The sequence below is a fragment of the Carcharodon carcharias genome, chromosome X (genome assembly GCF_017639515.1).
Source record: "Carcharodon carcharias isolate sCarCar2 chromosome X, sCarCar2.pri, whole genome shotgun sequence".
Taxonomy (NCBI): Eukaryota; Metazoa; Chordata; class Chondrichthyes; order Lamniformes; family Lamnidae; genus Carcharodon; species Carcharodon carcharias.
Window position 1 is genome coordinate 20,141,423 of NC_054507.1, and position 144,179 is coordinate 20,285,601.

At 42.3% G+C, this 144,179-nt stretch overlaps 3 protein-coding genes and 2 long non-coding RNA genes across 5 annotated transcripts; 3 read left to right on the forward strand and 2 right to left on the reverse strand.

Moving 5' to 3' along the window:
• Positions 1-526: 526 nt before the first annotated feature.
• Positions 527-2,394, reverse strand: LOC121273340. Its single transcript, XR_005941979.1, has 2 exons — positions 2,168-2,394; positions 527-1,050 (listed from the first exon to the last, which is right to left on the reverse strand). It is a non-coding gene; the product is annotated as an uncharacterized LOC121273340 (long non-coding RNA).
• LOC121273339 (tubulin alpha chain) lies at positions 1,335-5,349 on the forward strand. The gene is made up of 4 exons (XM_041180491.1): positions 1,335-1,430; positions 2,709-2,931; positions 3,109-3,257; positions 3,903-5,349. The coding sequence occupies exons 1-4, from the start codon at positions 1,428-1,430 to the stop codon at positions 4,881-4,883; spliced, it is 1,356 nt and encodes a 451-aa protein (XP_041036425.1). The 5' UTR covers positions 1,335-1,427; the 3' UTR covers positions 4,884-5,349.
• A 9,059-nt stretch (positions 5,350-14,408) lies between these two features.
• LOC121273328 lies at positions 14,409-16,583 on the reverse strand. The gene is made up of 2 exons (XR_005941977.1): positions 16,357-16,583; positions 14,409-15,239 (listed from the first exon to the last, which is right to left on the reverse strand). It is a non-coding gene; the product is annotated as an uncharacterized LOC121273328 (long non-coding RNA).
• LOC121273327 (tubulin alpha chain) lies at positions 15,524-19,304 on the forward strand. Its single transcript, XM_041180470.1, has 4 exons — positions 15,524-15,619; positions 16,898-17,120; positions 17,298-17,446; positions 18,092-19,304. Exons 1-4 carry the CDS (start codon positions 15,617-15,619, stop codon positions 19,070-19,072), a joined length of 1,356 nt encoding a protein of 451 aa, XP_041036404.1. The 5' UTR covers positions 15,524-15,616; the 3' UTR covers positions 19,073-19,304.
• Positions 19,305-46,302: 26,998 nt separating this feature from the next.
• lmbr1l (limb development membrane protein 1-like) lies at positions 46,303-109,930 on the forward strand. The gene is made up of 17 exons (XM_041180342.1): positions 46,303-46,457; positions 65,596-65,680; positions 72,869-72,902; positions 74,635-74,774; positions 78,209-78,312; positions 79,664-79,790; positions 80,736-80,804; positions 82,872-82,936; positions 84,343-84,415; positions 84,762-84,848; positions 85,272-85,348; positions 89,018-89,095; positions 90,799-90,872; positions 96,185-96,275; positions 98,069-98,135; positions 100,215-100,376; positions 105,234-109,930. Exons 1-17 carry the CDS (start codon positions 46,398-46,400, stop codon positions 105,356-105,358), a joined length of 1,518 nt encoding a protein of 505 aa, XP_041036276.1. The 5' UTR covers positions 46,303-46,397; the 3' UTR covers positions 105,359-109,930.
• The last annotated feature ends 34,249 nt before the right edge of the window (positions 109,931-144,179 follow it).

Here is a 144,179-nt window from a genome sequence, read left to right on the forward strand (position 1 = left end):
GTGACTTCCTCAAATAATTCTATCCAATTTGTATAATATTTTCCGAAAGCCGTGTTGTCAATTACTAATGAAATCATCCCTTCCCGAGTGATCATAAAGTGATTCGCATATGATCCTTTGCAGTATGAGGAAGGAATAGGCGACTGTGACACACAAAACGCCAAGAAAAATTGGTGTCGCAGGTTTATCAGATACAGTATCATAAAAGCTGTGTTCTTTGTAATTCATACAAATGTATCCAATATTTTCTAGTTTTTTTCCTCTGTAGATCAATTTTTTGACTTCAGTGACTGTCTTTTTGATACTCTCCAGGATGTTACTGTAAATATCGGAGAGTTTTTTTTTGTTCTCGTCGTCTATGTTATTTTATTATTCCTCAGACATCCTAGATGACGTTTTAAATCTCTGGAGTGGGGCTTGAATTCGCAATCTGATTCAAAGGAGAGAATGCGGCCACTGAAACAGAAGGGTGATATCTAATGCCTTTAAGCCTTTGCCTAGTAACTCACCAAAAAACTCTTCTGTGTAAAGAGAATGGGTTGGCACTGCATACCTTCATTTAATGTTATCCACGCTAAAATCACTTACAGCATTTAAACATGTACACATCATTCTATATTGCAGTAAAAAAGCTGTTTCGCTATTTTTAAACTAATGATGCACGGCATAATTTTATCACAACGTTGTGTGTAATGTCTCTCTTTCCGACATTCCAAAGTAAAAAGACAAGGATACATGATGGAAGTGTGAAATAAATTCTGCAGCAACTGTGGGCTCGGTCAAATTGCTTTCCTCATTGTCCGCATTCTGCAATCTCGCTCATCCCCGCCCCTACTGCAGATGCCTGCAGAACACAGATGTCATTCTTCTCATAGTCTAACTCTATTAAAGCTTCCAATGCCCAATTGAGCTTTCTTCGTTGTTCATCCTTGTACAAATATTAAGTGGATGAAATGTGAGGATTTTTCAGAATGTCACTTTTTTCTAAAATTTGATCTGTGAAAGAGATGAAGGGCGTGGCTGGACTGCTGGTAAAATTGAAGAGTAGGGCTGGAAGAAAAAAATGTTCCACTTCAAATCTCAACACTTGCTCAAAGCGAAAGGTACTCGCCCCTTTTCTAGTACATTCTGCAGTGCTTTTTTTTGCGCAGTTCCTGAAACAGGATTTGTACCGTTAAAGCTGACGTGTTTTAAAATAACGACATTTGCCCAATCCAAATCTGACTGACATCTTCTCCCGCCACCTCCCTTCTTCCTTGGAGCCAATGTCAATGAAAGACTGGACTAAGGCCGGCCTCCATCAATATAAAAAGGTGGCACCCGCCAACATTTCCCATTCGGTTACTTACATCGACTCGTTACTGTCGAGCGAAGTAACAGTCATCTTTTGTAAGGTCATTTTCATCCGTATATAACTTGAAAAGAAAATGGTAAGTCTGCAATTTTCTCATTGAAAAGATAAATTTATATCTGGGCTGTCCATAATTAAGATGTAATAAGTAAGTTACATATAACATTTTAACATTCGCAGTAAATTCCGTTTTGTCGCCATCGTGCTGCATTTTTTTTGAAGTGCAACACATTTTGTGAATGAAAACAATGTAGTCATGAAGTAACTAACGTGGCAACATTGTTAAAACTGAGACTCAATTCACCATTTAATATTTTGTATTAAAGCTCGATGGTGCTCAATTCCACCCCCCGAAACATAATCTTCCAGGATATAAATATTTTCTTTGTTTGGGAAAATTCACTGATCGATTGATTATTTCGCTTGGGTGAGGCAGAAAATAAGTGATCTTTGCAGCATCCATGTGCCGAATGCGCTACATTGGTCGCTCTGCTTTTTGAATATAAAGTTTACCCGCGAGAATCAGGATCTGTTTCCTTTTCATCCGGCCGGTTTGAAAGCGCACCAGTGAACAGCTTTTTGCTTTCACCGATTGTTTTGAGTGCAAAGCGCGGGAGTTGAATAGCACTCGCGTTAGCCTGTGGGTGCGCAGTTTAAAATCTAGGAGGAGATTTGAGGGTGGAGGCGGCCCAACAAATAGTCATTTTTGCTCTAATTTTAAGTTGCTCCATGATTGAAAAGCCAGGTGCAGATAATGGCTGCCGAGCCTCTTGAAAATGTGGCTCTGTGGTAAATCGATCAGTTCATAACTCGTACCGCTGTTTTTTCTTCAGCACTGTTAACTGGATTCCCGCAGAGGAATCTAGCGGCAGCTGCTACTGATGGATGGAGACAGTTCACCGCCGTTCGGGTGTTAACATGGCGGACGCTCTCTGGCCTGTAGGTGCCGCAGTGCGCACTATATTGTGGGTATTGTAGTTCCGCCACTGGTTGGCGCCCAGGTGGAGAGGCGGCGAAAAACTACATCTCCCATAATCCTCATGTCAGCCTGTCCCCGTTCTGTGCGCATGTGCAACTTTCCCGGCTAAAGCGCCATGGGATCACGAGATTGGCGAAGTGTCATCTAATAAAGGACACGACTTCTGAGCAGCTAAACCATGCAACAAGGGGCACCTTAACACTTAACATCATAGACCTAGAGCATATGCGCCACTGCTGTAGTCGTAGGGTTTTCTAAAATTACAGTTCTTAATTAGCGGTTGTCGTGCCCTGTGAGCTTTCTGTAATCTCTTTCTTTCAAAGAAGATGCAATACAATATGCTAATAATGACTGCGTTAATATTCCGTTCTCCCACAGCGTGAGTGCATCAGTATCCATGTTGGCCAGGCTGGAGTGCAGATTGGAAATGCCTGCTGGGAGCTCTACTGCTTGGAACACGGCATCCAACCTGATGGGCAGATGCCCAGTGACAAGACCATCGGAGGTGGAGATGATTCCTTCAACACCTTCTTCAGTGAGACAGGAGCAGGAAAGCATGTTCCACGAGCTGTGTTTGTGGACTTGGAACCAACTGTGATAGGTAAACTATTTTAAATGCTGAGTCAATTCCATTGGGAATATAATCTATGCAATCTACTTGGAGCTCAAAAGCTTTTCAAAATGGGGTGGATCTTAATATACAGTCACATTATAATATCGCGCAGGTTGTGTGACTTCTTTGATCGACTACTTACCAATTTTGTGCTTTGGTTTCCAGATGAGGTTCGCACTGGTACTTATCGCCAGCTGTTCCACCCTGAGCAGCTCATCACTGGGAAGGAGGATGCAGCCAATAATTATGCCCGTGGTCACTACACAATTGGCAAGGAGATTATTGACCTTGTTCTGGACCGAATCCGTAAACTAGTGAGTTACGTTTTAAAACTGAACAAGCGATATGATTGTAGTTCCAAAAACCTACTATGGGTTGGCTTTCTCATCACCTTCAACATAACTGATCAATTTCCAAATAGATGATAATGGAAATGTTTAATGATATGATCACCATGTAATGTCTGTCCCAGTGTTTTAATCTAATAAAATATTTCTGATTGTGAGGAAATTGGGAAGACAAATACATACCATTGTCCCACAAATAGCAATAAGAAGATCCCTTTGTGATGGTAAAGGGATGTTTATACCTATCAGAGGGTAATTTTAATATTGACATATCAGAACAAAAGGATAGTACCTTTTTTTTTAATTACTGCACTGGTGTGTCAGACAAGATTTGTTGCCTGAGTCTCTGGAGTGGGGCTTGAAGCCATTAGCTTCTGACTCAAGGTGGCTATGTTTTTTAAATTGTTAACTGTACTGAAGGTAACACATCTTGAACTGTAACCCAATAGTGCTTAAATGGTTGCCCTATGTTTTAAGTTAACAACAAACAAACTATTCATTAGAGTAATGGATGCTGTCAGAATCTCTGATGCTGCTTTTAGGAAAGTACTTGCAAAATTGGGACAGCAACTCTTGATATACTTGACATGGTTTTTATTTGTCTCTTTACAGGCTGATCAATGCACAGGTCTCCAGGGTTTCCTGGTCTTCCACAGCTTTGGCGGAGGTACTGGATCTGGTTTTACATCCCTGCTGATGGAACGTCTCTCTGTTGACTATGGCAAGAAATCCAAGCTTGAATTCTCCATTTACCCAGCTCCACAGGTGTCTACCGCCGTAGTAGAACCCTACAACTCTATCCTAACCACCCACACTACCCTGGAGCACTCTGATTGTGCTTTCATGGTTGACAATGAAGCCATCTACGACATCTGCCGACGAAACCTGGACATTGAACGGCCAACTTACACTAACCTGAACCGTCTCATCAGCCAGATAGTGTCCTCTATCACTGCCTCCCTCCGCTTTGATGGTGCCCTGAATGTCGATCTGACCGAGTTCCAGACCAACTTGGTGCCATATCCCCGTATCCACTTCCCATTGGCTACCTATGCACCAGTTATCTCGGCTGAGAAAGCCTATCACGAGCAGCTTTCTGTGTCGGAGATAACCAATGCTTGCTTTGAGCCAGCCAACCAGATGGTCAAATGTGACCCTCGCCATGGCAAGTACATGGCCTGCTGTCTCCTTTACCGTGGTGATGTGGTGCCAAAAGATGTCAATGCAGCTATTGCTACTATTAAAACCAAGCGGAGCATCCAGTTTGTGGATTGGTGTCCAACTGGTTTCAAGGTTGGTATCAACTACCAGCCTCCCACTGTGGTACCTGGAGGTGACCTGGCCAAGGTTCAGCGGGCTGTGTGTATGCTGAGCAATACCACTGCCATTGCTGAAGCTTGGGCTCGCCTGGACCACAAATTTGACCTGATGTATGCCAAGCGTGCCTTTGTTCACTGGTATGTTGGTGAGGGTATGGAGGAGGGAGAGTTCTCAGAGGCCCGTGAGGACATGGCTGCTCTAGAGAAAGATTACGAAGAAGTTGGTGTTGACTCCATTGAAGGGGAAGGAGAGGAGGAAGGGGAAGAATATTAAAATGTTTCTCATCACAATATGGTGCTGCTGTAACAGGGAACCAAGATAAAAGTACAAAACATTGAGTTAAACATAGTGAATTGTAACTGAAGATTGACCAACTTGGACTGGGTCCTTCAATTTACTATCATCAGTTACACTGCTGCATGGTTCTCGTCCATTGTCGTTCAATCACAACTGGAATGATGTTTGCATTCCATATGCTCTGCTGTTACAATTTTTTTTTGTCTACCCAATGTTGAGTCTGCTACATTTTTTTGAAAGCCTCTTTGATTAACTTCAGTTGGCTTTGGGTCAGTGGATAGTTTTTTTAATTATTTAAGGTGTGATGTGAGCTAAAAAAAAATGTGATCATCTGTAGCAATGTACATCTGAATTGAGATGCTGTGCAGCATTACAAATTTCTGTTGCAAATGTAACTCCTGTTCTGTCCTTATGGTGTTATCAATAAAGATCCCTGTCTTCATCTGCCTTGTTGCATTTTTACATTTGTTAAACAAATGTAAACTACTTTTTTTAACTAGCACTCATTGGGTAATAGGGCACAGCAAAAGCTAGCGTATTTAGATATACTTCAGAACTTCTAAATCCAAGTCCATCCATCCTGTTAAAGGAACTTGATCCTTGCATTCTAGGCACTTGAAATTATCTCTTACTTAATTACATCAGTGTCATCCTAATGCAAGTGTACTGGGTTGGCAAGGGCATTAAGAGGGGAGGGGTGGGTGGAGGAAAAAAGTGAGGCTTGGAAATAAGTGACTTTAGTACCAGAACATAATGGTTGATCGCATAACTGTGCTTAATGGTTAGAGCAGAACAACTACCTGACAGGATGGTACAATTTATAGCATCCTACGGTTTGTGGTAGGGACTGAGGAAAATAGGGTTCCTACATGTGTTCTCTGTCTGGCAATCTAATAGAAGTGTAGATGTTCTGCAAGGACAGGAGTAATGTTTCTTTACTCAAATGAACCATTTCCTTTCTTGCCCCCCACCCAACTCCCAACAGTTGTATGATCACCTTGATGGAGGATTAGAATAATACATAGATTGAGGACTGATTAACAGAAAACCATAACAATAAATGGGAGGTTTTTCAGGATCTTGGGCTGTATTCAGTAAGGTGCTGCAAGGATCAGAATTTGGGCCTCTGCTGTTTATAATCTCTATTAATGATTTAGGTGAGGGGACTGAGCAACATATCCAAGTTTGCTTACAATACAAAGTTAGATGAGAGGAATATAGACAGCTGAGTGGGCAAAAACAGCAGATGGAATACAGTAAGGCAAAGTTATCCATTTTGGGGGGGGGGGAAGGAAAGAAGTCAATATTTTCTGATTGCCCAATCTTAATGTTTGCTGGTTCCTGAGAGTGGGGACTTGACCCATTAGATGTTGAATAGAATTGGCCTATATTCCCTGGAGATTAGGAGAATGAGAGGCTGAAACATTAAGGGACTTGACAGGGTTGATGCTGAGAAAATGTTTTCCCCCAGCCTTGGATTCTGAAACATGAGGTCACAATCTCAATAAGGGATCAGCCATTTATGACTGATGAGAATATTAATGTGGATAGTGCAGGAAGGTGGAGTTGAGGTAGAAAATAAACCATAATCTTGTTGATTGGTGGATCTGACTAAATGGGCTACTGATTTTATATTTTATGTTCTTATGAATTGGAAGACAGCTACAATCAACCTTCACAAACCCTAGCCAAGCTGTTCCATTACAAATACAACCCTGGCATCTACCGGGCTATGTGGAAAATTGCCCAGGTATGTCCTGTATACAAAAAGGACAACTCCAACCTGGCCAATTACCACCCCACCAGTCTAGTCTCCATCATCAGTAATGGAAGGGGTCATCAACAGTGCTATCAAGCGACACATGCTTAGCAATAACCTGCTCACTGATGCCCAGTTTGGGTTGCGACAGGGCCACTCAGCTCCAGACCTCATTACAACCTTGGTTCAAACATGGACAAAAGAGCTGAACTCCAGAGGTGAGGTGAGAGTGACTGCCCACATTTGACAGAGTGTGGCATCAAGGAGCCCTAGCAAAACTGGAGTCAATGGGAATCAGGGGGAAAATCTGCTGGTTGGAGTCATACCTAGCACAAAGGAAGATGGTTGTGGTTGTTGGAGGTCAGTCATCTCGGCTCCAGGACATCATTGCAGGAGTTCCTCAGGATAGTGTCCTCGGCCCAACCATCTTAAACTGCTTCATCAATGATCTTCCTTCCATCATAAGGTCAGAAGTGGGGATGTTTGTTGATGATTGCACAATGTTCAGCACCATTCGCGACTCCTCAGATACTGAAGCAGTCCATGTCCAAATGCAGCAAGACCTGGACAATTTCCAGGCTTGGGCTGACAAGTGGCAAGTAACATTCGCGCCACACAAGCGTCAGGCAATGACCATCTCCAACAAGAGCGAATCCAACAATCGCCCCTTGATGTTCAATGGCATTACCATCACTGAATCCCCCACTATCAACATCCTGGGGGTTACCATTGACCAGAAACTGAACTGGACTAGCCATATAAATACTGTGGCTACAAGAGCAGTTCAGAGGCTGGGAATCATGCGACGAGTAACTCACCACCTGACTCCCCAAAGCTTGTCCACTAAAGGCACAAGTCAGGAGTGTGATGGAATACTCCCCACTTGCCTGGATGAATGCAGCTCCCACAACACTCAAGAAGCTTGACACCATCCAGGACAAAACAGCCCACTTAATTGGCTGCCCCATCCACAAACATTCACTCCCTCCACCACCGACACACAGTAGTAGCAAGTGTGCACCATGTACAAGATGCACTGCAAGAATTCACCAAGCCTCCTTTGACAGCACCTTCCAAACCCATGATCACTACCATCTAGAAGGACAAGAGCAGCAGATAGATGGGAACACCACCACCTGGAAGTTCCCCTCCAAATCACTCACCATCCTGACTTGGAAATATATTGCCGTTCCTTCACTGTCGCTGGGTCAAAATCCTGGAACTCCCTCCCTAACAGCACTGTGTGTGTACCTACACCACATGGACTGCAGCGGTTCAAGAAAGTAGCTCACCACCACCTTCTCAAGGGCAACTAGGGATGGGCAATAAATGCTGGCCCGGCCAGCGAAGCCCACATCCCATGAATGAATCTAAAAAAAGGAAGCTGGATGTGAAGGTGGGGAAGATGTTTGAGGAACAACATTTTACAGTTACTTTAATTTTGGGATGCAAACATGTTGCCTTAGACCACTCACCTTCATTTTAGACAACTTTAATAGTGATTTTGTGGCCAATGCTGAATGTGTGCTAAACTTCAGGCAAAACTTCCTGTTATGTCACAATATACCAGCAACTAGTTAAACATTTTATGTATACTAAATATCCTAGAATTAATGATTGAAAACATCTGAAGATACATAATTAATAGGGAACAAAAATTAAGGTTTTATGAAATGTATGTTTGTGACACTACACGCCATCATGGTTTAATGGATTATTTGAGTCTAACTTTGAAGATTTTTGTGTAATAATCGAAATATATAAGGTTGAATAAGTACAAAGTTGCAACTAACTCAGCAAACACCCAGATAAATTGAAACCAGAAGACTCCACCCGACTCCATGACAACTGGCTGTCCTCAAACCGACCTTTAGATTAATTATCCCTCATTTACAATTTCTTCTTTGATCTGATGAAGTAAATGGGGCAACACACTTTCAGGGATAACTGTATGCTTTTAAACCAATTTTGCTCTACCTCACAAACAAAACTGTTTTTCTAGAATGCTTTTACTGCAAGGATTGCAGAGGAGAAACGCCTCCAGTTCTTTAGCTAAATGAGCCCACCTGCTGCTTTATGATCTTAACTGGTAACCTCTTAAGGCAATATGGCCCCAAACATTTAAGTGTAATAGGTTCCAAGTTGCTTTAATTGCATTTATCCTATTTTCTACAGTTAAACTTTAATTCCTAAAACTAAATATTATACACTTTTTTATTCATGGGATGAGGGTGTCGCTGGCTAGGCCAGCATTTATTGCTCAACCCTATTGCCCTTGAGAAGCTGGTAGTGAGCTGCCTTCTTGAACCACTGCAGTCCATGTGGTGTAGGTACACCCACACTGCTGTTAGACAGGGAGTTCCAGGATCTTGACCCAGCAACAGTGAAGGAATGGCAATATAGTTCCAAGTCAGGATGGTGAGTGGCTTGGAGGGGAACTTCCATGTGATGGTGTTCCCATGTGTCTGCTGCCCTTCTCCTTCTAGATGGTAGTGGTCATGGGTTTGAAAGGTGCTGTATAAGGAGGTTTGCTGAGCTCCTGCAGTGCATCTTGTAGATGGTAAACACTGCTGCCACTGTGTGTTGGTGGTGGAGGGAGTAAATGTTTGTAGATGGGGTGTCAATCAAGTGGGCTGCTTTGTTCTGGATGGTGTCAAGCTTCTTGAATGTTGTTGGATCTGCACTCATCCAGGCAAGTGGAAAATATTCCATCACACTCCTGACTGTTTCCTTGTAGATGGTGGATAGGCTTTTGGGAGTCAGAAGGTGAGTTACTTGCCACAGGACTCTTGGCCTCTGACCTGCTCTTGTAGCCAAGGTTACTTACATGGTTAATTACATGACTAGTCCAGTTCAGTTTCTGGTCAATGGTAACCCCCAGGATGTTGATAGTGGGGGATTCAGTGATGGTAATGCCATTGAATGGTTAGATTCTCAATTGTCGGAGATGGTCATTGTGTGGTACTTGTGTGGCGTGAATGTTACTTGCCACTTGTCAGCCCAAGTCTGGATATTATCCAGATCTTGCTGCATTTGGACATGGACTGCTTCAGTATCTGAGGAGCCACAAATGGTGCTGAACATTGTGCAATCATCAGTGAACATCCCCACTTCTGACCTTATGATGGAAGGGAGGTCATTGGTGAAGCAGCTGAAGATGGTTGAGCCTAGGACACTACCCTGAGGAACTACTGCAGTGATGTCCTGGAGCTGAGATGACTGAACTCCAACAATCATAACCATCTTCCTTTGTGCTAAGTATGACTCCAACCAGCAGAGAGTTTTCCCCCTGATTCCCATTGACTCCAGTTTTGCTAGGGCTCCTTGATGCCACACACGGTCAAATGCGGCCTTGATGTCAAGGGCAGTCATTCTCACCTCACCTCTAGAGTTCAGCTCTTTTGTCCATGTTTGAACAAAGGCTGTACTGTAATGAGGTCAAGAGTTGAGTGGCCCTGGCAGAACCGAAACTGAGCATCAGTGTGTAGGCTATTGCTAAGCAAGTGCCGCTTGATCACACTTTTGATGACCACTTCCATCACTTTACTGATGATCGAGAGTAGGCTGATAGGGCGATAATTTCTTGTTGGATTTGTCCTGCTTTTAATGTACAGGACATGCCTGGGCAATTTTCCACATAGCTGGGTAGATGCCAATGTTGCAGCTGTACTGGAACACCATGGCTAGTGGCGTGGCAAGTTCTGGAGTATAAGTCTGCAGTGCTATTGCCGGAATATTTTCAGGGCCCATAGCCTTTGCAGTATCCAGTGCCCTCAACCATTTCTTGATATCATGTGGAGTGAATCAAATTGGCTGAAGACTGGCATCTGTGATGCTGGGGAAGGCCTGGATGGATCATCCACTTGGCACTTCTGGTTGAAGATTGTTGCAAATGCTTCAGCCTTATCTTGTGCACTGATATGCTGGGCTCGCCCATCATTGAGGATGGGGATGTTTGTGGAGCCTCCTCCTCCAGTGAGTTGTTTAATTGTCCACCACCATAAATGACTGCATGCGGTAGGACTGCAGAGCTTAGATCTGATCTGTTGGTTGTGGAATCGCTTAGCTCTGTATATCACTTGCTGCTTGGTACGCATGTTATCCTGTGTTGTAGCTCCACCAGGTTGACACTTCATCTTTAGGTATGCCTGGTGCTGCTCCTGGCATGACCTCCTGCACTTTTCATTGAACCAGGGTTGATTCCCTGGCTTGGTGGTAATGATAAAGTGGGGGATATGCTGGGCAATGGGATTGCAGATTATGGTTGAGTACAATTCTGCTGCTGCTGCTGCTAATGGCCCACAGCATCTCATGGTTGCCAGTCTTGAGTTGCTGAATTTTGGAAATCTATCCCATTTAGCATGGTGTTAGTGCCACACAAAATGATGGAGCGTATTCTCTGTGTGAAGACAGGACTTCGTCTCCACAAGGACTGTGCGCTGGTCACTCCTACCGATACTGTAGTGGACAGGTGTACCTGCAGCAGGCATATTGATGAGGACAATGTCAAGTATGTTTTTCCCTCACCACCTGCCGCAGACCCCATCTAGCAGCTATGTCCTTTAGGACTTGGCCAGCTCGGTCTGTAGTGGTACTACTGAGCTACTCTTGGTGTACCAAGAATACACTGCCCTCAGTGCTTCCTTCCTCCAAGTGGTGTTCAACATGGAGGAGTACTGATTCATCAGCTGAGGGGGTTGGGGGTATGTAATCAGCAGAAGGTGTCCTTGCCCATGTTTGGGTCCAGAGTCACTGTTGAGGACTCCCAAGGCAACTGCCTCCCAACTGTACACCACTGCGCTGCCACCTGCTGGTGGGACAGGACACACCCAGGGATGGTGGTGTTGCAGACATTATTTGTAAGGTATGATTCTGTGAGTGTGACTATGTCAAGCTGCTGCTTAACTAGTCTGTGGCACAAGCCCCCAGATATTAGTAAGGAGGATTTTGCAGGGTCAATAGGGGCAAGTTTTCCACTGCCGTTTCCAGAGACTAGGTCGATACTGGGTGGTCTATGCCGTTTCATTTAGGCTTTGATACTAGGCCATTTCAGAGGTCAGCTAAGAGTCAACCACATTGTTGTGGTAAGGATGGCAAATTTCCTTCCCTAAAGGGCATTAGTGAACCAGGTGGGTTTTTACAACAATCATTTTATGGTCATCATGAGACTTTTCAGATTTTTATTTGAATACAAATTTCACCACCTGCCATGGTGAGATTTGAACCCAGGCACCCTGGTTCTCTGGATTACAAGTCCAGTGACAATACCTCCTGCCACACTAAAACACATGAACCACAAACTAGATATTCACAACAACATCCTAAAGTGCTTCACAGGAACCAAATAGGGAACTATTAGGGCAGCTAAAACTGCAGGGCTACAGTGATAGAGCATGGGAATGGGAGTGACTGGGTTGCTCTACAGAGAGTCAGCAAGGACTCCATGGGCAAAAGGCTGTAATGACTACGTTTTTTAAATAGGAAAACTTCCTCAACGGTGACTCCAACTCTGCTTTGAAAATGAGAAAAACTCATACATTGATCCCTCTGCATCCAGTGTACATTAGAAAATAAATACCTAAACAGAACTAGCAACGTATGATTATATAGCATCTTTAATGGGACTTCCTAAGGCACTTCACAGGATCATTATAAAATAAAGCATGACACCGAACCACATAAGGAGATATTAGGTCCAATGACCAAAAGCTTGGTCAAAGAGGTAGGTTTTGAGATGTGGCTTAATGGAGGAAAGAGATGGAAAGGTATAGGGAGGGAATTCCAGAGCTTGGGGCCTAGGCAACTGAAGTCATGGCCACCAATGGTGGAGCAATTATAATCGGGAATGCACAAGAGGTCAGAATTAGAGGAGCACAGATATCTTGAATGGTTGTGGGGTTGGAGGAGGTTACAGAAAAGGGAGAGGTGTCACCACGGAGGGATTTGAAAACAAGGATGAGAATGTTAAAATCAAGACATTGCTTGACCGGGAACAATTGTAGGTCAGCGAGCACAGGGGTGATAGGGGAACAGGACTTGCTGCACGTTAAAACATGGGCAGCAGAGTTTCGGATGACCTCAAGTTTAGAAAGAGTAATGGGTCAGAAGATAAATGCACTTTTTTGGAGAACTAAGCAGATGTTTCTGTACACTGATCAGGAGCACTGACTCACTATTATTGGGGTATAGTTCCATGTGCACCTAGTATGTCATCCAATACAATTCTTAACAAATAAACTCAGTCAATGAAAGTCAGTATCTGGTTTCTAATGTGTTAGCTGAGCTCAGCCAGAGTAGCAATATTGGCATGATAGCTGGCCTAGTTAAAAAGGAGAGAAATCAGTCTGTGCCTGCTTACTGTACAGTAAATTCAACCAGACAGGTAGAGGGCAGAATTAGGCTTTGTGAGGACACTCCCTGCACCCATCTCACACACACACAGCCAAATAGCCTGTTGCAACTATGCTCACACATGAAAAGTGGCCACTTGGGTTGAAGTACTGAAAGCTACAAGCACCCATGGAATATAGAATGGGTTGAGCTGCACTACACGAGCTGGCCCTTGAGAAGAGTATGAAACGTGGATGGAACCAGCCTTCAAATGTCTTTACTGAGTCATGGACTGATGGCACAAACCCTTTTCCCTAAATCATAAGAGCAGAATATTTGGGCAGTAGTCTCAAAAGTAGTCTCAAACATTACTTCATCCGAAACTTTCCATCCCAAGGAACCTAGTACCAGATGATGTGGGAGCTATGATGCACAGTTTACCATAGGATGTCAATCAGCCTACCAATACCAAAATTAAGTGTGACCTCATTGAAAAGTACAAGTTTCTTTGCTAGATGCATGTTGAAAAGCTTAACATTCACTGTCCAGGGTCACACATTAAGAATGATTACTGAGTCAAAGTATCAGAGAGCAACCAGCATGCAGGAAACAAACTGGAGAGGAAAACAAAGCAGAGTCAGGTACTTAAAATTTTGCACAGCTGACACATTTGACCATTTTAAAGTAATTTCAGAAATAAAACCAATATTTTTTTAACTCAATGCAAGGTTAAAGAAAATTTTTACCTCAGACTGGGATTTAGGTCCCTAGCATGTCTATTTTATCAAACCGTTGCTCTCCATTTGAGCCTCAAGTGTTGGGAAGCCAGCATCCAGGAGTTTGATTTCTCCCTTATCTGGACTTTGCACCTAGGAAGATATATAAGAACAGGAGTAAGCTATTCTCCCCAGTGAGTGATTCCAGCATCCACAGTATTTTACTTTTAGTTAAGCATATGAGGGAGAAGAGAATAGATGGTTACGATGATAGATTTGGATGAGAAAAATTGGGTGGAAGCTTGAGTGGAGCATAAGCACCAGCATGGACTGGTTGTGCCAAATGGCCTCCTTCTGTAGCTATGTAATCCTTTGTTATAATGGTTAGCATGGAAGAAGCATTGTAGAGTTTACAGTTAGTTCCAGAGTGGTGCTGTGGTCGAGACAAGAGTAAGGCGGGCTTGGTGCAAACTGGGAAGAATGAGTGCAGTGTGGGCACCACATGTGCACCATACAGTGGGCTGGCTGTCTCACCTAGGAGTGCGCATGGAGGAGTGTTGAGAACAGCATGAAGATTAGCAGGTGCGGGGCGTCAGAAAGCTGATCGATGATTGTGTCTCTAACTTCTGCTATTCTCCAGATTTGGGGGGTTGTAGAATTTAGTGATCTTTTGGTAGGGAAAAAATACATATTAGGCCATATTAGTGCAGAATTTACTCTTGCTGAAATTAGAATCGACTGATTCTAAAAAGTGCTCCATTATTAAAACACCCCTTACATACAGCACTTTCATATCATATATTTGGAGATCAATGATTACTAATCCATTTGAAAATGACTCCTTCAACCAAATAAATTTGAGAACCACTGGCCTGGATGACGTTTAAATCTCTGGAGTGGCATTTGAATCCCCACTCTGATTCAAAGGTGAGAATGCGACCACTGAGGCAGAATGCTTTTAAATCTGATTATTTTAAACCTCTGCCTATTACTGATCAAAAACTTCCTCTTTGTGGAGCTTTGCACTGCACATTCCCATTTCAATGTCAGGTGCGCTAAAATCACATATTTAAACATATATACAGTATTACTATATTGAATATCGCAATAAGCTAAGGCATTTTTAAACTAATGATGCACGGCATAATTTTATCACAATGTTGTGTGTAATGTCTCTCTTTCCGACATTCCAAAGTAAAAAGACAAGGATACATGATGGAAGTGTGAAATAAATTCTGCAGCAACTGTGGGCTCGGTCAAATTGCTTTCCTCATTGTCCGCATTCTGCAATCTCGCTCATCCCCGCCCCTACTGCAGATGCCTGCAGAACACAGATGTCATTCTTCTCATAGTCTAACTCTATTAAAGCTTCCAATGCCCAATTGAGCTTTCTTCGTTGTTCATCCTTGTACAAATATTAAGTGGATGAAATGTGAGGATTTTTCAGAATGTCACTTTTTTCTAAAATTTGATCTGTGAAAGAGATGAAGGGCGTGGCTGGACTGCTGGTAAAATTGAAGAGTAGGGCTGGAAGAAAAAAATGTTCCACTTCAAATCTCAACACTTGCTCAAAGCGAAAGGTACTCGCCCCTTTTCTAGTACATTCTGCAGTGCTTTTTTTTGCGCAGTTCCTGAAACAGGATTTGTACCGTTAAAGCTGACGTGTTTTAAAATAACGACATTTGCCCAATCCAAATCTGACTGACATCTTCTCCCGCCACCTCCCTTCTTCCTTGGAGCCAATGTCAATGAAAGACTGGACTAAGGCCGGCCTCCATCAATATAAAAAGGTGGCACCCGCCAACATTTCCCATTCGGTTACTTACATCGACTCGTTACTGTCGAGCGAAGTAACAGTCATCTTTTGTAAGGTCATTTTCATCCGTATATAACTTGAAAAGAAAATGGTAAGTCTGCAATTTTCTCATTGAAAAGATAAATTTATATCTGGGCTGTCCATAATTAAGATGTAATAAGTAAGTTACATATAACATTTTAACATTCGCAGTAAATTCCGTTTTGTCGCCATCGTGCTGCATTTTTTTTGAAGTGCAACACATTTTGTGAATGAAAACAATGTAGTCATGAAGTAACTAACGTGGCAACATTGTTAAAACTGAGACTCAATTCACCATTTAATATTTTGTATTAAAGCTCGATGGTGCTCAATTCCACCCCCCGAAACATAATCTTCCAGGATATAAATATTTTCTTTGTTTGGGAAAATTCACTGATCGATTGATTATTTCGCTTGGGTGAGGCAGAAAATAAGTGATCTTTGCAGCATCCATGTGCCGAATGCGCTACATTGGTCGCTCTGCTTTTTGAATATAAAGTTTACCCGCGAGAATCAGGATCTGTTTCCTTTTCATCCGGCCGGTTTGAAAGCGCACCAGTGAACAGCTTTTTGCTTTCACCGATTGTTTTGAGTGCAAAGCGCGGGAGTTGAATAGCACTCGCGTTAGCCTGTGGGTGCGCAGTTTAAAATCTAGGAGGAGATTTGAGGGTGGAGGCGGCCCAACAAATAGTCATTTTTGCTCTAATTTTAAGTTGCTCCATGATTGAAAAGCCAGGTGCAGATAATGGCTGCCGAGCCTCTTGAAAATGTGGCTCTGTGGTAAATCGATCAGTTCATAACTCGTACCGCTGTTTTTTCTTCAGCACTGTTAACTGGATTCCCGCAGAGGAATCTAGCGGCAGCTGCTACTGATGGATGGAGACAGTTCACCGCCGTTCGGGTGTTAACATGGCGGACGCTCTCTGGCCTGTAGGTGCCGCAGTGCGCACTATATTGTGGGTATTGTAGTTCCGCCACTGGTTGGCGCCCAGGTGGAGAGGCGGCGAAAAACTACATCTCCCATAATCCTCATGTCAGCCTGTCCCCGTTCTGTGCGCATGTGCAACTTTCCCGGCTAAAGCGCCATGGGATCACGAGATTGGCGAAGTGTCATCTAATAAAGGACACGACTTCTGAGCAGCTAAACCATGCAACAAGGGGCACCTTAACACTTAACATCATAGACCTAGAGCATATGCGCCACTGCTGTAGTCGTAGGGTTTTCTAAAATTACAGTTCTTAATTAGCGGTTGTCGTGCCCTGTGAGCTTTCTGTAATCTCTTTCTTTCAAAGAAGATGCAATACAATATGCTAATAATGACTGCGTTAATATTCCGTTCTCCCACAGCGTGAGTGCATCAGTATCCATGTTGGCCAGGCTGGAGTGCAGATTGGAAATGCCTGCTGGGAGCTCTACTGCTTGGAACACGGCATCCAACCTGATGGGCAGATGCCCAGTGACAAGACCATCGGAGGTGGAGATGATTCCTTCAACACCTTCTTCAGTGAGACAGGAGCAGGAAAGCATGTTCCACGAGCTGTGTTTGTGGACTTGGAACCAACTGTGATAGGTAAACTATTTTAAATGCTGAGTCAATTCCATTGGGAATATAATCTATGCAATCTACTTGGAGCTCAAAAGCTTTTCAAAATGGGGTGGATCTTAATATACAGTCACATTATAATATCGCGCAGGTTGTGTGACTTCTTTGATCGACTACTTACCAATTTTGTGCTTTGGTTTCCAGATGAGGTTCGCACTGGTACTTATCGCCAGCTGTTCCACCCTGAGCAGCTCATCACTGGGAAGGAGGATGCAGCCAATAATTATGCCCGTGGTCACTACACAATTGGCAAGGAGATTATTGACCTTGTTCTGGACCGAATCCGTAAACTAGTGAGTTACGTTTTAAAACTGAACAAGCGATATGATTGTAGTTCCAAAAACCTACTATGGGTTGGCTTTCTCATCACCTTCAACATAACTGATCAATTTCCAAATAGATGATAATGGAAATGTTTAATGATATGATCACCATGTAATGTCTGTCCCAGTGTTTTAATCTAATAAAATATTTCTGATTGTGAGGAAATTGGGAAGACAAATACATACCATTGTCCCACAAATAGCAATAAGAAGATCCCTTTGTGATGGTAAAGGGATGTTTATACCTATCAGAGGGTAATTTTAATATTGACATATCAGAACAAAAGGATAGTACCTTTTTTTTTAATTACTGCACTGGTGTGTCAGACAAGATTTGTTGCCTGAGTCTCTGGAGTGGGGCTTGAAGCCATTAGCTTCTGACTCAAGGTGGCTATGTTTTTTAAATTGTTAACTGTACTGAAGGTAACACATCTTGAACTGTAACCCAATAGTGCTTAAATGGTTGCCCTATGTTTTAAGTTAACAACAAACAAACTATTCATTAGAGTAATGGATGCTGTCAGAATCTCTGATGCTGCTTTTAGGAAAGTACTTGCAAAATTGGGACAGCAACTCTTGATATACTTGACATGGTTTTTATTTGTCTCTTTACAGGCTGATCAATGCACAGGTCTCCAGGGTTTCCTGGTCTTCCACAGCTTTGGCGGAGGTACTGGATCTGGTTTTACATCCCTGCTGATGGAACGTCTCTCTGTTGACTATGGCAAGAAATCCAAGCTTGAATTCTCCATTTACCCAGCTCCACAGGTGTCTACCGCCGTAGTAGAACCCTACAACTCTATCCTAACCACCCACACTACCCTGGAGCACTCTGATTGTGCTTTCATGGTTGACAATGAAGCCATCTACGACATCTGCCGACGAAACCTGGACATTGAACGGCCAACTTACACTAACCTGAACCGTCTCATCAGCCAGATAGTGTCCTCTATCACTGCCTCCCTCCGCTTTGATGGTGCCCTGAATGTCGATCTGACCGAGTTCCAGACCAACTTGGTGCCATATCCCCGTATCCACTTCCCATTGGCTACCTATGCACCAGTTATCTCGGCTGAGAAAGCCTATCACGAGCAGCTTTCTGTGTCGGAGATAACCAATGCTTGCTTTGAGCCAGCCAACCAGATGGTCAAATGTGACCCTCGCCATGGCAAGTACATGGCCTGCTGTCTCCTTTACCGTGGTGATGTGGTGCCAAAAGATGTCAATGCAGCTATTGCTACTATTAAAACCAAGCGGAGCATCCAGTTTGTGGATTGGTGTCCAACTGGTTTCAAGGTTGGTATCAACTACCAGCCTCCCACTGTGGTACCTGGAGGTGACCTGGCCAAGGTTCAGCGGGCTGTGTGTATGCTGAGCAATACCACTGCCATTGCTGAAGCTTGGGCTCGCCTGGACCACAAATTTGACCTGATGTATGCCAAGCGTGCCTTTGTTCACTGGTATGTTGGTGAGGGTATGGAGGAGGGAGAGTTCTCAGAGGCCCGTGAGGACATGGCTGCTCTAGAGAAAGATTACGAAGAAGTTGGTGTTGACTCCATTGAAGGGGAAGGAGAGGAGGAAGGGGAAGAATATTAACTTTGAATTCCTGTCCCATCCCATTCTCAAGCATGCATTTTGTCTTTATCTCCAGGCTCAACTCATTTGAGTGTCGAACTTTTGAGTATGATGTTAACACAGCCAGGGTGTTAGGAATGTACTGTGTAGGGTATGTACCTATTTTTATGGTTGTCTTTGATCTCTGATCATGTTTGCTTATGTCTATGCATAACCTTTTTCATGTCGGATGCAATAAAAGAGCTTAAATTGCTTTCAATTCGTTACTTCTGAATCAAAAGTAAGCTGTACTACCATTTACTTAAACCATGGCTGATATTTATCTTGGTTTCACTTGCCTATGTTGGTTCTGTGATCCTTTTTTAAAAAAAAAACTCACTTTAATACTTTCAGCTGACTGAAGCTTTCTCAGTGACAGGGCATTGGAAATCAACTTTGTCACATTACCACCCCTGAATCATCTGGATTTAATTTAAGGGAATGTTTTTTTTTTGTTCTGCACACACACACCAAATTTTGTACTTGCCCACTTGTACATGAATGCAGAGATTTAAGCAGTTTTCAGAAGTGGTTATCTTGTACAGGTACTGGACCCTTATCCAGAAGGTCCTGAAAACTAGTACATCTGAAACTGGTGGCCTAGGTAGCAATTTGAATAAAACCCTTCTATTATTCATAAATGTATGTTAAGTACACCAGGTCCAGAAATCCTGAACTTCCTGATACAAGGTCCAGTTTAGAAACTGTATTTTCCCCATGTTAAACTAATTTGCCACAAATTGAGCATGTCCATTTGCAACTTTGTTTCCATCTATATGAATTAGTGTTACTAAAATGGTGTTGCCATCAATCTTGAAAATGCCATTCTGTTAATAAAGTGATTGGCAGATCTATGGGGACACTCACATTCTGACAATTGGAATACATACCCATCATCCTTCGTCTTGCCTTCTTAATTAATTCCTGCACATGCCAGAAGGTTGCCTCCAATTACATATGCTGTTACCTTTGATAAGGTTCCACGCAAGGGACTGTTAGCAAGTGCCTTTTAATTGTGTACATTTAATTCAGCTTCTTCCCACGTTGCTGGATATCCCATGGATATTCACATTTAGATGGAACTACAGGAAGGGGGCACTCATTCTTTGATTATTTTGCTTTTAAAGATATGGTGGCTAAACTCATTAGGAGCAAAGCTATTGGCTAAATAATACACATTCAAAAATAATTTGTTCATCGCAATGAGTTATGGAAACTTTTCACAAAGACTATTTGGCCTATCAGATGGATACTAGCTTTAATCCAAATTCTCTGCCTTCCCCATATCCTTCAATGTTTTTTCTTCCCCAAGTGTTTGATTTGGTTTCAATTTAGGGGTGGACAATAAATGCTGACCTAGCCAGCAATGCCCACAATCCTGTGAATGAATTTTTAAAAAGCCAGCTAGCAAGCCATTAAATGAGACAAATATTTTTGTGCTGTTATATTTTGATTCAATATAACGCTTTTGTAAATATAGCATAAATAACTTGAAAACCAGAAACATGTTAAGGTTGTCAGAGCTATGCTGTCAGCCAGCAATTTAGCTTTTCATTGAATTATGACAATTGCAATGTAGTGAGTTGAGGTTCAATAAGGAAGTAGTTTGTGTCATGCTCTCAGATCCAAAATAAGATCCTTGTTTTGCAAAGGGAAGTGAGCATTTTCTTTATTTTTAGGTTGATCTCAGCAACTTTTCAAAATACCACTTACTTTGGAGAGAGCAAGCAGGAAAATGGTGCTGTTGTTTTTTGTATTGATGATTCACGTGCTGGCTCTAATGAATTGGGTTTCACGTCCTTTATATTGGTGCTCGAGTCTCTATATTGACTTTCACAATCCAGATAGCACAACGTTTAGATTAAGAGAAAATGCAGGTGCCAAGAGGGTAAGTCCACAATCCCGCCCTCAGGAGTGCTGCACTTGAGAACCTGCGTATGGGGTACGGCCATAACATTGTCTCACGGATTCTCTGAACTGTGCTGTGAGTGCAGCACAGGACTATAGAATTTCCCTTAAAATGTGCTACTGAGCATTGCTAATACACTTCATAGTACAAATTTTTCAGCCAATTTTCTTCCCCCGTCCCTCACGTGCTGATTTTTTTGTGACTTCTGCTAGGGTGCAGTTTTCTTTTGATGCCCGCAACTCTCTGGTACCTCTTGCAAATGTCTGTTGATAGGGTGTGAGTCTCAGCTCAGTGTTGGCAGACAATTTTATCTTGCAAGGCATCCCAGCCAAACTTGATTCAGGCCTCACTTAGTGGCCAACAGAGGTTACTGGATTGAGATCAGCAGCATCAATCATGGCTAACTCCATACTCTGTGACTGAAGTCAGGTGCACCCCAATTACTTCAAGATTTTCTAACTCACAGACTGCAGATACTTCTTGTGATGAAACAAACTAAAACTTAATGAAAAGTAAAGATTTTTGTAGATTCATTAGCAGAAGAATTGGATCCAAATGAACAACCTTTCTCTGTTGTGAAGTCTAGGCCTAAATTAGTTTCCCTCATTTCCAGGTCTTTTAATGGGTTGCTTGCTAATAGACTATTTGAAATTAATATTTGCTCAGGCACTGTAACCTTTATACCATTTGCTTAATAACATATGGAAAATGTAGTGCATGCCAACTGCTGTGGGGAATAAAGTGTGTTAATACAATTAATATGAGTTGTAAAGTGAGTTATATTCATGAAAACTGCAACACTCACTATTTTTTCATCACAACCGTTGGCCTATACGAAAAAAAAAGTGAGACAACAACTTGGCATCATGAACAGGATCCACTGACATCTCCAATTAAAGGAAAGTCCCCGCGGACAGCAGAGACCAAGGTGAGTATTGTTTATTTATACCAACCATGTTTAATTAGGTCTGACTGACTGCTTGGACCTCCTCGGAACCTCAGGGATTATGAACATTTGAACAGAGCCAAAGTGGTTGACAGTAAGGGAAAAGTGAGAAAACATTGTGTGGAGTATCGCCAACAGCTGACGTACAGGCTGGGGGAGGGGGCACTCCATCTGAGGTGAGGAGCCTGAGCCAGGGACGGGTAGATGGGATTACTTAACGGGTAGTCACAAAGGTGAAGAGGCTTGTGCATAGGGTTGAGGACCCAGGCGACTAGACAAGTTGCAAGCACTAGATAGGTGACAGCCTGTCATGCCACAAAACGTAACCTGAAAGTATGGCAGGGAAGGAGGTGGCCACTCGGGGCCCATCATTCAATACCTGCTAGGGAAATTCAGAAAGGTAAAGATGTCATGGAAGTATAATAAATCTCATATTGTGACTTGTAAAAATAGGTTAATAGTGGGGTTTTGATAGTTTGTGTGTGTATGTGTGGGATTTAATTGAATTGGAGACAGCTGGTCTGGAGGCTTTGACTCATCAAAAGAAGCTATTGTTTGAAATGCTAAATATGTAAACGGCTGAAATTTTAGAATGTGAAGTGAGAATTTGCATTTTTGGATAAATCAGGGTAGTTTGAATTTCAAAGAGATGGTAGAATGTTACACCTAGCCAGAAAAGCTAGGCCAAGCAGTGTGTTTGCTTTTCCCAAAGGTTACTGATAATATTAGCACCATGAGATGATTTATATTATGAGAACAGTAAAGTTTCAAAGACGTATAGGAACAATGGAATTTGCATTAAAAGGGAGAAACATTGTATAAAGGAGGTTGAGGTTATGTGTTAGAGGAGGCATTGTAAGATCTACCAGAAATGTGAAAAGCCTCCAGTATTTGTGCATTAAGGCTGCTGTCTACAGAAACTGAAGCTAGGAAAAGCCACTTTGAATTCTACTGTCCAGGATATTGTGTTAACTTGCTGGCATCTATTTAAACTTTATTTTTACTGTTGCCTTAACAGGGGTGTAGCTGGAAGTCAGATTAATTAGGGGTTTTAAGAGTTATTATAGTAGTAATTTGTAGACCTATGTATGCTTGAAATCTTTTGTTAATAAATGTTTAATTCAGTTTTCTAAAAAAAAAAAAACTTGAGTCTGGGTGGATTTATTGCTACTGAATTCAGGGCACACATCTCGAAATAAATACAAATTGCAAAACCGTCGTAATAGCAGGATCGAGTTTCCCTCATGGATTCAATCCACCTGGCACATGTCATCTGCTGCATCATAAAGCATAATATAAAGGATAGCTGGGACCTTGGGCGGATCCCAGGCTAACAAAAGGGGAAAAAGCTTGTGTGTAACTTGCTGTTCATGTATTTCATTAGTGTCCTGTGAAAATTTACTTGTGTGTTTGCATGTTAGTGTCAAACACCTACAAGTGTCTGCACTAAAGGGTGGTTAATCTTTTGTGTTTTGGTCTTGCATATTGTAGTTTTAAGTGGCTGTATTTTAAATCAGGCAGAGGAAATGAGAGTTTCGGTCACTTTGGATGCTTCCTATAGGAGGAACCCTCAAAAGAACCCTCTTTCCTCCCACTGCAGCTTGATGTTTCATTTGGAGTATGCTTTGAGGATATTAAAATTTTATTGTGAAAATGTACTTTTCTTTTTAGTTTTAATTACAGTTTAGTTTGATGAAAGAAGAATCAAGACCACCTTTCTTAAGTTTTGGGCTGTTTAGACAGGTGTCGTATGATTGGCGAATGGAAAGTGTAATAAAGAATCTGTGTGGATGTGTGAGCTTTAATGTGTTTTCCTCCCTAAACTGTAATTTTGCAAAGGAGTCTCAGCACTTTTGAGAATGGAATAGTTGGATTAAAGGAAAACACAATTAAACAAACCACTGTTTTAAGTTGTAAGGTTTAAGTTGAGATTTCTGGCCAAAAACTGCAACTTGAATACAGTGTTGATAAACACATGGGACTTTTAATCTGGATACATATTCACACACGTGAGAACTGGGTAGTTTTAATGCTCGATGTTGTAAATTGGAATTTTGAATCAACTGATCCTGAGTTGGATCGATCTTGGGTTAGAAACTTTTCTCAAAGTTTAAAGGTCTAAGGTTTGGTTCCTGACAAAGTTTTCAAAAGAGGTGTTCTGGCACGGTTGATGGTAAATGCTGAGTTCAAATCCAAAAGGGAAACTTGAAACAACTGCCACAACTTGTTTTACAATTTGTATAAATTTTGAGATGCGTGCCTTGAACTCAGTAGAAGTAATAAGACCACCAAGTCTTATAGGTTTTTACAAAATTAGATTAAATGTTTATTAATAGAAGAAATTACTTTAAATACATACATAGATCTACAGATTACTATGATAACTTCTAAATTCCCATCTTAAACTAATTCCCAGTTACACTTTCGTTAAGGCAACTGTAAGACACATTTTTAAAAGACCCAGGCAAAGTAAACAATACCCTGAACAGTAAAATTCAAAGTGAGTTCTCTTAGCTTCAGTCCCTGAAGGCAGCAGTTTGGTACATACTGGCTGAAGGCGTTTCACACTTGTTGAATCTTAATCTGCCTCCCCTTACACACAGCCTTCGCTGCTTTATACATATTTTCTCTTTTGAATGCAAATACCCATTGTTTCTCAATGTCTTTGGACTTTACCTTCCTGATAATAAATCTCTCATAGCACTAAGTTTTACTAGTAATCTTTGGGAAAAATAAATAAACACACTATTTCTTACTATTCCTGCTGGCTAGGTATACATTACACCCCCACTTTTGAATTCAAGCCACACTAATTTGTTTAAAAATGCAAATTGCCCCTTTTACACTTCACATTCTAAAACTTCCCCATGATTAGCTAATTAACATTTCAAACCTAACTTCTCTTCTCACATCAAAGCGCCCAGACTAGCTGCCTCTAATTCAATTAAGTCTCACACACACACATATAGACACAGACTATATTTTACAATAAATTCCAATAACATTATGGACATTATATCTTCCTGATGGAGGAAAGGAAATTTTTTAAAGGTTTTGAAACAATTTATATTAATTTAGAATGCTGTGAGTTTCTGTGCTGAATTTAATAAAGCAACACAGTTTGTTCCCAAAATATAAAGATAAGCCTGAAGTCTTGAATAAGTTTGGCAGCAATCCAATTTGAACTTTTCAAAACACATGAGTTAAGAAAGCTGTTAAAAATTTACATTAACAGCACACTTTGCAGATTATTTCTTTCAAATTTGGTTAAGTAGCAAATTTCAGAAGTTGAAAATTATCTTGATGGAAAGGATAAACTCGAGATATTGGGTGAGAAACATCTTACAAAATGCTAAAGGTTTCGGAACAATGGAATTTAATCTAAAATTTGGGCAAGGCTGAAGAAAAGCTAACAAATTAATTTAATAAAGCAAGTCCTATTTCAACTCTTTCTTGGACTCGAACACAAGTTCTGTCGAAGGGTCATGAGGACTCGAAACGTCAACTCTTTTCTTCTCCGCCGATGCTGCCAGACCTGCTGAGTTTTTCCAGGTAATTCTGATTTTGTTTTAGTCTAAAATGGAGTTTGGTTTTTGATTAGGGAAGTTTTTTACATATTACGTAAATTTACGCAACTCCGTGCTAAGTTTTCTCTGCCCCCCCCCCCCCCCCCCCCCCCCCCCCCCCCCCAAACAAGCAGCGGTGTTAACCCTTTTGTGCTGACAGCTGCTTACTTTTCAGTTCTTCACAACCTTTGAATTGCTAAATGTATATTGAGCGTTATTAGATTTTAAGTTTCTAAATTTATAGATATGATTGGACATATTAACCCATTTGGCTCTTGGTCAGAGCCACAATGGATTGTTTTTGTGTTTTTTAAACAGGTGATGGTTTCCAGTTCTGAGTGAACTCCTCCCCCCCCGCCGAGTTTTGAGAATTAAAGCACAGCTTTGCCCTTCAGAGACTTGGCCTTAACCATTCAGGCTGTTTGTTGCCATTTGTTATCTTTCAAGATAAAGAGCTTGAGAACGGGAGATCTGATGCAAACACACTGACCAATGAGTATCAGACTTCCCAGTATCAGACCCTTTAAAGCTAACAAACTTGGGCATAATTGTTTCTGAAATTACACTGGATAAAATAACTCAACAAGGGTTGCTATTTCAAGCATTCACAGGAACATTTGCCTGACATTTTAAGGGGATAAATAAAATTCTAATTTTCAAAAACAAGGCTAATGGAAAAACAGTCCAGGTGGTTTCTTGGTATCAAAAAAAAAGTTTGTCTTTGAAAAAATAAATTGAATACTAACAACACCTGTCAGCCCAAGAACATTGCTATTTGAATTTGGGACAATTTTAAAAATGAAAAATAAGGCACAATCTAGTGAGTTACTTTTGAGAAAAAATGTTATTTAAAAGGAAAAACAAGTAAGCAAGCATGTTAATGCCTGGAATCAAACAGAAATGTTTGATTTCTGTTTCAAAGATATCATGAAAATATGCTATTGGACTGTAAATTCTCTTCAAGGCTCATGAATGAGATAAGATGGTACCTATTGCATGTGTAAAATGGTATGAGGAAGTCATTGAGAGTAGGAGATAGAGTTAGAGGAAAAGGACACAAATGGGATTTGGAATGATTCACATTGGATGTAGTTCAATGGAATATATCAATCTGGTATTGATGTACACTTTCCTTTCACTAGAACATACATGAGACAAATAAGATGACAGCTTCCTCTTGGAGATTTGATAATCTGGCCACCACCTGAGAATTGAGAACTGACGGAGATTCCTTTGAGAAGATAAACTGAAAGTCAGGAAGAATTATCGAATGGTGCATCCTTTTAAGACAGTGAAATCCCAAATGATGAAGTTGATTGGCAGCATAGTCCCTTTAAACCTGATAAACCTTACAGAAATGCAAAACAAGGCTTTGTGGGAGGGCAGAGAGATCATCACTAAACATGATAGGTGAAAGGGAGCTTTTCAATCAAAGCTTTAGGGAATAATCTAGACAGGGAAATTATGAAACATAGGAAATAGGAGCAGTAGGCCATTCGGCCCTTCAAGCCTGCTCCACCATTCATTATGATCATGGCTGATTGTCCAACTCAATAACCTGCTCCCGCTTTCTCCCCTTATCCTTTGATCCCTTTTGCCCCACGAGCTATATCTAACTCCTTGAAAACATACAATGTTTTGGCTCAACTACTTTCTGTGGTAGCGAATTCCACAGGCTCACCACTCTCTGGGTAGTAACTAACATACAAGGATACATGGTGCAGTTGCAATGAAGAACAGGGCCCAGACTTGTTCAGCTACCTGATAAACAGTGTGACAAGAAATGGTTAAGATGGCCTGAAGAGTAAGAAAACATTTTTAACTGATCAAGGCACTGACCCATACTCCATAGAAAAACCAACTTTAAGAGAGACATAAGATGACTATGGCCAGAGGAATACTATTAAAGTGAAAGGAATTTTGGGTTGTGACAATTGAAGGTTAGGGAGAAATAATACTTAAATAAGGATTATCTAAAGATGGATACAGGTAAAGGGAGAGCGGAGAATTTTTAAGTCCTATGCATAATCTGTTGTTTTAATTACATATACTTATATGATAATAGCCCAGAAGATAACAACAATTCTGCAAAAGAGTAAGGAACATCATTGAGTGAGATGATATCTGCAGGTGAGGAGTTCCCTTGCAAATGGATTCTGACCAAAGAACCCATTTTGCAGGCAACTCCAAGTTGTAACGGAAGTAAATATCAGCAAGAAGCTGCTGACAGGAACTGAGCTTAAACCACCAAAGCTTCCTGAAGTACGGGACAGAGTAATGGTAAAGGTAGTGCCTTCCAAACCAGGACTAGCACCCCATTGGATAGGGCCTCACACAGTCCTGATGGTCAGTGACACCTGGGTATGTTTGGATAAGCCAGGGGTAAGTAGAGGGAAACACTGGTCTCAGGCTAAACTTTATGACTCACATTCTATTTCTGCCAACAGGAGGGCCAGCAGCAGCTCCCCTAAATTATTTCATTTCAGATCACCCTCTTGGTGACCGCAACAGCGTGGGAGGCGCCCACCATGCGCATATCAACACAAGCACCCATCTCCATCCTGGGCAACACATATGACTACCTAAAGGAGGCAGGGGAGAGTGGATAAAGAAACCCAATGTATAGATATCAGATAAGTTTACCTCAAGTTCACACACAACCCAAACAGTTGGAGTACCCATGGGACCTGACTTGGGTAAGACAAAATACATTGCAGAGCCGCCCTGAATCAAATGGCCATGACATTGCGCTTGAGGAACTCCGACTGCAACACAATAGTAGGCCTGGGCAATCTCGATGTATGGTATTTCTCACCCAAGGCTTGAAGGACGATGTAGTCAAGAACAGTACATCAACATTAATCGATTAGGATGTTTTGTGCAAGATGTTTTAATTGAACAACGTGCAATTATCGGAAGCTGACGCAGTGTCCCACCACTGTACCGCCTTCCAAGGGTAGCAAGATTAGGACAGGGAACCAGAAAACATTGTTGCACAATGTTACCATGGTCACATTAGAAGTAACATATAACTTGAGTAGAATACTAAGGAATAATTGTGGGGATCATCCAGAATCAGTTGTTTGGGCAGAGCACAAATTGTAGCAGTTGATCAGTGATTACAAAATTCGTATAGCTCCTGGAGTAAGGAGCCTTAAGGGTAGAAGGAAACGAAGCATATCTGGGGATGAAGAAGGACTATTCTGAAGTGTTAATTTGGTCTTTAATTCATGGCAACTCTTGACTATTAAGGATTACACCTCATGGGTGCCACAAGAATGTGCTAAAGGCCTGTAATTTACTGCCCAAGGAATGGTAATATGCGTTTACAGCTGTAGAGCTGCAAGGAAAGGGGTTACCAAAGGGAAAGTCTGAATTGGGAGAGGCCAAAATGAAGTCAACTGATTCCTAGTCCAAAAGATGGACATGTGATATACTGGTCCCAGATCTAATTGGTGATGTGGAATTAGATATTGAAGATATTAGACCTGGAGCTGTACCCTGGCATGAACACAAGATCAGTAGTTTGAGTTTAATTAATCTGAAGCATGGAAGAAGAGAACTACCGATAACACAGCCGACCAGCAGCGAGAAAAAGAATACTTAAGATTTCTACTGGTAATGCCACAAGGTACTAAAAATGTACCTGGGGAGGGGTATAAAGTTGAATCTCTAGGGGTAGTTGCAGATGGGTTAGTGTATTTTTTAAAATTCATTTTACGGGATGTGGGCATCGCTGGCTAAGCCAGCATTTATCTCCCATCCCTAGCTGCCCTTGAGGAGGTGGTGGTGAGCCACCTTCTTGAACTGCTGCAGTCCTTGTGTTGTAGGTACACCCACAGTGCTGTTAGGGATCATATGGATATATTGGAAAGGGGCTGATAGCATGTTGCTCATGACTAAAGATGAGTGCTGTACCGAACTATATTGTGTGTATATGTAACACCTTAAGATCAATGAATGGCATTTCTTCGATGATTGTCACAGAAGAAGGCCTTTCGAGCGGTCCAGGCATCTCTGGCCCAGTGGTGCTTCCTGACTGCTGAGAATAATTACCTCTATGGAGGATTGGGCTATAGGAAAAACAATACATTCTGTCTTCAGGTTTCTGACTCATTCACCTGGAGAGATTTCCACCCGGCAGGGAGAACTCTGATGGGTATGGTTTTCAGCCCTTGGTGGGATAACAAATTAAATGAGAATAGTACGCCAGGGAAAGCTGCTCAAGAAGCAGTTAAAAAGGCTCTACTGACAGCTAGAAGCTATATTGATCAGAGCCTACAGGTTACAGCAAAGGGCAGAGTCCAAGTGGAATTAGCCAAAGGGAAGGCCAGCATACTAAGGGGCTCTGCTAGTGCTAGCACTGTAGCCAGCCACATGCAACATAATTGGTGGGAATTAGGCAGAATAGCTGCTGGGGTCGCTTCAGTGCTTGTCCTGATCATCAGCTTCTGCATTTGTTGTGACCAAAAGGTGATGATTTTGCACATTGTGTAAATGGTAATGATGTCAAACGGGATACATTTCAGTTGCTGCCTCAGCACAACTGCTAGAGAAGGGATGTCAAGATGAGATTTATCATATTAAATCTGACTATCCACATTCCAAGCCTAGGTGGACATCACTAGGATGACCAGCAAAGCTGTAAGAGAACTGCAAATTGACTAGGGATGTAAGTAGCACCAAGGACTTGATGCCCACAGGAGTCCAGTAGGATCCCTGGACAACCGTGTTGGTTGAGAGTCCAGTCAGATCAGTTGTGTCCACCTGGGTCAGATGTAACTTGTCCAGGGGCCAACAAGAGGGATTGATGTGGGGAAATAAAGGGTTAATACGATTACTATGAATTATAAAGTGAGTTATATTCCTGAAAGCTGCACCTCTCGCTGTATCTTTTCACTACAACATTTGGCCTACACATCTGCTGTTGGCTTTCTATACATGTTTAGAGATGAAGTTACTGTAGTTGATAAGCCTGAGCTGTTTTCTGTTTTTCTTACATTTCATATTTGCTACTCACCTGCTTGCCTATGAGAATATAATAGTACGTGTTTACAAGCGGCACATGAAGGCTATGAGCAGACAAAACATGCTTGGGCATGTGGCCAGCTGAACCTGTACTGTGTATAAATGTATGTTATTGTAACTGCTACTTTGAGAGATTCTGCAGCTTGAATCTTTCCCCTGCATGCTTGCAGTAAAGAATACCTCCCTTTGACCAACTCTGGACTCAGGTCAGAGGCTGCAGTGAGTAATTCACCTCCTGACTCCCCAAAATGTGTCTACCATCTGCAAGGCACAAGTCAGGAGTGCGATGGAATACTCTCCACTTGCCTGGATGAGTGCAATTCCAACAACACTCAAGAAGCTCAGCACCATCCAGGACAAAGCAGCCCACTTGATAAACACCCCATCCACCACCTTTAACATCCACTCCCTCCACCACCAACGCACAGCGGCAGCAGTATGTACCACCTACAAGATGCATTGCAGCAACTTGCCAAAGCTCCTTTGACAGAACCTTCCAAACCCACGACCACTACCACCTAGAAGGACAAGGGCATGGGAACACCACCATCTGCAAGTTTCCCTCCAAGTCAGTTACCATCCTGACTTGGAAATATATCACCGTTCCTTCACTGTCGCTGGGTCAAAATCCTGGAACTCCCTCCCTAACAGCACTGCGGGTGTACCTACACCACATGGACTGCAGCGGTTCAAGAAGTCAGCTCACCACCACCTTCTCAAGGGCACTTAGAGATGGGCAACAAATATAGCTTTGCCAGCTGTAGAATATATAAAAAATAATTTGTTTAGAAAGACACAACATTCCCCCATTTCTGCATCTAAATGTTTCTTAAACAATTCTGGGGTCCTTTCCCCAAGTATTAATCAGTCTTGTGAAGAAGGACGTCCTAACATCACTCCAAAATTTGTATTTACTAGTTTAAACCTGTGTCCCTTATCCTTCTCTCACAATTTATAGCATGATTCAAGATTTCCCTGTTCTATTTCCTTAACAGTCTTACTTAATACAAAAGAGGAAGACTTGCATTTCGATAGTGCCTTTCATGACCACCAGGTATTTCAAAGCACTTTACAGCCAATTAAATGCTTTTGAAGTGTGGTCACTGTTATAATGTAGGAATTCATTTTCAAGAGATTGTCTCTCGTGTATTCCCTATCACTATGAATAGCTCAAGTCTCCAGGCTTCACTCATAGCTCTCACACTAGGTATCAGCATAAAGTCTCTTCTCCGCAATCCCTCAGTGCTTGATGTCTCTCTTGTTTTATCAGTGACCAGTAATGGACATAGTATTCAAGGTGGCCTGATCAGAGCAATGTACAACTTGATCATGACTTCCTCTGACTTATACTTTGCCATTTGCTGGCTATATAGTTCAACCTTCTACTGGCTCTGTTGATTGCTGGTCTGCATTGTTTGCACATTATCAGCCTACTAAGCGCATTCAGCCTACTAAGACTCCTTGATCTCTTTGAACTTTGCCCTTATCTTTTCTAACAACATTCATGCAGTATCAATGTAGCCCATTTTCTCTTCCTATGTGCAAAAGTTTACATTTGCATTAAATTTCACCTGCCATTGTTCTGCCCACTTACATACTTAGTAATTTGAGTTGCTTCCTTCAATTCTCCTGCACCTCCTAATTAGGTATTGTTTACAAATTTGACCAATTTCACTGAGTTTCAAATTGAAACTCATTGGTATTAAATTAAAAATGAGTCCCAGTAGTGAGCCTTGGGATATACATTCAGTACTTCCCCCATCCAACATGACTCCTCCAATGAGCATTTGCTGTTTTCTACCTTTTAGCCAATTTCTTAACTATTCCCAAAGTTTACCGTAAATCTGTTCTGAAGAAGTCATATGGACTCGAAATGTTGACTCTGTCTTCCTCTCCACAGATGCTGTCAGACCTGCTGAGTTTTTCCTGCAATTTTTGTTTTTGTTTCAGATTTCCAGCATCCACAGTATTTTGCTTTTATAATTAAGTACAACTTTTATTCACCACAGGAGTGATTTCATTGAGTTGGCCTAACTACAATTATCAAATAAGCAGGCTTTTAGAGAATTGATATTTTCTCAGCAAACCAAAAGTCACAAATATTAAATAATTAGTCATACAATTCCTTCCATTATTGCTGTATGTTTAGAGGTATGAAGTACAATGTCTGCCCAGCAGGTCTCACCTACAATAATAATGCTACGTCAGAAGTTTTTATAAACAATTAAAACCCAAAATTTAAGAGAATATTAAAACATCTTGTATTTTTTCCTTTTTCATCAAAATTACAACAGAACTTCTTGGTATTAAAGAGCCTTATATATCGTATCAAATATAGGACTTGTTATCTAGAACTTCGCTTGTTACTCAAATGATTGAATTTGATACACAACCCTGACTTGGAAATATATTGCTGTTCTTTCACTGTCGCTGGGTCAAAACCTTGGAACTCCCTCCCTAACAGGACTGTGGGTGTACCCACACCACATGGACTGCAGCGATTCAAGAAGGCAGCTCACCACCACCTTCTCAAGGGGCAATTAGGAACGGGCAATAAAAATGCTGGCTTAGCCAGCGATACTCACGTCCCGTGAAAGAATAAGACAAAATTAAATTGTTCCATACTAATTGGTAAATAATAGAGAAATTACAGACTATGCCAGCAACCTGCAACAGCCATGGATGAATTAACTGAAACTTGAAAGTGGTGCTTCTGTCTGTCTGTATGCTTCTAAGAATTCATATATACAAAAGTTATACAAGAATTTCCTCCCTTTAAGCAAATCCTTTCCATGCTGTTCTTGTTTTTGTGTTTTTGCTTGGTTGGATTCAACTGTCCTCAGTCATTCAGTGCGTATTACAAAATAAACAGGCAATGCAACATTTCAAATGCAATGGTTCACTTTTCACATCTCAGCTTGTTAATATTTTTGCCAATTTCTGGTACAAGGACAAAGCATTCATAACATTATTCACAAATTATTCTCATATTTTCATTATAACGTTACTACAGTGAATGAAGACCCAATACCTCTTTAATCAGTAATTCTGCACATAAATAGTTAAAACAAACAGTTAATTTCTTATTTAAAACTTATAAATAGATTGTCAGATGCTCTTACTGTTATAGGCTACATATTTTGCTACATATTATGACTTTCTTTTTCCAAGTAGCACTCTTACCTTATTTACATATTTAGACATAACTTTTCCAGTATGATACAGTACGGAAAGTCTTCCATTTATGCTCCCTTTCATCATTTTAACCCAATATTGAATGTAAATAGTGCATCACAAAAACAATAGTTATGTTCATATTCACCTGTGACTAGTCTTCTTCTTCCAGGTTTAATAGTATGCCCAAAATGGCTTCATGTGACATTAAGAGAAGAGATTACATTGCATGTTTCCCTATTACTTTTAGTATGTCTAAATCTTGGTCTGCCACTTGAATCTTTATCATTGAATGTTATGTCAGCCACATCAGTTGTTGACGAGAGCACATATTCACTTCCTGGGATTTGAGTCAAAGTCACTCTGGTTCCATCATGCAGTCCTCTAGCTCGTCTATTCCTGAGTTGTTTCAGGAATCACCTCTGGCATTTCTAAATTTTGGTGAGGCTACTCACATCATCTAGGTTGCATTGCTTCCCCTTTCTCTAGTTCAGGTTCTGGTGTCTTTAGTTTGTAGTGCTGGAGATGAAAATTGGTAATTTTTCTCAGACTCTCAATTTGTCTTTCTCTTATCATTGAAATGGTACTGTGGTCATCTTCTCCATTGAGCAAGGGAAGGAAATGACATTGCATCTGAAGGTTCCACATACTACCTTCTCTTCACATGTTAAGATACATTCTATTCTTTTTACTGGGATTTTCTATACTTCCCAACTATTTGGTACATAGTGGATTACTACTGGCCTGCTACCTTTCTTTTATCTCTTTTTTTAAATTAGCAATAAGTATTGAATTGCTTACTTTCATTAAGATTCTCTTCAGCTTCCAAAATACTGCTTTTGATGAGGTTGCTGCTCTGATAGCAGTCCCCAGAGAAACTCAGATAATTTTACAGATGTCTTCATGTACGTTGTTAATGTATGAACTCTAATCTACAACACCTTTACTCTGAAGAACATGACTAAACCTATTACCTACAGGGAATTATGGAACCTGGTTGAACACAAGACAAAAAATGTACCCCCAGTGTGGTCATGTGCCATTTAGCTATAAATAAGGCAAGTATGCTTCACAATTGAGGTGGCTTATGCTTATGACGGGAAGGCAGAGTTCGACCAAGCGTCCGATTAAATTGTTTCATATTTGTGCTCCTTGCCAGTTGGTAAATAATGCAGAAGTTACAGACCACACCAGCAACCTTCACCAGCCCATGAATTAACTGAAACTCAAATAGTGCTTCTGTTTGTATGCATTCTAAGAATTCATATATACAAAAGAAGTGGTCCAACATCATCTTTGCAGTCTGGTGGGCACAGTAAAATGTCTTAGACTTCTTTGGTGAGTGCTCAATTATTACAATGTTGTTATTTCTGCTGTCCTGTAATCCAAATCGTGCATCTCTTATGACTAAGTGGTTTGAATTGATTCCTGCCCTCTGGCTCACAAGTTACTCACAGTGCATCATTTGTGTCATTTCATCTCTTCACATACATATTGACATATTTCTTTAGGCTTGCTCAAATGAATCAGATCTCCCTGAACTGTCCCTGGTCATGGATCTGCTTTACTTCTTCCATCTTAAGAAGCCATGGCACCCTAATTTAATCATCTTCTCTGCTCAGGCAATAGAAAATTTCACTCCCATCTTTAATCTGCAACATGCCCCAATGCTTTAAAAGTTTCAAAATTTGTGACATCTCACGCCCAGAAGGTCTCCACCCTCACTGAAAGTATTTGCACACTCTGGAAAAAGTGGTGCCACTATTCCTCACGAGAATAAACGGGTAAGGTTTGTCCCCAGGTTAATCAAACAGCTGAACATGTTCCCCAAGAGACTTTACTCTCACACAGGTTGCAACCTCTTTTGGACCTGCCTAACCAGGCCCAATTATTACTGGCCCTCTTCCACATGCCACATGTTCAGCATGTTGCTACCGCTCTCTCTTTTGCAGGACTAGGTGTTGATTGACAGTGTGGTGGAATGCCTTTTGTATTGTAGCAACACTCAACAGCACCTCTCAACCACACCCCTCCCCTGACCCCCATCAACAACCTCTACCACCAAGAAGAACAAATGCATCATTGTGGAAAGACCATCCCGAGGAAGTTTTCCTCCAAGTCACAAACTATCCTAGCTTGGACATACACTAACGTCGTTGGGGTCAAAATCCTGAAACACAATGACAGGAGCACAATCATGAGATCATAACATCATAAGAATTAGGAGCAGGAGTAAGCCATTTGGCCCATCGAGCCTGCTCCACCATTCAATAAGATTATGGCTGATCTGATTGTGGCCTTAACTCCACTTTCCTGCCTGTCTCCCATAACCCTTGTAAAACAAAATTCTATCTAACTCAGCTTTGCTTATATTCAATGACCTAGCCTCCACTATTCTCTATGGAAGAGCATTCCAAAGACTAACAACCCTCTGAAAGAAGAAATTCATTCTCATCACCATCTTAAATAGGAGACTCCTTATTATTAAACTGTACCCCTAAGTTCTAGATTCCCTCATGAGAGGAAACATCCTCTCAGCATCTACCCTGTCAAGCCCCTTCAGAATCTTTTATGTTTCAATGAGGTCACCTCTCATCCTTCTGAACTCCAATGGGTATAGGCCCCACCTGCTCAACCTTGCCTCATAAGACAAGCTTTTCATCCCAGTAATCAGCCCAATGAACCTTCTCTGAACTGCTTCCAATGTAAGTATACCCTTTCTTAAGTAAGGAGACCAAAATTGTTCACAGTACTCCAGGTGTGGTCTCACTAAGGCCCTGTACAGTTGTGCCAAGACTTCCCTACTTTTATACTCCATCTCCCTCACAATAAAGGCCAACATTTCATTTGCTTTCCTAATTACTTGCTATACCTGCATGCTAACTTTTTGTGATTCATGTAAGGACACCCAGATCCCTCTGTATTGCAGCATTCTGCAGCCTTTCTCCTTTCAAATAATATTCTGCTTTTCTATTCTTCATCGCAAAGTGGACAACCTCACATGTTTCCACAGTATACTCTGCCTGCCAAATTTTTTGCTTGCTCACCTAAACCTATCTATATCCTTTTGCAGACTCTTTGTATCCTCCTCAAAACTTTCTTTCTTACCTATCTCTGTATCATCAGCAATTTTGGTTACAATACAGTCGGTCCCTTCATCCAAATCATTAATGTAGATCGTAAATAGTTGAGGCCCCAGCACTGATCCTTGTGACACTCCACTGGTTACAGTTTACCAACCTGAAAATGACTGATTTATCCTGATACTCTGTTTCCTGTTAATTAACCAATCTTCTATCCATGTTAATATATCACCCCCAACACCATGAGTTCTTATCCTGTGCAGTAACCTTTTATGTGGATTGGAGTGGCTTGAGGAGAAGTTCCATCATCACTCCTCAGGGTAACTGTGGATGGGCAATAAATGCATCCTAGCCAGTGTGATCCATATCCCAAAATGAAATTTAAAAAACATTCCCTTCATCATGGTCTCTACTTCCACATGCAATTCTTCATAAGGCTCATGGATGAGGTACTGAATTAAATTCTTTACAAACAACACAGTTGATGTAGTCTAGGATTATGTTCTTAGGCCCTAGAACATGTTTTAATTCAAAGTCAAAATACTTTTGGAATTTGGATACTCAAGCACCTAGATTTGGCTTTGTTAGAATATGGCAGGAGTTTGTTATTAATCCACAAAGTTAAATTCCCCTCGTTTAATGGATGGCTGCACATGTCAGCCTCCTGAATACCAAAAATTACAATTTGTGAGTCAGGTATTGTGTCTGGATCAAGCTCAAAGTGTTGTTGGTGAATGAATCCTGGCCTCAATCATGACCATAATGCATATAAAATGCAGTGAGCTGCTATATCAGTAGAGGGAATTCGTGAGCTCTTCAGTTTTTCAAAGTGGATGAGACCAGAATTCGTTTAGTCTGTGACGTCCTTCACCACCACCATGGACAAATAACCTGTTGTCACTCAAAGTCTAAACAAGGCATAGCCAGTTGTCTATATGCAGCCCTTTGTTTACCACATGCTCATTTGTGAAAAGACTGCAGCAAAGGAACAAATGTTAGGTAATATTACCACACCAGCCTCTGCAGCAGATGTTGTTGCCTGAGTGGAGGAGCTGCTGCATTTTCTAACTGTGAAAGAGATAGAACGAGAGAGACAAGGAAAGAGCCACCTATGGCGCACTACCAACTTCTGCATCATGAAACGATAGCAACTTGCTTTAGCGCTCATTTATTAAGAAAGAAGAAAGACTTGAATTTCTATAGCACCGCCTCAAAGATCTCCCAAACGCTTCATAGCGAATTAGCTATTTTTGAATTGTAGTCACTGTTGTAATGTAGGGAACACGTCAGCCAATTTGCACACAGCAAGCTTCCCTAACAGCAATGTGATAAAGATTAGTTCATCTGTTTTAGTGATTTTAATTGCGGGATAAGTATTTTCCAGAACACTAGAGAGAACTGCTCTGCTAACCTTTGAATAGTGTCATAGGATCTTTTACATCTACCTGAGAGGGCAGACTGGTTTAATGTTGCATCCTAAAAATGGCTGGCTCAGTTGGCTAGACAGCTAGTGTGTTGACTATGCTAACAGCCAGGGCCTGGGAGAAGGGGATGCAAATGGTGCCAAACACTGGGGCACTAGGGGGGACCTGGGCCCATTGCTCAAAATGGAATTTCTTGTTGCCCCCCAGTCAAGAACTGAAAGACCGACTTTAAAAAATTGGAACTGTCATCCTGAAAGTTCCAAATTATTTTAAAGCGGGTATGTCAGGTCAGTTTCACTGAGTTGCTGCGCTGCTGCTTCCGACTTTAGGCAGCTTCGTGGTTCCGATTTTTTTGAACAGTCCACCAGAAAACCACAATGCTACCAGAAGGTCAACAGCAGTGCGATGACTAAAAGTGTTCTTGCTTGAAAAATGGTAAGTGAAATCTCTTTTTAGAGCCAATTGGATGCTGGGGTGTGGGGGTGGGGAGGGAAGGGAGATGATTGTATAAGGTTGGGTCTTGGAGAGGTGGGGGGAGGTTAGGGGCTGTTGGAGGAGTGTAGGGTAGGTTGGGGGCTGTTGGAGGGGTGGGGGGAGATTGGGAGTTGTTGGAGGGCTGGGGGGAGGTTGGGGAGTGTTGAAGGGGTAGAGGGAGATTGGGGGTGTTGGAGGGAGTTGCGAGGGTGTTGAAGGAGGGAATGAGGGATGGAGAGTCTGGGTGTTGTTGGAGCGGTGTTGGAGGAGTGGGCAGAGGTTAAGGACTGTTGGAGGGATGTGGGGGAGGTTGGGGCTGTTGGAGGGGTGGAGTGTTGGAGGGGTTGGGGAGGTTGTGATGTGTTGGGGGGGTGGGAGGAGATTGGGGGTGGGGTAACAGGAGTAGAGTGAGGTGTCACTCTTTTTTTGCTGTTAGAGTTTTTTCCATTTTTGGCTGTAAATTCATAGGGTACAATACAATTAGTATGGCAGTTTCTGGGGGAAGGAGAAACAATCCAGTTCTTGAGTTAAGGCTGTACTGAATCTATGTACCTTGTATCATTCCTCTCTAAAAAAATTCAGAACAACAATCAATCTACGTTCTTTCCTAAGCTGCTGGTAATGTCTGATTGACAAATCCTGGGGATAGTGTCATTAGCATAAGAGGAGCAGATGCCATTTATGGTATATTGTGGGTTGGCGCCAGAGGAGTCAGAATGGTATGGTTGTAGTAGCTACAGAGTTGAATTGTTTTGTAAATGTGGTGATTACTTTGTAGCCACTTTCCTAACATCAGGTGATTGCTCTGTGATTAATTATCCTCAGAGAATCAACATTGGGCCTCCAATTTCACCAGTCCTACTGTCACTCTGCCTACTGCATGCAGATGTAATGAAAGAAAGACAAAACATACATTTATTCAGAACCTTTCATGATGTCCTAAATTGCTCTATGGCCAATTAAGTGCATTTGAGTTCTAGTCACTGGTATAATGTAGGCAATGTTATCAAATGGTGGAACACACTTGAGGGCCTGAATGGCCTACTCCTGTTCCTAATACATATGTTCTTATGTCATTCTGGATGGATCAGATGAGCTGGGCTGGATGGCCTTTGTTGTCCATAATTATCTTGAGAACAGAGGGTGGAATCATGACTGGAATTCTGTTTATTTAGTTACTAATAAAAGTTTACTGTGAGCAGGCTTTGTGGGGTGAGATTGTCAGGACAGGTGTGTGTCATAGGAACAGGAGTAGCTCCACCATTTGACTAGATCATGGCTGATTTTCTACCTCAATGCCATCTTCCCACACTATCCCTTAATGTCATTGGTATCTCAAAATCTATCCACCTCTGTTTTGAACGTACTCAATGACTGAACCTCCACAGCCCTCTGGGGTAGAGAATTCCAAAGATTTGCCACTCTCTGACTAATGAAACTCCTCCTCATCTCAGTCCTAAATGGCCTACCTCATATTCTGAAACTGTGTCCATTGGTTCTAGTTCTCCCAACCAGGGGAGACATCCTTCCTGCATCTACTCTGTCAAGCCCTGTAAGAATTTTGTACACTTCAATGAGATCACCTCTCATTATTCTAAACTCTAGAGAATACAGGCCCAGTCTCCTCAATCTTTCCTCATAGGACAATCTCGCCATCCCAGGGATCAGTCTAGTGAATCTTCATTGCACTCCCTCTATGGGAAGTATATCCTTCCTTAGATAAGGAGACCAAAGCTACTCACAATACTCCAGATGTGGTCTCACCAAGGCTCTATACAACTGCAGCAAGACTTCCTTACTCCTGTACTCAAATCCCCCTCTCAATAAAGGCTAACATACCATTTGACTTCCTAATTGCTTGTTGCACCTCCATGTTACCTTTCAGTGACTTATGAACAAGGACACCCAGGTCCCTTTGGACATCAACAATTCCCAATCTCTCCCAATTGAGAAATACTCTGCATTTCTGTTTTACTTACCAAAGTGCATAACTTCATATTTTTCCACATTATATTCTATCTGCCATGTTCTTGCCCACTCACTTAGCCTGCCTCAATCTCCTTGAAGCCTCTTTGCATCCTCCTCACAACTCAAATTCCCACCAAGTTTTGTGTCATCAGCAAACTTGGAAATATTATATTTGGTCCCCCCATCCAAATAATTGATATAGATGGTGAATAGCTGGGGCCCAAGCACTGATTCTTGTGCTACCCCACCAGTCACAGTCTTCCAACTTGAGTTTATCCCTACTCTCTGTTTTCTGTCCATTAACCAGTCCTTAATCCATGTCAGTATATTACCCCCAATCCCATGAGCTCTAATTTGGCTTACTAAACTTCAGGGCAAAATTTTGCCCTTGGTGGGGGGTGCTCGGCTGGGGCAGGTGAAGGCAGTCAGGAAGCTGACTGCCACCCGCAATCGGCACCGCACTGTGACTTTACCTGGGCGGGCCAATTAAAGTGAGTGGCAGCGCTCAGTGCTGCCTGTGTGAGGTGGGTGGGAGGGCGAGTGGGCCTAGCGTGAACCTCAAGCAAGCATGCGAAAGAGTGCTTCAATCTCCCTGAGGCACAGAGTTGCCTCAGGTAGATGAAGTGCCGTTTAAAAAAACTAATGCAGAAAATAAAAATGCCATAAAACATGTCCCCTCATGTGACTCTGTGATATGTTTTTAAATTGTGTAAAATTTTTACTTTATTTTTGTTTGCTTTAGGAAGCCACATCCCGCCCGTGGATGAGGTTTCCTAAAAAGTGCAAAGGCCACTTGGTGTTTTTGCCTGCCCACCAACCGAAAGGTTGGACTGGCAGCGTAAATTTGAATTTAATTACTTTTTAATGGCCTTAATAGGCCTTTCAATTGTCGGTGGGTGCACTGCTGACTCCGGCACGCACCCGCCGATAAAATATCACAGGACTACCCGATGACGTTGGGATGCCCGCCCAACGCCATTGTGCGTCATTTTATGCTCAGCTGCGTCGGGCACGCACCCACCAGCCGAACTCAATATTCTGCCCCCTGTGTGGGACCTTATTGAAAGCCTTCTGAAAATCCAAGTATATTACATTCACTGGTTCTCCCTTATCTATTCTGCTAGCAACATCCTCAAAAATGCCAACATGATTTCTCTTTCATAAACCTATGTTGCCTCTGCCCAATCTCATCCTTAATTTCTAAATGCCCAGTTATTACATCTTTTAGAATAAAGTCTAGCATTTTCCCTACCACTTATGTCAGGCTAAAGGTCTGTAGTTCCCCTGTTTTCTCTCTTCCCTCCTTTCTTAATTAATGGGATCACATTTGCTACCTCCCAATCTGCAGACATTGTTCCAGAATCTATAGCATTTTGAAAGATGATCACCAATGCATCCACTATATAATGGGCTTATAGTGAATCAGTAACCTGTTATATCCTGCAAATGATTCTCAAGAGTCTTTTCCATTGACTTCAATCTTGTCCTTTTGTCTACTTACCTATTATCCCACTTTATCTTGGTGCTTTTATGAGCTTTTTGAGGAATTAAATATTGTGATAAAGTTTTGTTGCGTAGTAATTTTGAAAATATATTATAATGAGAAGCAGCAATCAGCAGATTCTTTAGATTTACTGATCAAGAAAACACAAATACAATTGTGAACAATTCAGTCTTTGTCCTCTGGTCTCTTAAAAGTTGTGTTGCACAGAGACACCTGAGGACTCCAATGCTTCTGACTGACAGTGAAGATCTATGTTGTTCAATCATTCCACTTTGTTGCTCAGGGGTCATTTGATCTTTCTACCCCGTGATATTACCGATAAAATAGAATCCAAATACACCTCTTCTATAAAATAATTATGTTGAATAATATCACATACCCAAGCAGGAGAAAGTCTTCTAATTCTTCTACAGAATGGAAAAGATCTTGTGCAGTTTATCTGGGTTGCAAGTATTGAATCTGTGCCCCAAATATGAACTTACTGTCACCATGACCATATGGTGCAATGTGCACAATATGTTAATAAGGGCTGAGACAGTCATCAAAATCAGTGACTGGAAGCCAGTGTCCAGTGGTGTACCACAGGGATCTGTGCTTGGTCCCCTATTATTTGTCATTTATGTAAGCTACATAGATGACTATGTGGGGGGTAGGATTAGTAACTTTGCGAATGACATAAAGATTGGCCAGGTGGTTAACAGTGAGGTTGAGTGTCTTGGGCTACAGGAAGATAGAGACAGGATGGTCAAATGGGCAGATATGTGGCAGATGGAATTTAACCCTGAAAAGTGTGAGGTGATACACTTTGGAAGGAGTAATTTGACAAGGAATTATTCAATGAACAGCATGGCACTAGGAAGTTCTGAGGAACAAAGGGACCTTGGCGTGTGTGTCCATAGATCTCTGAAGGCAGAGGGGCATGTTAGTGGGGTGGTGAAAAAGGCATATGGAACACTTGCCTTTTTCAATCGAGGCATAGATTACAAAAGTAGGGAGGTCATGTTGGAGTTGTATAGAACCTTGGTGAGGGCACAGCTGGAGTACGGTGTGCAACATTATGGGAAGGATATGACTGCACTGGAGGGGGTGCAGAGGAGATTCACTAGGATGTTGCCTGGGATGAAACATTTAAGTAATGAAGAGAGGTTGGATAGACTTGGGTTGTTTTCATTGGAGCAGAGAAGACTGAAGGGCGACCTGATCGAGGTGTACAAGATTATGAGGAGCATGGACAGGGTGGATAGGGAGCAGCTGTTCCCCTTAGTTGAAGGGTCAGTCACAAGGGTGTATAAGTTCAAGGTGAGGGGCAGGAGGTTTAGGGGGGATGTGAGGAAAAACTTTTTTACCTACAGGGTGGTGATGGTCTGGAATGCACTGCCTGGGAGGGTGGGGGAGGCGGGTTGCCTCACATCCTTTAAAAAGTACCTGGATGAGCACTTGTCATGTCATACCATTCAAGGCTATGGGCCAAGTGCTGGTAAATGGGATTAGGTAGGTAGGTCAGGTGTTTCTCACGTGTCGGTGCAGATTCGATGGGGCCAAAGGGCCTCTTCTGCACTGTGATTCTTTGATCAGTGTTGACATCTGCACAGTGTTATAAATAACTAATAGGATATTTTTCCTGTTAAATTAACAATATTGCACAATGCTGATAAAGTAAAATTTGTATTCTCTGGTTTGTTTAATAGTCATGGTGGGATCACCTATAGGATGCACACAAACTAACACAGCATTATATTGTTGCCTCTCTTAATAGTAATGACCTATGCTGCATTTATATCAGATGGTATCTGTAACCAGATGCCAACAATGGGCCTTATCATTTTACTAGAACATTTCTGTGATTGATGAATTGATTGGTGAATCTTAAAAGGGGAAAAAAATATCATACATGACTGAGGGAGAGGGTTAACAGGGGGTGGCAGGTATGGAGAATAAGGGGCCCGGAAAGAGAAGCACCAGGGCTGATGATTGCTCTCCTTGGCTCTGCCAACAGTACTGGGTTTGATTCCCATTCTGGTTGAGGTAGACTTGGCGGTCTGCCTCCTCACCCTACCTGTAGTGAAAAATCATGGTGCTTAGCAGTTGTTTGCCAAAGACTTGCCTTTGGATAAAGAACTCAAGAAGAATTTTATTTTGTGCTTGCCTCTTTGCATTCAGCTGCCAAGTCCTGAAGCTCAGAAATTCCCTCCTCAAAGCTCTCTGCCTCTTCATCTCTTTTAAGATGCTCCTTTAAACCTATGTCTTTACCAAACTTTTGGTCACCTATCCTAAAATCTCCTTACCTGGTCTATTATCAAATTTTGACTGATAGTACTCCTGTGAAGTGCCTTAGGAGTTTTTACTGCATTAAATGTGTCATATAAATGCAACTTGTTGTTGTTCAAGGATTCTGAGGACAAGTGTAGAACTGCTAGTCTGAAAATATGGTGGGGGAATTGAGGATCATTTTCAATACAGCATTATGTTTTTACATATGAATACATTGTGAATAATAAGTGTCCACTTGTGAAATAGGACAATACTTTAGGAACATAGGAGCAGGAGTAAGCCATTCAGCCTATTCTTCCCCATTCAATATGATCTCAGCTGATCGTCCACTTCAATTTGAATCATCCACTTTTGAAAGACAGTATCTCAATTGCAGTATCATAACATTTAAGATGTCTTTACTGTAAACAAGGATATTATTGAAGCTAGATGGGGACATCTTAATTAAAAATAATAGATCCAGACAGTAATTACCTAAGCCACACATTAAATATCAAAAATAAAAACAATGGAAATCTGGAGGGCAATGAGCCTGAAACGTTAGCTCGTTTTTCTCCACCGACTTGCTGGGTGTTTCTATCATGCTCTGGTTTTGCCACAAATAATATGTTGGAGGCTCGGGGAGACTAGAAAGAAGATAGGATGAATATATGGTCTATAAAAACAAAAAACTAAGGATGCTGGAAATCCAAAACAAAAACAGAATTACCTGGAAAAACTCAGCAGGTCTGGCAGCATCGGCGGAGAAGAAAAGAGTTGACGTTTCGAGTCCTGATGACCCTTCCACAGAACAGTTCTAATTTTATTCAGTTCTGTTGAAGGGTCATGAGGACTCGAAACGGCAACTTTGTTCTTCTCCGCCGATGCTGCCAGACCTGCTGAGTTTTTCCAGGTATTTCTGTTTTTGTTTTGAATATATGGTCTAATTGTATTTTTTTTAAAAAAAAACTGGTGTAAAGGAGCAATCCAGTAAAGAACTGATGCTGAGATTTGCCTCCAGGCGGCAGTGTGTCCCACGCTGGTTTACAAGCAGCTGTTGATTGGTCAATTTGAACTTTCCTCCCTTCATCGTTAATTCATTAAAATGACTGTTGGCTTTCTCTGTAACGTTGCAGCAAAAAGTTAAATCGTAGTTTTACTGTCCGCCTGCAATCCAGTCATTTTACAGAAAACAAACGAGGGAAATGTTGAAAATATGCATTCTTTGTAAAAATAAATTTTCTTCATAACTTCCGGTTTTTATTTTAGTTTTCTTCTTTTAGTGTTACCTGTTTATGCCAATAAAGCCTGAGAAGTATATTCTCTCAATTTTGCACTGACAACAGAATGTGCCTTTATACAAAACAACTTCCATTTCTTGTGTGTTTAGCTCAAACGTTGCATACTAATTATTTTGGTACAGATTTTAAACAACATTTAATATCAAGGCATTTATATTGGCTTCTTTCCATCTATTACTTACACATTGTATCACAGCACCAATATTTAAAGTTTCTTCTTTCGGCCATATTTCCCGGCATGACGCATAGTTTAAATAGAAGACGTTCAACCAATTAAAGGCCTTGGTGGAGCTTCCCGCCTCGTGTTCTGCCTTCGGAAAAGCTCACAACCAATCAGATGCGCAAACCCTTTCCATTTTCTATTACTACTGGTTAATCTCTTTTCGCTTCTCACCAATCGGTTAAAGCTTGAGGACAGCCACAACCAATCGCACATCGCCTGTGAGGCATTTTGGCCAATCATACGCCACTCTCCATTTGAGAAGCTATCTCCACCAATGGTGTGCTTGGGGCTACGGCTTCTCGTGGCATCAGCAGCCAATCCGGGATCGTGTGCCATGGTGACGATGCAGCGGGTGGCAGATTAGAAGACTAGTTACGGAGCTGGAGCTCGGGAGAGCGATAACTTCATAGATCGAGGCAACAGGTAGCGCGCGTTGTCTTCGCCATGAAGGGTCGTGATGGAAGACGACGTTATGATTAGAGCAAAGCTCTTTCACAACCGAGTTCGGGAGTGTATTGTAAGTTTTTGGGCTTTCGCAGCGATTAAGTTTGGCTTTCTTTTAATTCTTAATCAAGGTGAAAAAACTCTTGCCCAGTCGAATTCATCGCCCGAAAGACCCTTTTCTTAAAAAAAGGGTCAACTATCGCTTGGTATGATAAGTATGAGAACGGCGCTCCCTCCCAGATGAAATTTAACGTAGAGAAATGTGGTGATTAATTTTGGTAGGAAGAATGTGGAAAAGCAATATAAGATAGAGGATACAATTTTAAAGAGGGGTGCAGGAGCCTGGGTCTCGATGTGCATAAATCATTGAAAGTGGCAGGACAGCTTGAGAAAATAGAAAAGTATATGGAATCCTGGGCTTTTATGAGGTATAGAGTGCAAAAGCAAGGAGGTTATGGTGAATGTTTATATGTATATTTTAAAAAAATCTAGTTCACCCTCAGCTGTGAGTATTGTGTCCAATTCTGGAAACTGCCACTTAGGAAGCATGTGAAGACTTTGGCGAGATAGGGCAGAAAAGATTGATGAGAATGGTTCCAGGGCTGATGGACTTTAGTTACCTGGGTAGATGAGCGAACCTGGGGTTCTTCTCCTTAGAAAAGAAAAAGTTGGAGAGGAAATTTGATGGAGGTGCTCAAAATCAGGAGGGGTCTGATCAGAGTAGATAGAATTTGTTTGCATTGGTGGAAGAATCGAGAACCAGAGGGCATTAATTTAAGGTGAATGACGAAAGAACCAAAGGTGACATAAGAGAGAAAACCTTTAACACAGGTGATTAGAATCTATAGTGCACTGCGCTGCGGGTAGATATAATTATGGCTTTCAAAAGGGTATTGGATAATTATCTGAAAAGAAGAAAAATTGTGGGGAATGAACAAGAGTGTGAGACTGTGTGAGTAGCTGTTGCAAAGAGCTGGCTTGGATGTGATGGACTGAACAACCTACTTCTGGGCTGTAACCATTCTATGATTCTATTGTTATCAAATCTCCAGCATGCTAACCGTACAACCAAGTGTCTGATCAGTGAGCGATGACTTTACGCCTGCTAAGATATAGTCGAAGCTTCATAATGGAACGCACCAAACCATTTTAGATGTGCATAGTATTCCCATTTATTCACTGTTAGAGACTTTCCTGACTCTTTACCAGGTTTGAAAATCAAGATGAGGTTTTATTTTACTGGTTCTATTAGGAGGAAGCATTTTCTTTCAACCTTAGGCAATCTCTGAATATGTAACTTATTGCGTGCTGTGTTGGGATCCTGCCCTGGTGTCCAACACTATGGGCATTAGTGGAGTATTTGGATGAGATTTGACTTTCCTTTTAATGTAGCAGTAATATTCAAATGCTGTACAATATGGTAGTGGTAGAGGCACAGCATGTAGATGGAATCAAAGTAGCATAGCACAGAGGGAGGCCACTCGGCCCATCAAGTGTGTGCATCAACTCTTGAAGAACAAACCCCATGTCTCTGCAATTTTTCTCTTACATGTATTTGTCCAATTCGCTTTTAAAAGCAGCCATTGAATTTGTGTTTGCTATCCCATCGGGTGGTGCATCCCAAATTTGAGCTGCTTGTTGCATTTGAAGCAAAGTTTTTCCACTGGTTCTTCCAATAATTTTCTTAAATCTGTGCCCTCTGGTTATCAGCTCTTTAGCCATTAGAAACAGCTTTTTCACTTGCTGTATCTAAACCTTTCATGATTTTGACCACCTCTATTAAATCTCCTCTTCGCCTTCTCTGCTCTCAGGAAAAGAGCCCTTGCTTCTCCAATCTATCCAGGTAATTGTAATCTTTCATTCCTGGAACCACCATGTGCCATCTCCAAAATCCCTCAGATGAAGGGAAAAGGGCAAGCTAAGGATCGAGTCTTGGACATAGTGTATGTGGATGGGCTAGAGGGGAGACTCTCTGTACTACCTAAACTGAGAAAGATAGGAATAGAACTAAAATGAGGAGATAGACTGGAAGAATAATGGTAAAGGATGCCATGTCAAATCTTGTCCAAAAAAAAATGTAGCAGAAGTCTAAGTGGGATATTATGTAGTAATTGCAGGCATAATGGGACTTTGATCAGGTTTATTTAAGAAGAGATTGATGGGTGATTTGATGGAGGTGTTAGGGATGGAACAGATAGAAAAGATGATTCGGGGATCTAGAATGAGGGGTTATATGTCTAAGATTAAATGTGAGAGATTTGCCACAGCAGGAACTAATTTTTAAACACAGGGTTGTGAAGCTCTGGAATGTGCTTTCAATGTTAATGATTGAAAGAGAAACCATTTCCACAGGATAGGTGTTTGAAGGAATGGGGGACTAACGCGATGTGGGAGCAGGATGGGTATAACAACAACAGTGACTTATATTTATACAGCACCTTCAACATCATAAAATATCTCAAGATGCTTCACAGGCGTTTTATAAGACAGAGCATGACACTGAGCCACAAGGATTTAGGTCAGCTGACCAAAAGCTTGGTCAAAGAGATGTTTTGAGGAGGTCTTGTGACGCAGTGGGCAGTGTCCTTGTCTCTGAGCCAGAAGCTCTGGGTTCGAGTCCTACTCCAGGACTTGATGGCCACTGAAGTTGTGTTGATTGATTATCAGCCAGGCTTGGGGCCTAGGCAGCTTAAGGCATGGCCACCAGTAGCAGACCAATTAAAATTGGAAAGGCTCAAGAAGCCAGAATTTGAGGAGCGCCGATATCTTGGAGGGGTGAGGCCATGGAGCTCTGAACCAGCGGCCATGTTAAAAGCAATTTTTTTAAAAATGTGAGCTGCTCGTTTTTGATATAGTTTGGGGAGAACAAAGGCGACAGTTAGAAGTAAAGAGGAGTTTGGGGTTGTGCTCGACTTCAGGATGATCCTGGAGTAATGGTTGACTTAAGTTAAAATGCATAGCTAAAATATAAAAGTTTATTTTGTTGGCACTACACAGTTATTGAGCGCAATGGTTGCAGTTGTATCCTGATTTATCTCTCGACTGGAGTCAAAGCTGTTTGACTCTTGTCCGATGTGTTGCCTGATGCAATTTTTAAAACTTTTTTTAAAAATGGTGGTTATGCAATGAGTATGCCACTTATATTGTCACACAAAGGGTTGGTATAATCTCCACTTCCACATTGTGAATGTGGTGCATGTAATATGTTTATCCTACTTTGAATGAATTATATCCAGTACTGCTTTCAGGGATGCTTTCTAGCCGAATATGGTGTAAGGCTCTAGTAAGTTGTCCAGCTTTTCAACATTTTGTGCTGACTTGTGTTTAGATTAAGATTTTTTGGCATGAATATTTGCACTGGGCAGCATTCTTCAGAAGTGACTTCCATATTGCACACCATTCTACCCCATAAGAGACATGACAACAACCCCCTCCCTCCACACTGCCTTGCCACCCCCCCCCCCCCCCCCCCCCCCCCCCCCAGCCCCCCAACACCCACCCCTTAATATTTCAGTTAACTAACGTATTTGACATCAGAGGAATTTAATTGCCTCTGTGCAATAATCTACTCTAATAGTTTAGTGGGTAAATACATTATCTAACAACCCACACTGACCAAGAGGATCTCTGGCTAGATCATGACTGTGGTATGTAATCAACCCACTCCTGGACTGCTATTTAGTGACCCAACCTGCAAAGAACACGTGTATGGACTTTGAGGAAGAACAAAATTAGTCTCTTACTGTGATGCCTGTGTCAGTTGAGCTGCTTGTTGATATTCATTGTTTGAGGAATGGAGACTTAGGCAAGATGCCAGCTAACTGTTAGCACCCTACGTATCGTGTCCCAGCATTTAAACACCTTTTGGCTAAGGATTGGCAGAGAACCAATCCATTGAAGGACATAATGAATTAATCACTGGGGAGTGGGGTGGAGGGAGTGAGCTTTAAAGCGCACATGCTAAAGTACTTGTTGAGACATAAGGCACAAAGTTTGCTGCAAATGTTTCTATTATGACGTGGAACCATAAAGTATACCTTTAACCTGATCCTAGATGATCATTTAATGTTGGCATTATCAAACTTGGTAATCAAATATTATTGCTGACAGCATTTACTGAATTACTGCACAAAGTGGTGTCTTTGTTTTATAGAATTACTGAGATAATATTCTATTGCTTGCAAGAGTTCAAAGTCAGCTAACTTCTTGTGACAGGCTTGTAAGAATGTGCACCCTTCGGGCTTTCAACAATCATTAACTGCGCATGACCATAAAAGATTCAAGAATGAAATGCTAATAATTACATTCTCTCTCTCTCTCTCTCTCCCCCCCCCCCCCCCCCCCCCCCCCCCCCCCCCCCCCCAGCGCAACGTTGGTGAGGAGAAAAATCAGCTAGTGTTCCTGTTGTTGATCTCTACCCACTGTCCCAATACTGGAAAGTGTGTGGCTGTTGAAGACGTGGTTGGGCTTGGCAATGATGCACCCTGCTGTCTAATAGCTTGCTATTGCTCACTGGCCAGGTCCACACAAGAATACTGATCACTTTGAGGTACCAATGACCCCCAGTGCCTGTGGAGTTGCACTTCACTGCCACTAGGGCATTTATTGGAATGGGTGATCAAAGGAGCTTTTTATTGTATGTTTTAAGTTACTCTTTAGTGTTTTCCTGGCAGTGTCAGCCATGGCTCAGTTGGTATCACCCCTTGCCTTAGAGTTAGAAGGTTGTGGGTTTAATTCCCACTCCAGAGACTTGAGCACAAAAATCTAGGCTGATACTCCCAGTGCACTACTGAGGGAGTGCTGCACTGTTAGAGGTGCTGACTCTCAGATAACACATTAAGTCAGTACTACAAGTTAGAAGATCTCAGGACTATTTTGAAGAAGAACAGAGGAGTTCTCCCTTGTGCTCTGGCCAATATTTATTCCTCAATTAGCATCACTAAAACAGATTATCTGGTCATTGTCACATTGCTGTTGTGGGATCTTGCTGTGTCCAAATTGGTTGCCAAGTTTCCTACGTTAAACCAGTGACAAGTAAAGGACTTGATTGGCTGTAAAGTGCTTTGGATTGTGGCACTACTGTAGGAAGAGTCATTCCTTTGGCTGCTTTTCCCCCCCCTCCTGCTCCACTGAGTGTCGACTTCTTGCTGGAGTATGGTTTTACAGTTATGACAAAAGGCTTTTGATCTAAATGTTTTCATTTCTTCCACAGGGGTGCCTGAGTGCCCCCAGCGTTTTCTGTTTTTTATTATTTTACAAGCATATGTTGCTCTTCGGTCACTTGCCCATTATCTCCTCCTAAACATTGGAAAGACTGAAGCTATTGTCTTCCACCTCCTGCCTCAACCCCTGTGCCTTTGTCACTGATTGTTGCGCCTCCCTCTCCTTGGCCACAGTGTTGGGTTGAACTAAATTGCTCAGAGCCTTGGTGCCTTTTTCAATCCTGAGCTGTGCTTCCAACCCCATGTCCTCTCCATCACACAAACTGCCCACTTCTGCCTCTAACATTGCTTGTTTTTTGCCTCTGGCTCAGCCCACCTGCTGATGACAGTCCCCTCCAAGTAAGAAATGCTTCATTATAGATATCTTGGAAATGTACATTTTATCAAGAAGCTTGTATGATGAGATGAATCTGCAAATTATTGTAATCATTATGTCATGAGTTGTAGATTAGAAAATCACATTGCAGGATTAGGATCAGAGGTCATCTGAAGGTTTTGCAACAGTTGCATTTTGATCCTGCTGTTCTTGTTCACAATGCAGGATAACTTTTTTACCCATTTCTGCAGAACACAGCCAATTCCTTTTTTCTTGTATTGTACAGTGCTATCATTTATCACTTCTAAGTGATTAAAGTTGCAAACATATTCTATTTTTATCTCTGCCCTTCCCCATCCTCCAGCACCAACCTCCTGTAGATTCTCTTTAGATCACACGCAACACAACATACCATACCCTACCCTATTGGATCAGCAAAATGACCTGCTCCTAGGTCCTATCTCCCTCTATGTAATTAGTTGCTAGGAAGTGCATGAAAATCACTTGAGGTTTGCATCTTTTTTTCGTTCCCGTAAGATTCTCCTTACCCTGGGTCGTCTTCCAGCAATATAGCTGTGATTGGCAATTTGTTATGTGTGATTGTTGCCTTATTTCATAGTGCTTTCATGCCCATGGAAGTTCTTTTGAATTTCTCCTCCAACATTCTTCAACTTGCTACTGTTCCATAAGAACCATGTCTCCTCTGCTACTAACCAAAATGTCTAATCTTCATATCCTCAGATATAGATTGGCATTTGTTTTTCTTGTGACCTTTGTCAGCAGTAGCAATTTCAGTCCTATTTCCTGACTGTTATTGCCCAATTCCCGAGGGTACAGATTTTAAAGATGATTTGGTTGGAGGAAATAAGGATAATTTAAACCTGATGAAAGCATCATTTAAATCTTAGGTTGTCAGAAAATCTTATTCTATGCTTTCTTTTGTAGACTTGATGCTGTGTTGAGCCAATTTTTGTAAATTGCAAATGGTGAAGGGAAAGGATGGAGCTACCACTGGACAGTGGGTGTTGGCAAGGTGTTTGCCCCTGTGAACATCGTAGCTGAATCCATCACGCTTTTAGCTGATTTTGTACATTATGCATACTTTTCAATAAATTTTGAATAGTGCTCATAAGCAAAAGTGGGCTTTTTGTTGCCCCAGTGGCATTGAGACCCATTGTAGCACCGAAACTGGGATTGGCTAACTGCAAAGATCAGGCGTTGATCCTGGAGCCATACAATATGTACGACTCTGCTGCATGCTACATCTCGGTTTGATTGCTTGTGGAGGAGAGGAATGTTCATAATGTAATTTTTGTAACAGGATTGAATTTTTTTTTTAGCATTTGGACAAGCAAAAAGAACATTTTTGTGATCCAAATTCATGCTGGTACAACGCTTCTAGGTGGAGTATAATGCAAATTGTGTGCGGTGACTTTGCTGCACAGCACTCCCTGCATTTTAACCCCATTCTTACAGCGTCTTTTTAATTCACCAGACTGTTTCCATTTTCCAAACTGGATATCCTTTGTGGTTTGTATGACTGAAACTGCTGCAGCCTTGTGCTGGAGACTTGCTGACTAGGGACTGTATTAGAAATGACTTTGCTTGTTTTTATTGGGATCTTTGCAATGGGAATTTTAATCTTATTGTACTTGCAGTTATCTGACTTGCTGATATAATCCAGTTCCCTTGAGTACAGTACAGGTTTTTCAACCACATTAAGTTGCTTGTGGAAATTGGCCCAAATGAGTTGTGATGAAAGCCTAAACTGAATTGTCAGGAAATGTTGCACTTGAATCTAGTTTGGGGTTTCTTGTATACTTGCCTCTATTCAGAGACAATTCTTTATATATTCACAATGGTGGAGGGAAATGAATAATCTCCTGTAATAGAGAAGAGGATGGCTTTGGTGGGATGCATTGATGAGAAAGATGATTTGGCTATAGATTTGTGCAATTTATTCAGTCCAGGGTGTCGGTTAGCTCAGTGGCCAGATGGCTAGTGTGTGGTGCAGAATGATGCCTGCAGCATAGGTTCAATCCCTGTACTGGCTGTGGTAGTTCATGGAGATCTGCCTCCTTGCCTTGCTCCACTCTTGCGATGGAATGGTGCCCCTCAAGCATTATTATAACCAATACCATTACCAAGATGTCAATGCTGTCTACAAAAACGTTATAAGCTAGCATGCCTGGAGGGACAGTCAATCTGTATTTAGTGGTGAGACTCGGTGCAATGACAAATGCAATTGACTGAAAATTGAGGGGGTGGGGTAATTGACCTGAAAATCAAGAATTGCTGGTGTGGGAAACCTGAAATAAAAACTTAAATTGATTGACAAAGGAGTGGAGGGTTATGGGGACAGGTGGCAATGTTGAGTTAAGGACACTATCGGATCAGCCATGATCTTATTGAATGGCTGAACAGGCTCTAGGGGCTGAATGTCCTACTCCGACTCCTATTCTTAACATCTTATGAAATGCTGGGAGTACATAGGCCAATTGATATCTTTAAGGCGGGTCAGTGACCACCTGATGATCAGTATTAATTATTTTTGTCACCAAGGTGAGTTTGCATCTTCTAACAATTGTTGACAATGCCAATGGCTCCGTGCTAAACCAGAGTTTGAGCAATGAATTTGGACGTGAGAAACAAGTTTCTAGACTGGAGTCATGAGCAAAGACAGGATGTCCTCTTTGAATATTAAATACACTCCAGACTCCACTGCTGCTGTTGAAACTCTAATCATGTTTCTGTGATCTCCAGACTTTGGATTATTCTGATGCTCTTCTTGTTGTTTTCCATCCGCCACCCTCTAAACTTCAACTTGTCCAAAATTCTGATGTATCCTTTTGCATATTCAGGCAGCTTATCCATTGTCCTCTTATTTTTCACTGACCTACTCCAGTTCTATGACCCCCATGTGTTTAAACTTAAAAAATAGTCTTTCTCACCTTCCGTGATTTTGCTACATCGTGCACTGCTGTTTGAAATTTATCGCCACCGTTAAAATTCCTTTAGAATTAATTTTTAATTGTTCATATGTGTGAAGTGCTGTGGAACGTCAAAGGTGTGGCAACATTGTGGTTATGTTATTGGTCCAATGATGCAGAGGTATAGTTCAAATCCTGCACCAGCATCTGGGGAATTTAAATTTGGTTAGTTAATTAAATCTGGAATTAAAAAGCTAGCATGCAATGGTGAGCATGCAAACTAAACCCCATCTGGTTCACTAATACCCTTTAGGGAAGGAAACCTGCTGCCCTTAGCTGGTCTGGCCTACCTGTGACTCCAGACCCACAGCAATGTGGTTGGCTCTTAACTGCCCTCTGAAATGGTCTAGCAAGCTACTCTGTTGTATCAAACTGTTATGACAAGGTATAATAAGCACCACATGGACTGCAGAGGCTCAACTGCCACCTCCTTTCTCAAGGGTAATTAAACATGGGCAATAAATGTAGACCACATGCACATCCCATGAATGAAGAAAAGAAAATTTATTACTGTGATGTTTCATGTGATCAACCCCGTCAAGGCGGAATGTGCTTGCCTTCAACAATCCCATCAGCAGCCTCCATGGCACTACACTGTTGTGACTTTGAAGGAGACCAAAGAGTCAGATCTGAGGCACATCTTGCCCTTGCTCAATGTGCACATGTGTGTTTACTGGAAGTGGTGATCATGCAGAACCTTTGACCACTCTCTATTCCAAAAACCACTAAGATTATGGTACCTTATATTCTGCATTTCACTTTGTAGTTTTTTGTTTTTGTTTCACACCTTGGTTCAAAATTCATTCTTGTTTGCACTACAGCCCTTGGAAACCTGAAGTGTAATTTTTCACATTTGAACCCTCTTTCTTCTCCTCCTCTCTCTCTCTCTCTCTTCTCCCCCCCCCCCCCCCCCCCCCAAAGTTGGGTCGCTAGGTATTAAAAACCTCTTCTGTCAAGCAATATTAGCTCAGTGGGTAGCACTCTCTCCTCTAAGGCAGAAGGTTGTGGGTTCCAGTCCCATAACTAAATGAGTGTTGCATTTTGGGTGAGTTGTTAAACTGAGGCCCCGTCAACCATCTCTGGTGGATTAAAAAGGTCCCATGGCACTGTTCTGGCAAAGAGGGATAGTTGTTCCTGGTGCCCTGGCTAATATTAATCGCTCAACTAATATCATAAAACCTGCTACATTGCAACTGTGATTAGACTTCAAAGGTTCTTCACTTGGCTGGAAAGTACTTTGAGATGTCTTGAGGTCATGCAGCATGCTATACAATTCATGTTCTCTCTCGTTCTCTACAAGGGTTCTAAAATGTACTTTGAAGGAGTTCAACATCTTGATCACTGTAGGAAGAGTAGTTTCTGCCTTACACCAAAATAAACTTGGTGGAAGAGGCTCCCCAAAGTCCTGTATTGTTGGTATATTTCACCGATTCAGTATTGGTGAGTTTTAGACCATTTATCTTTCCTTCTATACTATACCTGTAGAAATTGAATTTCTATCCATAATTGTGTCTTGACATTTGCTCGACAATAATGGGGACCTTCCAAAATCCCTGATTTTTAAAATATTTATTGAGGACTTGTAGTAATCCTCATGTAAAACCAACCCCGAGCACTATTTTTAAATCGGCGCCTGTGGGTTGGATTTATAGCAGAAGAACAGAATAACTTCCTCCATAATTTTTAGCTGAAGGGCATCATGTGAGCAGCACTGGGATAAGCAGTCCATTGGTGCACTAATCAGAGCTTCGTGCAAGTAAATACATTCAAGTCTCCAATATTCTGTAAATGTAAATTGCTTTATAAAGTTTGGTATCACAAGCAGCAGCTTTATTTTCTGAGGAGCCCCATTTCTTCTAGGGGAAAGTGTTTTGAACCTGTAATACTCGGGCAAAGTGACTCTTTAATGTGATGAAAATCTACCTTGCCTTGAAATAGTTTCTGTTTTAGTCGTGGTTCAGAGTTTTAAGTGAGGAACCCTCCTTCAATGTGGTTACCTTGGTAAAATCCTCCTACCAAAATTGTCTGCCATGCCCTTTTTACACTGTTTCTTTTCCTCACTAGGCAACTTTGAGCTGTGACAAATGGATGTTCCTAAACCATTGTCAATGCTGTTTTTCATTAGCTGGTCAGGTTTGTTGGTGAGCAGATCTGATCCCATTAGTTTAGCTCAGTTACTGAAAATTAATAGTTAAACTGCTGCACTGAGGGCAGAAGGACAGAAATGTGAGTCACTGCTGGTTTGTAGATCTCACGCTTTTGGTTTAGAGCCTGCTGCTGTACAACTGGAGCCAAAGGTTGCAGTAAAATGTACTTCCAACAACTAGCTGGGAGGAAACCGTTCTAGGCTGAGCAAGTTGCTCCCAATGGAGTTTATTGCAGTGTTTGTGTAGAACAGGATGCTGAGACCTGAGAATGTTTACTGCCCCACATCCTAGAGCTGTGGGGCATCCTTCCAGCTTGTGTGTGAAAATGTTCACTTAACTTCAAGCAGGAAAGACTGCAGTTCTGTTTCTGTTCTAATCAGTACTCTGGAGCCTGTTTCTACTTTTACGTTTAAAGGCTTTGAAGGAAGAACTTGAATACGTGCAGCACGTATTCTCTGGGAATCCCAAAGTGGTTCAGAGCCAATAAATTACTGAGTGTAACCATTGGCGTTTATGTAGGTAATTGTAGCAGCCAATTTTCACTCGCAAGAAAGGACCTCCAATCAGCAAAGACATCAATGACTAAGCTAATCTGTTTTGGTAATGTTGTTTTGAAGGGGAAATGTGATCAGAATATTGGGAAAACTTCCTGCTCTTCAAATCATGTCATGGGGTCTTTTATGTCCACTTGAATGGTTTCTGAAAGATGGGAATCTTTAAGAAAAGGATTCAGAAAAAGAGAGAACTTGCAGTTATGTAGCCATTTTTGTGACCTTTGGACACCCCAAAATACGTCACACCTAATTAATTACTTTTGAAATGTGATCACTTCTGTAATTCAGGGAGGTGCTTCTGAGGTTCAAAGTTTTAAAATGTGAAAGTTGCTGAGTAATGTAAGAATCGAGTCGTATTTTCTCCCCAGCTTTTGCAATGTCACAATGAATAATGCCTAAGGTTGGTAACTTATTGACTAGAGTTGTGGAAATGAGCCCATGTTCTCCTATTCTGCTGATGTGTATATTTTTTAAATGTACCGTGTAGTTGGAGACTTGCAATGATTTTAGTCTTTTTGCACAGTTCTTGCAAATGAATATGGGGGCTTCTGACAGGCACACTTACTGGCAATTGAGCTCAGCCTGCCAATACCAGATGCTGTGCTGCTTTTACAACAACAACTTGCGTTTATATAAAACCTTTCACATGGTGAGATGCCTTGTGACATTTTACTGAAGTATTGGCAAACAACATTTGACACAGAACCACGTAGTGACATTAGGACATTTGACCAAAAGCTTGGTCAAACAGGTTGGTTTTGAGGAACATCGTCAAGGGTGGGGAATTTCCAGAATTTAAAGCCTAGGAGGCTAAAGGCAGGGTGAAGGGAGTGGGGGATGCCTGTATAGACCTCCCCTTTGCTTCTCGTTCCTTCTGACTAACACTGAGAAGATGGGCTGTCAGAAACGTGAAGTCCTAAGTGCTATTTTTGAGCAACTGTGTATCTGTATGTTTGTGGTGCTGCTGGATCCGGTTTGGAATGGCATTATTGTGCAATCAAACCAGACAAATTAACAGGATCAACCCCGAGGGTATAACATTATTTTAGAAATGCAAACAGACACTTTTAGATAGTTAAATGTGCTCTGAGAAGTTTGTATGTAAATGCATATTTCTAGGCTTGAGAGATTTATTTTTGATGTGGGGGTGGGGTGGGGAATGGTGGGATGTGGGATTTATACTAATCTTGTAATGGTCACAAACCACATCAGAAAATCTTTAGGTGGGAGGAGTTAACTGATTTTGTGCAATATTGTGACTGTTTTACTCTACATCCTGTCCTACAATATCCTGTCCTACAAAATGTATCAGAATTTCATATTTTATAATTGAGTGCAGATGCTTGAGAGTTGTGGAGAACTTAAAAAGGGAAGTGGATTCTGTGGCTCTCTGAATACAATGCACAGTTAATGAGAGTTGAAATTCAATTCAGTTGTTGGCTTTATATTTGCAGCAGTAACTTTCTGTGTACATACGGGATGCTGCACAATTCCATTCAGTGATTAGCAATTTAACAAGGTTAATACTTTGGCAGTGATGTCAGTGTTTAACATTCTTTTTACTAAAGGTCATTCAATCACATCAATTAGACACTTCATTTGCAGTTTTTCAAATGGACTGTTCCTATTGTCTAAACAAATCTGTACAAATCCATTTGGCCATTAACCCAGGCATGTAATGTGTATTTTTAATTTTGCTTGGGATCCCTGGTAGGCAATTGAATTGTGATAAAGGCTCAATTGCTTCAAGAATTGCTCTGATTCAATAGAATTATTCAATATTTTGTAAACTATGGAGAATAACCAAGTTTCAAAACTTCCCCCTGCAATCCATTAATCATTCAGCAAATATTTCATATACTGAAGTGCTTCTGTCAGCCTTGTGTTTGATGGATCCTAAATCAAGTGCCGGGCATGAGGTTTTTGTGTCGCTTATAGTGAAGAATGGCTGAAGGTGGTTTCCTGTTGCCTTCCTCATGGTTTCTACCTTCTGCGTGGGGTACAACCAAGGCTAAGGAACCCACCTACCATTTTCTGTCGGGGTGGAAGTTGTACCTGCATGTACCATCCACTGGATCGTGAGCTGATCCCCACTTGCCAGGGTTGTCTGAGCTCAGAGTTTTGACTTGTTAGTTTTATTTCCTCTAGGTCAAGGCTGTTGCCCTTGGTCACTGTACATTAAACTGCTGATGCAGGTGTTGGACGAGGGCAGGATTGGACTTGGCCGTGAAGCGCTCTTTTCCCATGTTAATACTTAAATGAGATTGTCTGATGTTTTGGGGTGTGGTAATTGCAAACCTTTTCACTTTCTGAATGTTAATGGCAAATTTGAGAGGAAGCACAAGGTCACAGGCCCTCAGTTTTCCACACACACCCTGATTTTTAACAATATGATTGAAGAAGTTGTGCATTGAGGCTACATGTGTGCTTCCTTAGCAAGAGGGATGAGTAATCTTTAGCTGCTTTGTTACCAATTGGCCTGAATGACCTTGGCAGAGGTTGGAGAGCAGATTATTGTTCGCGTGCGAGGGTATGCGGTCTGCATTGCACCCTGTGGTATTCCTTTAATGTTTCACATCTTGGTTAAAAGTTCACGCTTGTTTGAGCCCCCAAACCACCACCATTGGTTCATTTACTGCTTGAATAATGTTCTCAGCACTTGCTGTATGGCTGTGAAACATGGGCAACTTAAAACTATTTCTATCTTCGCTACCTGTAACGCGTTATGGGTATATCCTGGCAGGACAAAATCACAGATGCAGCAGCCCTCGTAAAGGCAGAGCTCCCAAGTTTGTTAGCATACATCAAACGGAAGTGGCTTCATTGGCTTGCACACATCTGCAGGATGCAAGATGGCTTCATACCCAAGGACGTTTTGGTATGGTGAGGCAACTAGAGCCAGTATGACACCCAAAGCTGTACTTCAGGGATGCTTGCAAGCATGACATGAAGGCCCTAGACATCAGTTCTCGCACCTCGGAGCCACTAGCTGATGACAGGAAAATGGTGACATGCCCTGCGGGGGCTGGCATGTTGTGCCACAATGACCAGCGGCGTGGCGACACTTGTGACGGAACCTGCCTTTCAAGGATTGGCCCCTCCAACCATCAGTAAAGAAGTGTTTATATGAAGACCCCATCTGAAATGGATTGTTTGCTGCATGTCCATCATCATTCCCTAGATGGAAGATGCCAGAACACGTGTGAAGTAAAAGCAACAATGGGTTTAGCACCCTGCTACAAAGCCATCATGTCTCTTCCTCCTCCCAGCCCCAAGTAAATTGAGCTGGAATGGTGCACAACTGAAAGAAAGTTAACCAATGTTTAAAATAAGATCCCCCAACCCTGATTTTTAATGTTCCTTTTTATGTATGCTGTCTACAAGAATTTCAGAATGACGTTTTATTTTTGACCAAATATTTACTGACTTTTAAAAATTAATTCATGTGATATGGGTATCACTGGCAAGGCCAGCATTTATTGCCTATTCCTAGTTGCCCTTGAGAAGGTGGTGGTGTTGAGCTGCCTCCTTGAACCACTGCAGTCCCTGTGATGTAGGTACACCCACAGTGCTGTTAAGGAGGGAGTTCCAGGATTTTGACCCAGCGACAGTGAAGGAACGGCCAATATATTTCCAAGTCAGGATGGTGAGCAACTTGGAGGGGAACTGCCGGATGGTGGTGTTCCCATCTATCTGCTGCCCTTGACCTTTTGCAATTTTTCTTGCAATAAATCTAAAAAGCAATGGGCCTGACAGAATCTTTCCCTGTGTCACATGTGGATTCCTGGAATATGGGTTATACAGGCGCCAGGCATTTGCTGACACAAAAATATGTTGGCATGGCTTTTAGATATCTCTTGAGACTGGCGCACATTATGTCTATTTTTGGATCTTGCATCAAACTATTGCAGTGTATTTTTTTTTGTATCTTTGTGCAAACTAAGAAACTTTTCATTTAATCTGTGCACACTACACTTAATGCAGGGGCATACTTGTTATTGAAATATGATTTGGAATTGGATCCCCCACAGTTGGTAGTGCAAGTCCTGCTGTGTTCTAAATGGCTAGGCTTTCTATTTTATTTCCATCGGTTTTCATTATCTGCCTTTTCCTTCTTTTCTCCCCGCCGTCCCCAATGTAAAGTTGGCATAGTGAGCTGAATCATTTCTTTCCACATCTGCAAACACTCAACACCAAAGCCTTGGGTTGCACGTGACCCTGAAGGGTCATTTGTTTAACTCGAAGTAATGCAAGAATTTTCCATTTTTTCACAAAATGGCTCAGTTTTAATGTCTGTCATTTGGCTGTATGTTTAGCTTTTGACATTATGCAGGAACATTTCTGGGTAATAGACCAATCAGGATTTGCAACCCCTGAAATAGTAATCTGTCCTTTCTGTCTTGGAAGAAAAATTTTCTTTCCCTTCATCTCTTAAAAGTGTTGATTTTTGACTGTGGCTGTTGTTCCACAGCAGGATCATTTAAGACCTCTGGATGGTCATCCCTGCCCTTTTGTTTGCAAGTTGTCCCAGGCTCGGGTAAGGGTCCCATGCTCAGGGTTATTAGCTATGGCCTATGACGGAACCAGTGAATTTTCAGTGGTGGAAGAGCTGGAACCTTGAGGGACCTTGAGGCAGCTGCCTACAGGTGGAGGATCCTTTGGGAAAAGGACTTGTTTTCCTTTTAAGCACACATTGAGGAAGGCAAGGGGAAACCATCTTGTATTCCTTTCCCTAGTCATATTGCTCATTGAAGTTGAAAATGGTAGGCTCTTGCAAGCAACTGATGAGTAAGGGGTAAGATATGGAGAAATGAGCAAAGGACCAGTCCCATTGTTCAATGGGTGTCCTCTGGTACTTTGCCCAAACAGTCGTCATTTGATGTGTCACTTCAATAGTGAGTGTTAGCAAATTATCCAGTCATAGGAGATATCACAGCTAACCTTGAAATTGTGTGCATGAATCGCCTCCTTTTCCTTCTCCCACTCCGTCATTCTGTAGGGGTTGCTTCAAGCTCAGGAATCTGGTGGTGCCTTCTTCCATGCCACACATGCGTGCACACACGCACAGACACACCTCCAAATGCTTGAGGGATGTCTCTCAAATTTTGAGCGGGTACATCACTGTCAACATTGTATGCCATCTTTCTCTGTAGCCTGCAGATCTTCTCCATGTCTGGGCTTGGGATTCAAGGAGTTAGGTGCTTTCTTTCCTTTGAGTTGGGCACAGGGCTGCTCATTCTTTTAAATTGAATTAGAAGCATATTGCATATCATTCAGCCCAGCTGGCCCATGCTGGTGTTTATGCTTCACGAGAGCTTCCTCCCACCCCTCTGCATCTCCACACTATTGTGATAACCTTCTGGTCTGTTCCTCCCTCGTGCTTATCTAGCTGTCCCTGAAGACAGAGAAATGAGTGAGCCGTGTAGGTTTCTAATCATTCTCATGAAAGAAAGTTTAATCATACAAGGTCAATAGATTTCATTTGCATAGGGTGCTGGAATGAGATTTTTATTTTTCCCCTAAAGTGCATTAAAGATCCTTGCATCTCTGATCAAAGAGGAATTTGATCATTCGGGCACTAAAGACTTGCATGTCTTGCACCTGGAATACTGTTGCCGTTTTGGTCTCCATTTTTAAGGAAGAATATGCTTGCATTGGAGACGGTACAGCCAAGGTTCACTTGATTGGTCCCTGGGATGAGAGGGTTGTTCTATGACAGACTGAGGAAATTGGGTCTATATTCTCTGGAGTTTAGAAGAATGAGAGGTGATCTCATTGAAGCATACACTATTCTGAAGGGGTTTGACAGGGTAGATACTGAGAGATTGTTTCCCCCTGGCTGGGGAATCTAGAACATTGGGGCACAGTCTCAGGATAAGGGGTCGATCATTTAGGACTGAGATGGGGAGAAATTTCTTCACTCAAAAGGCTGTGAATCTTTGGCATTCTCTCCAGAGGGTTGTGGGTGCTCAGTCATTTGAATACATTTAAGACTGAGACATTTTTGGCATCTTGGAATTGAGGCATATGGGGAGCGGGTGGGAAAGTGGAATTGAAGCCAAAAATGAGTGATTGTATTGAATGGTGGAGTAGGCTTGATAGGCCTTTACATTGGTGGCCTCCTCCTATTTCTTATGTTATTTCTTATCCCTTTTTTAGTTGCTCACCTTTTTCCGGGCACGCTGACATGAGGCATACAGTGTGTCGTGTCTCCCCCCCCCCCCCCCCCCCCCCCCCCGAACGAGCCAACTGCAAGCAGCAATTTCCCTCATGTGACTTCCCCTCGGATTTCTTTGCTCCTGGTGGGAGATGTCACAGCCTGTGCTTAGCTTTGATCAGAAATGGAGCAGATTCAAACCTGCCTCTAACTCTGCTCTGTCGTTTGTGCAGCTTTAAAACCCATACGGATGGAACAAAGTTTGTTTTGCAGGGATGGGCTGTTTTTTCTAAATGATTTGTTGTATTATCTTTGGGCCTGGGCCAGTTTAAATTATTTGTCACATTATGAACTAGTAAAACTTCATTTTTCTTCGAGAAAGACCAGTTGATGCTTCAGTACTGCTGTAGCTCACTGAAAACTCCAGGTTCCCATACAAAAAAGTGATTGCAAGCAACTAAAGGAATTAACTGAGTGAAAGGGTTTTTTGTGTGAAACAAAAGGAAGGAACAAGTGTAGGCCATTCAGCCCTTTGAGCTTGTCCTGATATTCAGATTGTCACATCTGCAGCTCAACTCCATTTTACTTAACCTTTGCTCCATATCCCTTTTAATATCCCAGCAAAAATCTGTTCTCATATTCTGTTTTGGTGATTTAGTATGCAGAGATGGCAATATTTAGCATTCAGATAATACAAAATTTGATTCACAATTTGCAGGTGAGAAGAGGGAACAAGGCTAAAGATATCTTAGATCAAAAGATGAGCCCATAAGTGGCAGTTTCTATGTGAAATAACCCAGCAACTCAAAGAAGCAAGATTTTACATTCTATAAGAAAATGAAAAAGCCCAAAGCAAATGATGTTGGGATTTGAGTGTGCTCTTCCCCTTGTTTGCTTTTATTGAAAGGGTGGGGTTAGAGATGGTAGGACAGTTTGTTTTTTCCCTAAGGTTTTAAAATGCAGCTGAGCTTGTGGATCGGTCAGTCTTCACAAATAGCCTGCTTCTCTGGAGCAGTGCAAGAGTGGGGTTGCAGCTCTGCATTCTTCAAATATAATTGCTGTGGGTTGGAGAAGAGCGTTGTAGCAAGTGCAGCACGATTGAGAAGTGTCTTGCGCATTGTTTTGCAAAAACAGCAGTGGGAGAGAAATTCATTCTTGTAATTTTAGAAGTAAAGTTCTGAATGCAAAACAGAGGTATGTCAATCCTATTGCATCCAGCACTTGACAAATTCCTCCTAATTGAAGTCAAGGATTTAAGATGGGATTTGTTTAGCAAGCGGATGGGTGAAAGAGTGAGAGGTGCTGTTTTCAGAGTTTTATTTTGGGGGTGGGGGGAGGGGGGACACCAAAAAATGAGCTCACTCTTGTTTCCTCCCCTGATGGCAGGTGTGCCAGCCCTCTGGTACTTCAACCAAGTGACCATTCTCCACGCAGAGTCCCAACAGTGAATGCTGTCAAGCAGTTCCATAATAGTGAAGTACTGCGGCTGATCTTTCATTCTGCCCCCAACAGGCGATAGGGTAATGATTTTTGAGAATGAGAACTCATGTTGTCCAGCTGGCTCTGTGCCGACCAAATAGCCAACCGTAGACCTTTCTACATTGGCTCAATTTCACCTTAGCAAGGCTGTTTAGAGTCATGGGAGATGTTGATTTTGTGCAGATGTCACATCTAAATGAGTAATGGGTTTCACTTTGTGCCTGAATTTCAGTAGGTGGTGATTGGTGAAGGCTGATTTATGAATGTTTGAGTGCCGTTTGTTTGTTGTTTGCCTGATCCATTTGGGTTGCTGCTCTTAACTTCTTTTCATGTTCTTTCTCCACAGATCTGTGCACTACTGTTCACTGCTCTGTATATCCTCTCCTATCTGGTGATCACTCGGTTTAAGAAGAATGCAGACTTTGCAGCAGGTAACTTTTTTTTCTTGTAATAAAAGATGTTTTCTTAAAATAAAGTTCTGAAATAATTTATTCTGACTTGGTCTCAGATGACTATTTTAGACCCAAGGCTTTGGGTGGCATGAATAATCGATTATTAATTAAGGCTAAGGATACTTCCAATGGTGATACCACCAGTAGGTCATTGATACTCTTGTCATACACTGATGTAGATAAATGCAGCTTGAGCCATTCAGTAACCTTGTATCTTGTTATTTGCAATGTATGTTGTAACTCTTTCCAAAGGCTAGTAGGTTCAATGTGATACTTGCAGGTGGGAACATCCTGACCCTAGGTCGCTGTCACCAGGGTGATTGAGGTATCCTAAGCTTACACACGTGCACACACCCCTACTTGTATTGCATGCTTCCTTTAGTCTGGTTGCAGCTTTGCTTAAAAGTAGGTTGCCTGTCTAGCCTGCATGTTTTTAATGTAACTATGCTTCTGTGAACCTCCTTGGGGGATTTTCCTGTCAAAGGTATGATTATAAATGCAAGTCATTGTAACAAGTGCATCTGAAAGGGCGGTGGCTGTCAGCTTGAGAATTCTGATGGGTGACTGTTTATGTTCGCAGGTTACATCTACAGTTTCGAAATTTGGTATTTTGTTTTGAGTCTTGTATAGCCTGCCAATCTAGTGGTGAAATGAAAGGTGACCTTTGTAAACCAGCTTGACTGGGCTGTGTGAAATGTTAAAAGATTGCATGTATTTGAAATGCAGCATCTGTAACTCATTCCAAGTGTTTTGAATCTCTCCTACCTTGTGGCATGATGATCCCCGATGTGATCAAATCTCTGATTTTAAAAACCAAACTCAGTTTGTCAGTTAATTAAATTCAAACTATGAGTCGTATATGAAATGCATTAGCTTGAACTAATCTATAAATTTATACCAATTGATTAAATAGCTTGTTGGTTATCAGGGTTTCTGCAGATAATTGATAAAGTTGATAGCAATAAGGAATTTGCCAGAACTTAATAGTAACACAATAAAAAATAAAGCCCACAATTTTCACTAATAATATGCTTTTGAAATGACTAACCCATTTGAAACAAAATTATTTTTTAAAAACTAGCTTTGTTACTTTCTCCTCGCCCTGCATTGAAGAACCTCACCTTCACGGAGTGCCACTCTCTGGCCTAGCTAGCGCTTTACTTTTAAAACAAAAATGCAAACTATTTACTGGGTATTTACTCTGAATTATAAAGATTCCAGGGCTTCCTTGAACCGATTTAAAACTGAAGTGAGTAACGTAGACTCTTTTGCCTCTAGCGTATTGCGTATCTATGAACAAAAGGGCTTATCCACGATCAACATGCAGTTGTCTTTGTCTCACTCTTGTCAATGCTGTTATCATGTTCAAAGTCTCCACAGCTCTCCGGTGGTGGGGGGGGTTTGTTCCATTAAGTTCATTTTAAATGTTGAGACTTGTTTTCATTCACAAGACATGTTTCTATTATTGGGTTTGTTTAGCAGGCTGCTTAATTTATTTACCTGTGAGGTTATTAGAGTTCAGCCAGGCTAGGGTTTATGTGGAAAAACTGGAAGACAAGTGTACATTGAACACTAATTTCCATTTCCCAACCTCCATGTTTTCATCCTGCCCATCGGAAGAGTTCAATTGGAAAAATGCTGACATTGAGAAATTTCCCACAGCAACAAATTGGAGTCATACAGTTGGTTTCAAACAAGGGGAATTTGGTTTGGAAAATGAAGAGCAAAGAAAGTGTCAGTTAGCAAACTGTTGGTTGCTACGTTTCCAAGAAGGCAATTGTAAGCAAATTGAGTGCAGAAGGCGCCACAACTGGGTATTGTTGGTCTCACTGAATAGGAGTATAACATTTTTTCTCTCTTCCTGCAAGACCACATGTCATACGCCACTGGTACCCAGGATTATTTAGCATAGATTGGGGATTGAACATAACACCTTGTTGATCTGTACATCCTATAACCGCACCCAGGTGCTTAATTTATCCAATTGTTATTGGCAGAGCCATGCAATGATAAACATTTTAATTAGACCATTGTTTTACATGGAATTATGTTTTTAATGTCTGCTGCTGTCAATCTGAATTTGGTGCTCTCTACTGAGCAGAATTATTTCCCCCAGAGGCACTGAGGTCAACTAATTCCACACAGACAAGGGATCAAACTGAGGGTTTGGCTTGTCTTTGTGGTTCACGTACACACAGCGCTGAAAGTTTCAGAAGTTTGGGGGGGGTGTGGGCAGCATCTTCCAACTTCTGTTGGCATTAAGTTTCAGGACATAGAGGGAACGTAGACAACTCATTGTTAAACAGGATACAGCCAACAGCTGCCGAGGCTATTTTTATTCACTTTTTCATGTTGTTTCAGCTATTCATCCAGTACCCCATGGTGCCAAGACTACCTGTCCAATAGTACATGCAATGACATCTGTGTGTGGCCTAAAACTTCCTTGGTGTCTTGCCGCCAACCTGGACATGTTGTTCCTCTATTAGTGAACGGTGTACTTTGGCCATTTCTGTAGCCACAAATATCGGAGCCATTTCTGAAATGCTCTCCCAGTTGAGTTTTGGGTGAATATAAATGCATTCTGTAGGTTGTGGTTAATTTTGGGCAGCAGTGGTCTTTATCTATGTACAACAATGTGCATTTATATAGTGCCTTTTAATGTAGGGAAACATATGAAAAGTGCATCACAGCAACATCATCTGACAAATTGACACCAATCTGAATAAAGAACATATGAAATGGAATGGCTAAAAACTTGGTCAAAGAGAGAAATTTGAAGGAGTGTCTTTTAAAGAAGGTGGAGAGGTTTAAGGGAAAGAACTCCAGAGCTTGGGTTGTAGACAGCTGAAGGCACAGCCATCAATGATGGAACAAAGTGAGTCAGGATGTACAAGTGGTGAGAATTGCAGGAATTCGGAGTTCTCGAAGCATTGTAGGGCTGGAGGAGGTTACACAGATGGGCTCCCCTTTCCCCCAGTGGATTGAAATTTGAAATTCTCATCATCTTCAGCTGTAAATTCCTTGGTGGCTTCACCCCACTTTCTGCAACCTTTTCGAGCCTTCAAGTCCTCCTGAATCTGGCTTCCTGTGCACTTTTGTTCTCCACTGTTTGTTTGGTGGCACCTTTGGTTGCCTTGGTCCAACTTTGGAACATTTCCCAAACCCTGCCTTTTTTCTTTTAGAGCCTTAAGCCTTCAAAGCTTTCAGAACCCTCCCCAACCCATTCGCAAAGGCTCTGTGCCTGATCCCTTCCTCCTCTGTTATGCTATATAGGACTTTTTAATGTCAAAGGTTTTTAATTACTTGCTGGTGCTGCTTTACCTTTGCAGGGTATGAGTCTGCCTTTGTTCTCTCAGTCCCTAACTCGAGTGTAGTTATGTTTTGGCTTCAGGTGTATGTTCCTTCACTCTGCTTTCTCCCTTACCACACAATTCGAAGAGATTTTGGCTGTTTGACCTCTTTATTTTATTGTTGCCCTCCTTTTGAACCCTTTGCAATCCTACTCCATTCCAAGAATAGATTCAAAATGAAATGATATTCACAATTAATACTTCTATCAAATGTCCTCAGCTTTCTTTTCTCCAAGGAAAACAATCCCAACTTCTCCAATCTATCCTCATATCTAAAGTTCCTCATCCCTGGAGCCATTCTCATAAACTTCTTCTGCACTCTCTCCAATGCCTTCACATCCTTCCTAAAGTGTGACACCCAGAACTATATGCAATACTCCAGCGGAGGTCTAAGGTCTAAAAAGCTAATAAAGAGGGAGCAAATTGATAAGAAATATAAAAACAAACAGCAAGAGCTTCTAAGGGTATATAAAAAGAGTGACTAGAGTGAGCGTGGGACTGGAGAATTGATAACGGGGAACAGGGAAATGGCAGATAATTTAAACCAATATTTTGCATTGGTCTTCATGGTGGAGGGCACTAAAACATTCCAAAGATATCAGATAAGCAAGGAGCTAATGGGAGGAAATATCTTGTAACAGTCTCTATCACAAGGGACAAAGTATTTGACTAACTAATGAGACTAAAGGCAGATAAGTTGCCAGGACCTGATGGCCTGCATCCAAGGGTTTTAAAGGAAGTGGTTGCAGAGACAGTGGAGGCATTGGTCGAAATATTCCAGAACTCACTGGATTCCGGGAAGGTCCCAGCAGATTGGAAAACCACTAATGTGGTGCCCATATTCAAGAAGGGAGGGAGACAAAAAGCAGGAAACTATAGGCCAGTCAGCCTAACACCTGTCATTGGGAAAATGCTAGAGTCCATTATTAAGGAAGAAATAGCAGGACATTTAGAAAAGCTTAATACAATCAAACAGAGTCAACGTGGTTTTGTGAAAGGAAAATCATGTTTGACAAATTTGCTAGCGTTCTTTGAGGATGTAACAAGCAGAGTTGGTAAAGGTGAACCGGCAGATGTAGTGTATTTGGATTTCCAGAAGGCATTCGATAAGGTGCCACATAAAAGGTTATTGCACAAGATAGGAGCTCACGGTATTGGGGGTAATGTATTAGCATAGTTTGAGGATTGGTTAACACACAAGACAGAGTCGGGATAATGGGTCTTTTTCAGTTTGGAAAGACTTAACTAGTGGAGTGCCACAAGGACCAGTCCTAGGGCCTCAACTATTTACTATTTATATTAATGACTGGGAGGAGGGGTCAGAGTGTAATGTATCCAAATTTGCTGACAATACAAAAATAGGCAGGAGGGCATGTTGTGATGAGGACATAAGGAATCAGCAAGGGGATATAGACAAGTTGAGTGAATGGGCAAAAACTTGGCAGATGGAGTTTAATGTAGGAAAGTGTGAGGTCATGCACTTTGGTAGGAAGCATCAAAGGGCAGACTATTATTTAAATGGAGAGACTCCAAAAAAGTACAGCACAGTGGGATCTGGGTGTTCTTATGCATGAAATACAGAAAGTTAGCATGCAGGTGCAGCAAGTAATTAAGACAAATGGAATTTTGGCCTGTATTGTTAGGGGGTTGGAGATTAAAAATAGGAAAGTCTTGTTACAACTGTACAGGGTGTTGGTGAGGCCTCACCTGGAGTATTGTGTACAGTTTTGGTCCCCATATTTAAGGATATTCTGGCATTGGAGGCAGTTCAAAAGAGATTCACTAGGCTGATTCCTGGGATGAAGGGGTTGACTTATCAAGAACAGCTAAACAGTTTAGGCCTTTATTCATTAGAGTTTAGAAGAATGAGGGGTGATCTTATTGAAACATACAAGATTCTGAGGGGGTATGACAGGGCAGATGCTGAGAAGACGTTTCCACTAGTGGGGGAATCTCGAACTAAGGGACATAGTTACAGAATAAGGGGACACTCATTTAAAACTGAGATGCGAAGGAATTTCTTCTGAGGGCAGTGAATGTCTGGAATTCTCTACCTCCAGAGCTGTGGAGGCTAGATTAATGAAAGTATTTAAAGAGGAGGTAGATAGATTTTTGAAATATTGGGGAGTTGAGGGCTATGAGGAGCTGGCACCAAGGAGGAGTTGAGGCCTGGGGCAGATCAGCTATAATCTTATTGAATGGTGGGGCAGGCTTGAGGGGCTGAATGGCCTACTCCTATTTCATATGTTCTGCATAACCACCTTGCTCTCGTATTCTATACCAATATTAGAGAAGTCTAGGATACCGTGTGCCTGGACAGAGTAAACAGGGTGAAGCCGTTCCCACTCATGAAAGGAGCAAGAGGGCACAGCTTTCGAGTAATTGGCAAAAGTGATATGAGGAAAAAACTTATTCATGCAGCAATTCTTTAGTATCTGGAATTCATTGCTTGGGAGTGTGGTGGAGGCGGGTTCAATTGAGGCATTCAGGAGGGAATTAGGTGGTTTCTTTCAAATAATCTGCAGGGTTATAGGGAGAAGGCAGGAGAATAAGCATTTCACCTAGTGCCATTTAGAGAGCTGGTGCAGACATGCTGGGGCCAAATGGCTTGCTTCTGTGCTGTAACAATTCAGCATAACTTCCCTCCTTTCCCCTTTGCCTGGCTCTGCATTCTATACCCCCTCTCCCCAGCTTTTAAAAGTCCCAAGTCAGACCAGACTACATGCACCATTATTCTGTCATACCAGTGAAAGAAACCAATATTGTCCACAAATTAGTCTTTATTTTTAGATCTGGCCTCAAAGCTGCTTTTCCCCCATCCCCACTTTGGGGTGTGTTGTGGTCAAGGCAAATGAGAAATGTTAACGGGGGAGAGCGTTCCAGTAGCCTAGGCCAAAGAAAAGAGTGCCAACTGTGCAGCCTCCCACCCCAGCAAAATGTTTCAATGGAGGACCCCTAACTCGAGCCAATCCAACTTTTCTCTTCTTTTTAACCACCCTTAAAATAAGACATGTTTCTCTTGCACTGGAAGCATCTCCTAGTGTAAAGAAAAAGGAGCTGTTATTTTTTTTAAAACTGTTAAAGTAAATCTTAAGACCAGAGAGCTGCTGAGTGCCTTCTAGAAAGGTGAAGTGCTCGAGCTACATTGGTGCAGTATGGTAGAACAAAAATGGAGAGGTCAGTGGGATAGGGAATTCAATTGGCGAGTTAGAGCAAAGTTAGATTATTGGGGGTGGGTGGGGGAAGCTCACTCCCTCTTTTCACAGGATAATAGACATGTGGAAAGGACTCTAGATTGGTTTGGGATTCGACAACACTTTCAAACAGAAATGAATTGCTATCTACTGAGAAAGGGGATTGAAGGCTATAGAGGCAGGAGTAAGTACTGCTTGTTTAATTTTGGGGAAGGAATTTGGTGATCCCTAGAGTAGGGGAATCTATGATGGAATAATCGTGCATAGGCTCTGGATGGAGTGAACTTGATAATGTCAAATGGCCTCTTGCTTCAGTCTTTGTGTCCTTACGACTGTGGAAGTTAAACCAAAGCAATACTTGATTCACTTTGTGAAGAAGGGGAATTCTGGATTATATTTTTTTAAAAGTCATCCATGGTTATTGTCCTTAATTTAAGATTTAAACTGAGGTGTGTTTCTCTGGCTAACAGTTGAAATCTAGAACTGAAGCTTTGATTGAGACCACATTTTTCTTCAGTCTTAAAGATGTGACAAAGCATGTTCCCAGTTGAATCCAAGAAAGCCATTGTTATAAAGCATTAATTCTAACATGCTTGTACCGTGAAATTATCTATCTTTTCTAGACAATAATGAAGATGCAACAGTCAATCGCATCACGTAAGTGTAATTTTTTTTTTCAATCAAACTTGATTTCGCCCACTTTAATCATCGTTTGAGTGTTAACCCAGTTGGTGGTGTTGATGTGCCTAAAGAAGGATCTCTGGGAGCTACTTCCTCAAGCCGCAAACTTATAATAATGACTCAGTGTTGTAACTTAGCCCCTTTTTAAACTGATGTCTAAAATGCACTCGTCAATTGGACTTTGTATCTGTCCATAATCCTGACAGATGCAAAGCCATCACAGTTCTGTCCTTTGAACAGCTACGTATGTAATTATACATAGAAGTTAACTCGTACTGTTATCTGGCCACCTTTTTTGGTCTAAAAGTTTTTTTATGTACATTTGTGCTGCCCTATTGTAGCATAGTGATTGTGTTACTAGGCCAGTAATCCAGAAAATGAGAGTTCAGATCCCACCATGGCAATTTGAGAATCTGATTTTTTTTTTAAAATTGGAAATAAAAAGATGTTATCAGTAAAAGTGGCCTGAAGCTGTTGGATTTTTTGGAAAAATGCATCTGGTTTACAAATGTCTTTCTGGTTGGAAACCTGCTGTCCTTGCTTGGTCTCTGCCTATTAGTGATTCCAGACCCACACCAACACGTAGCCTCGCTGGGCTGAATGGCCTCTTTCTGTGCTGTGCTACTCTGATGCTTCACTGGTCTTTGGTGACCATTGTATCAAAAATACTACAGTAGTTCAAGGAGGCCCTACCATTACCTTCTCAGGACAAATGGGAATGGGCAATGACTGCCAGAGATGTCCACATCCCAAGAATGAATAAAATTTAGCTAAAGCCCTACACACACTATTTTGGAATGGTATTGGTGTAGGATTCATGCACCTTCCTGCCTCTGTCTGCTTTGACATGGCATTTCAGTATTTGTATTATAAGCTAACTGATATTTATTTTGGCTACAAAATTGCTTTATTTGAGATGCAATAAATGTTGAAAAATTTTTTAGATTATTAAACAAAGGCTAAGATAGCAGCTGGCGCGAGCTGTCCAGAAATCTAACAGTTCTCTTTCTGAGCAGGTGGAGTGTTTGACTTGAAAGTTGAGAGGGAAAGGAGCTTGCATCAGTAAAGCATCTTTCACACCCTCAGGACTTTCCAAAGCGCTTCGTAGCTAATGCAGTACATTTGCAGCGTAGTCACTTGTTTTGTAAGCATTTAGATGTGAATGTCAGTGTTCCTGTACCTTGAACTGGATAATGAGTTATCCCATTGCCTCTGCTGCCATGGTGTTCAGAGGATTATCCGCATTGTTTGAAATGCTGAGGAGACTTTTTTAAAAATCTAGTTAGCAGACGCTATTTACTGAAATATGAAACTATCTACCACCCCCACTCCCCCAAGGGAAGGTGGCCCGATGCTTTATGCAAAGCTGCCGGTTCTAATCCACATGACTGGCCCCCACCATCTGTTCTCCCAGAGCACACAGCCATAACCTGTTGGTAGATTCAGAACTTGGGTGTCTTTGTGGCTCCTTTCTGCAGTTTGGCTCCCTACGCAATAGTATGCCTATTTATAGGAGCACAGCTGAAGGCAAGAGAATGGAGGATCTGCAGTCAGCTGCCTTCAGGGGAAAAAGAACTGAGCTATGCCTCGTTCTGGTATGTCACATCTGAACCATATGCTCAATGGAAGGTGTTGATCTATTGCAGTGATGTAGATTAGACCTAACAACACAGTTGTCTAACAGTGATTTTTTTTTTAATTAAAATAGGTTATGGATGTGCACATTCACTCTTGCAGTATCTGCTGGTGCAGTCTTCCTCCTTCCATTTTCAATTATTAGCAACGAGATCCTGCTTTCATTGCCAGAAAATTACTATATGCAGTGGTTGAATGGTTCCCTTATTCATGGTGAGTAAATGGGAGCTCAAATAACACTAAGATAAAATCAAAAAACTGCAGATGCTGGAAATCCAAAACAAAAACAAAAATACCTGGAAAAACTCAGCAGGTCTGGCAGCGTCTGCGGAGGGGAACACAGTTAACGTTTCGAGTCCGAATGACCCTTCAACAGAACTAAGTAAAAATAGAAGAGAGGTGAAATATAAGCTGGTTTAAGGGGGGTGTGTGACAAGTGGAGCTGGATAGAGGGCGAGTGATAGGTGGAGATAACCAAAAAATGTCACAGACAAAAGGACAAAGAGGTGTTGAACGTGATGATATTATCTAAGGAATGTGCTAATTAAGGGTAGAAAGCAGGACGAGCAAGGTAAAGATAGCCCTAGTTGGGATGGGGTGAAGGAATCTAAAAAGGCTGAAAGGTAGAGATAAAACAATGGATGGAAATACATTTAAAAATAATGGAAATAGGTGGGAAAAGAAAAATCTATATAAATTATTGGGGGGGGGGGAAAGGAGGGAGGATCCGAAAGGGGGTGGGGATGGAGGAGAGAGCCCATGATCTAAAATTGTTGAACTCAATATTCAGTCCGGAAGGCTGTAAAGTGCCTAGTCGGAAGATGAGGTCCTGTTCCTCCAGTTTGCGTTGAGCTTCACTGGAACAATGCAGCAAGCCAAGGACGGACATGTGGGCATGAGAGCAGGGTGGAGTGTTAAAATGGCAAGCGACAGGGAGGTCTGGGTCATGCTTGCGGACAGACCGGAGGTGTTTGCAGTAGACTAAATTGAGGGAAGTGCACTGCATTCATTGCTTCCAATGCGGTTTCCTCTACATTGAAGAGATCAAACACAGACTGGGTGACCGCTTTGCAGAACACCTGCGGTCTGTCCGCAAGCATGACCCAGACCTCCCTGTCGCTTGCCATTTCAACACTCCACCCTGCTCTCATGCCCACATGTCCGTCCTTGGCCTGCTGCATTGTTCCAGTGAAGCCCAACGCACAACGCAAACTGGAGGAACAGCACCTCATCTTCCGACTAGGCACTTTACAGCCTTCCGGACTGAATATTGAGTTCAACAATTTTAGATCATGAACTCTCTCCTCCATCCCCACCCCCTTTCCGATCCCCCACCTTTTTTTTCCAATAATTTATATAGATTTTTCTTTTCCCACCTATTTCCATTATTTTTAAATGTATTTCCATCCATTATTTTATATCTATCTTTTAGCCTTTTTTTGATTCTTTCACCCCACCCCACCCCCATTAGGACTATCTGTACCTTGCTTGTCCTTTCTACCCTTAACTAGCACATTCCTTAGATAATATCACCACCTTCAACACCTCTTTGTCCTTTTGTCTGTGACATCTTTTGGTTATCTCCACCTATCACTGGCCCTCTATCCAGCTCTACTTATCCAACCCCTCCTTAAACCAGCTTATATTTCACCTCTCTTCTATTTTTACTTAGTTCTGTTGAAGAGTCATACAGACTTGAAATGTTAACTGTGCACCTCTCTGCAGACCTGCTGAGTTTTTCCAGATATTTTTGTGTTTGTTTTGGCTCAAATAATAATGTTGTCTGGTGTCAGGTAATGAATAGAATTGACAAGAGTGCAGAGTTTTATGCATTAGCTGTGAAAAGGCAGCACATCTAATAAAGAGCTACATTTTTGAGAGAAAGAGGGAATATTTCAGATTGAGGGCCTTTTTTCAGCTTATTTGCAAATGGCGATCTCCATTTTGGATGCAGAGGAAAAGTCATATTAAAGTGTTAAATTGCTTGTGGAGTTGTGGTTTAGCTGCACCTGCAGAGTAGCACAAAGCCTCAGAATTGACAGTTTGGGAGCTTGTAATGAGACTAACTAGTGGAAGCTTGGCAGTTTTGAAAAGTGCAGTTTTTAAAACCAAATCAAAGCCATTGTTATCTGTGCACCGTGACTCCTTGTATAAGAGTAGAACAGTTGATAAGAGCATTGTGAGTTAGCCGAAGCAGTAATTTGGGTGGTGCATTTGGTCTCTTTCCTGGCTGAAGAGGGGAAAATAAGTCAGGGTTCCTAGTGCTAATCACTGACCAGCAATTCTACCAAAAGTGTGTGAGAATTTGTCAGCTGGCTTTCACTGTGAACTCTCAAAGAATGGCCATTGGAAGCAAGGTATTGGAGGGTGCCTTGGGCCCATGGATTCAGCAAGTGTCAGCACCTTCAGGCTGGGAGAAAATTGGCAACAGAAAATCTCTACAGAGGAAAAAAATGTGCAGAAACAGGCATAACAATCTCGGTTAAATTGGCTGGCCATAGAATTCAAAAACAAATCCGCTGCTCACTAAATGATTCCTCATTTAATTTTTTCTTGCCACATTTCTGTCTACCTGATATCAGCCCGAGTCCCAATTTGAATAATGAATGCAGCTAAAAGCATGAACATTTTTACATCCGAAAATGAACACTTTGAATTTGTGTTGTTTACTTTTTTCAAATTTAAGTACTGATTTTCTGTGTTTCTCAGCATGAGACAGATTCTGTAGAGTGAGCTAATGTTGCCATCTAGTGGTGAAATGGGGTAACCCACATGCAAACACAGTTCTTGCTTTTTGAGGAAAGTGGCCATGTTTTCATTATGCTTGTGGAGTGTGGTTTTTCTGTACCTGTGGAGTAGCACCAACACCCCAGAGAACTGACAATTTGGGATATTGTAATGAGGCTTTAAACTAAGTGGAAGCTTGCCAGTATCACTAAAATCTAGGCATGGGCATTTTTTTTTTCTCCACTCCTCACTCTTTCCTTTTTTTTATTCTGTAGCATAAGCATTAGCCACTTACAGTATCTAAAATGCTGCTTATAATTAGGGATGCCAGTCCTGCAGGATTGGCTCGGAGTGCCCAGGTTTCAAAGGTTAATTTCCAGGATGCTGTTGCAGACATCCTGGGAGAACATTAGGAAGTGGGTTTTTTCCCCTCAATTCTTTGGGGATTTCTGCTGTAGTTATAAAAAAAAAAAAAATTTGGCGATACGGAAGGGGATTGTTTGACGTTCAAGAGTCGTCCAATCAGTCAACTGAGCCTGTTTGTGTTCCAGTTTGTGTGGGAGGGCGGTGCACCAGGATGCTGGATGTTTTAGCTGAAACCCCTAGGAATACATTCAACCTGAGATTCAAATCGCATTGCTTGATGGAAATTTTGAAAGGTTTTGAAAATTGAAGTCTCCAACTGCATAGTTTGAAAATTATTTCCTTGATTTTATTTTTATCTCCCAATAGAACTAATGTTACCAGTTAGCATACAGTCATGGCTATTTCAGGTAATTTAAGCTCCCTTTGATTATCTAGCACCAGTACTGTATGCAGAACCCAATTATTGTACAGCAAAGGCATTTGGAATTAATTGTTCAGGTGTCAATGGAGAAGACTCCAGAGAATGTAAGTGACCTGTATGTCTCCCCCTGCAGGCCTGTGGAATCTTGTTTTCCTCTTCTCCAACATCTCTCTGGTGTTCCTGATGCCTTTTGCCTACTTCTTCACTGAATCGGAGGGATTTGCTGGCTCAAAAAAGGTGAGAAGGGATATTGTGGTGTTGCAGAAAGACTGGAAGATCAGCAGTAAATGGCTGAATACAATTGAAATCATCACTAAAATATTGAGGTGCAGGTTACTTTCTGTAGTGCGATTAGTGCACAATCATGGAGTAGGAAGTGTGAGTATACCAAATGAACTGAAGCATGGACATGCCCTTCCCTCCAAACTTGGTGAAAGCGAAGTACAGTACCCCATGGCAGAACAGAATTTATACAGCTCTTGAAAGAGCAGAAGGTGGGCCTGATGGCCAAGATAAGCTCAGAGCATGAGGGGTGATGAGAGGGAAACTAGAGAAAGATGTGAGTTTGGGCCTGGGGTTGGGGGTGAGGGGAATGGAGGAATGTGGCAGAAGCAGCTAAATAGATGCTCTCCATCTTAATGACAAACATTCATAGTTCCTCTTGTTGGAGGTGAGGATAGAGAGAGGTTTAAGAAGATGGTCAGTAGGAAAGAAGAGAAGCTGGGATCGTTGATCCTGGAATAGTTTAAACAGAGGAGAGCGGGACCTGATGAGCACTTTGTTCTGGCTGGATCAGGCATTGTGTTGCTAAACCGATAGTTTCTTGTCAGGCTTTGAATTTGCTGATGATTCAGAAACTTGTTTGTTTGCACGTCATGTTTTTTTTTAACAAGTTTTGAATTAATGAGCTATTTCGGCTCTGGTAATTTTATGCTAACAATTGATTGGAATTGAGCTGGTCAAGGGCCTGGTTGTCTTTTACTGTCACTGAGGATGGGCTAATTGTTTTTTTTTAAAAAAAAAACCCAATTGAAGCAGACGCTAAGAATGTTGTTGTTTGTTTGTCTTGAGTCCTTTTAGTCTAGAAGTTTAATGTTCTTGAATTTTTCCTTTTCCCCAGTTAACTTGTATATAAAAAGAAATCCAATTTTCTGACATCTTGAAGGATGTGTTTGGCTGTGGCCTTTTTGAAGGTGGCTAGTTGCTTAATCTAGGGGTAGGTTCAGCTCTCCACCACCGGTCATTGGAGCTGTTTTTACTTGTGTGTTTTTTTTCGTTGACTTGCTGTGTGCTTTAGCTGCGCTACCTGTCATGGACTCCAGCTAATTCAAGGATTAGCTTCTTTGTCTGTTGCTGATGGCATGTCCTTCAGCGTGGATCCCACTGTACTCATCTGCCTGAAGCTTCTGGCACTGGATGACGAGGTCAGTTAAACAGCCTCGACTGGACGGTGGTGGCACTGGCTGCTGACGTTATGTTTGCTGGTTTTAACATCTCGCCAGACCTGGAGTTTCAGCTCAGACATGGTCATTGTCCTTTTTAATATACAGGAGCCCAGTCTTAGAGATGGTCTTGTCTTTCTCCACAGGGAATTATGGCTCGAGTTTATGAAACGGTCGTTGTCCTCTTCCTTCTGACCCTCCTGGTTCTGGGGATTGTGTGGGTGGCATCAGCAATTATCAATAACGATGCAGCTAGCAGAGAATCTCTGTATGGTGAGTGTCTTGCTGAAGGGACTACCCTATCTGTTCCCCTTAGTGTCTTGGAAATGTCAATCAAATCACTCCTCAACCTCCTAAATTCCAGGGAATACAACCCTATAATCTCTCCGTTGTAATTTAACCCTTTGAGTTCAGGTGTCATAGTAAATCTACATAGCACTTCCTCCAAGGCCAATATATCCTTCCTAAGGTGTGGCACCTAGAACAGATCAGTGAGTCCAGGTGTAGTCTAACCAGGGCTTTGTGTAGTTGAAGCATGACTCTTTCCTGCCCCTGCCCTACCCCCATCCTATGCTAATCTTCTAGGTATGAAGACCAGCGTTCCATTAGACTTTTGATTAACTTTCTGTACCTGTTAATTATCTCTTAAGGATCTGTGTATCTGGACTTCTGAGTCTCTTTGCACCTCCACTGTTTCAAGCTTTTCACCATTTAGGAATTATCCTCTTCTATCCTTTTTAGGCCCAAAGAGGATGACTTCGCATTTGCTTACTTTGAAATCTATTTGCCACAGTTTTTGCCTTTTTACTTAATCTATCAATATCGCTGGTAATTTCAGGCTTCTGTCTACACTGCTTACAATGTCGCCTATCTTTGTCGTCAGCAGAATTGGGTATGTTGCTTTCCATTCCATCTGAGTCATTGCTGGAAGAGGAGTGCTGGCAAAAAGCGCAATTTATATATTTTTTTAAAAGTAGTATAGTATTGGCAAAGGGTTGCAGAACTTGTAGGTCTTGCAGCCCTGACACAGGGTTTGGAAGACCATCTCATTCCTCCTGTGCTTGTGTGATTTTGGGATGGAGCCTTGCATATCCTCATGACTGGGCCTTTCCAGATGTTGCAAGCAAGGAAAGTCTAAAAGATGAGAATGCGACCCTTCTCCAAGTCTTCCATTGTTATTTAGTCTATATTTTAATCCATATTCTCTTTCACCAACAGATCTGTGGGACTATTACCTTCCGTACCTCTACTCGTGTATTTCTCTATTTGGAGTTCTGCTTCTCCTCTGTGAGTAACTCCTCCTAGGATAGAATGATAACTTGTGCTACCTTGGATATTTGTTTCTCATAACTGGTGGCATTTAAAAACTTATTTTTGCATTATTATGTGAAGTTTGTTTAAATAGCTCAGCACTTAAAATTCAGATGGTTGTAAATTGTGTTCCTGGGCAAATGTGAATTTGAGTGTACTTGCATACGCTCAACCAGTGTGAGGACAAAGCTTTGCTCAAATAGATGTGGTATGGGAAGCAGACTGAGGCTGTTGACTGGAGTAGAACTGGCCAAACTTGTCATGTTTAACTTCCCCTTTTTTCAAAAAATTGAGCATTGGCACAAGGAAGAGAATATTGAGGTATGATTTGTTTTTTAACTAGCTAGTTCTTTGATCTTGGGATGAATGTTGTTTACTATGATTTTTCTACAATGAGTCATGTTATGCAGCATTTCATCACTAGTTAAGATGGAAATGTCAGAATGCTTTTTAGTTTAATTTTATTAAACCAGTAAGTTCATTTTAAACTTTCTCTCCCACTTAAACATCTGTGAAGCATGAAAGATGTTTCTTTGTTTAAGGCATGCATGCCTCTGGGGGAGGTGGTAACGTCACTGGACTAGTGATCCAGAGGCCTGAGCTAATGCTCTGGGGACATAGATTCAAATCCCACCACAGCAGCTGTTGGAATTTAATATAATTCCAGATTCAATGAATTGAATTTAAAAACTAGCCTAATTGCTAATTGTAAAAACCCATCTGGTTCACTAATGCCCTTTAGGGAAGGAAATCTGCTGTCCTTACCATTACATGGCCTAAATGTAATTCGAGACTCACAGCAATGTGGTTGTCTATTAAATGCCTCTGAAATAGCCTATGATTCCATGAGTATGACTGACCCAGCCTCTACCATCACCATCCCTGGGTATGTCCTGTCCCTCTGACAGGACAGACCCAGCAGAGGGGGTGGCACAGTGGTATACAGTCGAGAGGGAGTTGCCCTGGGAGTCCTCAGTATCAATGCTGGACCCCATGAAGTCTCATGGCCTCAGGTCAAACATGGGCAAGGAAATCTCCTACTGTCCCTCAGCTGATGAGTCAGTGCTCCTCCATGTTGAACATCACTTTGAGGAAGCACTGAGAGTGGCAAAGGCACAGTATGTACCCTGGGTGAGGGACTTCAAGGTCCATCACCAAGAGTGGCTCGGTAGCACCATTACTGACCGTGCTGGCCGCATCCTAAATGACAGCTGCTAGGCTGGGTCTGTGGCAGGTGGTGAGGGAACCAACAAGAGGGAAAACATCCTCACCAACCTGCCTGCTGCAGATGTATCTGTCCATGACGGTATCAGTAGGGGTGACCACCACACAGTCCTTGTGGAGACGAAGCCCCACCTTCACATTGAGGATACCTTCCATCGTGTTGTGTGGCACTACCACCGTGCTAAATGGGATAGATTTCAAACAGATCTAGCAACTCAAGACTGGGCATCCATGAGGCGCTGTGGGTCATCAGCAGCAGCAGAATTGTACTCAAGCAGAATCTGTAACCTCATGGCCCGGCACATCCCCCATTTTACCGTTACCACCCCTGCTTCAATGAAGAGTGCAGGAGGGCATGCCAGGAGCAGCACCAGGCATACCTAAAAATGAGCTGTCAACCTGGTGAAGCTATAACACCATCCTGACTTGGAAATATATCGGCCGTTCCTTCACTGTCGCTGGGTCAAAATCCTGGAACTCCCTCCCTAACAGCACTGTGGGTGTACCTACACCACATGGACTGCAGTGGTTCAAGAAGGCAGCTCACCACCACCTTCTCAAGGGTAATTAAGAATGGGCAATAAATGCTGGCCCAGACAGTAATGCCCACATCCTATGAAAGAATTTTTTTAAAAAATTGTTGGTCATCATTGCTAGTGTAGTGTACCACCCAGTGCTTTAAAAATTACAGGTTAGTGCAGAGTTAGACAGCAGAGAAGATAGTTAAATCTGTCTGATTCATCAGTATTTACCTAGTGTAAAGAACAAATTGCATAGGTTTCTGATTTCCATAATTAATTTGTCTCCTTCCCTTCACAGTGTGCACTCCTTTTGGCTTGTCCCGTATGTTCACTGTCACTGGCCAACTTCTTGTAAAACCCAGGGTAAGGAATCTCATTTTGCAACCTCTTGTAGTCTAGGGTAATGTTGCGTAACTCCAGCTTTTCCTTCTCAATAGACTGGCTCTTGAGTGCATTTCCACTAGTCCTGGCTGCACTTGCTGTTCTTTCTGTGAACTGAGATGATGTTGGTGGGGTATCTGACCATCACGCTCAAGTCTCTGGTTTTGTGTACACACCTGCACTTGGCAACAGAGCCACTAGACAGTATTCACGAGCAAGAAATCTAAATGATTTCCATTTCGCTCCAAGAGCTTTGTAACACTTCCAAAGCCTGACTAAGATGGTCTAAATTAGCACAACAACAAGCAACTGAATGTGGAACCTTCTAACCTTTGTGTACACAACCTTCTGCATTTACCCACAAAGTCCCTGAAGGGGCTGCAAAAAGAATTGAACAGGAAATTTGAAGAAATGTGTATACTTTCATTAATTGAAGGTGTCAGTTGTGGCTCAGTGGTAGTATTTGCCTCTGAGCCAGAAGGTTGTGGGTTTAAGTTCCACTTCAAAGACTTGAGCACAGAATCCAGGTTGACTCTCCAGTGCCAATACTGAAGGAATGCTGCTGGAGGTGTTAGTCTTGGATGAGACATGAAACTGAGGCCCCACCTGCCCTCTTGCGTGGATATGAAAGATCCAAAGACACTCTCTTTTTTGAGGAGTCGAGGTGGTGCCTTGGCCAATATTTATCCTTGATAAACATTACCTTTTTAAAGCAAAAATAAATTGCTCAAAATGATCTCCTTGCTATTTTGTGGGACCTTGCTGTGCACAGAGCAGTTGCTTGATTCCATTACAACAATGACCAACTTCAAAAAGCCACCTTTACATGTGAAGCCATTTGGGACATCCTGAGGTTTTGAAAGGATGGATAAGGAAGATCCCCCCCCCACCGCCCCCCCACACACCGCCTTTCATCCTGGCACCAGTTAAGAATTTTTATATCTTGTTTATACTTAGTTTGTTAATTGTACCTCTGAACGTCAGTGATAAATGAAATATAAACAAAGGCTGTTGGAAGAGGCTAGCATTCCCATGTATGCATATGGATGATTTCAAGTGGGCCCTATTGCTTCAAGAGGCAATTCTCCAATATAAGTGCAGCATTAGAAAATTCATGTGCCAACAGCTTTTATTTTTGATTGACAGTGACTCTGTCCACTTTGTCCCTCCTGATGTGCATCCCTCATGGTTATGCTCTTTAAACTCTGCATTTTAGATCAAACTTTTGGTCAGCTGCCCTAATCTCTCCTTATGTGGCTCAATGTTTGATAATGTTCCTGTGAAGAGCCTTGGGATGTTTTGTTTTGTTAAAGGTGCTATGTCAATGCATGTTGTTATTGAAGGTAGAAGGGATACCTTGATTTTACTCCTTGACTTTTTGTTTGTAGCTTTTGGAAGATCTGGATGAACAACTCAACTGTACACGATTTGAGGAGGCTGCTATGCTGCATAAGCTAAATGGTATGCAAAAACAGTTCTTGCCGGCAGTAATACTCGAGTACATATGACCGTGTACAATCCCATCAATGCTGATAGAACCAGCTTAGCTGAATTTGATACCCTTTTCATTTTCTGTCAAGTATGAGATTAGTGTTGAGTATCCAAAAAGCCATTAAGAAAATTGTTAGTTCAAATCACAAGTCATATATTTGAGCTGTGCAGCTTTGTGCCCCAATGATAGCTGATCATTACAATAGAAGGCTTGATCTTCAACTGAATCAAAGTTTAAAAGCAATTTACTGTGAAAGGAATTTAAAAGCAACTTTGTTGCTGATGTATTTTTTTTTTTTCTTTCTTATGGTGGCAGGCAAGATGTCATCCTGCTGGGTGTTTTTCAGTGTGGAGTCCCTCAAAAAGCAGTTTCTGAATATCCATGCTAGAAGGCTTAAGTTGGGTAAGGACAGGAAATTTTGTGTGTGCGTGTGTGTGTGCGTGTGTGTGTGCGTGTGTGTGTGCGTGTGTGTGTGCGTGTGTGTGTGCGTGTGTGTGTGCGTGTGTGTGTGCGTGTGTGTGTGCGTGTGTGTGTGCGTGTGTGTGTGCGTGTGTGTGTGCGTGTGTGTGTGCGTGTGTGTGCGCGTGTGTGTGCGCGTGTGTGTGCGCGTGTGTGTGCGCGCGTGTGTGCGCGCGTGTGTGCGCGCGTGTGTGCGCGCGTGTGTGCGCGCGTGTGTGCGCGCGTGTGTGCGCGCGTGTGTGCGCGCGTGTGTGCGCGCGTGTGTGCGCGCGTGTGTGCGCGCGTGTGTGCGCGCGTGTGTGCGCGCGTGTGTGCGCGCGCGCGCGTCTTTCTGTGTCACATCTAACAGCAAACCTATTCCTACAGAAATGAGGAGAAGAGCTTCACCCTGGCAAAGGAACCTGGGATACCCGTTGGCAATGCTGTTGCTTCTGGCGTTAACGGTAAGTCACAGAATCACAGAATTGTTACGGTGTAGAAGGAGGCCATTCAGCCCATTGTGTCTGTACCGGCTCTCTGAGCATTTTAACTTATTGCCAATCTCCTGCCTTTTCCCTGTAACCCTGCACTTTGTTTCTATTTAAATAATCATCCAATGCCCTCTTGAATGCCTCAATTGAACCTGCCTCCACCACACTTCCAGACAGTGCATTCCAAACCCTAACTACTTACTGTATTTAAAAAAAAAAGTTTTTTCTCACCTCGCATTTGCTGCTTTTGCAAAACACTTTAAAACTGTGCCCTCTGGTTCTCGATCCATTTACGAGCGGGAACAGTTTCTCCCTATCTACTCCGTCCAGATCCCTCATGATTTTGAAAACTTCCATCAAGTCTCCTCTTAGCCTTCTCCTCTCCAAGGAAAACAATCCCAACTTCCCCAATCTTTCCTCATAACTGAAGTGTCCCATCCCTGGAACCATTCTCGTAAACCTCTTCTGCACTCTCTCCAATGCGTTCACATCCCTCCTATAGTGTGGTGCCCAGAACTGTACACAATACTCCAGCTGATGTCTAACCAGTGTTCTATATAAGTTCATCATAACCTCCCTGCTCTTGTACTCTATTCCAGGCTTCATTAATAGGGGCATACTGTATGCTTTAGAAACAGTTCTCTCTACTTGTCCTGCCACCTTTAGTGACTTATGTACATAAACACCCAGGTCTTTCTGCTCCTGCACACCCTTTGGAATAGTACCCTTTATTTTATACTGCCTCTCCATGTTCTTTGTACCAAAGCGTATCACCTCACATTTCTCCACATTGAACTTTATCTGCCGCCTATCTGCCCACTCCACCAATGTGTCAATGTCCTTTTGAAGTTCTACACTGTCCTCATGATTTACAATTCTCCCAAGTTTTGTGTCGTCTGCAAACTTTGAAATTGTCCCCTGCACACCTGGGACCCTTGCTTTTCCCGATATACACCGTATTGATTGCCTTTTGGAAGTTCATATAAACCACATCAACAGTCTTGCCATGTTTAAAATATTGGTTGGGTTTTGGTGAAGAGGTTCCAGCCATATGCCTATCCAGCTCCAATGCAAATTTTGACCTTTTTTCTACTCTGGCCACTTGATATACTGAACAAATTAATTAGTGATATTTGAAGGACACCATCTACACCATGTTACAATGATACAAAGAACAAACCTGCAAATGAGATTTGGTCCTCATTACAGTCCTCTTCTGATAAATGTGCACCTTGTCCAAGCATAGAATGCAATGTACCTAATCACATCTTGTTCACTCATTGTGCAGAATTGCTGATCACACGGAACGTTTAACTACAAAGTGTTCCATAAACTGGTTTTAATGCTCTGCCAACAAAATGCAGCCAACCCACTGTCAAATGTCACCTGGAGACAGCAGCACACTTTATAGTCTGACCTTTCTTTTAGTGTAAGAGGTTTGAGCTTTTTATTTTGGGCTGAATGACTGATTGCAAAGATTTGCCAGTTGTCTGTGTATATGCTGTTTGTAGACATCCTGAGTGCTTCTCTGCACAACAAAATCTAATCCTATTAGGGTTGAATGTTGTGTATTTTCCTTCTTGTAAAATCTTAAAAGCATTTTTGCTGTAAACAAAGTCTACCTAAAACCTTTTCAATTGAAGGAATTGCTGGGATGACTGTTTTCTAGTGACTTTGCTAATTGTGAGTGACTGGGAAGCTGTGTTACAAAGAAAAATTGATGGGAAAGCTTAGTTTCTTGGAGACCCAATTTCAAAATGGCAGTGTTGGGGTGGGTGTATGTTTAAATCTAGAGTAGTTAACCCAGGGTTTCATCAAAGTGTGCTTTGAGAGAGCATACTCCTTTTAGAATAGGAGAGACTGGGCCTTTTGTCATGGTTGCATTCTCAACTAACTTGAGCTATGCCACTCCATTCCAGTTTTACTCGGAGTTGGTGTCTTAATCATCATTGTAGTTTATGTATGTGCAGAATATATTGTACGATCTCCAGTAAGAGAGAATCTAACTATCTCCCCATGACATTCAATGGCATTACCATTGCTGAATCCCCCACTATCAATACCCTGGGGTTACCATTGACCAGAAACTGAACTAGACCAGCCATATAAATACTGAGGCTACAAGAACAGGTCAGAGGCTGGGAATTCTGCAGCATATAACTCACCTCCTGACTCCCCAAAGCTTGTGCATGATTTACAAAGCACAAGTCAGGAGTATGATGGAATACTCCCCACTTGCCTGGATGAGCGATGCTCCAACAATACTCAAGCTTGACACCATCCAGGACAAAACAGCCCACTTCATTGGCACCTCATCCACCACCTTTAACATTCACTCCTTCCTCCACCGATGCACAGTAGCAGCAGTGTGTACCATCTACAAGATGCACTGCAGCAACTCACCAAGGCTCCTTTGACAGCACCTTCCAAACCCGTGATCTCTACCATCTAGAAGGACAAGGGCAGCAGATACATTGGAACACCACCACCTGGCCAAATTCCTCTCCAAGCCACTCACCATCCTGACTTGGAAATATATTGCCATTCCTTCACTTTTGCTGGGTCAAATTCCTGGAACTCCCTCCCTAACAGCACTGTGGGTGTACCTACGCCACATGGGCTGCAGCAGTTCAAGAAGGCAGCTCACCACCACCTTCTCAAGGGCAATTAGGGATGGGCAACAAATGCTGGCCCGGCCAGTGACATCTGCACCCCATGAATGAATCTTTTAAAAAAAAAACTCAATGTCATTACTTTTCTGCAGGTTTATTAAGTAGTGGTCTGGAAGTTTATTTTTGTGGCTATTCATACATCTTGGAATTGTATGATGTTGAAATTCTTTGGTTTAAGAGTCGAGGCCCTCCTGTACGTTGAGCTGCAAGGCTTTTAACGCGAGGCTGCCGTTACTGTTTTCGGAGGACTCATTTGCATAACTCAAACAAAATGACGTATGTCCCTTTAACTTTGAAATAAACTTGCTTTATGCAGGAGTTAATTGATTTGTGCTCGTTATGGTGAAGTTGGATTTTCTGGATTCAACATGAAAGACCTCATTGAGGAGATGAACTGTTTGCTGACCTTTGGCACAAACATGATTGGCTTCTGTTTGAGTCCTGATGCAACACGAGCCAGGAACTGTACACTACTCGGTCTATAAATAAAGCTTCCAATATTTTAAAATTAGTGCACATGATCAAACCAAATGTTGTTATTGTGATTTTTTTTCTTTAATTTTGTATTCCCCAAGTGAGGGTGTCTGTGCTAATCAACAATGCAACACATTAGGAGCTAGTATCGGCACCAAGCCCTTCCAGCTGAGGCACATCATTAGCCAAATGCAGCATAAGGTGTCCTGCTCTGCCTCAGCAATGTTCTGCAACTCCTATTGTACCAACCTTTTTGTGTGTAGCAAAGGGTTGTGCTAGGGGCTCATGCTCACTGAGTTTGGTTGGGATAGCTCCAAACTTCTTGTTGTCCCATCAGTTTTAAGGGTCATAAAGACAGCATTTGAATGAATATAGTGCTCCTGAAACACAGCAACGTAGCTTCATCTCTATTACTCTGGGACTGTCATACTAACTGGGAAAGGCTGGAGTACACTGTTCTTCCCAATTGATTGTTTTGATTCTCCTGTAATTTCAGGGTATCTCAGTCCTGCTGGTGGGATTCCATGTTCTTGAATTACTTATTGATGAAACAGCCATGCCCAAAGGAATGCAGGTAAAGAACTTGAAAGAAAGCAAAACTTAATATATAAATAGTCAGATTAAACAAGACGTTCATGTTTGTCTGGATGGCTCTCAGACAATCATCTGGTTGAACCGAACATTTCACCTCACCTTCTCACACACACACACACACACACACACACACCCCCGATTTATTTTTTTATTTTAAAAGCTGCACATCCTTGTGTTGGGAAAGTCAGCAGGATTTTCTGTTATGCGAGGGTATTACGGGTTACCGAGCTGTGATCTAATTGAATGGTGGAGCAGGCTAAAGAGGCTGAATGACCTTCTGTTCCTATGGCGCACCTTGTGAAGTGTAGTCACTGAAATTTCCCAGACTTATTCCTGTAGCTTTTGTCTGGCTGTTGTCCTGTAACTAAGTGGAATTACCACAGTCTGGTGGCTTTGTAGTTTCCAAAAATCAGCAAGGGAAAGTCTCCAAAGCTAAATGTACATAATTGGTGCTCAAATGCAAGGGCAGTTGCATGTTATGAGTTCTGTAACCATATTAACTACCTGTGTCCTGTTGAAGTGGAATAAAACCTAATCTTGAAGATAGAAGCCACTTAATTATGTGTAATCATCTACATGAAGGCTGGGATATTTAATTTTGAATGAAGAAAACCTGGACGTGTGTAAAAGCTCCATTTTCAAAACTGCTGGGTTTTTTTCACTTGCAAAAGTAGTTGACAGTAGTTTGACAGTAGGTTCCCTGAAACTCTCTAAACTGACACTTCATGCTGAATTACAAACACAAGATAAAACTTTATCCTCACTTGCATATGCAACAATGTGTCAACATTTGCAAAAATAAATTGTGTATATAGTCTCCCCTAATAGATGGCCTCTTGAGCTGTGTTACATAATGTGGCCCCTAAATGTTTTTCAAGGTATATCATGTACTATCTTTGATAACCTGGAGGGGGAGCTCCTGTACCATGTACAGACCATATCTGAATGAAGAACAGAAAATGCTGGAACATACACTGTAGGTCTGCCAGAAAGGAAAAAGATGGGTTGACCCTTCGCAACTCTGTACCATCAGCTCTTCAGAGCCAATGCTGGCCTATCTCTTCACTTTTTTTCCAGATGTGGACCAGCCTGTTAAACTGCAAAAGCTGCAGGAACTTAATTTTCCCCATTTTTCATCATGCATATAAGTATCTCTGTGTTTTGGAGGAAAATGGCAGCTGAGAGTTTGCAGCTTACTCTTGCAGTGTGGTGGTGGATTTCTGGATTTTGTATCCTCCCCACTTTATGCTGAGTTACAAGTGCTACAGGTACTGACAGCTGTCCATTGTTTTGTCTAAATGACCAATCTTGTGTGAGCCTGGACAGAGGGTGTTAGAAGGCATTTTGACTATCCAGCTTGATATCTCAACTGTAACCTTCCAGTAGTGAGCTTTTTGTGTATTGATCACCACCCAGGAACACTGACTACTACCCATCCCAACCTCCTCACTCCCCTCCTTCTGTCTCTTCCTCCACCATCATCACCACCACCACCCCCACTACCCCCCCCCCCCCCCCCCCCCCCCCCCCCCAGCTAAATCCCTCCATAAAAACGCTTGGCACACTAAAGCCAATTGTAGTTACGTGACTGCTGCCCCAGCTTGAGGATGTTGGTATTTTGAGCCTTGAGTAACTCATGATATGTGATGTTTGCAGTGTTGTTAAGTGCTTTTTCTCTTCTAGGATCCTCTTCTGGGGAAAGACTCTCTCTCTATGTTTGGTTCACTTGGAGCAGCTGTGGAAGTCATTCTCATTTTGTATCCTTTCAATGCTATTCTGTTCAAATAAAGACAGATGGAGCCTCATGATGTGGGGTCACCTCCCTTTTCTGTTCACCAGGCTTTCCTCCGATTCCCCCAAAGCACATCATTGGATCTTCGCCTGTAGAATGCACAGACCAAGTACCCACAGCGTGAGTGAGGGCTTGTTCCCTGTCTTCTGCCCCAGGTGTTGTTTGATTTGCCCTTGGGATGTGGGTGTTGCTGACAAAGTCAGCATTTTTTTTGCCCATCTTGAATTACCCTTGTGAAGGTGGTGGTGAACTGCCTTCTTGAACTGCTGCATTTACTGCCCATTCCCAATTGCCCTCTGAGTGGTTTGCTAGGCTGTTGGAAGTGCTCTTAGGAAGGGAGTTCCAGGATTTTGATCCATTGACAATTGAGTATCAACTGATATATTTCCAAGTCAGGGTGGTGTGTGGCTTGGAGGGGAACTTACATCTGTTGGTGTTACCATGTGTCTGCTGCTCTTGTCCTTCTAGGTGGGAGAGGTTGTGGGTTTGGAAGAGCATAAAATTATCATGAAAACCCATTTCGTTCAGTAATGCCCTTCAGTGAAGGAAATCTGCCATCCTGGCTCTGTCTGGCCTACATGTGACTCCAGACCCACAGCAATATGGTTGACTCTTAACTGCCTTCTGAAATGGCCTAGCCAATCACTCCGAGGCAACTGAGGATGGGCAATAAATGCTGGTCTTGCTGGTGATGTTGACATCTTGAAGGAATAAAAAAAAGTGCTATCATACAAACATGAATTAGGAGCAGGAGTAAGCCATTTGGCCCCAGAGCCTGCTCCACCATTCAATAAGATCACGCCTGATTTGTTTGTTACAAATTCCACAATCCCATCTACCTCCGATGACCGTAGATCCTTGTTAGGCAAGGGAATCAATCTACCTCTGCCTTAAAAATATTCAGAAGGCAGTGGAGGTAGGGTCATGTGAGGCAGAGTTCCAAAGTTGCACAACTCTGAGAAAAAATTTCTCCTCATCTCTGTCCTAAGAAGGTGACCCCTAATTTTAAAACAGTGCCCCCTAGTTCTGGATTCACCCACAAGAGGAAACATCCTTTCCATGTTCACCTTGTCAAGACCGTTCAGGATCTTATATACTTCAATCAAGTCACCCCTCACTCTTCTAAACTCCAACAGAAACAAGTCCAGTCTGTCTGTCCTTTCGTCATAAGACAGCTCACTCATTCCAGGTATCAATCTAGTAAACCTCCTTTGAACCGCCTCCAACACATTTACATCCTTCCTTAAATAAAGAGACCAAAACTGCACACAGTATTTGATGTGGTCTCACCAATGCCCTGCATAACTGAAGCATAACATCCTTACTTTTTTGTTCAACTCTCTTGCAATAAAGGATAGCTTCCATTAGCCTTATTAATTACTTGCTGTACCTGCATTCTAACTTTTGATGACTCATGCACTAGAATATCTAGATCCCTCTGTACCTCAGGATTCTGCAACTGTTCACCATATAAGTAATACTCTGCTTTTTTTTAATTCTTCTTGCCAAGGTGAACAAATTCACATTTTCCTACATTATACTCCATCTGTCAGATTTTTGTCCACTCCCTCAACCAACCTATACCCATCTGCAAACTCCTTATGTCCTTATCACAACCTGCTTTCCTACCTATCTGTGCCATCTGCAAATTTAGCTACCATGCTTTCACTCCCCTCATAAGTCATTGATATAAATTGTAAACAGTCGAGGACCCAGCACAGACCCCTGTGGGATTCCACTCATCACATCCTGCCAATCAGAAAGATTCATTTATGCATACTCTCTGCTTTCTGCCAGCCAGCCAATCTTCTATCCATGCTAATGTGTTACTCCCTCCATCATGAGCTTTTCCTTTCCATGACAACCTTTGGTGTGGTACTTTATCAAATGCCTTCTGGAAATCCAAGTACAGCACGTCCACAGGCTCCCTTTATCCGCTGCGCAGGTTACTCCTTCAAAGAACTCCATTAGCTTAAACATGATTTCCCTTTCACAAAGCCATGCTGACTCTTCCTGATTACCTTGAGCTTCTCAAGTGCCCAGCTATAACCTCCTTAATGATCAATTCTGACACCTTCCCCACAACAGACGTCAAGCTAACTGGCCTATAGTTTCCTGTTTTCTGCCTCCCTCCCTTCTTGAATAGAGGGGTTATATTTGCTACTTTCCAGCCTGATGGAACCTTTCCAGAATCTAGTAGATTTTGGAAAATTAAACACCAATGCATCTACCTCATCAGCCACCTCTTTTAAGATCCTGGGATGAAGTCTATCAGGACCTGGAGACTTGTCAGCCCGCAGTTCCATCAGTTTGCTCAGTACTGCTTCCCTAGTGATTGTAATTTTACCAAGTTCCCCTCTCCTTTCCACCTCCTGATTTACAACAATTACTGGAATGCTTTTGTATCCTCTGTAGTGAAGACAGAAGCAAAATATTTGTTAATTTCATCTGCCATTTCCTTATTATCTACTATTAACTCCCCATTGTCACTCTCTAGAGGACCAACACTCACTTTACTTTTTTCCTGTTTAAATACCTGTAGAAACTCTTGCTTTCTGTTTTTACATTTCTAGCTAGCTTCCTCTCAACCCTTTTTTCTCTCCTGACTTGCCTTTTACTCATTCTCTGCCATTCTTTCTATTCTGACCAATCATCTGACCCGTCACTCATCTTTGCGCAGTTATATGCTTTTTCCTTAAGGATGCTTTCCTTAACAACTTTAGTTAACCACAGATGGGGGGTCCTCCCCTTAGAATTTTTGTATATAGTAGGAATGTACTTATGCTGAGTATTTTGAAATATCCCCATAAATCTCTGTCACTGCTTCTCTATTGATCTATCCCCTAGCCTAGTATCCCAGTTCACTTCAGCTAGCTCAGCTTTCATGCTCATATGGTTACCCTTAAGTTTAAAATACTAGTCTTAGACCCAGCTTTCTCCCTTGCAAACTGGATGTAAAATTCAATCATATTGTGGTCACTGCTACGTAGGGGTGTCTTTACTCTGAGGTCATTAATTAATCTTGTCACATTACACAAAACCAAGTCTAATATAAAACAAAAACAGAATTACCTGGAAAAACTCAGCAGGTCTGGCAGCATCGGCGGAGAAGAAAAGAGTTGACGTTTCGAGTCCTCATGACCCTTCGACAGTTCTGTCGAAGGGTCATGAGGACTCGAAACGTCAACTCTTTTCTTCTCCGCCGATGCTGCCAGACCTGCTGAGTTTTTCCAGGTAATTCTGTTTTTGTTTTGGATTTCCAGCATCCGCAGTTTTTTTGTTTTTTTCAAGTCTAATATAACCTGCTCTCTGGTTGGTTCCAGAAACTATCGCGAAAGCATTCTATGAACTCCTCAAATAATCTGATTTTTCCAGTCTATACGTAGATTAAAATCACCCATGATTATTGCTGTCCCTTTATCACAAGTACCCAATATTTCTCCTTGTATACTTTGTCTTATATTGTGGTTACTGTTGGGGGGGCCTGTAGAGCACTTCCACTAGTGACTTCTTTCCCCTACTATTCCTCACCTCTACCCAAACCAAATCTACATCCTGATCTCCTGAATCAAGGTCATCTCCAATTATTGCACCAGTGCTACCCCTCCACCTTTACCTAGCTACCTACTCAATATTCAGGACCCAATCCTTGTCATCCTGCAGCCACGTCTCTGTAATGGCCAAGAGATCATACTTATTTACTTCAATGTGTTCTATCGATTCGTTTACTTAATGAATGCTCTGTACATTCAAATACAGAGCCTTTTTTTTTTTTTTGTTATCTTTGTAACATCTAGTCTTGACTATTGGTGTACTCTTGGGTTTTTTTCTGTCTGTCACTTCCTACCATCCTCTGACCCTCATTTCCCATGTTACTATTTTGCTCTCCTGCTTTGACTCTACCCCTTGATTTGCTACAGCGACCAAAGCTTGGTCCGTCACCCCTCCCCACCCTTGTTTAGTTTAAAGCTCCCTCTATTTCCCTAGTTATGCGGCTCATTAGAAAACTGGTCCCAGCACGGTTCAGGCATAGACTGCCCTAATGGTACAGCCCCCACTTTCTCCAGTACTGAAGGTGGTGGATGGGGTGCCAATCGAGTGGGCTGCTTTGTCCTGGATGGTGTCGAGCTTCTTGAGCGTTGTTGGAGCTGCACTCATCCAGGCACGTCAAACTCCTGCCTTGAGTCTTGTATATGGTGGACAGGCTTTGGAGAGTCAGGAGGTGAGTTACTCTCTGCAGAATTCCCAGCCTCTGACCTCACTTGTAGCCACAGTATTTATATGGCTGGTCCAGTTCAGGTTCTGGTCAATGGTAGCCCCCAGGATGATAGTGGGGGATTCAGCGATGATAATGCTATTGAATGTCATGGGGAGATGGTTGGATTATCTTGTGGTCATTGCCTGGCACCTGTGTGGTGAAAATGTTAACAGCCACTTGTCCAGGTCTTGCTGCATTGGAGATGGACTCCTTCAGTGTCTGAGGAGTCGCGAATGGTGCTGAACATTGTGTAAACATCCCCGCTTCTGACCTTATGATGGAAGGAAGGTCATTAAAGCAGCTGAAGATGGTCAGGCTTAGGATACTACCCTGCGGAACTCCTGCACTGGGGGCTAAGGTGATTAGCTCTCAACAATCGCAATCATCTCTTGTGCTAGAAACCATCTTCCTTTGCTGTTCATCTGTCTGGCCTCCCCAGTATTGGTGACCAAAGAAGGTTGGTGCAAGGCTCTGCCCTAGGACTCCCATGGATCAAAAAGTTGTAAACTGCACCCCCTCAACCACTGTCACCACTACCCCTCCCCAAATTCTTCCCCTGGGATCTTCAGCAGTTAGAAAGGCCTTGGTGGCATCAGCCTCTCCAGGGCTTCTTGTTTCCTCCCTGGTTGTCTGGCACAAGGCTTGGTCACGGAGTGCATGGCCTAGTGCTGATAAAGGAAGTGCTCCTCTCCTCTGGAGTACTTTTTGAATTGCAGTTACTGCTGTAATTTAGGAAATGGATAGACTATTTGCACAAAGAAGATTCCCACAAACAATTTTGGGCTAATGGTCAATATCTGTTTTTGAGATGCTCGTTGAGGGATAAATATTGGCCACGACATTGGGGAGAACTGCCCCCTGCCCTTATTCCGATAGCGGTTGTGGGCTCTTAGACCTGCCTTAGAGGGCAAACTCAGTTTAACTTCTCGGCCATAAGATGGCTCAGTAGTTTTTGATGCTCTAGGACTAGTTCTTATCTGACATGTTGAGTATTTTATTGCACCTTAACTTCAATGCAGTTACTTAATGGTGTCATCAGTTGTTGGGTTTTACAGTTCTCCACTTTTTATCAAACTTGCCCCCAGGAAGCAGGACACCACCATGACTAAGGTAGGGTTGGAAACCTGTCTGTTGAAAATAATTTCCTCTTTAGGATTATAATGGTTAGACCTGTTTTGTATTATAAAATGCCACATTGTTTTCTTGTGTATACTATTACAAATTTCGGTAACCACATAACAATACTTTAGGCAAGAGAAGACCTCTGGCTGTTTTACCTTTCCAAATCTCCCATCTAATCCTCTCTAGTTCTTGAATGGCATGTCAATGTTATGATTTTTAAATCTACAGAGAAGATCCACACTAGGGACTGTATAGAATTATAACCTGGCCATCATCAGCTAAGTTGTGTTGCTCAATGTCTCAGCAACCATGGGTAGCAGTGTCACCTTGTTCTCATAGATATTATTTTATTCATTCACGAGAAGTGGGTGTTGCTGGCTAGGCCAGCATTTATTGTCCAAGCCTCATTGCCCTTGAAGATGGCAGTGAGTCTTGATGAGTTGCTGCAGTGCATCTTGTAGGTGGTACATACTGCTGCTCTTGGTAGTGGAGGGAGTGAATGTTGAAGGTGGTGGATGGGGTGTCAGTCAAACGGGCTGCTTTGTCCTGGATGGTGTCAAGCTTCTTGAGTGTTGATGGAGCTGCACGCATCCAGGCAAGTGGGGAGAATATTCCATCACACTCCTGACTTGTGCCTTGTAGATGGTGGACAAGCTTTAGGGAGTCAGGAGGTGAGTTACTCACCGCACGATTCCCAGTCTCTGACCTCTTGTAGCTACAGTATTTGTATGGCTGGTCCAGTTCAGTTTCTGTTATGCAATGAGTAATATTCCATACAGCCATCAAGTAGTCAGTTAAATATCATATGGTTACAAAATACCACTGGCCCTGTCCCAATGTACTGTAGCTTACGCACACACACCCCATCCCAACACCTATCCCCGCTGACTGCCAGTGTCACTGTCCCAGAAAAGGCAAATTTTACAATTTAAGACAAAACATTTGATCAATTTAGGAAAAGAAACTCTGCAGCAATCCTCTCCAAATCCTGGAGGTGATCAAACAGTGACTTGTGACACTGACCCCCAATAATCCTGCTACCTTTTGTATGTAGAGATGTCAGCCATTCACAGGAACTTGACCAGTTCCTTTTTTTCAATGCTTATAGTGAGCCTGCACTCATTTGATGTGTTGTCAATTTATTCGAGAGTTTGACTCTGCAGAAAGATTCACTTTGTAGCATCTAACTGATTTCTATGCTTTTTGTAACCAATGCTTGAGTTACTGGTCCTTCCTAACCTATTGAGCTTAAGTAGCCTATCCATGTGGACTGAGTCTAATCCTTTAATTACTTTTAAGATAGGTGGTTTTGTTGCACAATGGGTAGCATCCCTACCTCTGGGCCAGAAGCTTCAGGTTCAAGACCTCTCCAGCACTTGGTCGCAGCAGGAGCATTCATAATGCGGTTCCATGAGCTGATAATCAGCCTGGGAATCCTTCCACCACTTCCCTGCTATTCCCCAAAGGGGAAAAGCGTGTATTTGAAGATACGCTTTGTTTTTTAAAAAAATTACTTCAAGGAGATATAACTGAGATTTTTAAAGTCCGCTTGCTTCAGAAGTCCTTGTTCTCTTAGCCTGTCCTGGTAATTAGGGGCCTTTTAAACTTGGTTATCAATCTAGTGGCCCTCTTGTAAATCTCCTTTTATATGGCCTTGATATCCCGCACTAATTGAGGGAGCCAAAATGGGACATGGTATTCCAGAGATGGTGTTATCAAGGTCACTTAAAGGATACCATTATCTTTCTTGTTTGTAAGATCTTTTGATCTGTTTCATCTAGATAATCGGGAACTGCGTGTCACTACTTGTTCTGAGCTCAGCCCTGCCAGTATTCTCCCGGACACTCGGTAAGCAGTTGTAAATTTCTGCAGCAACTCTAGCTACTGTTTGAAACTCTCCAGGTCTGCTGAGTTTACACATCTCGGCTGGGGCAATGTTGGGGATGTTTTAATTGGCTTCGACTGGTTGATTTTGTTCTCCTCCCTATTCTGAACCAGACTTCTCAATTTGTTAACCTGTGTACCCTGCTGAATGTTTTTGTGTGCGTGCATGAGGGAAATATTGGGTGAAGACAAGATGGAAAGAGCTTGAATTTATATAGTGTTTTATCACATTCCTGATGGCAGAGCTTCACTGCATTACTGGTTTTTTTTTTGGAAGTACATAGGGAGCTCTTTGCTTCTCTTCAAATAGTTCCATTGGATCCTCTGTGACCACTTGAACACACAGGCAGGGCCTCAGTTTAGGATGGCATCTCTGACATGGCACTCTCAATGCTGCACTTAAAGTTGTTTGCTCCTTCTGGTTAAATGGTTTGCTCATGCTTGCTGTTGAGGGTCGCTTGTGATGAGTGGTGACTTGGCTGGGATACTGTGGAGCCTTACTTCAGTATTGTTGTCTTTGAGATTAATGAAGAAAATGGAAGGAAAAATGGAAATGGATAATTTGTAAATAAAATTGGGATCTCCGAAAAATCACTAAACTGTGCACTGCACCTGTCTCTCATTTATTGCCCACTAGTCATTTTTGTGACTTCTCTGAAAGTAACCAATAGCAATCAGTGAATTGGCTCACTGTTAAAAAGACAATTTGACCTTTTGCTACTGCTTTTCAAATTGCCTTTGGTAACCAGAGAACATTAATATGATATTTGATAATATGGAATAGTTGTCCCTTTGTATAATGCAAGGAAGGCACTGGTTTTCTGTTTCCAGAGAAAAACAGATTAAATTGTGGAATGTGATCTCCAAAATGCTAATTTAGAGATCCCAGAAGCAAATGCAATAAAAACAAATTTGCTTTACGCAAGTCACGACAAGCCTTTGGCCCTGATGGCATCTTGTGAGCACCATTGCTGTTAGGATTTAAGTTACTTAAGACTGCCTGCAGGTGGCACCAAACTCCATTACAGCCATTGGGAGTTCAAAGCCCCATTTTCAGTTCAAAACCAGCATCAAAAAATTCAGTTTTTTTCCTGCCTCGTTTTATCAGGCAGAATTTTGGAGAATTTATGTAACCTTGTTCTCTTTTTTTACATAATTTCCACTCCTATTGAAGGCATTGGTTCCCTCACTGGATTATAGTTGCATATGTTAGACTCTCTGCCATTAAATATTTATGCATGTGTTGACTGTTGACCAACTATTTGATTTAAGGTGGTACATATGCATTGGCTGGATAGTAATCAGGAGCAGGAACCTTGGCCTTTATCGTGTCTCCACGCCTAGCACAGGGGCACTGCAGCTGATTGTAGCACTATTGCTTCAGTCATGACTGAGAAATTGGGTACCTAGAGTTCAGACCAGGGATTGAACTTAGGACCTTGCAAGTCTCCCTGTTTCTCTCTTTGCTCTAATCCTGGACCCAATTATTTGATGTATGTACACTTGTTAAATCATGTATTGAGGCTGCTCTGGATTTATCTCTTTGCATTATTTGCAAGGATTCTGTAATAGGAAAGAAAATACTGCAGATACACAGTAATATTGACTCTGTCTTTCTGCCACTGCTACTCTCAGCTCCTTGCACTCGTGTACGTGGTTCAGGCTTCCAAATGAATGAGCACCTTGTTAATGCTACTGTACTTTAGCAAAAGTTAATAGCTTCAGAGGAGAGAAAATTAGAAGAGACGTTTTATTTGTGAAAATGTGTTCTGCAGTATGGCTGGCTTTTTTTTTAAAGAATTCAACAGAAGCAGTGTATTCATCTGTTTTTCACTTGTGTGCTCTTAAGAACACATGTTTATTGAAGGTTTGAATGCAGCAAGTCCATTTTAACAACCATTTCACTTTTCCTACTATGGTGCCTCTCATTAAATGACCTGAGTCAAGTAAAACAACATTTATGATTCAACCTACAGATGTTAGATCGAGTATTGGAATTGTTTACCTCTTTTGATTATTAAAACATTTTTTTTCTGCTTTTAGGAATCACAAACTTTGATCTATTGGGGAACTTTGGCAGTTTTAACTGGCTGGGGAATTTTTACATCATCTTTCTCTACAACATTTTTTTTGCTGGCCTTACTGCAATGTGCCTGGTCAAAAAATTCACCAGAGCTATGCAAGCAGAGCTTCTCCGTGCATTTGGTAAGTACCTACTTGTACAGGTGCAGCAGTGTCCTGACACGCCAGTAAATCTTGCACCTCAAAAGAAGGTAGTTATACTGACGTTTTGTGATTCTAGTTATTGAACCGCACACTGGGGATTAGGTACATTCTCGTGTCAGGCATTCTGATTGGGTACATCTTGACAAGACCAAGGTGTATTCAAAAATGGCCGAACACCTTTTTGAACTAGAATCCTATTGGGAGAGCACTGGTTATTTGTGATGTTCCACATAACTAGAGGTTTTAACGTTTTGTGGATAGCTGAACTCCATTCAATAATTGGGTACAAAACCCTAATTGCAGCTGAGATATCTTGTCTCACTAAAACCTGTACTGTGCTCACTGGTCTACGCCTACCCTTGCATCAGGTAGATATTTTGTATGTAGATCAGAGATGCTGGACTTCACCTGAGCATACCAACTAATGTCCTATGGCTACATCTGAAACCAATATAGTGAATCAGTCCATTACACAACAAACATCCTTTTGCTGAGTAATGGTACGTCTTCTGGAATGAAGTTAGTTTGGATGCTTTAAGCACAATTCTCTGACAAGTTTATGTTTTGGAGCTGCTCCAAGCTGTTTACCTCGGCTCCATGCCATTTGTATTGCAGGGAAGATTCTACAGTTTCCAGGATATTAGGTAGCAACAAATTGTTCAATTCCTAATCTGTGACTTTTTCTGGCCCCTGTAAGTTCTTCACTAGCTGGAGGAATACATACAGACCAGTGAGCACAGAACAGCTTTGTTATCAAGTACAGGTGGCCTCAGTGGCTGGCAATATCATCATCAGGAGTCGTGCTTGAAACCACTTCTAGTGAGTTTCAGACTCTTGAAAGGCCCAGTGTTACTTTGTTTACCTTGGATTGGTCTGAATTGAGGTTTGTTTTTTGTTTCTATTTTTTATATTTCCTCCTGGGAGCTCCTGCCACAAACTCAAACCCCCTCAACCCATTCCCTTCCTTGACTAGGGTTGAACCAAGCTGTTTACAAATCGCCATCCTACTTGACATAACCCCCTCTAGCACTACCACTCCCCCAATCCCATTCCTCTGAAACTAGCCTCTTGTCTATCTCCCCTTCCTGCTACGCTCCAAGCTCTGGAATTCTCTCCCAAAACCCTTTCCCGTCCTTTTTAAGATTCTCCTTGAAACCCACCTTTTGATCAAGCTATTGCTCAGTGTTTCTAATATTTCTTTCCTTCACCTTTTTCCTGACCCTCTGCTCTTCTGAATTGTAGGTTTTTTTTTTGTTTCTATTTTTTTAAATTTCCTCCTGGGAGGAAATCATTCCGGTGGAATTCTTTGCTGACAAATGAAGATTGGCCACTTGGGTGAGTTACTAGATGGCTGCAGGCACCATGGAACTATATCCCAGCAAGAATTGGCGCCATTCAGCTCTCCTGGGCCTTCTCCAAACAGTCCAATTTACTGCAAGTTATCCAAACAAAGTCAAATAAGACAACAATGTTTGGGGAGGGGGAGGTAGAAATGACAACATAAATTAACACAAACAAAATAGGGTTTGATTTATTCCAAACTGTCCTAAATTCACTGTTTTTGGTGCCACTTGGAACCAAATTGGAACCAAGTTGGGTTCCTTGCCACTACAAATTGTGCATAAGGTGTAATAGTATTCCCTTTCTCCAAATATTTTGCTGTTGGTTTGACACTGATCAATCCCCAGTTGGTGATTCTGAAGCGATCTCATCAACATTAATGCATAAAATTTGGTATGGCTATGTCCATTGTGCCAACTGAAGATTTTGATTGCAGTATGTTTGATGTTAAAATGTTGAGCTTTGTAGCAGTAGTCTGGCGTTACTCATTTTGCCTGAAACTGGTTCCAAATTCACTTTTTACGGTTTGCCTTGAAAAATGCATCAACAAGGGTTAAATTATGCTCTGGCCATGTTAGATCTGTGGTCAGTAACTAGTGACGTTTGTCCTGAAATACAATCCCAGTCTGGTTCCTCTGGGTAAATGTTGCTGTGAAAAGTTTTGTCCCCTGGGAACCATTTCTAATCTCTCATTGTCAACAATTTGAATGCAATGGCTGCCCAAGCACAAAGTCAGGGCCACAACTCGTTCGGAAGGGTCAAGATAAGGAGGGACCAAGAGCCTCGCCCGCACCATACGATTAGGAATCTGTACCCACCTATTAAAGGGAGTTGATATTGGCACGTTAGCAGTCTTTCATGAAAGGCAATTTCTGGATTGTGAGGGGTTTTTATACTTCAGAAGCAAACGACAATGTGTTTAATTGTATGGTAGTTATAAGTGTATCAAGATAATTTGCACAGATTGTTCAAATTGTTCAGTTACCTGCCATTGTTTGTGGTATGCCTAAATTAATGGACAGACTTTCTTGATGCCAAACGCCATTTTATTTTCACGTCATTAAGTAAGGTACTTATGAATCTGGAGTATAAAGTTATTATGCATCCTCAATTAAACAGCCTGACTGTGACAAGCTGCTTCTTGGAATATGCAATATTAAAACCTTTTGGTGCTTTTGGATGCTAGTTGATAGACCCTGGGTTGGGGGGAATAGGAGCTTGCAGTGAGGAGCTGTATTTCTGTCGTCCAGCTTAATGTTTTCACCTGGATAAAAGCTGACCACAGACCTAACATGACCAGAGCATTATTTAACCCATAATGATGCACAAAGGTAATGGGTCTAACCTAGTCATTCATTTCATTTGCCAAGTGCAAATTGGTATTTGACTACAGAATAGTCACTGCTTCAGGAGTAGTTCATTGGCTGGTTATGAAGTGCTTTGGGATGTTTTGAGGATGTGAACAGCAGCATATAAATGCAAGTTATTTCTTTTAAATATGTTGATATGATCAGTGTTTCATTTCCTCTTGCTCTCCTTGCCACTATACACCCTGTTGCTCTGTAAGGTAGAGGCTGGCTTTCTATTTTGTTGGTGTTCTCTGGCTTTGTGTGACTTACCAAAATTGCCCAGCAAGTGGTCGATACAGATATCTGGATATAACTGATTCTCTTAAACGGAACAGCTGGTGTTTTTTTTTTTCCCTCCCTCCTCCTGGCCTGCCCCCAACACTTGTCTATGATTGAAACACAAACACTTATGACACAAAAAGGAGGCCACTCAGCCCATTATGTCCATGCCAGATATCCTAATAAAATGGAAATGGTTTTCCAGACAAACTCCAAAATGCTTTGTCTGTGAAGTATTTTTAAATTTTTCTTCTGGTGCTTTGCAGACACTTAAGTCACCCAATTGACAAATGTGCCTTTGATTTTTCACATTCATTTTTTTCTTTTTGAATAATTTATTTGACCAAGGGCAACCTTTCACAATAACTAAACTCTCTGACCAGCTGGAATAAATCCAAAATATGGAAAGAACGTGAGCATTATGGACTCAATCCTGTGTTCTAAAATAATTAACTTCCATTTCTGGATGTAAAGATTATATTAAAATTTCAATCAGACCTGACGAGGCCTGGGCTCACAGTAGGGGCCTCCTTGATCACAATGAATTCTGACTGGAAAAAAGTGCTAAGTTATTTATAATTAAATTTGATAAGATTACATTAAAATAGACTGTAAACTCTTGTAACGCTGACTTATCTCAGAGCAGGGAGGTAGGTTATGTGAGCTGATTGTTAGAATCTGATTTTGCTTTTCCTCTCGTTCATGGATTACAAATCTTAATGTTTAGTTTTGAAAATAACTTTGCACAATTCCTCATATGAGGCTGGTGATAATGGCAGTTATCAGATAGTGGTGAGATGTAAACCTTGTTCTAAATGTTAATATTGTGTAGCACTTGCCTGTAGGCTGGGAGTTTATGGGTTGGAATCTGGATTTGCTTGTCCTGCAGTGTACATGGATGATGAAACAAACAGAGCACTTGCACAGAGGAGAGTATACAAAATTATTTTGATTTTTGTTACAACCAGGCGAGGAGGAATAGACTGGTTTTCCTTTTATTCCTACTCGTTTGGTTATAGCAGAAGCTTGAATTTCAAAGGATGTGGTGGTGCCTGTTCAGTGTGTACTTGACTGTGTGCAGTCTTGTAAGAAATAAGCCAGCCAGGTTTTATTGAGTTAAACATGTAAGGAATTAGTTTTATGGCTAAAACCCACCCAGATAACAATATTAATGTTAAAAATGTACAAATATGTCGTCCTTCCCACAAATGCGCACAAACCCCAAGCTTGCAAAAAGAAATAAACTATACAGAGTATCGGATGTTAAACTTAGCCAAGTTAAAGTGCAGATAGATAAATAAGTCAAGTCAATAAAGATTCACTGCGTCTGGAATTGTGGCTGGCAGATCCCCTTTTCTCCTGCAATCACTGTTGTAGAAAATCCAATGGCTTTTTTAGTAGAGTCTGTTTGTTGCAGGGATATAGACACTTTTTTTTCTCTCAGCAAAGCAGGGTGCAAACTTTGAAATGTTCTGGAGGGAGAGTGGGGGAGACTCCTGTGGTCGTCTGTGTTCTCTGCTTGGATCCCAATTCCAGCATCCACAAAAGTTTCTATCACGTGACTTCTCCATGTCTTTTTTTTGTTTTGCATCTCTGTGGAATGGAATGTGACTTCACAGGTGTAAATTAGCAGCTACTTCATGTCCATGTCCATTTTTTAAAAAAAAATATATACAACCAGTTGATAAAATTACAAATAAATATTCTGTACAGCATATTGTCATAACATTTATTTTCAAAAATAGAAATTGCAATAAGGGTAATTGCAGATCAAAATGGACTTTTTTTTGAGGATTTTCACCCCCTGTAAAAATTTCTGCAACAAATTGATTGTGATTCTAACTTTGTTCAATATGATTTCTTTCAGGGTTGGACAGATTGCCTCTGCCTCTGCCTCTGCCCCTGCCCCTGCCTCTGCCTCTGCCTCTTCCAGTCACCAGATCCAGCACCTCTGCCAAGATGTGTCTAGCAAACAGCAAGAGACTCGTGTAACATTGCTGGATAGTTATGGCTGATGAAATTTAAATGGACCAGCCACTCAAGGGACTGAATTATGTTAAAACTATACTGTGAATGCTGCTATAGGTTGGGTTTCTAAGTTCCAAGGCCCTTCGTAACCCAGGTCCATAGAACGTGACCTTTAAACTCGTGAACGAGCAGTTCTTTTCAGCAAATCCCTAGACTCTTGGGGTTGACCAATCAAATATCTCTTCTCCACTACAGAGAAACCCAAGCGTTGTTTACATCAGTCGGTGCTGGAATTACCATAATGAGAGAGACCTCATTATGCAACTGTACAATATTATGGGATGGAAATTAATCCAAAGAGGCAGATATTTCAAGCAGTTAAATGTTTACACAACGTACCCTGTGCAATATGGGTTTTTTTTCTAAATGTGGTTTTAGCATGTTTTATTTAAAGTGTTTTTGCCCTTGGGTATTGCCAGTGTGTTTTTTTTACGTTTACTGTGACTGGTGTTCCTTCCATTTTTGTTTTAAACTGTTTTTTTTAGTAGTGGTGTCAAAATGGATAGGCTCTGAAGGATTTCCATGTCTGCTGGTAACAGTGGAAATTGGGGATGGGGAGCTCAGAATAAAGCTGAAAGGTGTGTGTGTGTGTGTGCATGCGTGTCCTCTGTTCTGTCGGAACAGGTTTGCTGTTAGGTCTGACACAGACACTATTTGGAGGAAACGTTCTCCAGGATATTCCTCCAAGACCATGCTCCTTCCGGGACCATTTAATGGAAGCAGTGGAAAGTACCTGGTGACTGAAACGCAGGCTGTTAACCATGCAGAGAAAAGCTGGGTGGTTGACTGAGTTTTACCCATTTAAGGGAGTTAGAACACTTTTAATTAGTAAATGTGAAGCTTTAGTTGAGATTCAGGTAGGAGAGATGTGATGGATTTCATTGCGTTACATGTTTCAATACGATATTTACTGGAGTTCTAATCTGCACTGTTTACTGGCAAATGTTTTTATGTTACTAAACTGGTGTTTTATAAATGGAGTGGGCAATGTTGGCGTTAAGGATGTTAATGAAGCAAAACCCCATCACCTCACTGCTTGGTGATCGTTTTTTTTATATATTCTTCAACGTTTTTAGTTGTTAATGGAGCAAGAGTGTCAGGAGCTCAAACTGCATCTCTGCACACATTCAGGTTGCCTCCTGCCCAGCCCAAAGCTAGGACTTCAATTAAATGAAGGATTGAATTGAGTTTTATTTCTTTTCTACTGGATTTGAACAGCACTGACTGAGTTATCTGCCAGCACATGAGATTAGAGACATATCTGTACCACGAAGACTCTCTAAATAGATGAGCTGTCAAACCATTACCACTTCCAATGTCAAAGAAAGATGATAGTTAATGCTTTTTAGCCATTGATCTGTTTGTGGGTTTATTATAAAATTGCTAATTATTAGGCATCTGGGTTGTTTTTCCATTGGATCCTATGTATATTGATAAATTACATATTATCATTCACCAATTTTTAGAGGCAGGGATTACCTTTTTTAGTGATGCATTTCTCTCCACCATGGCCTCTGCCATGGTCCAGCCAGCTACTAGAAAGATGCACATGGGGACTCCCTGTGGGGACTGTCTGGCTCTCCTGCCACCTCTCTATTCCTCCTGTTGATTAACTTCCCCATGATGGCATCAAAATTTGGATGTTGAAAACCCTTTCATTGCAAAATGTTTAACAAACTAACTCTTCAATTGCAGCCCTGCATTCTGGTCATTGGGCTTTTGTCCTCCAAGTATTGTAGATCACTCTTTTCCTGTTTCTTAAGCTTTAGTTAGCAGAAAACCATCTTAAATGTTGTTCTTTCAAAAGTGCTGTATTATTAAATTAATTCATACAGTTAAAATCTTGGGCTAGTTAGCAAAGGTGGTAAATAATTGAAGGATATTGTTTGTTCTGGGATGCCATTTGAGCTTTTATTTTAATATAAGCATCCAATTTAGGCTGTGTAAAATGTTTAGGAGTGGTAATTTCTGCAGAACAACAGGCATTGATGGTGTGAAGGACCAGTGATGGAAGCCAAGCGTATCAATGGGTCTCATTAGAGTTGCACAGAAACCTTTTAGAAGTTTTGCAGTAGTCTCTTGGGCAGAATGGGTGCGATTTTCTCGACCTCCCAGAAGCACCAGAATAAAGGAAGATTATTTAGGCTTTCCACCATCTCTCCTAAATTCTAACAGCTCTTTTAAAGTTCTTAAAGTTGATCTTGTGTGAAGTCCTGTCCTGGTAATGCTTGCTTAAAATATCTTTTATGGAGAATAATGGCAATTACTGTTTACAGTTTGGGATGACTTGCAGTTGCTTTGCCTAATTTCTCTGGAGGTCTTTACAGTACATATCTCCACCATGAATTTGTGTAGAATATCACTCAGACCAACGATATGGACTTGTGTTGCTTGAATTGGATTTTTGTGCCAGAGTTTTGTTTCATTTGTGAAACAATGTCTATAAAGACAATGATGGAAAGAATTGGTTAGATCCCAGCTGCTTGCTGAGGGCTATTGTTTTTAGAAATCTAAATGATTTGCAAAAGCTGAATGGGCAGTTTGCATTCCTGACTCTGCATTATGAATGGCAGGAGGAGGAAGATGAAAGTGTACAGTCTGAACACAAGTCCATGAATGTCCTGTGGGCCTTGAATCTTCTATGATGCCTGTTTGGTTCAAGATGTGACAATATGTGTGAATGAAGCCAATATAGAATGCTTGTTAAAATCGGAGATTTAGTCAGTGAGCAGCACCTCAGTTTGGTGATTGAAAGACTGTTTAGGTTGTGTGATACATGTTCAATATCAGCATCTTGACAAAATCCCTATCAATAATAAATCCTTAATGTTCACCTTGGCTTCTGTTTTTTAAACTACAGAATGGTGAAAATATTTCTAAAACTTAATTTGATTCCTAATTCAAAGACTGCTGCCCAGAGAGAGTGTTTTGGCATCATGATGGTTCTTGGTCAAGAAATTTAGTTTACAACTGAAACTTGCCCTACTCTGAATGAAACAAGGAATCAACTTGCAAATTTTGTGTTCAAACTCTGCACTCTCTTACTAATGAGACTTGTGTATAATAAGATAATTGTCCCTTGAAGCCATGAACTGTTTTATTTAGCTCAGTCATGGGACCCTGAACAGATTTGTCCTGTGATCTGCCCAAGGTCCTGAACTACCATAATAAGGCCCTAAAGTTATCTTTAAAATTTTTTTTTTTTTAGTCTGAGTTTGTCCTTATTTTAAACTTGTTTATAATGGCTCTTAAATTAAATTGCAGGAGTTGAATTTTGTAATTAATTGGTCTCATGGGGATTGTGTCTGGTGATTTTTTTATATAAGGTGTGAAGCGTGTGCAAGAGGGAAACCATCCTAGGACAAGAATTTTCTCAGTCCCCCCGCCGCCCCCCCTGCCACATTGCTGTAGTTTTTCATTAGACAGTGCTCATTTACAAAGCAGGCGAGATGTTCCTTTCATTAGCAGATCCCTGTTAATTACTCTGCTTTGCCATCTCTGCAGCATTGTCATAGCCCAGTTCTTGCAGGTAAATTTTTCATGCTGCTATAAATTCTATTGGCAACTTTTATTTGAAAATTTTTTCAAAGTTGCCATTTTAAACTGTTCACTTTAGTTTAAAAAAGTTTGTTTGAGAGATAGAGTAGGATTGGTGACAGTGAAGTTGACCTCTGGTTGTAATGTATGTCCAGTACCTGTCATCTTCAGTATTCTCACTGCCTATTAAATGGTTTTGTGCATCATAGTCATATTTCTGTAAGATGGATGGGAATACAATTTGGGGAGCATATTTTTTCTTTCCAGACCAGTCTATAAACTGACCATTACTGAGCACCTTCTTCCAATGTTAGTTCATCAATCAGTTACATATTTAGTGCAAATGTAGTTCATTTCACTCCCCAGATGGCCTAGTGGGTAATGGGCACTACCTTGTATATCATTAATAAGCCATATGTAGATCAGTTGGTCTACTGCCCTTAATAGTCTAATAGCCTAGCCCTTGCTGCTTAGGCTTGCGCATGAAGGGTTACTTCAGGTACACAGGCTGGTGCCCATCCAACTGTACCCCAGTATGAGTCAATACTTTTAAAGGAGGAAGGGAGAATTTTGGGGTGAGAGAAGGAGTTTACTTAGTGAACATCAGCTTTTGCCCCTCTGTCAGAATATCTATCCCTCTTTTCAAAGATTGACATTCCAAATGTAAGGTTCAAATTTTTTGAACTGACCTTAGGACTTTTGAGCGCATGATGGAAATTCTCAGTCATGGGGCATATCCTTAATGATGTTTTAGTTAAGGATTCTGAAATACTTGGGAGGCCTGGTATTCCAGAGTCCTAGCATCCAGGTCTCCTATAGTTGCTCAATATTGGAGTGAAGTGGCTTTATATATAAATCATCACTCCTGTGAAAATGTCTTTTTTTATTAAAAAAACAATTGTTTGGTAAATAAATGTTGTGATTTGATGTTGCAATGCAAACCTATGTCTATCTTTGTTTACAATCTGTTAAATGGAATACAAGTAAAATACTTTTTTTTAAAAATCTTGTTTGTTTTGACTTATCCTGTTGAATACAATTTTCTAAGATTCCCACCCCCGTCTGAAACTTTGTGACATGTGTCACCAGTTAGGAGTTTATTCACTTTTTCGCTATAGATATTTTTGAGTCCAGAGCTTCTGAGAGCTCTTGTATGTACCTGGTGAACTAAGTGAATTTGTAGCACAAACACAGGACCTTCTTCCGTTTATTTCAGCCACTGTTTTAACTTTTTCATATCCCCCTGCCTTCAGAAAAGAACAAAATAATACACCATGTTTTAATTGCCAAATAGTTTCTTAAATGATGCTAATAGTAGAGGTACATGATTTCAGTGTAGTTAAGCGAGATGTTTCTCTCTTTCCACATCTTTGAAAAAGATAGGCTGATAAATGCCTTTTTTAAAAAAAAAATAAACTTGCTTGGTCAAGTTAAGTAACGGTTCAGTTTAAAAGCCATGCTGCCAATCAAATTACACACTTGAACAAATCAGCAAGGATGTTGCTATTTCATGGTTTGTCCATTCCTTCTGACATTTGCTTCAAACAGACTAATTGCTGCTATGATTATATAAATTTTATGCTGGAATATGATTTTTTTTGGCAGGGATAGAAACCATTAGCAGGCTAAAGCTGGAGAAAAAGGCACCTTTTCCACTTTTTTTTTTTCTCTTCCACCATCTCCCTGCCTCCAAATCCCCAATTCAATACACTCAAGTCACCTGAAGCAATACTAACGAGCACCAAAAGTGTTGCTTCCTGGTGGAACAGTGTGTTGACATGCCTGTTTTTGGAATCACAACAATGGATGATGTATCTTTGCAGAGCCATTTTCTATTACATTTTTGTCAACCTAAACATGCTAGAATATTTTGGTGAGAATATAGAGTAAATGCAGTCCCTTAGGAGTGTGGTTGTTGCTTCTGTTCTATGGTGCCCAGGTAACACTTGGCTCATTCAGAAGCTGAACACTTATTTCCTGTGGCTGCATTTTGGATTTTGTGTGTTCCCCTCCAAGGTGATTTACCCAGCTTGACCACCTTGTTTGTGTCAAGTGTGTAGCCTGGAAGCTTAAGCAAATTTTGGACCAGTTAATACTAACACAGTTGCACATTAGATCATATTTAATTTTCCAGAAGCATTTTCTGCATTAATGAACCCAATCACTTCATTGGGATAACAATAGAAAGTACTGCCTGACCACCTGTATTTCCAGTTTTTTATTTCAGATTTCCGGCATCCACAGCATTTTACTTTTGCACTTGGCTGGGATTCCACGTCAGTGTTCTATAAACCTGTGATAATTGCTGGCCAGCCTGAGATGTCAACATCTGTTCTTTGGTCATTGGGTGGACCCACCAACATCTAGTTGGGTCTCTTTCCTACACATACCCTCCCTCCCTCTCTCTCTCTCTCTCTCTCTCTGTCTGTCTCCTCCAGCACTCTCTTCCACACACCCCCCCCCCCACCCCACCCAATGATCCAAGTACAATACTTAAGTCAGGCACTTTTTTGGCTTTTATTAGTCAACCCTACTTTGTTTAACTTGGTTAATATGTTGGTGCCATGCCTGAAGTAATCATGCCTGTCTTGAAATAGAGGTCATCAGTACACTGGAAAGTAATCCCCTGATCCTTATTGGAACTAGAATGGAGAACTTTGCAGCACCATTGGGAAAAGGCAGGGAAATGGGGCCAATTGGTGCTCTTTGACAATCCAATCTTTAAATCTTTGTATGGGCTGAGGCCTTTGGAAAGTTTGCGCCTCCATGTGTGCTTTGTTTTAGATGTCAATATCATTCTTTCTGCCAGACAACAACCACTATCTTTTTGTTTATTGAAAGGCAGGGGTGGAATTGCATGAAGGAAAGTCATTTTGAAACTGATTTAAAAAAAAAATCATCCCACACTTTTGAGCATGCAAACCGCCAAATTAACTTTTATCATTTGATATCTTTGATTTCCAGTTGCTGGCAGGATCTATAAAGCCTTTTCTTTCTTTCAGTTCCTGAACAGTTGTCATCAAGTGGCACTTTACACTGGGAGGATTGTAGGAAGAAAGCCTTTCTATTTTATTTTGCCGTTCTATTAAGTACAATTGTGTTTGTCACGACAGCAATTTTTTTTAAAAAAAGGAAATTTGATTTCAAATGTTGCCTGTGCTGTGTTCACAGATAATGCTGAGAAAATGACACCAGTCGGTGTTTGGAATTTGAAATTTATTTTTCTTTTTTAATGGCTCAGTGCTTCCTGCCGGCTGATTGCTCCAAACTTGCATGGGAAGTCCTCACTGAGGAGAGATGTACTAAACCCACACAGTACATAACCATTTAGATTTCCTGAAGTTCCTTAATAATCTTCCCTCCCACACTCGTGATGAAATCAGATTTTTGATGGTAAATTACCATGTACAGTAAACAATTTTGAGCAGGAGTAAAAGGGCTATTTCTAAGATGGTCAGATGGACCCAAACAAGTGGAAGTGTCTACCCTTCAGAGGCTGTGGTAACTGGTTCATAATATTTAGATATAATAAAGGATCTGTATCCATTTTTGTTCACAGCCCCACCCCCAAACATCAAAGTGAGGGATATTTTGGTGCTGGGGAAAGAGCACTTTCCACTTTGCCCAATGATGTCTTTAAGTACTCTTAATGTCAAATACACCTAGGGCTAGCTGCAGAATAAAGTTCCTTCTACTCTGCCCCAACAATGATTCTTCATTTCAGCCTCAAAAGGTTCCCTCTTGCCATTGCACCAGCAATGCACCATCATGCTGTGAGACTGCCAGTTCTGTGCTTGAGTGCCCACATATTAACAACTGGGCTGAGGCTACCCAAACTCATTTCAAGTAAGAGCCTTAGAGCCAGGGAAGGAGGCAACATCCATTTCATCAGTCCAGTCTGAACCCAGGACCCAAAACTGAAAGGCCCATTGCAGCATCTGGTTGCTTCACTATTGCAGTTGACAGTGAACAGTGGCCAGAAGCTGGCTTGGATCTTTTGCACTATCTGTGGATTTGGAGTTTACTTCAATTACAAATGCATCATGGCATGTTAGCTGGTGGGGAATGGAAGAAATTGTTTAATATTCTGTAGGAAGAAATGCCTTGAGTGGAAGAAATTAAATTTCCTAATCTTTAAGTTTTATGAAAACTCCAAAATGAATATGTTAAATTGTTTAGGTCCAGACAGGCAGTAGACAGCAGTGGAATTGTACCTACTAGCTGGCACTGAAGAAGGGAGATAATTATAGGTCAAAAACCAACTAATGTTGGCATACAGATCTTGATGCTTTTTTAAACTTGCGTTTAGGAACTAGTGTCTAGAAAATAAATCGATCTAATTTTGCAAGTCCCTTTTGCCCATCATTCTACTCCACCTTGTTTCATTTCAAAATTTTCCCCTCTTCTCCATTGCAGGAGAATGTTTGAGAAAATGTACCAAAGTTCCCTTCTGAAAACTATACATGTAGTAGGAATACATGACTGGAGCAGTTCTATAAAAAAATGCATCCTTTACTTTAAGGTGTGCATGCGTGCCTGCACTATACTTAGAAATAAAACGTACATACACACACACTAGGCACTCACTTTAGAAGTCAAAAGGAATGGCTAAATAGTTACATTACCCAATGTGAAATCAACCCCTACCAAACATAATCGTTGACTATTGGCCTGTATATTAGTAACTGATCTCAGAATAGTGACAATGAAGGAAGATTTACATTTATAATATCAGGATATCCCAAAGTGCTTTACAGCCAATGATGTACTTTTCAAGTGTAGTCACTAGTAAGGCAGGAAATGTGACAGCCAATTTACACACAGTAAGCTCCCAGGGGTAGTAATGGGACGCTTACCAGACACTTGGGGTTTTATTTAGTGATATTTATTTAAGGGAAATAAGTATTGGTCCAGGACACTGGGGCGAACTACACTTGCTCTCAGTGTAGCTGCATAGGATGGGAAAGAATATTTCATTCTTTCACAGGATGTGGCTCGGCTAGCATTCATTGCCCATTCTTAATTGCTGCGAAGGTGGTGGTGAACTGCTGCTGCCTTGAACCACTGCACTGTGTACACTGCTGGAACACCCATAGTGCTGTTAGAGAGTGAGTTCCAAGATTTTGACCCAGCGACGATGAAGGTTCAGTGATATAGTTCCAAGTCAGCATGGGTGCATGACTTGGGGCCTTTGCAGGTGGTGGTGTTCCCATGCATCTGCTGCCTTTGTCCTCCCATGTGGTAGAGGTCATTGGTTTGGAAGGTGCTGTCAAAGGAGCTTTGGTGAGTTCCTGCAATGCATCTTGTAGATGGTACACACACTGCTGCCACTGTGCGTCGGTGGTGGAGGGAGTGAATGTTTGTGGATGGGGTGCCAATCAAATGGGCCATTTTGTCCTTTGTGTGCCAAGCTTCTTGAGTGTTGTTGGCACTACACTTGTCCAGGCAGATGGCGAGCATTCAATCACACTCCTGACTTGTGCCTTGTAGATGGCGGACAGGCTTTGGGGAGTCAGGGGGTGAGTTACTCCCTGCAGGATTCCTAGCCTCTGACCTGCTCTTGTAGCCACAGTATTTATATGGCTCGTTCAGTTTCTGGTCAATGGTAACTCTTATTTTAGTGGGGGATTGAGTGATGGTAATCATGTTGAAAGTCAAGGGGAGATGGTTGAATTCTCTCTGTTTGAGATGGTCCACAGGTAACTTGTGGTGTGAATACTCCTTGATCCTTATCTGCCGAAGCCTAAATGTTGTCCAAGTCTTACTGAATAAGGGCACGGACAGCTTCAGTGAATCTGAGGAGTTGCGAAGTGCTAAATTGCCTGCATCTGATCACTGTAGAGTGACCTCTGCTAGAAACTGCAGGTGCGCTGATACTGGGTAAAGATACCGCTCGATAGATGTGCTCCGTGTCCTTGTGAATCCATCAATTCACACTGTCTAAACGTAGGCGTGGAGCATGGCGAGTCGGACAGTATAGAAGACTTGCTTGTTATCCCAGCATAAATCAACACCTCAAAGGAGACGGGGAGAAAACAAATTGGGGAAACGTATAAATAAAGAAAATAATGTCACCAAAGAAACTACAAAGCATACTTAGTAATTACCGATTGTTACACTCGTGATTTGAGATAACGGCAGCTGGAAAGGAAATAGACTGGCGTTGTCTGGGAACAGTACCAATCTAGAGGGTTGAGTGTCCTTCTGGCTAATTTTAGTTCGAAGGAGGCCGGGTTGCTTTGTCTCTCTCGGTATTTTAGGAAAGGAGGGAAATGTGGAGTACATCTTTCTGTCAAGCGTGCTTTAATTATTCGGATTGCGCCACAACAAACATTTATTTTGCCTAATGAGCCTCTTCCGATTGGTCTTTGCATATGTTGATGCAGATGGATGTTTTGGATGCAATCTGTTCGCTGAGGAAATTGTAAAATGTGAAATCAAAGGAGGGGTTTGTGTTTCCTCAGGAGACATGTAGAGGAGTCAAACTTGTACAGTTCCTGGTGATTTTCATGCCAGTTCATACATCTATCATCGACACAGAAATGAGCAGGCACCATACACCAGCCGGTGATGTTAAGTGATGCCGCACTGACTCAACATGGTCTCATTCATGATAAAATGGCAAAAATAAGAATGTTTCTTCCTGCCTCGGATTTTTGCTGTTCGGCTCCATCCGCATTTGGACTTTTATGAAGAAATGTACTTGCGGCAGGCCTTAAGCAAGGTGAAAGCGGTGTTTTGCCGTTCTTTTAATCTCTTAAAACAGTTTGGAATAACCCAAACCATTCCCATGATGACATCTTTGAGTTGCCGTTACACCAATACCCAGCAATCCAATATCTATAGCAATGCACCACCTTTCTTATCCTGTAAATTTTGTACTCAAGGTGAGGGATGGGAACACTTTCCATTTCAGACACCCAGTATAGCAAAGTTAGGCATAAAGTCTACATTGCCCCAGCAATGTGCCTCAGCCTCGAGGCGGTATTGTAGTAGTGACATGTTTTCCCGATGTTCCAGACGATGAGATTGCCCAGTTTAGAGATGCTTGTGGGCCATGCCCATTGGGAATCAGGTTGAGGCTTCGCTGGTCATATAATTGGTAAGACACGTAGATGCTACGACCTCAATTGCGCCAAATTTTACCCTGATGAGCGTCAGCATGTCCAGCGATATATACTCTGGATTATGGATGCTAATGTGAAAGTAAGCACATTAAAAAAAAGCAGAGAGTCCTGCTTACACTGGGTGTTGTGGCATGTAGCGGGGATTCCAGCAGTTATATAGTCACAGGTTTATGTGTGAAATTGTCAATTTTGAACAATCTCCAGTTTTTTTTTCAAATAGCAAACAATTGCAGATCAAACTGAAAAACGTAGAGGGGCAATACTTGACAATTGCAAGTTGCATACATCACTTCAAAAGTACGCAACTGACTTAAGCACGCTGGGGGGGGGGGGGGGTCCCTGAGGTCGTGAGAGGCACTATATAAATGAAAACCTTTCATAGTCGCAGTTAAACCATTTAAATTGTGCATGGAATTCTGGATCCAGCGACCAAGCAGATTTTTCAAGCTCCTGCTGATTGCTAATTCTGTTCCAGTCGATGAGAACATTGCTCTTGGTTCCAAGCCAGAGAGGTACGTTAGCATGAGGTGTGTGTTCTAGCGAGTCTCAGTCGCAATCGATGAGGGTGCAACAGCTTGATTTGCATTGGGCCCACTTGTAGCTCATTTCCAAAGCATGAAGGCGGTGGCTGCTTTCCAGCTGGCTTAAACTGGGATGTCACCAACAGCGTTCACTACCATCTGATGCCGACGCTCAGCCTGTGCCTGAGGTTTGAAATCTGCTGAAACAATAAGCAACGATTAGAGTAGAGCTGCAAATGTAGATTGGCTTTCAACAGCGCTTTACATTTGCAAAAGGAACGTATACCTAGCTAGGAGCGCTGTGTGGGTGGATTCTAAATGGAATTGGGGTTTTCCAAGGCTTGTTATTAATTAGGGTGTATTGTGTTCCTTGCATCGCAACAGTCACTCTTCTAGAAAATAATTCATCACGTTAATTGTTTTGAGAAGTAAAGATAAAGGATGGGACCAACAAATCCAGGGAACCCTGGATGTCGAGGGATATACAGGATTGGATAAAGAGAAAGAAGGGGGCTTATGGCAGATACTGAGGGCTCAAAACAGCGGAGGCCCTGGAGAAGTATAGAATGTGTAGGGGGATCTTAAAAAGGAAATTAGGAGAGCAAAACGGGGGCATGAAAAAAATATTGGCAGGTAAAATAAAGGAAAATCCAAAGTTACTTTACAAGTACATTAAGAGTAAGAGGATAACTAGGGAAAGAGTAGAGCCCATTAAGGACCATAGTGGTAACTTGTGTGTGGAGCTGGAAGACGTGGGTAGGGTTCCAAATGAATACTTTGTGTCAGTTCACAAGTGAGAGGGACGACGTGGGTATGGAAATCAGGCAGAAGGACTGCGATATAATTAAAGAAATTAGCATAGAAAGGGAGGAGGTTCTAAGTGGTCTGGCAGGCTTAAAAGTAGATAAATCTCCAGGCCCAGATGAAATGTATCCCAGGTTGTTGTGTGAGGCAAGGGAGGAGATAGCAGGGGCGCTGGCAATAATTTTCAATACCTCTCTGGCCACAGGAGAGGTGCCAGAGGACTGGAGGACAGCCAATGTGGGATTGTTATTCAAGAAGGGAGGAAGGGATAAACCAGGGAACTACAGGCCAGTCAGTCTAACCTCAGTGATGGGGAAACTATTGGAAGCAATTCTGAGAGACAGAATTAATCTATACTTGGAGAGACAGAGATTAATCAAGGACAGTCAGCATGGTTTTTTTAAGGGGAGGTCGTGTCTGACCAATTTGATTGAATTTTTCAAAGAGGTGACCAGGTGTGTAGATGAGGGCAATGCATTTGAAGTAGTCTACTTAGACTTCAGCAAGGCTTTTGATAAGATCCCACATGGGAGACTGATAATGAAGGTAAGAGCCCATGGGATCCAAGGCAATTTGGCAAATTAGATCCAGAATTGGCTGAGTGGCAGGAAGCAGAGGGTGATGGTCGAGGGGTGTTTTTGTGTCTGGATGCCTGTGTCCAGTGGGGTTCCACAGGGATTGGTGTTGGGTCCCCTGCTGTTTGTGGTATATATAAACGATTTAGACTTGAATGTAGGAGGGTTGATCAGTAAGTTCACGGATGACATGAAAATTGGTGGGGTGGTAAACAGTGAGGAGGATAGCCTTAGATTACAGGAGGATATAGACAGGCTGGTCAGATGGGCTGATCAGTGGCAAATGGAATTTAATCCGGATAAGTGTGAGGTGATGCACTTGGGCAGGACAAACAAGGCACGGGAATACATGATGAATGGTAGGACCCTGGGAAGTACCGAGGATCAGAGGGACCTTGGTGTGCATGTCCACTGGTCCCTTAGGGTAGAGGGACAGGTAGATAAGGTGGTTAAGAAGGCATATGGGACACTTGCCTTTATTAGCCGAGGCATAGAATATAAGAGCAGGGAGGTTATGCTGGAACTGTATAAAACATGGTTAGGCCACAGCAAGAGTATTGTGTGTAGTTCTGGAATCCGCATTATAGGAAGGATGTGATTGTACTGGAGAGAGTGCAGAGGAAATTTACCAGGATGTTGCCTGGGCTGGAGAGTTTTAGTTATGAGGAGAAATTGGATAGACTGGGGTTATTTTCCCTGGGGCAGAGGAGATTGCGGGGGGACATGATTGAGGTGTATAAAATTATGAGAGGCATAGATAGGGTAGATAGGAAGGAACTTTTCTCCTTGGTGGAGGATCAATAACCAGGGGGCATAGATTTAAGGTAAGGGGCAGGAGGTTTAGAGAGAATGCAAGGAAGAATTGTTTCACCCAGAGGGTGGTGGGAATCAGAGGAAGGGACTTCGATGGCTGCTCTCAAACGAGATGCAGTCGACCGGATGCATGTGATCTGTGGAAGGAGCAGACCCTGACTGGAAAAAGCAGACCCTGATTGGCAGGAACAGACCTGACTGGAAAAAGCAGGCCCTGATTGGCAGGAACAGACCCTGACTGGAAAAAGCAGGCCCTGATTGGCAGGAACAGACCCTGACTGGAAAAAGCAGGCCCTGATTGGCAGGAACAGACCTGACTGGAAAAAGCGGGCCCTGATTGGCAGGAACAGACCCTGACTGGAAAAAGCAGGCCCTGATTGGCAGGAACAGGGTCTGATGGATATTTTCATTGCTGTGCTCTTGCTCACTAGGCATTAAAAGGTGACCTGCCTCTTTACGTGGGGTCTAGGTGTAGAACTGTTTGAGTTGCCTATGGCTGCTTCTGTTTGTGCTGGCAGCTGCTTCCTGAAACAAAGAACCCTGTGAAATTACTGCTGCAAGGCTGCATCCAAGCACCATGTGTAACATGTCCGGGTAACAACACTTCATATTGTCTATGTTTTAATGTCAAGAGTTTGATGTTTCTCTCCTCCACTCTCCGATTACCACCTTGCCTTCACCCCCACCATCCACCAAACTCCACGGTGAATCTTTACAATGCAAGCTTTGCTTTAAGTGTGCCCCAAGAGATCTCACACCTCAATGGACACTCTTAGAGCTGTTGGAAGGGAGTCACAACTTGAGGGGGAAGCACTGTGAATTTTACAGTGTTATTATTTCCTGTATGAAAGGAGAAGCATTTAATGCTTGAAGGCATAGTTGATGTGCGTTACTGGAATGATATTGGATGCTGTTGTTGCAAGCCATTTCAAGATTAACATTAAATTAAGCCCTTGGGTCTTTGGTAATATCCATAGGATGAGCTACATCACTAATGAGGGAATGAGCAGCTTCTGAACAAATATTAAGTGATGATCATCCATTTTGATCAGAAAATAATGGCAAGGTAAGGAACATAGTGAAAACAGATTGATGACACTAATCACTGTCACATTTACAAATCTCCTGCCTGACTTGGGTTCGAATCACCTGACTGGTTTATATTTAAAGGCTTCTTTGTGTCTTTCAGATTGTTTGTTTGTAGGTTTTAAATTCTGGGAGGGGTAAGAATAGGTACCTCTGTTACCCCTTTCCCATCCTGAAACCTGAAAGGACCCTGGATCGCTCTAAGACAATTTGATGAGGGTGGATCAGACTGAACAATACTACTTAATTGACTGAGAGCCCACATTTCAGGAAGAATCCAATTTGAAACTAGACTGACTTTAATTTTTATCTTGTGGTTAGTATTACATTCTCTTAAATAACATTACTTTGTTGCTTTCCTGTTAGGATTTGGAAATTGCCTCAAAGAGATTAACAATAGCGGGATCTCCCAGTTGCTTAATAGCACTGCCCAGTGCAGTACGGAGCTGAGCTGTACAAAGCAGGACGATCTGATCAGTATTACCTGGAAAAACCCAGCAGGTTTGGCAGCATCGGCGGAGAAGAAAAGAGTTGACGTTTCGAGTCCTCATGACCCTTCGACAGAAGTTGAGTTTGAGTCCAAGAGTTGAAATATAAGCTGGTTTAAGGTGTGTGTTTTGAGGGGGGGGGGGGGGGGGGGGGGGGGGGGGGGGGGGTGGGGGGGGGGGGCGGCGGAGAGAGAGAGAGAGAGAGAAGTGGAGGGGGGGTGTGGTTGTAGGGACAAACAAGCAGTGATAGAAGCAGATCATCAAAAGATGTCACCAACAATAGAACAAAAGAACACATAGATGTTAAAGTTGGTGATATTATCTAAACGAATGTGCTAATTAAGAATGGATGGTAGGGCACTCAAGGTATGGCTCTAGTGGGGGTGGGGAGAGCATAAAAGATTTAAAAATATTTAAAAATAATGGAAATAGGTGGGAAAAGAAAAATCTATATAATTTATTGGAAAAAAACAAAAGGAAGGGGGAAGCAGAAAGGGGGTGGGGATGGGGGAGGGAGCTCAAGACCTAAAGTTGTTGAATTCAATATTCAGTCCGGAAGGCTGTAAAGTGCCTAGTCGGAAGATGAGGTGTTGTTCCTCCAGTTTGCGTTGGGCTTCACTGGAACAATGCAGCAAGCCAAGGACAGACATGTGGGCAAGAGAGCAGGGTGGAGTGTTAAAATGGCAAGCGACTGGGAGGTTTGGGTCATTCTTGCGGACAGACCGCAGGTGTTCTGCAAAGCGGTCGCCCAGTTTACGTTTGGTCTCTCCAATGTAGAGGAGACCACATTGGGAGCAACGAATGCAGTAGACTAAGTTGGGGGAAATGCAAGTGAAATGCTGCTTCACTTGAAAGGAGTGTTCGGGCCCTTGGACTGTGAGGAGACAGGAAGTGAAGGGGCAAGTGTTGCATCTTTTGCGTGGGCATGGGGTGGTGCCATAGGAGGGGGTTGAGGAGTAGGGGGTGATGGAGGAGTGGACCAGGGTGTCCCGGAGGGAGCGATCCCTATGGAATGCCGATAGGGGGGGTGAAGGGAAGATGTGTTTGGTGGTGGCATCGTGCTGGAGTTGGCGGAAATGGCGGAGGATGATCCTTTGAATGCGGAGGCTGGTGGGGTGATAAGTGAGGACAAGGGGGACCCTATCATGTTTCTGGGAGGGAGGAGAAGGCGTGAGGGCGGATGCACAGGAGATGGGCCGGACACGGTTGAGGGCCCTGCCAACGACCGTGGGTGGAAAACCTCGGTTAAGGAAGAAGGAGGACATGTCAGAGGAACTGTTTTTGAAGGTAGCATCGTTGGAACAGATGCAACAGAGGCGAAGGAACTGAGAGAATGGGATGGAGTCCTTACAGGAAGCGGGGTGTGAGGAGCTGTAGTCGAGATAGCTGTGGGAGTCGGTGGGTTTGTAATGGATATTGATGGACAGTCTATCACCAGAGATTGAGACAGAGAGGTCAAGGAAGGGAAGGGAAGTGTCAAAGATGGACCACGTGAAAATGATGGAGGGGTGGAGATTGGAAGCAAAATTAATAAATTTTTCCAAGTCCCGACGAGAGCATGAAGCAGCACCGAAGTAATCATCGATGTACCGGAGAAAGAGTTGTGGAAGGGGACCGGAGTAGGACTGGAACAAGGAATGTTCCACATACCCCATAAAGAGACAGGCATAGCTGGGGCCCATGCGGGTACCCATAGCCACACCTTTTATTTGGAGGAAGTGAGAGGAGTTGAAGGAGAAATTGTTCAGCGTGAGAACAAGTTCAGCCAGACGGAGGAGAGTAGTGGTGGATGGGGATTGTTCGGGCCTCTGTTCGAGGAAGAAGCTAAGGGCCCTCAGACCATCCTGGTGGGGGATGGAGGTGTAGAGGGATTGGACGTCCATGGTGAAGAGGAAGTGGTTGGGGCCAGGGAACTGGAAATTGTTGATGTGACGTAAGGTGTCAGAGGAATCACGGATGTAGGTGGGAAGGAACTGGACAAGAGTAGAGAGAAGGGAGTCAAGATAATGAGAAATGAGTTCTGTGGGGCAGGAGCAAGCTGAGACGATCGGTCTACCGCCTAACCTCAATGAATTTCGGGCTCGGCATGATGCTGAACTCTTCTTCCGCCGTCTTCGTTTCCGGGCTCACTTCTTTGGGCAGGAGTCCTCTCCCCATTCAACGGATCCTTTCACCCACCTCCAATATTCTCCCTGGGAAGAAGAGTTCAGCATCATGCCGAGCCCGAAATTCATTGAGGTGAGGTGGTAGACCAATCGTCTCAGCTTGCTCCTGCCCCACAGAACTCATTTCTCGTTATCTTGACTCCCTTCTCTCTCCTCTTGTCCAGTTCCTTCCCACCTACATCCGTGATTCCTCTGACACCTTACGTCACATCAACAATTTCCAGTTCCCTGGCCCCAACCACTTCCTCTTCACCATGGACGTCCAATCCCTCTACACCTCCATCCCCCACCAGGATGGTCTGAGGGCCCTTAGCTTCTTCCTCGAACAGAGGCCCAAACAATCCCCATCCACCACTATTCTCCTCCGTCTGGCTGAACTTGTTCTCACGCTGAACAATTTCTCCTTCAACTCCTCTCACTTCCTCCAAATAAAAGGTGTGGCTATGGGTACCCACATGGGCCCCAGCTATGCCTGTCTCTTTATAGGGTATGTGGAACATTCCTTGTTCCAGTCCTACTCCAGCCCCCTTCCACAACTCTTTCTCCGGTACATCGATGATTACTTCGGTGCTGCTTCATGCTCTCGTCGGGACTTGGAAAAATTTATTAATTTTGCTTCCAATCTCCACCCCTCCATCATTTTCACGTGGTCCATCTCTGACACTTCCCTTCCCTTCCTTGACCTCTCTGTCTCAATCTCTGGTGATAGACTGTCCACCAATATCCATTACAAACCCACCGACTCCCACAGCTATCTCGACTACAGCTCCTCACACCCCGCTTCCTGTAAGGACTCCATCCCATTCTCTCAGTTCCTTCGCCTCTGTCACATCTGTTCCGATGATGCTACCTTCAAAAACAGTTCCTCTGACATGTCCTCCTTCTTCCTTAACCGAGGTTTTCCACCCACGGTCGTTGGCAGGGCCCTCAACCGTGTCCGGCCCATCTCCCGTGCATCCGCCCTCACGCCTTCTCCTCCCTCCCAGAAACATGATAGGGTCCCCCTTGTCCTCACTTATCACCCCACCAGCCTCCGCATTCAAAGGATCATCCTCCACCATTTCCGCCAACTCCAGCATGATGCCACCACCAAACACATCTTCCCTTCACCCCCCCTATCGGCATTCCATAGGGATCGCTCCCTCCGGGACACCCTGGTCCACTCCTCCATCACCCCCTACTCCTCAACCCCCTCCTATGGCACCACCCCATGCCCACGCAAAAGATGCAACACTTGCCCCTTCACTTCCTCTCTTCTCACCGTCCAAGGGCCCAAACACTCCTTTCAAGTGAAGCAGCATTTCACTTGCATTTCCCCCAACTTAGTCTACTGCATTCGTTGCTCCCAGTGTGGTCTCCTCTACATTGGAGAGACCAAACGTAAACTGGGCGACCGCTTTGCAGAACACCTGCGGTCTGTCCGCAAGAATGACCCAAACCTCCCAGTCGCTTGCCATTTTAACACTCCACTCTGCTCTCTTGCCCACATGTCTGTCCTTGGCTTGCTGCATTGTTCCAGTGAAGCCCAACGCAAACTGGAGGAACAACACCTCATCTTCCGACTAGGCACTTTATAGCCTTCCGGACTGAATATTGAATTCAACAACTTTAGGTCTTGAGCTCCCTCCCCCATCCCCACCCCCTTTCTGCTTCCCCCTTCCTTTTGTTTTTTTCCAATAAATTATATAGATTTTTCTTTTCCCACCTATTTCCATTATTTTTAAATATTTTTAAATCTTTTATGCTCTCCCCACCCCCACTAGAGCTATACCTTGAGTGCCCTACCATCCATTCTTAATTAGCACATTCGTTTAGATAATATCACTAACTTTAACACCTATGTGTTCTTTTGTTCTATTGTTGGTGACATCTTTTGATGATCTGCTTCTCTCACTGCTTGTTTGTCCCTACGACCACACCAACCCCCTCCACTTCTCTCTCTCTCTGCCCCCCACACACACACCTTAAACCAGTTTATATTTCAACTCTTTCTTGGACTCGAACTCAAGTTCTGTCGAAGGGTCATGAGGACTCGAAACGTCAACTCTTTTATTCTCCGCCGATGCTGCCAGACCTGCTGAGTTTTTCCAGGTAATTCTGTTTTTGTTTTGGGTTTCCAGCATCCGCAGTTCTTTTGTTTTTATGATCTGATCAGTGCTGACTTAACAGACTGCAGCCAGTAGGGGCAGTATAATTGACTCAGTGTCCCAGGATGAGGAAGGGGGAAATTCCTAATCACGACTCAGGAACATTTGTTAGAAGATTTATGCAGAAGTTGGTGAGGACAGGGTCAACTCTGCTTCCAAGCCCTTTAGAAATGGGCTGCTGCCATTCACTGTTTTGGCTCACACATGAAGAATGACCACTTGGGCCAAGCACCAGGAGGCGATCCGAACCCATGGAATTGTACTTTTGGATGGTGGGGAAGATAGTTTCTTTAAAAACAATTGCAGATGCTGAAAATTTGAAACAGAAAAGGATGGAAACAGTGGGTCAGTCAGAATCTGTGGTGAGAACAGAGAATGTTTTGGCTGTAAAGCCTTTATCAGAAATGTTTTTGACTAAGGTTCCTACCTGAAACATTAACTGTCAGTTCTTTCAATAGATTCTGACTGACCTGCTATGTGTTTTCCACATTTTTGGTAATTGTTAAACATATTACCACGTTTCTGTGCCGGGTGTCTCACATCTTTTAATCTGACAGCAAGGCGCTTCCCTGCAGCGATAGAATGAGGAAAATTTGAAAGTGCTGTTGATCTTGTCCAAGACCAAGTTACCTATCCAATGGATCTCAGCCTGGAAGTGGTAGTTAGGACCAGTAAGAGGGGAGAAAATAGCTTTTTTAAAATTCATACACGGGATGAGGGCTTCGTTGGCTAGGCCAGCATTTATTGCACTCCACTAGATGCCCATGAAAAGGTGGTGGTGAGCTGCCTTGAACCGCTGCAGTCCAGCTGCAAAATGGGAAAATGATGTGTGAATTTATGATTTTCTCAGGGTAAAGTTGGTAGTCTGATTTGCATCTCACCTGACTTTTATTTCATGGTTTTGTTGGGCAGTATGGTTATGCCCAAGTATAAGGTGTCATTGATTCTACCCACGTGGCAATAAAGACCCCAACTGAAGATTCCTTACATTTCATGAATGGGAGGGTGTCATTCTTTGAATGTGAGCAGTCTATGAATGATGCCAGCCAGGTGATTCTGCATGCAAATACATATTAACCTGGAAGTGGCCATGATTTCCTTGTTCTCTGACAATCAAACATTCTTGCATTCAGTGCAACATGTCAAGAATGACTGTTTGGAGACCAAAAGATTATCTGTTACAACTGTGGCTGATGATACCACTGCGCCACTCAGGGACTGAGTGTGATCACGGGTTCAGTGAAGCTTTGAATGCTGCTACACACACATTTAATGAACAGACCAACAGTGCCTTGAAGTCCAGCTCCCATCCCCTGGAGAGATAGGGGGAGCACTACACTACAGTCCAGCAAGAGTATCAAGAATTATAATTTCCAATAGCATGTGCCTTATAACAGGAAACTATTGACAAGTGTTTCCAGTGAAGAGGATATATCCCATCTGCAGAGCTCATAATGCAATTGAGGAGCATATGCACCTCACTTCTTCATCTGTCTAAAATCTACCCTATCCCAATCTGGTGTCCTGGCTGTACTAATGTTTTCCCTTTCTATTTGGGTCTCAAACCTTAACCTGAAGTGTTCACTCAACAGCTGACATTTAACTCATCTTTTTGCTCTGTTTCATTAGTCATAACTAGATCTAGCAGTGCTTCGTCTCTTGTAGGGAAATGATATATTGCTTGAGGAAGGAGTCCTGCACACCTTTAGGAATTCCATTTCCTTTTCCATTTAGTCCCTCGTTGTCCCAATCAGTGAGCGGGTAATTAAACTCTTCCTGATCTGTCTATAGATATCCCTCCCACAATCTGTGGGTCTGTAGAATAATCCTGACTAATATCCCTTTTTTATCTTTGATCTCGAATTATATTGTCTCTTTAGTGTACATCAGCCCTGTCTACAACAGGTATTCATTCCCTCTTGAACCAATATTGCTGTCCCTTCTCCTTTCTTACCTATTCTGTCCCTCCTAAGAAAAAACTAGAATCCAATACATTTACTGTGGACTCCTGCCCAGATTGCAGGCAAGTTTCTATTTGTGCTATTAAATCTACAACTTCCTGAGACACCAGTTTCTAAATCCCCAGTATATCTCCCACATTCTAAGCTCTGTAAAACATCTGCCTCAGCTTCATTTGCTGGTACTTAATGCTATTCTTTATCTGGTTTTTTTTGTCCAAGTTTAGCACTTTGTTCATTTTAGCTCAGTCTTCTCCCTGCTCCTGACAATATTCAGTGACTTTGTGTAAGTGCATGTATGTGGTCATTGGGTAATGAAAAGATTAAGGCACACTGTGATGGCCCCCATAGTCAAACAGCTTGACAACATTCATGGTCCTGAATACCATGAAGACTGGTTAGCTTGAAAAGGTATCATGTGTTTGAGAAGCCAGCACCTAGTCAAGGTAACAGTGTCAGCACCTGTGGACGTATACGCCAGGAGGAAGCCATCTCTTCAGGAGAGGAGGGAAGAAAACTGAGGTGCAGGAGGGAAACACTCTTTGTGGGTATATATTTGCTACAGAAATTGCAATGCAGCTGAACTGGGCCACTTGGTTGAATTTGTGTATACTGTACATAGGCTGTGAATTGAGTAGGATATTGATGCCGTTGGTGGATAGTTTAGTTGTGTTGTGCAAGTATTTGTTTTTTCTCTAGTTTCTAGGATACGTATGCAAATAGCTGCCAGTTTGAGTGTAAGTTGTCCTGAGATCTCTCTATTGATTAGACCCATGAAAAGAAGTAAAGTTGTGGGGTTTTTTTGTATAGTTCCAGTGCCAGTACCAGCACAGTATAATGGCTCCCTGGCCTCACAAAGAGTGGAGGCCTTTGATCTTCCCATTTGCCTTCAGGCAACAATGCACTCTGTGGTGACTTGAAGTTGTCACACTGGCATCTCTGCTCTGCCAACATTAATTACCTTTTTAAAAGACTGCAAGAGTATAAATGCTGCCAACCCTGGAATGAGGCTGGTGGGATCGTGCTGGATGCCAACATAAACATGATACAGACTCTCTTCACATGGCAAAATTGGTGAAGGCTCAGTGCTATCCATCCCCCTCCCTAAAAGGCAGGTTGCATTAACTGTATGAATGTCACACCCTTGTCAGTGTCCCACTTTGCACTGCATGCAATGTAAATGTGATGCTAACAGATTCAGAGTTGAGCATGCTGCCCTTAGCAGAATCATGAGAAGTGACCATCTTGACCCATAGTTAAACACTTGTGTCAAGCCAATAGATGCACTGGTGTGAAATGCAACAGGTACCAGCTGGGTCTGACCTCTCTGCAGAAGTGAATGTCAAGGAGTAAAGTCGACAGATTACAGCCGTGTAGCATAAATGAAGCAGAGAACTCCAGTAGCCTGAAAATTAGAACATAAATGTGTTAATAGCCTTTGTTCATAAGCCTTTACCATGCTGCATCATTGGGCTCAGTTTGTACGAGTATGAGAGGCACCAGGTTCTTCAGCACTGCAAACAGTCAATCATTCCCCAGCTAACAGCGCATTGCACTAGATAAACAGATTTGGCAGCAAAATAGTTAACAACACAAGGTTTTGGCTCATCCTTGCTGCAGTGCCAGCTGAGCTTTGACAGTATTGGAAGAGGAAAGGAGCTGTCAGTAATAACTGATTCACAGGGTAACCTGGAAAATGTTCCAGAGGAAGCGATTAGCTGTTCATATCACAACGCAGGCAATTATCAGAGTAAAGTAGACTCTGGCACAAGGTAAGGAGGAGTGATTCAGATGAGCGGAAGAGGTGGCTGATGATTGAAAATATATAACATCCTCTCCCAAACCCAGCCAAAGATGATGTGGTCTGGTACTGAAGAGGTTATGCTGCTTATGTTGTGTTCATGATGTTTGATGTCCCAGGGACCTCTGACCCTCTGTCTGCTTTGTGTATGATTAACTTAAGTTGGTGCAAGAAGTTGCCGTGTGTTTCTGGACTGTTTAGCAATGGCCCTGAATGTTTTCTGGTGGGTAATGACCTCCAGACTAGAGAAGGCACTGAGAAACAGATCCATTGAATTTAATTTACCATCTTGTCTATTCCTAAAAACATAATTTCTTAAAAAATAATTCCATCAAATCATATGTATGGACCTTCGTCGCTTGAATAGACAGAGGCATTTGCAACTGAGAAATACATAAACAGTCGCTTGGTAGTACAGAACTTGAATACTGATGAAAAGAGGGACATGCTGCTGAAGCTTTTTGTCTCGCACTCACCAGGACAAATGCAAGAATGCCAAATTTCAAACAATCACAGCAATTTATACTGCAGGAGAAAAGGGTGCTGATTGGCTGGAAAGTTGACTCTGGCTGAGGCGCCGCCATACAGAAAGCAACAGGGAACTAATTCCCAGGTAATTCAAAAAAGGTGCAAGGCTTGAGCATACTCCTTTTGCTGGCACAGAACGGGTCCCTGCATATGAACGTATGTCACTTCCAGCAAGTGTAAATGACCCACATTACGAGCTCAACTGATTATCTTAAATTGGTTGTTAGTGTAGCTATTAGCATACTCAGGATTGTTCAGCAAATGCTGTCCAATCGCAGAACCATATCTAACAGTAGACATTTTGTTTTGGGTTTTGTAAGCATTGGCTTGTTGAGTACAGTCTGTACACTGCCTTTTGCGATCAACCGAAGGACTCAGTCAGCCAATCACTGGGACATAGGCCTATGTACCTAGCATCACACTGGCACTGAAACTCATACATGTTGCGAGCTTATTTAAGAACATGCTGCTGAAGGAAATGATAGACATTTGCACCGTGTCGCTTTATCACAGCAATATAGACGCACCACCATTTTCTGAATCTCAATTCATTGAACTTATGAACTTAGCAACTCGTGCAGTCAAGTTCAGTTTTAATTTTTTTCTTTATTCTTTCATAGGATGTGGGTGTCACTGGCAAGGCCAGCATTTGTTGCCCATCCCTAATTGCTCTTGAACTCAGTGGCTTGCTAGGCCAGTTCAGAGGGCGTTAAGCGTCAACCACATTGCTGTGGGTCTGGAGTCGAACTGTAGGCCAGACCAGGTAAGGTAAGGATGGCAGATTTCCTTTAAGGGCATCAGTGAACCAGATGGGTTTTCATGACAATTGACAATGGTTTCATGGTCACCATTATTGAGACTAGCTTTTCAATTCTAGATTTATTAATTGAATTCAAATTCCACCAACAGCCATGATGGGATTTTAACCCATGTCCTCAGAACATTAGCCTGGGCCTCTGGATTACTAACCCAGTGACAACACCACTAAGCTATTATCTTCCTGCATGACACCATTTTAATGACACCATGTATGCCCAAATAGATGGTGTACCATTGGGATCCCCTCTGGGTCCAACACTTGCTGACATTTTTGTTGGTTTCCGTGAGAAAAGCGTTTTTGATGGAATGAGTCCTAACGTCCTACCCCTGTGCATATTTCCGATATGTAGATGATACCTTTGTGATCTTTGGATCTGCAGCCATGTATAAGAAATTCCTTTCACACCTTTAAAATGTTCCATCCTGCACTCAAATTCACTTTTGAAATGGAGCAGTCTAATGCACTCCCTTTCCTCACAATGCTAACTGAGAAATCAACTAATGGGTTCTCCACTATTGTCTATTGCAAGCCTATCTTCACTGGTCAATATATACGTTGAGATTTGTATAGCTCCACGCAGTATAAGATTGGCCTTCTTAGCAATCTTGTAAATAGGGACTCACTTGCTCACTATGCAATCTTGATGGAGAAATCAGAGTGCATCAAAGTTATCCTGTGGGATAATGGCTATCCTGATCAGATCATTGTTCACTGTGTATTGCACAAACTCAGAAATGGGCCTAAGGCTGTCACTTTCAGACCTGAAGTGTCCGGTCTACCAAAAATTACCCTGGAAAGGCAAATTATCTCAAAAATATGAACAACAGATTAAATACACGTTGCTGTTATGCAGAGGCTACCTGAGTGGTATTTTCTACTAACAGGATGCTGCTGTCAGTCCAAAAAAACATTCCACCAACCACACAATTGAGCAAGGTCATGTATGGATTTCAGTGCCGGTGCAATGCCAGGTTTGCAGCCATACATTCCAACGATTGGCTGATCAAATAAAACAGCATGTTCCTTCAGTTGTTCATAATAGGCAGTGTACAGACTGTATTCAACCACCTGTGCTTGCAAAACTCAAAGCAAAATGTCTGTTAGATGTGATTCTGAAATTGGGCAGCACTCGCTGAACAATCCTGAGTGTGCCATCAGCTACACTAACAACCAATTTGAGATAAGCAGTCGAGCTCTTAACGTGGCTCATTTACACTTACCAGCAGACCATAAGACGTAGGAACAGAAGCAGGCCATTCAGCCCATCAAGTCTGCTCCGCCATTCAATGAGATCATGGCTGATCTGATAATCCTCAACTCCACTTTCCTGCCTTTTCCCCACAACCCTTGATTCCCTTACTGATTAAAATTCTATCTATCTCCACCTTGAATATAATTAATGACCCAGCTTCTACAGCCCTTTTGCGATAAAGAATTCCACAGATTAACTACCCTCTGAGAGAAGAAATTCCTCCTCATCTCTGTTGTAAATGGGTGACCCCTTACTCTGAGATTATGCCCCCTGGTCCTAGACTCTCCCACAAGGGGAAACAACCTCTCAGCATCTACCTTGTCAAGCCCCCTAAGAATCTTATATGTTTCAATAAGGTCGCCTCTCATTCTTCTAAACTCCAATGAGCACAGGCCCAACCTACTCAACCTCCCTTCATAAGGAAATCCCTCCAACCCTGGGATCAACTGAGTGAACGTTCTCTGGACTGCCTCCAATGCCAGTATATCTGTCCTTAAATAAGGGGACCAAAACTGTTCATATTATTCTAGGTGTGGTCTAACTAGTGCTTTATATAGTTTTAGCAAGACTTCACTATTTTTATACTCCATTCCCTTTGAAATAAAGGCCAACATTCCATTTGCCTTCCTTATTACCTGCTGAACATGTATACTAGCTTTTTGGGATTCATGCACTCATGCATTCATCCAAGTCATTAATACATATTGTAAATAACTGTGGCTCCAGCACTGATTCCTGTGGCATTCCACTCGTTACAGGTTGCCGTCCTGAAAATGCTCCCCTTATCCCAACTCTCTTTCTTCTATTGGTTAACCAATCCTCTATCCATGCTAATATACTAACTCCAACACCATGGGCTCTTATCTTATTAAGTAGCTTTACGTGCAGTACCTTATCGAATGCCTTTTGGAAATCCAAATTTATTACATCCACTGGCTCCCCTTTGTCTATCTTGCTAGTTACATCCTTAAAGAATTCTAATAAATTTGTCAGGCATGATTTCCCCTTCATGAAGCCATGCTGACTCTGCTTGATTATATTATGCATTTCTAAATGCTCTGCTATTACATCCTTTATAATAGACTCTAACAATTTCCCAATGACAGATGTTAAACTAACTGGCCTATGGTTATCTGTTTTATTGCCTCTCTCCCTTTTTGAATAAGGGTGTGACATTGACAGTTTTCCAATCCTCTGGGACTTTTCCAGAATTTAAGCATTCTTGGAAGAATACTACCAGTGCATTCATTATCTCTGTAGCTACTTCCTTTATTATCCTAGGATGCAACTCATCAGGTCCAGGGGACTTATCGGCCTTTATTCCCCTTAGTTTCCCTAGTACTTTTTCTCTAGTGATAGCTATTGTATTTATTTCTTCTCCCTTTTTTGCCCCTTGATTATTTAATATTGGAATGCTATTAGTGTCTTCTACCTGAAGACTGAAGCAAAGCATTTATTCTACTCCTCTGCCTTTTCCCGGTTCTCCGTTATTATTTCCCCAGCCTCATTCTCTAAGGGGCTTATGTTCACTTTGGTCTCTCTCTTTCTTTTTATATATTTAAAGGAGCTCTTACTGTCCATTTCTATATTGCTAGTTTGCCCTCAAAGTTTATTTTTTCCCTCTTTATGTTTTTTTTTGGTAATCTTGTGCTGATTTTTAAAACTTTCTCAATCCTCTAGCTTACTACTAATCTTTGCCATATTGTATGTCTTTTCTTTTAATTTGATACTATCCTTAACTTCGTTGGATAACCATGATTGGTTTATCCACTTCCTTGAATCCTTCTTCCTCACTGGGATATACCTTTGTTGGGAGTCATGAACTATTTCTTAAACATCTGCCATTGTTCATCAACTGTCTTTTCTGCTAAACTCCTTTCCCAGTCCGCTCCAGCCAACTCTGCCCTCATTCCTTTATAATTACCCTTATTTAGGTTTAGCACAGTTGTTTCTGACCCAAGTTTCTCACTCTCAAACTGAATGCTAAATTCTACCATGCTTTGGTCACTGATTCCTAGGGGATCTTTTACTCTGAGATCATTTATTAAATCTGCCTCATTACACATTACCAGATCCAAAATAGCCTGATCCCTGGTTGGATCCACAACAGATTGCTCTAGGAAATGTCCTGAATACACTCCAGGAATCCTTGCTCGTGACTACCTCTGTCAATTTGATTTTCCCAATCTACATGAAGATTAAAGTCACCCATGATTAATGTACTGCCTTTTTTACATGCCCTCATTATCTCCTGATTTGTTCTCTGTCCTACAGTATAGCTGTGGTTCAGGGGCCTATAGACCACTCCTACCAGTGTCTTCGTCCCCTTGTTATTTCTTACATCCACACATATGGATTCTACATCCTCTGATCCAAGATCCTTTCTTGCTATCGTACTTATTCCATCACTTACTAACAAAGCTACCCCACCACCCTTTCCTTCCTGTCCTTTTGAAAAGTGACATACCCCTGAATATTAAGTTCCCAGCTTTGATCTCCTTGTAACCATGTCTCCGTAATGGCTACAAGATCATACCCATTAACCTATATTTGTGCCATTAATTCATTTATTTTATTCCAAATACTACGTGCATTTAAGTAAGAGCCATTAGTTTTGCCTTTTTACTATTTTTCCCCCTTCGACCCTATTTGCTGTTTTTTTTAATGTTTGTACACCCTGTCCCTTCCTGTCACACTCTGGGTATCATTACTTAAATAGCTGCCCTGCAATGCTGCCACATCCTTTTGCTTTGTAAGCCAACATATCCCCTTTCCAGAACCCTCCCCCCCATTATTTAGTTTAATACCCTCCTCTACAGCCCTAGTTATTCTGTTCGCCAGGACACTGGCCCGTCCCACCAAAACAGCTCCCTTCTACCCCAGTACTGGTGCCAGTGCCCCATGAACCGTAACCCATTCCTCCCACACCAATCTTTGAGCCACGCATTTAATTCCTTGACTTTATTTACCCTATGCCAGTTTGCCCATGGCTCAGGTAGTAATCCTGAGATTATTACCTTGGAGATCCAGCTTTTTAATTTAGCTCCTAACTGTTCAAATTCTTTCAGCAGAACCTCTTTTCTAGACCTGAGACATATGTTCATACGCAGGGACCCGTTCTTTGCAAACGAAAGGAATATATTCAAGCCTTGCACCTTTTTGAATTACCCAGGGGTTGAGGAGCCTATCATTTCCTGTTGCTTTCTCCATGGCAATGCCTCAGCCAATAGGAGTCAACTTGCCAATCAATCGGTACCCTTTTCTCCTGTAGTATAAATTGTTGTGGTCATTTGAAATTTGGCACTCTTGCATTTGTCCTGATGAGTGCAAGACAAAAAGCTTTGGTAACACATCTCTCTTTTTAGCAATATGAGAAATGTATGGTTCCTTCAGCTTAGATAAATTCTTGATCTCTCAGGGATTCGAGGGATATGGGGAACAGGTGGGAAAGTGGAGCTGAGGCAGAAGATCAGCCATGACATTGAGTGAGAAGATTTTACTGTTACACCATGGACAATTTGCTCTAAAAAGAAGCAAACGCTCTCACCTTCAAACAACGTTACAACAAGCCTGATCTAATAGTGGAGCAGGCTCGAGGGGCCTGATGGTTTACTTCTCCTACTACTTCTCCTTCTGAGCTGATGGATGGTTTGTGGGCTATTTTGGAAAACTAGAAGTTGATAAAAAAAAAACATTTCAGTGGGAAAATAAACAATGTTTTTATCTGTAGCTGGAGATCATTGGAATCCGCTTCCTTTTTTATTTTGAATTTGTGCTCTTGTCAAAGGTGAGCGATGGAAATTCTTCATCTCTCTGCTCTGGCCAGTCAAATGTGTCTTTATCACTGCAGCGCCCCCTACTGCAGCTGTTTGAAAATGTCCTTTTCTCCAGTCACCACCCTTGTGGCCTCTGTGTGAGATTGCAAATTCAGCACCAGTGAGCAGTCCTCTTCTGTGGATCCACACTCACGAGGAGCTGGACTGAGAGGGCCTCAAGCTCATTTCACATGGGACCCTTACAAGCACCAGAGACTGTAAATCCGTCTGTCTGGGCTGGATTTGAACTGAATTATAAGGTCAATGTGCCAATCCTCTTTTTATTTTAATAAAGTCAAAGCTGCCCCAGTATAACACTTACATATTTAGCATTCTTTCCCATTATTAACTGTATCAACTCTACAGAACCTGTAAAATGAATGGGACAGCAGGGTGCTGTCATGGTGACGTAAAAGGTCTGGTAGCTGCAATGTATTGAAGTGACGCTCTGATTCTGGGCCGAAGTAATCGGATTTGACCATTGTGAAGCAACCTTCCCCCACCTCCATGTACTACTCTAATCTCGCCTTCTCTGAAGGCGGTCACTCTGGGTGCCATTCTGTGGGTATTTGTGACCCTCTGGTACCCCAGCAAAGTGGTATGTTCGTCTGAACTACCAATTTACCCATCCCCTGACCTCCACCCCTGCCATTTCTAGCAGGAATGGCTGGATCAGTAGCAGAAACCCTGTTTAATTTCACCAGCTCCTTGCCCCAGTCCCCCAAGAGATGCTGAATCCAACTGTAGTCTGCTAATAGCACCTGTTCACCGCTGGTAACTTTTCCTTGCCAGTTCTACCCATCCCACCGCTCAAGTGATGCTGCCTTGTAGATAATGCATGACGGAGCTTTTCAGCATGTTGGGAGTGGGGCGGAGCAGGACAAAAATCAGGTTCTCCATTACTGTGATCCTTCACAGTGAGGGAGACAGAAATTCAATGAAGAAATTGCTGCTATATTTTTTAAGGATGGTTATATGCAGCTTCCCCCGGTGGCCTGGTTGGTAAGGGCATTGCCTTCTGTAACACTGAACCATCCAGGCCAGGAAACAGAGTCATGTGACCTGAGACAGCTGATCTCAGTTAGGGTATATCAGTTGGAGCACCCCCACCGCCAATAATCACCCACTGCTAGTTAGTGAGAACTAATGATCAGCCACTCACTCACTATCCAGGGACCTCTGCTGCAAGTGGTGTACGTGTGGCTGTTGAGTCAGAATGAGGAGAAGTTGGGCTTGTCTGTGGTGCTCTCTAGGATCACATATTAAAAAAAGCTTGCATTTCTATAGCGCTTTTCATACAAACACTGGACACCTCAAAGGGCTTCGCAGCCAATGAAGTATTTTTTGAAGTGTTGTCACTGTCAGAATGTAGGAAACAGCAGCCAATTTGCACACAGCAAGCTCCCAGAAACAGCAATGTGATAATGACCAGATAATTTGTTTTAGTGATGTTAATTGAGGGATAAATATTGGTCAGGACACTGAGGTTAAATCCCCTGCTTTTCAAAATAGTGCTGTGCTGAGCAGGCTGATGAAGCCTTGGTTTAACACCTCAGCCAAAAGGCAGCACCTCTGACAGTGCAGCATTCCTTCAGTGCTGCACTGGAGGGTCAGCCTGGATTATTGTACTCAAGCCCTGGAGTAGGAATTGAACCTAGAACTTGATGATTCAGAGGTGAGAGTGCTACCACTGAGCCACAGCTGATCCAAATAACTAGCTGAACTATCTGTCGATTGTCTAAGTGCCGATTGATCAATGGGACAAGACACTGGAGGGTGACCAGGGACTGTGCCCCTGGGGGAAACGGTCAATTGTTTTATGAAGTGGGAAGAATTATTTTGAGGGTTGTAAGGCAGAAAATATTGCGACGTGTTGTGTTGAAAGTCAGTGACCGGCCTGCGCTCAGACACGAGGCTGCGGATGGAGCTGTCTTTGCTCAGCCTTGTGTCCAGCCTGCGTTCTAAGTGACAAGTTGAAGCTGCCTCACCCATACAATGAGGTGTGAGTGCCTGTCTCTCACGCGAGTCTGTCAGCCAGTTGGAAACGGCCTTGGGAGCCAAGTCGTATTTACATCCTGCCATTTCCTGTCACAGCAGTTTATAACCATGATTCAGAGGCTTTCTCTTTCTGTCCCGGGCCCCCACCCTTCCCCCAACCCTCCCCTCCACACATGTTGGAATCAGAAATGTTTGGATTACCAGGACAATACGCTGTCACGAAGCATACTGATTTATCAGATATCGTCTGAAATAAAATTACAAATGATTTCAGTGCGGGAAAGCAGCCAAGTGTCAGCCACTACCTGCAGGAGATGGACAGACGGCCACACCCTAAGGGCCTTGTACTCCCATCAACGCCTGGCAGTAACCGGAGCAGGGACAATGAGGTAAACAAGGCCCATTTCTTTTCTTGAATGATCTTTAACAGTTTTATAAAGTTAAATGTTGTATATTCCAGATACAGAGATTTGTATTTCCTGCCTTGTTTCAGGAAATAAACTGTATTGTTTTATTTCTCTTTTACTCTGCTGTGTTTTAACTCCTTTCAGACTGGACAATCTACTTCATTTGTTTGTTTGCAGAATTAAATGCACTGCGAGAGCTTAATGCTGGGACTCGGAGGGTAGGACACGTGGATTATCTGACACATTGCCCTCTGCTAGGTTACAGTTCCAATGAATAGCAGAGATAAAAACAAAAAACTGCGGATGCTGGAAATCCAAAACAAAAACAGAAGTACCCGGAAAAACTCAGCAGGTCTGGCAGCATCGGCGGGGAAGAAAAGAGTTGACGTTTCGAGTCCTCATGACCCTTCAACAGAACTGTTGAAGGGTCATGAGGACTCGAAACGTCAACTTTGTTCTTCTCCGCCGATGCTGCCAGACCTGCTGAGTTTTTCCAGGTATTTCTGTTTTTGTTTCCAATGAACAGCACCTCATCTTCCGACTAGGCACTTTACAGCCTTCCGGACGAAATATTGAGTTCAACAATTTTAGATCATGAACTCTCTCCTCCATCCCCACTCCCTTTCCAATCCCCCTTTTTCTAATAATTTATATAGATTTTTCTTTTCTCACCTATTTCCATTATTTTTAAATGTATTTCCATCCATTGTTTTATCTTTACCTTTTAGCCTATTTCGATCCCATCCCCCCACCCCACCCGCACTAGGGCTATCTGTACCTTGCCTGTCCTGCTTTCTACCCTTAATGTCACCTATTATCACGTTACTTAGATAATATCACCACCGTCAACACCTCTTTGTCCTTTTGTCTGTGACATCTTTTGGCAATCTCCACCTATCACTGGCCCTCTATCCAGCTCTACCTGTCCCCGCGCACCCCCCCAAACCAGCTTACATTTCACCTCTTTTCTCTATTTCCTTAGTTTTGTTGAAGAGTCATATGGACTCGAAACATTAACTGTGTTCCTCTCCGCAGATGCTGTCAGACCTGCTGAGTTTTTCCAGGTATTTTTGTTTTTGTTCTACAGTTCCAATAGCATTGGAAATCCGCTAGTACTTTGCCCAAGCGATAATTCTTGTGTAAGTCAGTCAGTGTTGGCAGTGTTGATTAACACCCAACAGTGTATGAGTGTGTGTGTACGTGTGCATACATGCTCAGAAGTGCACACACTTTTCAACAAGAGTAGCTGGACAATGGGAGCTGTGGTTGATTTGTTTCTAATCCCTTGCCCACTATTAGCCCCCCCAGCCACCTTTCCTGGTTTGTATGGTTCAGTACCACATTCGTTGGCACCATGACTCACTAAGCAAGCCGGGAAGCTGAGTCTGCACTTCTAAAACCTTCGGACACACTTGCTGTTGGCTTTATTCTTACTCCTAGGGAAGAGAACCAAACTCACATCCAGCCACTTTGTTTTCATTTTTATAAATTGGGATGCCTCAGGGTATCACTGGCTCATTAAGCACGTTTGTTTTAATCTGTTCAAATTTTCCATTCAGAACTGTCCTTCAGTATGGTTCAGGTGGAGTTTGACTGTCAAGCAGAGTTTTGTGTCACATTAGTACTTTCTATTTCTAGCTCCAGTCTACCAAATCATGAGGTGACTGAATTTTCTCTTTTTGGTGATTCCAATCTTGTGCCAGGCCTTACCTCGTACAGTGGCCTTGTGTATTTATATTTTTTGGAATATAAGTTTCGTGGCTCTGTAAATTTTCTGCTTTAACATAGGGATTATTAGCTTAAAACCAGGGTCCATCTAGTTCCCCTTCCTCCATCCTTCCTGGTAATTATATAATCCAACAATAATGGAGTTGTTATCTGTCTCTATCCATGAGTCGACAACAGATCAGGACAGAGGAAAGGGAAAACTCCAGTGATGGAGAGCTTTGAAACCATGGATCCAAAGTCACCTGCTAACACCTGAACAGGCTGCACTCACCACGTCATGACCCTCATAACGCATACACTGTATCACAAAATATTATTTTCTGAAAAAATCTATAATTTTCATTTGAATTAATCAATACTATTTCCACCATCTTCTTAGGGAATCTTCTCCATAGATTGAGCACTCAACTCACTGAAATACTCAGAATTTACCCCCTCCATTTCAAGCACAGGCCATATTCTCTGGTTCTACTGTTCTGGACAAGGTGAAACAACCTGTCATTGTTCACATTATCTAGCCCCTATAAGAATCACAAAAAAACAGCAAACGTATCACCTCTCAACCTGCTCTTCCCCAGTGAGAACATTCACAATTTATATAATTGGTCCTCATGATCCAATCTCTTCATCTCCTCAATCATTCTGGTTACTCTCTGGACAGTTGCTGAAGGGCTGTTGACCTGTAAAACCTTCCACAGCACAACTTTAAGGAGAGAAGGCGGGGGGGGAAACATTGTTGGGGAAGGAATATATAAAGCTTTAACCCAACTGGGTAGGAGTTGTTGGGGGTGGGGAGGACAGAAAACTTCTAGTTGTACATCACATTAAAGGTTGGCATTAGATATTTTAAGTGTTGATGGTGATTTTTTAAAAATAAAAGTTCTTCCTTCCTGAGCGGATTGCTCCAGCTGATGGTTGCTGGCAGCGATAGTGATCTGTGTGGCAGCTGGAAAGTGCGCACTCCAGGCAGGTCTCCAATGTTCATCTCGCACTGTTAACAACCATTTCTGGTTGGTACAATTATGAGCAAGAACACTTCAATGTGATTGGGATGTGAGACCACCAAAAGGTTTAGACTAGAGAGAAAGTCCCAACGCCAGTCAAAAAAAACCTGCCTTGCTCAAGGGTCCCAGTAGGGCTTCTATTGTGAATAGCTCTAGCCTCAGCTATCTGACTTCAACAATTAATGTTGTGTTTCAACATCATCTAAATACTTGAATGACTGCTCCATTTGTAGTCACCGCTGGGATTTAGGACTCTTCCTGCCAGGAACAATCTGCAGAGCTGCTGACCTCTGGCCTTTAACCCCAGGTCATATTCTCTGGATGTTTTCTGTTCTCATTACATTTACTGTACTGACATTTGTTTAACCCCTTGAGAACCGCATTGGTATTCCTGCTACTTTATTTGTTGGGCTGAGATTGGGAACATGCCTTGTGGGCAATTGTGTTGGTGGAGCTAGATTCCATTACTTGTTAGCACTAGGTGTTAGTAAACCATCCCACTGTGCTACTTAGGAGCATTAATTGTGATTCACTTCCTCCACTCTCCCCAAAATTGCACCAAAATATATATTTTTTAGCTCAAAAAACAATAGTTTGACATGTAGGGCCCTTATGGTATGTGAAGCAATAGTTTGACATGTAGATCCTATATTTTATGTGTGTTATTTAAATAACCTAAGTATCCAGGGGTTTGGTACAAATTTATTCTAGATAATACAAGCGCTGCACACCATAAAATAGTTCTAATGAGGGCCAACAGACAGTGATCCCTCACTTATTTTGTTTCTGTCGAGGGACAAAAATGGCAATTATAATACCCATCACAATGCCCCAAGTTCAAACCTGGGGAACATCAGGTGAGGACATGTTTGGACTTGACTTTGATACTGGCTGTGGCCCAGTAGCCGCTCAACACCCACTGGCTGGACATGTGACTGGTTGCTGAGGCCTTTGGAGCCACAGCCCAGCATGAAACTGGGAGATAAAAAAAAGTAAACCGAGTTGACTTCACCTGAACGTGAAATATTGGCTGCTGAATGCCTCCCCTCCCACAACGTAGAGGAGCAACACTCGAGCAGACCCTGGTAAAATGATTTTAGCATGCACATTATAGCACCACACACTGAATGGTAATGCTTTAACATAGCTGTTGAAATGAATTCCTGTTAATTGCATGACTCCTATCAGATTACTGTCTAAAATTGCTGATTGATTTCACTAATTATAATGAAAGAGCTCAATAAATTTCATGCAAAAGGCCCTAATGGCAGAGGAAGCATTCCTGCAACTCACTCCCATCCTGAAGCCAGTGTCTTTGGAATGGATTTTGGCACCGTAACCATATTCCGGAATGTGGGAGAGGTGCGCTCCGTTAATTGTACATTTACTACCAACTAAAACAATTTTATTTTGATTTTTGAGAATTGAATATCCCAACACCCAAAATGTGTTACACTCTTGGCTATTTTTACTCCTCAGCTCGGAAGTGGAGGAAACCGTGTTGCATTGCAGGAAGTTACATGCAAGGGGCTGTAATTTAGTCGGGAATTTACGAACTAAAGAATGATATTCCAGCCAGCAAATCTCTTTACCGGGGGTTCTGCCAGGTCTAAAAACATTCCTGAAAACTGGAGGAAAGATCTTAGAACTCTTGGAGAGAAAAGAGTGCCTTTTTGCAGCCAATTGTTTCAGTTTGACAGGGATATTTATCCTTATTCTTAGAAACTTTATTGGAAATCCATTATGTTATATGCAGTGTTTAATTGATCCAAAGATATGACAATATTTCATGCTGCCTGCAAGCGGGGCTTTTCTTCCTCTAGACATTTCCCTCTTCCCTCATGAAGTTCATTCCTTACTGGAGTCCGAGTCCTACGAGCACTGGTTGCCCTCCAGTACCTTTCCCAAGTGGTCATTATTCATGTGAAAGCCTAAAATATTGAGGGTCAACCAGCTATTTGACTATCTAAATGAAGGCTCATTCTTTAATATGGAGGGCATTGCTGCTGAGACCAATGGTGCCTTCACCAAATGTGTGTGCACGTGCAGGTTGCAGCAAGTCAATAAATAGCATTCAGGAGGCAAAGCTCTGGTCAATAATTGTTTTATCCTCCTTTAGCCAGGTCAAATGTGATATCCCTACTGCATTCCAAATGAGGCACAAACCAGGGATTGAACCTGTGACCTTCTGTATGGCTCAACTACTCAAGGGACAAGCTCACTGAGACACTGGGGGAATCTGATCTGATTTTCAAGTGTTTTATTTTAATCCCCTTGCCTGCCTCCATCAAGTGCTATCTGTGGCTCAGTGGGGAGCATGCTTGCCTCTGAGTCAGAAGGTCATAGATTCAAGTCCCACTGCAGGACTTGAGATAGAAATCAAGGCTGACACTCCAGTGCAGCACTGAGGAAGTGTGGCACTGCCAAAGGAGGGAGTGCTGCGCTGTCAGATGAAGGGTGGTGCTGAGGGACTGCTGCACTGTCAGAGAAGGGCTAACACTGGGGGAGTGCTGCACCACTGGAGGTGTCATTTTTTTCAATAGAAATGTTAAACTGAGCCCCTTTCTGCCCCCTTAGGTGGACTGACAGTAAAAGATTCCAGGGCACTATTTTGAAGAAGAGCAGGGGAGTTCTCCCTGGTGTCCTGGCCAATATTTATCCCTCAATCAACATCACAGAAACAGATTATCAGGTCATTATCACATTGCTGTTTGTGGGAGCTTGCTGTGTGCAAATTGGCTGCTCCATTTCCTATATTACAACAGTGACTGCGGTTCAAAAAGTACCTCATTGGTTGTGAAGTGCTTTGAGATGTCTGATGGTTGTGAAAGGTGCTATATAAATGCACATTACTACTTTTTCTATCAGTTTGCCACTGCCTCCTGTTATGGCAAAGCTGCGTGTGTTTATTTTTTACAGCTTTGATATTTTTGAAGGACTTGTGAAAAATGTGGCGGTGGGGGTGAATTTTGGCTTGTACTGCTTATTTTTTGGGGGCACTACTAGGCCCCTTAAGGTTCAAAATGATGTACACAGCATGTGCACACATTTCTGATGCAAAGTGCATTGGACGCCATAGCAGTAAAGAGGTTAGCATGAGCACACCTACTTCCCACTGGAAGTATGTAGAACAGCAGATCATGAGAGAAATCAATATGCAATGCTGACTTGATGCTAGCGCTGCCAATTTTGGAGATCTATGCTCCAGCTGACACCTCTTAACCTCCCATAGCTGAACACACATTCAACAACTTGAAGGACCACAACCTTGCCCCACCCCCACCCCACCCCAACAGTGCTATTTGAAGGAATCATCAACTACTGAGAGGTTAGTTGCTGGATTTTATTTTCTGGCTGTTGCTGCAATTCCATACCTTTTCCATACTTATTAGAAGATTCCGTAGTCTACAGGGAGTGGCCTGGCTGCTACTGAAGGACTTTTTTTGCCAACTTGTGCACAAACCAGTCACTTCCAGAGACGGGTAGCCCAGTAAGGTTTCTTGGCATTGAACATGACTGGGTGAACAAGCAGAGGTCACACAGAGCAAGACAAGCTGCTAGGAGAGGGGGGAAAAGAAAGGCTCTGAACAGGAGGCCATATCACAGAAGGATTTTTGCTAAAGCCCCTTCTGCACATTGGTATCCAGAGCCATGATGGCAGCTTGTCTGAGCTTCCAATGATGTTGGGTTGATGCTGCAATGGAAACTGAGACGTTGGCCATCAGGTGCTGCATCTTGTTTGGGCTCCACCAGTGAGGTGATGAAGGTGGCCACCCATTCCATGTTGGAAACAATGGGCTCCAAGCTCTGCGCAAAGTCCTATGCCAAGTTGGTGCCAGACTCCTCCATGCTCCTCATTGAATGCCAGCTGTTTGGCAGGCTTTCCAGTGCACCAAGCGTTTGTGTGCACACTCTGCAGCCTGGCCCATCAGAGTCCTCATCCAAGTCCTCTGCAAAAGAACGGTTATGTGACTTTGACCTCTGACAAGATGGTACTGCAAAATCCTTTCTCCCTACTCTGGCTACAGTGTACTTGTGCACACAGTGTCTCACCGCATCCAGATCCTGCCTCTAACCTATCCTTTGAATTACATGCAGTGTCAGTATCTGAGTTGGTGGATGCGATTGTGGAGTCAAGTGACAGTGTATCTGATGTCATCTTGCTCTTTCAGGGCAGGTTGCCATTCTTGTGTATCTGACAGAAACGAGAC

Excerpts from the sequence above, each read along its gene's own strand:
- LOC121273339 (XM_041180491.1), top strand. Across the intron at positions 2,932-3,108 it reads CTTGGAACCAACTGTGATAG|ATGAGGTTCGCACTGGTACT; the intron begins GTAAACTATTTT and ends TTTGGTTTCCAG. Across the intron at positions 3,258-3,902 it reads TGGACCGAATCCGTAAACTA|GCTGATCAATGCACAGGTCT; the intron begins GTGAGTTACGTT and ends GTCTCTTTACAG.
- LOC121273327 (XM_041180470.1), top strand. Across the intron at positions 17,121-17,297 it reads CTTGGAACCAACTGTGATAG|ATGAGGTTCGCACTGGTACT; the intron begins GTAAACTATTTT and ends TTTGGTTTCCAG. Across the intron at positions 17,447-18,091 it reads TGGACCGAATCCGTAAACTA|GCTGATCAATGCACAGGTCT; the intron begins GTGAGTTACGTT and ends GTCTCTTTACAG.
- lmbr1l (XM_041180342.1), top strand. The coding sequence starts at position 46,398 with ATGGAAGACGACGTTATGATTAGAGCAAAGCTCTTTCACAACCGAGTT. Across the intron at positions 46,458-65,595 it reads ACCGAGTTCGGGAGTGTATT|ATCTGTGCACTACTGTTCAC; the intron begins GTAAGTTTTTGG and ends CTTTCTCCACAG. Across the intron at positions 84,416-84,761 it reads TATGCTGCATAAGCTAAATG|GCAAGATGTCATCCTGCTGG; the intron begins GTATGCAAAAAC and ends TTATGGTGGCAG.